This window comes from Mangifera indica, chromosome 6, assembly GCF_011075055.1.
Source record: "Mangifera indica cultivar Alphonso chromosome 6, CATAS_Mindica_2.1, whole genome shotgun sequence".
NCBI classification, from domain to species: domain Eukaryota; kingdom Viridiplantae; phylum Streptophyta; class Magnoliopsida; order Sapindales; family Anacardiaceae; genus Mangifera; species Mangifera indica.
In genome coordinates, this window is record NC_058142.1 from 11,050,795 (window position 1) to 11,194,973 (window position 144,179).

Here is a 144,179-nt window from a genome sequence, read left to right on the forward strand (position 1 = left end):
TGACTTTAAAAAATATTATTGTTGATTTGAATAAGGGGGAAAGATTGAATAGGGATAATTATAAGATCTGGAGAATAAGAATGCATTATATCCTAGATGAACAGGAGGTCTTAGAGGTTGTTAATCAGGTTATGGAAGAGCCCCAATTGGCCGAGGGACAGAATCCTAACAATGCCCAACATAATTGTGACATGGATGTTTATAATACTTGAAAAAAGAAAGATTCAACTACTAAAGGAATCCTTATCAACTCAATGAATGATAAGATTGTTTATCAATATGAGCAATTTAAAACTGCAAATGTCATGTGAATGGTATTGATGGAGAAATTTGAAGGAACTACTATTTCTAGACTTAGGCAGTTGACCATCAAGTTTGACATGTATAAGAAAGTTTCCAACAAGCCAATGAAGCAACATCTAAGGGAAATGTCGAATATAATAACTAAGCTAAAGAAGGTTAGGCATGACTTGATGATGAATGATAAGTTAGGTTGTTATACGATTTCTACCTAATAGTTCGGAGCAAATGAAAGTCAATGTTACTCACAATAATAATATTAAGACTTTTGATGACATTGTTCGCCTTTTTAAGTTGGAAGTTGAGTGCCTAGAGGTTGCTAGACTGAGTGCTCACGCATATGTTACTAAGTCTAATTTTAAGAAGTTTTCTGGCTATAAGCAAAAATGGTAAAAATCTAGAAAAGGGAAAAAGATCACCCAAGGATCTATGAATAAGAACAAACAGTTCAAGAGCAAAAGAGGCAAGTGCATTGGGAAAATAGATAAGACCAATCTGACTTATTACAATTATGGGAACAAAGGTCATTTCCCTAGTGAGTCCACAAAGCCAAAAAAGATATTATCTTATCTTGTCTCAAATTGTGAGATTTATATTTCTAGCATCGTTTTATTAATTGAATCTTATCCTATGGGGACTATAAACTCAGAAGCCACAAACCATGTAGTTGGTGATAAAGGAGCTTTCATGGAATTTCATCAAATATTGAGGGAAATATGATGGATTTATGTGGGCAATAACACAAAAGTATAAGTAAAAAGAATTGGCACATGCAAATTGGTTTTATGTGATAGTTAAACCTTATACCTACATAAAGTCCTATACGCTCTAGAAATTCGATGAAATTTGGTCTTTGTACTTGTTTTATTAAAGCTAAGATACAATTTATTTTTCTCTTAAAACTTGGTTAAAATTTATTATGATATTATATATTATGGATCTGGATTTCTATCAGAAGGTTTTATAGTGCTAGGCACCTTATTATATAATTATGATAATTTTGTTATTTTTTTTGTTATTTGGAACTTTTAGTAGTTTGGATGTAGACACAAATATGTGGAATGCTAGATTAGGATACATTGGTAATTCCTAGTAATTGGTTTCCCAATCCTTGTATGATTGATATCCTAAGAATTACTTGATGATTCCTACACTTATGAGTAAGATATAACAAGTTTCTGGCATCATTATGAGGGATTAGTGCTTAAATTGATACTAATATAATTTGTGGTCTTACTAGACTAAGAAAATTTTCTTTACTTTTACTCGCATATTATTACTTTAAAGAGTTGATCTCTCTTGGTCATTTTTTGTAAGCTTACCTCATGTATGACTAGATCAACGGTGACAAAAAGACTAGATTTTGATCTCAAGATCAAGAGAACAATCCATAATCTAAGGAAAAATAAGCAAGAACAAAAGATCAAGATAAATGAACCAGAGAATACTCCTAATTCGAACACAGTTGAGATAATAAACTAATCACGCACATTACAAGATTATGTAGTTCTATCTACTAGAGATACTAGTTCAAGTGTTATCAGACCACTAGTCAATGCCAATAACTTCGAAATAAAACTGTCTATAATCCACATAATCTAATAGAACCAATTTAGAGTAACAACTGAAGACTTGTACCCATACTTAGTCAAATTCATTTAGACATGTGACACCTTCAAATTGAACAAAGTACCAAATGAAACAATACAACTATAACTATTTCCTTTCTAACTTTGGGAAAAAGCAACCACATGGCTCGAATCAAGACTTTTAAGATCTTTCACTACATGACAAGCTCTATTACGAGCATTCCTAACCAAGTTCTTCCTAATAGCAAAAAAAGCAAAAATCAAGAACAACATAGCCACATTCACTACAAGGGATGATGAAACCTTTTACAAAGCATGAGAAAGACACAAAGACCTTTAGAGTACACTATCCATATCATAGTTTACAAGATTGAATGCTAGTGTAGACCTTTTAGAGTTGAGTACCAAGACATATAAAGACAACTTTAGATGTAGTAGCCAATAGATCATTTATGGGACTAATTATAGAGAATGCATTACAACTTATTGAAAGAATGGTCGCAAGTAGCTTTTGCTAGAATGATGATACAGTGTCAAAGAAATCATCAAGAATTCAAGAGGTAGAGTTAAGTACCAGGACATATAATGATGATATGTTTCTTTTCACCATTTTTCACAACTAACTCACCATGGTTAAGAAATCCATTGCCCCTAAAAGACCCTCTTCATTTGATACTAAAACCACCCTTATTAAGCATAGAATGACTTGATCCACTATGTCAACCCCTATCCCAACTACAATCGTGCTTGACTCGACTATCCCCAATTAAGAATATTATAGTCAATATTGAAAATCCTATCTAGGAATTTTGTTATGCCAAACTTTATGAACAAATCTTATAGCCTACTTTATATCTTAACTTCGAGGCACTCTAACACCTCAAATCATGACATGATAGTAAAAATGTTATATAACTGCAAACTAGCCAAATTTGCTCAAATGACTCTTTTGACTTATGAGTTACTAACCCTAGAGTTCCTAAGTTCTATCACCTATAACTTGAATCACCAACTATTCCATTTTTGACTTCATAATCATGACCTGATCATGACTATAATCAAAATTAATAATATGTTTCAGTTCTTATAGGGTGGACCTGCATCAGTCTATATTCCAATCGTTGATTACTTTACCCTCTATAACAAACTGATCGGATTTAAGTACAAAAACAGTTCCTTGTTTCATTATAATCAGTTAAGATTTCAAGTTATACACGTTTCTTTAACTCATATTACATGTAGAGGTATGTATGTGGAAAAGGGGTGTTATAGTAACTGTCATAAAACCTTACCTCAAATTAATAAACTTTTAGGCTTGGACGTACATGATATTTGTAAATAGAGATTCTTTCTCAAATAATCTCCTAACAATTTCCATGACATCTTTAAAGCTTGATGGGTCTCACATATCATCCTTCACCAAACCTAAGTATCTTCTCTGAGTAGAGAACTGATATAGCAGACTTGATCTTGGTTTGCTATGTCAAACAACCCCATGGCATCCTCTACTATCTCCAATCACTTCTCGACTGACACTAAACTTGTACCTAAGCCACCTTTAAACCCAAAAGGTTGATGTTTGCTTGCTAGACTGTATATTGGTTAAAGTTGCCCTCAACTACCACCCATAACAACTCTTATTACCTTCTTGACCACTATATCTTGTTAGAGTGGTTACTTAGCTACCTGAGGAACCTTGATTGGTTTCTATGCTCTTTGATGCCCTATAGTTCTCCTAGATAACCTCTTATACTATATTGATGAACGCATATTTTTATTTATGTATTTCCCTTGCATTTGATCTTTTGGGAGTATTTTATGCCCTATTGTGCTTGTTTATGTTTATTTATATGGTCAAGGCATGGTTGGATAGGTTGGAATGAATTGAGTTTATTAGAAAATTCTAACATTTTAGTAATTTCAACCTTTTGTGCTTCTTATAAGTATTTAACCAACTTAGAGTTCTAAAATAAGGAAGAGGCCTCAAAGTTTTTGTAGAGGACATCCTAAGCTTTTTGGAATGGTATTATGGGACAAAATATGAGTTCGTTTAGGTTACCAAACGTTACTTCAAAGAAAGATCTGAAAAGTTGGTTCTTATCCTAATCAAAGTAGTATTTTTATCTTAACGCTAAATATTTAAAAAGGCATATCTGAGGCTTTCAATATCCAAATTCAAAAGCTCAAATTCATCTACATATCCTAAGCTACAATTCTTATGAAGGGGTCAAAGTTTAGAAAGAATGTTGTCCTATCTGAAACTGGATTGGAAGTTATTACTAGAATTCTAAAGCCTTAATCCTTAGCTAAATTGGATTATTTCTACATGGCTCACATAAAAGACTTGGTCCACCTTCGAGAGGGAGAGGAATATAGGTCTAGAATGTTGGAAATATTTGTGTCTTAGCTGAAATTTTATTTGCCCTAATTTTAGGAGTTGTTTAGGCAACCCTTGTACGTTTCTTTTGACTTATAAATATAACTCTTAGAGTGCTAGGTTAAGGGAGAGAGGGGGAAAACATAATTTTTATTTCTTTTGTGCTCTTTATTTTATAATGTCTGGCTAAGTTCTTTAGTTTGATTTAAAGGAACTTCATTCCGGTTATCAAATTTTTGAGACTCTATTTGTAATCTTATTTACTTTTCTATTCAAACATCTATGTTTCTTTATTTTACATGTTAATAATTGCATGATTTACTTAATTAAAAAGTGTATTAATTGATTGAATTGTGTGATCTATAGCTAAACTAAATCTATAATTCGTAATTGTTTTGATGTCTAGTTGGAGTAGCAATTAAGCAAGAACAATTATGATTCAAATTTTGGTGCTTGTTTAAAAGAGACATAGAATAAATTAAATAATCTGATGCTTGTTAGATTTTTATTCATCTTTAATTCCTTCTTGGTTTGTAATGCTATCAGTAAATTCATGACAATTGCTTAATACCAAATGGTTTATTGATACGAATTAATTTGTATATTGAACTCAAATTAATGAAATTATGGAATGTATAGATTGTCTGGCTTTGATAATATAAGGTTAAATATTTGAATAAAGAATAAAATTTATATATTATAGGTCAGTGATCATTTTGCAACTGTGATAATTTTCCTTGAATTAAGATTGTCTTTGATTGAATTTTTATTACTCAATTCAGTTTTTAGAAATTTTTGTTCTTGTTCATCAACTTACAGAAGAAAACCACCATTCCTTTTTCATTAGTTATTTGTGAAATTAATTAGATAATTTTATTAATTAGTCTCTACAGATCAACCTTTACTTTTGTTACTACTAAATTTAAGTAGAGAAATTTAATTTTTGGTTACGCTCGACACGTATCATAAATGCTTGATCATTGAACTATCAAGAGTAGGTGCAACTACTGCACTTCAGGCTTATCCTAGAGTCGTTGTTTGTCTCCTCTTAGGGGTTGGGCATCTTGAGCCTCTTTGATCAATCTCTTAGATCTCTTCATCCTAAAATAAACACATAGATTCAAGCAAGTGTACTAATATCTTAATGTAGGTTTATAATATACTTATAGCAATAGACATGTGTTGCACTTAGAAATTAAGTCTATTTTTTGCGTCTAAATTTGTCATTTTCCATATTTTAGGTATAAAGTAATTAGGATTTAGAAATAAAATTTTCAAGTTTAATAGAATATTTTATTATTTACCTAATTTTTATTTTGTAGGAGAAAACGGGAAGAATCAAAAGAGAGAATGCAAAATTGAGGGAAAAGGTAAATATGTTTATTGATTGCATTAGGAAAAACTAATACGCAACAGGAAACAAAATCCAAGTAGTCAACATCGAACACAGATAAGGAAGTAGCAAATCTGATATTGAGAAAATCTAGACAAAATCTAATATTCGTACTTCCACCCTAGGAAAAAATATTATAAAAACCTTATTGAAGCAATAGACAAGAAGCTTTGAGACATTCCTACAATTTTTGCAATAAGTTAATTCTCTAACAACACAATGATCACTTTCTCTGAGCTTTCATACACCACCAAGAATAACCAGTACAAAACACGTTAGCAATACAATCAGAGGCAATAACTAATAACTCAAACGCACCTACAAAAACAATAATACAATCTTTACTTTTGCCTCAAGTTTATAATGTTTTCATATATTTGTTCTCATGTTTTTGTTACAAATATGAGTGGCTAATTCTCTTTATTCTAAGAATTACGAAAGATTTGACAGTCTTTATGAATTTGTAGTATTTTTATTTTATATTTAATAATATTGTTAAAGTTTAATTTAATGAATTGTATTTTTTACTTGTGTCAAGTTTAAGGCCCAACTTTACATATGTCAATAGGTTTACATAGACTATTAAAAGATAGATACGAAGTTAGTGCATGCCTTCATTAAACTAGGAAGCTTGATACTAGAGACCAAATCCTTCTGGAGTCATTAGAGTCATAAAATGTAAAGGGTAAGTTTTATTCAAGTATAACAAAATTAGGTACTCGTTTGATGTTTACCTGATGTGAACCCCATATACAAATATGACACCCACAGTCAATATTCAAAATCATAACCCCCAAAAAGATTAAAATAGACTTATTAAAAAAACTTTGGCCTAATGATTATGGACAATCGTGAACCAAAGGTAAAAGACACCACTCCCAAGAACAAGTTGAGAAGGTGGGATATAAGTCAAGTTTGATTGCCACAAGTGTTAATAAAATCACATAGTTTGTAAAAGAACAAAGAGAAAAGTTTTTTTTTTTTTCATTCAATAATAAAAAATGGCTGCTATATTTAAGGTTACACAACTTTTATATAGGAAAAATAATCCTAAACCAACTGAGATATAATTAATCCTAACAAAACCTTAAAATCAAATAATAATCTTAAGTTAAAATAAGGTTTTAGTCTAAAAAAAACATAAGTTGAAATAAATAAAAACTAAACATAATTTAAATATAATTTAAAGCCCAAAACCTAGCCTCCATATGGAGATAATTAGTATTCCTACAATCACATGACCTGTAACAAATTAGGCCAAATCACGCATCCTCTCTTGTGTTTTGGCCCAATTGCCCTCAATCTTGATTCTCGTGGACTTGAATGATGCTTTTAAGCCTTCGTGATTCCTCCAAGCTATCCAAATCGTGTTGTGTATGACTCTTGGCCCAAATATCCTTGAAATCATAACACAATACATAAGTATGAAAATTGATAACATAGCATTGATGCCTTTCCTCATGCAAGCACTCCTTAAGTTGATCCATTGGTTCCCTGTATGCTCAACTACTGACCTCGCCTACCTTAAAAATCACATACAAAAGAATGTACAAATGTTACAACACTTAATAAGTAGGTAACCTATTGGGCACCTCAAAATTAACAATCTCAAATAAGCATTCCTAAGATAATTGTACTCAAGTTTACCTTAAGATGTTTTCTAGATTCTCTTATGTCTATCCAACGATTCTACAACATTATTGATCAATTAGATATCAATCTCTTGATTTCAAGCATCTTAAATGTCTTATGAAAGTATAGTGAATGGCATCTTAGATGTCTACTACTATTGGTGCACATAACACAATGTTGGTCGGGCTTCAAGTTAACTAATTATCAACACCCTGCTCATACGATGGATATAATCACAGTCCATCAATTTCCATGTGAACATTACAACAAGATTGTTAACAAAAACCATCTTTAAATTACCTTTACCATAGGCGTGGATGTGAAACATCTCACTAACCATGGGAGAAATAAACTAGTGCAGATCTCTCTTACCATGCATACTTGAATATAAATGAACTGTTATGCATTTTGGTGTTGAATATATGATGCATCTCATTGACATCCAATTACAACCCTAATTCTTTCACATATCTAATTCAATGTACTTCATTACTTTCCATTTTCTCAACTTTTCTAAATTTAAATCGAATTCGCTTTGGTTAGACTTTGTTTCATTTACCATACAGTCGAACATAATTATTCACTAATTGACATGAACCTTGACGATTTGATGCAAAATCCAACGTTCAAGAAGATATTATTTCCAAGACTGAACCAGTTTCGTCATTGATGACCCTTGACTCGAATCGATATGGAATCAAACAAACCTCAGAATCGTAATGGTGAACACCACAAGACAAAGTTTGATAAGTTTAAAGGATTGATAGTTTTAACAAGAAGCAAAATTGTGCAAAATGTCGGCCAGAAGATTTATTCATCATGAAAATTTTAGTTTTTATATTACAATGTCAACTTAACCCTAAACTACCCATGACTCGATAGACTTCCAAATTTCCCAAACCTATTGCCTAATTAACTATCCAAAATACTAACTAAATTTAAAAAAATATGTCAATTGGGCTCAATAAAGTCTAGTTCGGTCACAAATAAGATCAAAATCTTAAATTTGGTTAAAAAAAATGCATAATGCACACTGAATGGTTTTTATTTAGGCCTCCAAATTGGGCACAACTAGTAAAGCAAGTTGTTGTTATAGAGTTTGAAACAAGCTTTGTGTTGATATATTACAAGCCCTGTTAATCCTTCTAGAGCAAAAGTTATGGTGTTCAAAGTTTGTCTGTCCATAAGCTTTGGCCTGAATCAAGTTGACCTTTCTATTAGCTCCTTCAAACATCCAATCATCCTTGAGTGAGCTAATTTTAGTCTCTAAGCCCTCTATGAGTCCAACTAAGGCCTGTTGCATCTTTTTAGCTTTACTCCTCGTAATTGGCCCAACTAGAATGTGTACTAGATCTCATTGCTAGCTTGATGCTTCCACGATGCCTTCATCACTAATTACCTTAAATTCAATCTAAAAAGGCTCTTAGACACCTATTCTTTTCATGGTCGTGTATTGCAATCCTTGAATAATGACACCCTAACATTTGCTTGATGTCTATTAACCCTAATCCAACTCATCGCGGTCATACACTCCACCAACACACAATTGTACATCCTCATAAACCATATATGAATTTACACCCATAATGTATAACACTACATGACCTTATTATACAACACTTACGACTGTACACTCATGCATAGGCAAGTCATCTTCTTTCTAGGTATGTACGGTTATACATCTCAATCGTGCATAATCATTTGATTATACTATTTTGGTGTTTTTTAATGAACACAATATAGTCTTTATATCTTAAACCATGCAAATTAAGTCTCTAAGCAACCTAAAACATATTTTTTGCACCAAAACATCAAATAAAGATTCTTAAAAATCCATTCTATACATGCCTCTATGAATTGCCTATTTACTGACATATAATTCCTATCATGGCTTGTTTTATCTTGAATCGTTGTTTTGTCTTGCACAACATATCCAAAAGTTCCTCCAATCAACCTGAAAAACCGATAGTCAATCTACATACTTTTCTTTCAACAAAGCAAGGTCTTCACATGGCTATAAAAGATTTGTTGGCGACTTCCAACTTCTCTAATGGCACTCAAATGCTCTCAGACCTTTACTAGTCTCTTTAACTTTTCTGATAAATATGACAAAGGCTAATAACCTCATCAACCATGATCAACTTTTTATTTTAGCCATGTAACATCTCTAACGCTATGCATATTAGGTTTTTTGGTCACTAGAAACCGACAAGGCAACAAAATATATAACAAAAAAAAAAAATCAGAGAGATACCCAAAAGCCTTACTAAGGATCATGTTTTAGTGAATAATTTCATGAACATGTTATTCAACAAGCATAAGGTGTTTGAGATACCATGCCTACATTAGACAACTCCTTCAAATCTTTATTTGGCTATGAGATTATTATCCAACCCATAACAAGGCGGTGCCTTGGTATCAGGTGATGCCCAAACTTAGAGAAATTGGAACTATTCACTAGAGGCTATTAGGGCTCTGTGAATATAGTATATACGTATTGGGGTTGTGGTTGATGATTGAGGTTTGCACAATATACTTCTAAATTTTGAAATCATGTTTGTATAAAAGGTAAAAGACTATTTTCTACCCAAGTTTTAGCTCAATCTTAAAAATATACTTATAGTAGATGAAAAACCTAAAAACCCACCCATTCCTAAACTGTCGTTAAATTTTTTGTTAAGTACAAAGATAAAAACATCATTTAACAATAAGATTAAAAAATATATAATTTTATCTCATTTTCTCCTCAAATTTTAAAAAATAACATTTAACCCTTATATGTGAACTTTGAAAAGTGACTCCCCCCCCCCCCCCCCCCAAATCTGTATTTTTTTCTTCACTTCTCCCTCCAACCACATGCGACTAATGTGGCAGAAGGTTAAATGATAAGGATGACACTTGTCATCCATTTTGGATAACCCTTGTCAGTCAGATCTAGACGATGTAGAGTCAGCTAGTGAGGACAACACTTGTTGTCTAGTCTAGACTACTCTCCGTTGTCTAGAGATCTAAACGATGAAACATAATTTAGATCTGGATGATAATTATTGTCTAGAGGATGACCTCTGGATGAAGACTCATCTGTCGTTGGTCAATCATCATCGGAGAAAGTGACTAGATTTTAGGGGAAAAAAGTGAATTTTTTAAAACTTAATTTAGGGGGAAAATGTTAGTTTTCCAAATTAAAGGGTGAAAATGAGATTAAATTTTAATTATTTTAATATTACTAATAAAATAAAGAATTTGTCCCTTAACCTTAATAGAAAATATGTGGGTGTGGCCTAACAGATAAAACTATGGGTGAGTATTTGAGTTTTTTATCTCTTATAGGTATATATTTGTCATTTCAACAAAACTTGGGTGGGAAATTGCCTTTTTCCCTTGTATAAAAAAAGAAGTTCATGAACAACTGTGCATGAATTGCATGCATGATTGTTCCTCTTTACTTAACAAGAATGATCATTCATGTTACATGATTAGTCGTTCATGGTTTAATAAAAGTTAAACTGAGACAATTTAATCCTACTGGATAAACCAAATTCATTTTAGAATTATACCAACCCATATACACTAAGATTATCATCAAATAATCTAATGCCTCAGAATCCAAATCAACTCTTATATAGGTGTAACTTATAAGCTCTTTATCAAATTAGAAGTACTTCGATTCGGATTGAATCTAGACATAAATCAAGATTGATCTCTAGTAAGATGTAATGGCCACCCTATTGATAAAGTGTCAATGAACTATTCTCAACTTTGTTAACTGCATAGACATAAACACTTATGTGCCATGCACAAATTTTGGCTTTCTTGACTAATAAACTAGTATGCACTCCTAGTGTACATGGTCGTACAACTCATAGGGGTCATTCAGAGGATGATTTTAGTTAATAATCATATAATTATACATACATGAAAAAGATGAATTGTGATCAAATTCCTCATGTAACTAAGGCTTTGACATTAGTCAACCTTAAGCCCAATTAACATGGTGCTATGTCCACCATTACCTATAGACATATGAGATATCATTCAAATATACCTTCATAAGTCATTGGAAATATCGCATAAATAATATGTGTCTTGAGATGGACGTTACATATTTTATTATTTGGTATTGTTTCTTCATTTCCCATATTTACCATCTAGGAATTACGCAAAGCCTTCAATTTGTTTTCCTCCCGCCAGTAAAATCTCATTGTACCTTAAAACCCTAACCCTTTACAAAATCTCATTTTGCGATTCGCTTAATCGCTTTCAATTCATTTTTTTTTTTTTTTGGTACACACATTAACAATATATATCGAAACAGCAATAAAACAATCCTTATTCATCGTCGTCCTTACAATGATCATCCGAGCTTAGCCCAGCAACGAACCCATCAGATCGAAAATTTTATCATTTGGTCACAATGTCTTGGGGATTGGGATGGAAACGGCCGTTAGAGATCTTTAAACTCACACTAAACTACGGTAGCGAAGAATCTGGAGATGATCTTAAGCGTACATTGGCGAGAGATCGCGAATCAGGTTTTCATATCGAGCTAGAGTGGACAGGTGGCGAGGAGGAGGAGCAGGTGGCGTTGAAGCTGCAGTCACAAGTGATGGTGGCGCTGCCCGTCCCTCAAGACTCGGTGGTGGTTCAACTGGTGCCAAAAATGGTGGAGGATAGTGACATGACAAATGTTGGGGTGGAAATGAAGGTGATGAAGAGGAGGGAACCGTTGAGATCTGTCATCTTAACAAAGGGGGCCGGGTCAGGCCAACACAGCGATGGTATCGGAGTTCTGACTCGGCTTTTGAGATCTGACCTTGCCATTGGTGGGTCCGCTGATCGGGTGGGACCTCCCTGCGGTGACCATTGGAAGACTCTCACTCTTGTTAGCATCTGCGGTCTTGGTTTGTCGGTCAGTTTCTTATTAAAAAAATTTGATTTCGTTTCATCTGAATTGATTCTGTTTCTCTTTTATTAATGTTTAGGTGCTTTTGGGAGTTGAAAAGATATGTTAAATTGAAAAATGAATAAATTTACTTTTTGTTTTGTATGTTTAAATCATTTGGGATTTAAGAAAACACGATTCTTTACTCAAGTAGTTTGATTGTAAGGCGTTGATTATTCATTTATCAGAAGCTGATTAATTTGCTGTATAAATATTCACAATGTAGCTTTGTTTTTTTAAAACAACCTCACAATTTTTGAAAATATAATGTTTCAGAGGCAAATATTAAATTTTAACTTTTCTTTTATCCCTTTGGTGATCGTAGATTTCGGGACCTGTGTGAAGATTTTAGAAAAATTGTTATGTGAATCTATTATTATTGTTGAATTTTCACATTATCAAGTTGAATGTTGTGGTCACTGTGTCATTATTCAGTTACTATCTTGTATAAGTTCCTATCTTGTTTTCAAGTTTCATAGAGTGTCCTTAATTAGTAATCCAAATTATTATGTTATATGTAAAACTGATGATTGCCACAACTAAGTGTTAATGACAATATTAAGTAGGATGCTGTTCAGAATGGGCGCTTGGCTTTTCTTCCTACATATACAATAGGCGCATGGTTAGCATTTTAATAAACTGGTCACTTGCTTATTGGCAGGTATTACCAGTTGAATTGACCCATTTGCCACTTCTTGAGAAACTGTACCTTGATAACAATAAGCTATCGGTTTTGCCACCTGAGCTTGGTGAGCTGAAGAGTTTGAAAGTTCTCACTGTTGACAACAACATACTTGTTTCTGTTCCTGGTAATCATGGAAATATTTCACGCATCTAACTCTGTCTTTCTATGACTGATTTAACTAAATAAGTTCCAAGGATGCAGACAGAACTCTTCTCCTGATTGGATATGTTGTTTCCTTTTTTTTTTTTGCAACTTTTTGCTTAAACTGATGTTGTTTCAAAATCATGAGCAGTGGAACTAAGAGAGTGTGTGAGACTGGTGGAGTTGTCATTAGAACACAACAAGCTTGTTCGACCTCTTTTAGATTTCAGGTCATTTAATAACAATTTAACATTTTTGTTTAATATATACTGTGTTTGCTTCCTATTCAATTAACCTTGCAAAATCTATAATTTTCTGTTTCTAATGTTACTCTTCAGTTGAATGACAGGGCCATGGCAGAGTTACAAATTCTTAGGCTGTTTGGTAACCCTCTTGAGTTCCTTCCTGAAATTTTGCCACTAAGTAAACTTCGCCATTTGTCTCTAGCAAATATTAGAATTGTGGCTGATGAAAACTTAAGATCAGTGAATGTTCAAATTGAGGTACCGATTAATGAAGATATTTTAGCAAATATTTGGCATTATGCATTTAGACTAAGCAATAATTATTAAGTTGGATTTTACATTTTTGGTTTGATTGCAGATGGAGAACACTTCATATTTTGGTGCATCTAGACACAAGCTTAGTGCCTTCTTCTCTCTTATATTCCGTTTCTCTTCTTGCCACCACCCTTTGCTTGCATCTGCAATGGGGAAGATAATGCATGACCAAGGAAACCGTGTCGTTGTTGGCAAAGATGAAAATGCAGTCCGGCAGCTTATCAGTATGATAAGTAGTGACAACCGTCATGTTGTATGTTTTTCATCCTTGCTATAGTGGATAAAACCTCAACTTTTTCTTTGCTCTTCTGCTTGGCACTTTCTTAAATACTGTTACTTCTTGCAGGTAGAACAAGCCTGCTCTGCTCTATCATATCTTGCTGGAGATATTTCTTTGGCAATGCAGCTGATGAAATGTGACATTATGAAGCCTATTGAAGCAGTCCTCAAGTCTTTTTCTCCAGAAGAAGTCATTTCTGTTCTGCATGTTGTAGTCCAATTGGCTTTTGCATCTGATACTGCAGCTCAGAAGATGTTGACTAAGGATGTGTTGAAGTCGTTAAAATCTCTGTGTGCCCACAAAAACCCAGAGGCAAGTTCTCCTTCCCCCCTTACCGTGTCAATTGCTTTCCTTGCATGGAGCATCTAATGCTGAAAGGTTTACCATTCATTAGGTACAAAGGTTAGCTTTGTTAGCAGTTGGAAATTTGGCCTTCTGTTTGGAGAATAGGCGTATTCTTGTTACTTCTGAAAGTTTGCGGGATCTTTTATTGCATTTGACAGTTGTGCCTGAACCCCGTGTAAATAGAGCTGCAGCAAGAGCTCTGGCAATTCTTGGTATGCTTTATGGATCCATTTCTTTTGTTATTATTAGTATTTTTTCATTTTGTACATATATTATTTAACCTAATTGAGTCGATTCCTGTGCCTTCGTAGGAGAAAATGAAAATTTGCGGCGTGCAATAAGAGGGAGACAAGTTCCAAAACAAGGACTGCGCATACTTTCAATGGATGGAGGTGGAATGAAAGGATTGGCAACAGTGCAGATGCTCAAAGAAATTGAGAAAGGAACCGGAAAGCGGATACATGAGTTGTTTGACCTTATATGTGGCACATCAACAGGTGGCATGCTGGCTGTTGCTCTTGGCATTAAGTTAATGACACTGGACCAGTGTGAAGAAATATACAAAAATCTTGGTGGGTATGGTGTTCCAAGAATTAGTAATCAGATTGCTTTATTGTGGCTTGATTCACTTATCTCATAATGTAATTATGTTTCTTAAGGAAAACTCGTCTTCGCTGAACCTTTTCCAAAGGACAATGAAGCTGCTACTTGGAGAGAAAAGTTGGATCAACTTTATAAAAGTTCATCACAGAGTTTTAGAGTTGTTGTACATGGATCTAAAGTACGGATTATTATTTTTATTTGCTTTTCCTTCTTCAATTCAGCCATGGATGCTGTCCAGTTTTCTTTAAAAATTTTACTGTCCACTCACATAGATAGAGGCATGCATAAGCTTATAATTTATAATATCTCCTTTAGAAAAAACCAAGAATGTCTTTTATTTTCATGTTTGATCTGTGAAGTTGCTAGTTCTATAAGTAATCTGCATTTGTTGTACAAATATGATAATCTGATTGTTGATCTTACATTTATTCTGGTCTATGAAGCCTCGTAGATGTCCCCTGTCTGTTGTTATTTTCTCGAAAAAGAGGAGCTTTAGCTGATAACACAAAGTTGTAGTTCAAATACTTATACCATTCACCATATAAAACACCAGATTCCTTGAAAGTAGATGCTCATATGTCATCTTGCAGCACAGTGCAGATCAGTTCGAGAGATTGTTGAAGGAAATGTGTGCTGATGAGGATGGATATTTGTTGATAGAGTCAGCTGTGAAGAATGTTCCCAAAGTCTTTGTTGTATCAACTTTGGTTAGTGTGATGCCAGCTCAGCCTTTCATATTCCGCAATTATCAGGTTTGATAGCAGTACTTCTTTCTCCTCTTAATATGGACACATTACTGTCAAAATTTCTTTGTTTTGTTGCAAAGATGTAGAATGCTTATGTTAAACATGATAAATATTTAGAATAGCTGGATGAATCTTTTAAATTCTTTTTTGTGTATCTCATTTTATGGTTGCAACATGCAGTACCCTGCTGGAACACCAGAAGTGCCTTTTTCAATTTCAGAAAGTTCTGGAATCACTATACTAGGTTCACCAACAACTGGTGCTCAAGTTGGCTATAAACGCAGTGCTTTCATTGGAAGTTGTAAGCATCATGTATGGCAAGCTATAAGAGCATCTTCTGCTGCTCCATATTATCTTGATGATTTTTCGGATGGTATTTTCTTCTTGTTCTCATTTATCTTTGGCTCAATGCTTAGCCATTGTTATGCCTATTTGTATCTCTTTAAGTATAATATTTTGAATTATTACCACGATATTGCTCTAGTGTTATTTATATTCTCAAAACAATTTTTGCAGAGGTGTATCGCTGGCAAGATGGTGCAATAGTAGCAAATAATCCTACTGTATTTGCCATAAGAGAAGCACAACTTCTATGGCCTGACACAAGAATAGATTGCTTAGTTTCCATTGGGTGTGGCTCTATTCCAACAAAGGTAAACAATCACTTGCATTTATCTGTTTTACTTTTTGAGAGTTAGTCACAAGATTTTGGCTGTAAGTCTTGGTTGGTGTTTGTTAATTTGTCTAATAACTGAATATCTCTGGTCATTAATTTGTCTTATAATTGGGTGTGGAATGATGTCTTTTTTTTTTTTTTTAATTTTTAAATATTTGACTATAATACAAACCTTAGGAGAACCTCATTTCAAAAGCTAGTTATTAAGATTAGAGAGCCTAAAACTATATAAACCTCACATTAGAAGCCCATATTTTTCAATGTGAAATCCAAGTCCCATATCTTACACTTGGAATCTTAACATATCACTACACTCTGCAGCCCTAGCGCCCACGCGAGTTGGTTGTGTGCTAGCTTCTTGCTATCCATGCACGAATATGGCAATGCAGACATCACCATCCGCGTCGTGCGATTGCAACTGAGAGAGGTGATGACTCTAATACCAAATAATATGAATCTTAGGAGAATCACATCTCAAAAGCTACCTATTGAGATTAGAAAGTCTAAGACCATATAAATACCATACTAGAAGCTTATACTTTCCAATGTGGAATTCAAGTCTCATACCTTGCATTTGAGATCCTAACAAATTATAACTGGGAGACGTGGTGATGACTCTGATAGCAAATGATATGAATCTTAGGAGAACCACATCTCAAAAGGTAGGTATTGAGATTGGAAAGCCTAAGCCATATAAATTCTACACTAGAAGCTCATATTTTCAAATATGGAATCCAAGTCTCATACCTTGCATTTGAGATCCTAACAGATTATAAGTATTAAGTGTTTATTTTATGAATTTTAAACATTTGAAATCTAGTAATTTTGCATCAATGTCCTAATGAATGTTAAAGGATTTATAATTTGCATTATAAATCATGAATTCCAAAAAGTATAAAAAATATTTCAATTTTCTAAATAATTAATGTTTTAAAGTTTTTTATCTTAAAAATTACTAAAAAAATTACAAGAAATGTGAAGTGATGGCAAGTATTTGTAACGGTGAGGATAAGATAGTGGGGTGTAGTCGTTGGGCATGGATTGAAGGCTTGATAAGGGTTTTGGGTTGGGCTTTTCACTTGGCTCTTCGGGTTATATCAACCCAGCTTGGGTATGGATCTGGAATCTATTGCCCAATTCTTCTCTTCCATTTTTTGAGCTTTTTCCATCGTTTTGTTCAACGTTTGGGGAGAAAAAAACTTGACTTCAACACATTTCCGTTCTTGCAAGCCATTCAAGAAGACCCCTATTAAAATTCTTTTGAAACTTTGTTTTGGCACTGACAATAGCTCGAACCGACACTTGAGTTCGTTCACAAATGTCATTTGTTGTAATGATAGTAATTCTTCATACGATGTTGCATCTTGGGATGGCCAAAATTGGTTCAGTAAACTCTGTTGCAACTCCCTCTAGTCAATGAACGATTGGCTGCCCTCCCTCCACTGTAACTAGTTCAAGGTGACACTTTCAATACACATAGCTGTCGCAGTTAATGGTTTCGACTCTATCAATCGATTGATTTGCAAGTACCATTCAGCCTAAAATACCCATCTGATAAGATCATCTCAGATGAAGATTAGGGGTTCAAGTCACCCATGGGGTGTGTCACGTCGAACCCCTCCCTAGTTATCTCTTCCTCTTATCCTCTTGTTGGCCATCTCATCCTTTGCAACGACTCATTTGTTCTCACCAATAGTGGAGGGGTAATCTCTCTCACTGGAGGAGAATGGGACATCGATAGATGTTGGTCCATCGACTCCCCTGTCTCTTTTCACGCCTCATTCCCTGTTTGTTATCAACTCTTAAAGCTCCTAGAGATAGTCCTTTGTTGTTTCACCTCTTCTTTCCACAATTTCCATCTTAGAGTTCATATTTTTCATCCTAGAGTTCATTTATCCAAATTTGTTTCTAATCTGTCCAACCTCCCCTTAACCATCTCCATTTCCCTTTCAACTTTTTTCCACTCTCGACTTCATCCTCGTCATGCTCTAATACTCGGTTGTTATGTACCTGGGTTGTTTGCTTCTTGTTCATTTCTCCAAACTTTGTTTCTAAACTGTCCAACCTCTCTTTAACCATCTCCATTTCCTTTTCAACTTTGTCCACTCTCAACTCTATTCTCATCATACTCTGATACCAGATTGTTACGCACCTAGGTTGTTTGCCTCCTGCACTTCATTCAATCTGGTTCTTACTCCTTCCTATCTAACACTGACTTGTCCTTTTCTAGTACACAACCAACGACCAAAACACTGCACTTGTTGAATGGAATGACAGAATATAAACATATATTAGAACAAGTTGAATCAAAACTCCAATTCCATTGAATGATAACAAGCGAATATAATGGAGTCCCAAAAGATAACATCAAAGTCCCGACTATTTCAATAAATCAATACAACTTCCCTACCAAAATACTGACATTTGAGAGGTTGATGGTCTCCATACTCTTCTTATTTTTTTAAAAATTTTGCATAAACCCTTAATTCCCCTCTCCAGCCTTTTTCATACTCTTGCAAGTTGTCTTCCCAACTACAGCTTGCCACATCTACAACTTGAATATCTTGGTGGTCGAACCTTCTTTCCTGTGCATCTTCTTTTGGGTGCTTGTTTGTCTCCTATTCTTTTGCTGAGGATCTGCCGCTTGTCACCCTCTTCAGATTGCCATATGTGCCTAGCAGCTCTGTCTTGCTGACTCCTCTCATTGGTGCTGAGCAGCTTGTTGCCTTGCTTACTCTTCTTCCTCCTACAGGACACATAAACATGGGCTCTAACAAAATCAAATGTCATCAGAGTTCTTATATGAGGTCCTCTGAATACCTCTGAGGCACATCTCACTGATAATGAAGAATTAAATTCAGATGGTTTTACGAAGTAAAATTTTGAACTCTTTTGAACATTTTACTTCATTTAGTCTGCAGTTGCAGTGGTTGGTATCATTGTTGGAGAAATTTTTGACAAAAATAACTACCTAGAAATAGCTTCTGATGCACTTCAACACTAGTCATCTGCAATTGCTTTTTCTCTCATTATGGCACATTCTATTTGCATTTAAGGAAACTATAAATTCTGTTTTCATTAGTTAATCTTGAAAACAAATATTTAGACTCATTCTATTTTACAATTTAGGGATTTCTTTTAAATCTTTATAGGACTTGTATTAGTTTGTAAATTTTTTTGTAGGTGCGGAAAGGTGGTTGGCGTTATCTGGATACTGGGCAGGTATTGATTGAGAGTGCATGCTCTGTGGATAGGGTTGAGGAAGCATTAAGCACGGTGCTGCCAATGCTTCCTGAGATACAGTACTTTCGGTTTAATCCAGGTATTTTATATATATATGTATATATATATTTTAAATTAAAGTAGTTTTCATGAGGTTCCCATGTGAAGACCTCCGGTATCTGACCTTCAGATACAGCACAAACCATGTGAAGTCCTAAATTGTTTGCATTTATTTTATTTTTTTCATGGACTTATTCTATTAATCTTGGACATTATTCATAAAGATTTTCAGTTTGAGTAGTCATAGTTCTCAGTCAGTATTCCATATGGTTTGCCCTGCAGTTGATGAACGCTGTGATATGGAACTGGATGAGACTGATCCAGCAATCTGGCTGAAGTTGGAAAGTGCAATTGATGATTATGTCCAAAACAATTCACAGTCCTTCAAGGATGTATGTGAGAGACTGCTTCTGCCCTTCCAACACGATGAGAAGTGGTCAGAGAATTTGAAAGCTCAGCATTTCCCTGGGGCAAAGGTATCAAAAGCAGGTACAACTGTTTACATTTTCTTTACTTGTTCAGTACTGTCTTTATGTTTATTGTTATTTTCATCTTAACACTGAGTCTTTTTTTTTTTTTTTAATCTTATTCTTTTCTAGATGATAAGAGTCCCTCTTTAGGTTGGAGGCATAGCATACTACTTGTTGAAGCTATGCATAGTCCAGATTCAGGAAGAGTTGGACACCATGCCAGAGCACTTGAGTCATTTTGTGCACATAAGGGAATAAGGTTATCTCTCATGCATGGGGCATCTGGAATGTGGAAAAAAGTTCCAGGAACAACATTTCCAACACCATTTACCTCACCTTTGATCACTGGGACTTTCCCGTCAAGCCCACTTTTATATAGTCCTGATGTTGGCCTGCAGAAGATTGGTCGAATAGATATGGTTCCACCTTTAAGCCTGGATGGACTCCAATCTGGAAAGACATTTTCATCACCACCTCTATCGCCCAAGGCCCAGAGGCAGCTCTCCTTACATGTCCGATCATTACATGAGAAGTTACAGAATTTACCACAAGTTGGCGTGATACATTTGGCCCTTCAAAATGACACAGTTGGCTCAATATTAAGGTCAACATTATGGTTTTAGGTTTTATTCATTTATTAGTTAATCACTATAATTTTTGTATCAGTGTGGTTACGGTTCTAGTCCTAACTTGCTGTATGCTTATTTATTTAGTTGGCAGAATGATGTTTTTGTGGTTGCTGAACCTGGAGAACATGCTGACAAGTTTTTGCAGAGTGTTAAACTAAGCTTGTTATCAGTGATGCGGAGTAACCGCAGAAATGCTGCATCAGTTCTTGCTAGTATATCAACTATAGCTGATTTGGTTCGCTGCAGACCATACTTCCAAGTTGGCAACGTTGTCCACCGTTATATAGGACGCCAAACCCAAGTATGCATCCTTTACTTTTTTTATCTCTTTCAGATTATTTCTTATGCCATCTAACAGAAGTTATTATACTAATAATGATGTTGTGATGTTCGGGAAGGTTATGGAAGATGATCAAGAAATTGCTGCATATATGTTCTGCAGGACTGTCCCGTCTATGCACTTAACACCAGATGATGTTCGTTGGATGGTATGTATTTTTATTAAACACTGCAAGTTTGACATCTCATAATTATTCAACACTGTCATGTATCTGGGATGAGCTTGTTTCTGTTTTCCAATTCTGCTCACTTGAGCACCTCCGTTACAATTCAATCCCTGTAACGCAATGATACAGCAATCAGCAGCACAATACACACACGAACTATGTTACCAATATCTGTATAAACAAAAAGATTACTACTTTGTATTGATTGATGATGATTTCCAGCCAAGTTCAATACAAGTTGCTTCACAAAATCATTCTTCTACCTGATAGAACAGTGCCCTATTGTTCTCCCTTACATCCAACATTTGAGAGGCTGGTTCCCTCCTTTTCCCCCCAACTAATTTCTATTTTCTGCCTAAGGAACCTCCAGCCCTCTCCTCAGCTGCTACATATTTTCTTTTGCATAATATCTCTCCATTCTCAGCTTGCCATATCCCCCCTTGAATATCCTGGTGGTCCAACCTTCTTTGCTCCTGCATATCTTCACTTTGCAGCTTGGTTGTCCCCTGGTGTTTTGCTGTGAGTTTGCCATCTGTTATTCTCATTAATCTGCCACCTGTACCTAGCAACTCTTCCCTTTGTTGCTGCTTCATCTTTGGGAGACATACACTAGCTCTAACATATACAGTCACTATTGTGAAAGATATCATGATCATGAACTGTTCTCAGTTTTCTTTCCATGGCTGATGCTTGAAGGAACATTGTCCCATTAGTTTGAACTTTCCAATCTTTGTTATGATGAGCAGTTCCACTGTTGATTCTTGTTTTCATCCTCCCCAATAATGTAGCTGATATGTCTTGTGCAATTCTAGATTGGAGCTTGGAGGGATAGGATCATAATCTGCACAGGGACTTATGGGCCCACCCGTACTTTAATTAAGGCCTTTCTAGACTCTGGTGCCAAAGCCATCATATGTCCTTCAGTTGAACCACAGGAAACCTTGATGACATCAGCTCTTGAATCAGGAGACTTCAGTGCACTGGAAAATGGAAGGTTTGAGATTGGAGAGGAAGAGGCAGAGGATGAAGATGCTGAACCTAATAGTCCAATAAGTGACTGGGAAGATAGTGAACCTGAGAAGACTGGAGTAGGGTCGACGGGTCTTTGGGATGATGATGAAGAGGATTTGTCCAAGTTCATCTGTCACTTTTATGATTCATTGTTTCGAGGTGTGAGAGTAGATGTTGCTCTACAAAATGCTCTTGCCTTGCATCGGAAGCAGAGGTATACTTGCCATCTTCCTGGTATACAGTAGTCAATATGAATAGTTTCATTCACTAAAAAATGGATGTAGAAAAAGAAAGGAAATAAGAGTACAGATGAGTGTGAAAATTACAAAAATTAAAGGAACATCCAATTTTGAGGCGCATAGAAAAGTCATTTGTTATTGATTATATGAACTCGAGTATATTAAGTCTTCTGCTCTCTTGAGTAGACAAGTTGTTTGTGATACAAATGTATTAATTAGCCTAGAGATCACCACATTAAAACATGATACAAATGTTTGTTTGGATCTTATTGAAAGACAATTGTTGTTTATATATGGTAAGATTATTCTTTTACTTTTATTAGGGTTGAAAAAGTGTTTTTAGATCAAGCGTTAGATAGGATAGGAAATTGTTATTTACTCTACGTGTGCGCGCATACAAATTTGTTGGATGGTTCCATCATGACCACTAATTGGACTAAGCTCTTGCTCGATTTATCATATCAAATCCTCATATTTAAAAATGATTTCTTTTTACTGTCTTGATTATGTTCAATCATGAAACACATAACGAAATCATTTCAATTTTTAGAAAATAAAAGAGAAATCAACATCTTCATTAGTCTAGTGATTTAGTTTAGTGAATTAAGTAGTATATCTTAACAAAAGTAAAATGGAAGCCTTTAAAATAAATAAGAGGTTACGGAAAATAACAGAAGCTCACTTTGGTTTGTTTCTTAAAAAGAACTAAATAACAAGCACCAAAGCTAAAAAGCAAAGGGACCCTCAAATCAATTCCAAACTATAAGACAATCTTATAGGTTGCGAAAGTATAAACATAAATTAAAATAAATTGCCCCACAGAGATAATGAGCTGGGGCATCCACTTTCTTCATCCAGAAGGCCTCCTAGATCATATCACTTATACATATTAATTTTATAACATACAATATAAAGCCTGAGTTTACTGAGAAAATGGCTTCTACTCCTCCAGTTGCTATAGGCACATGGGGCACTGTAGGATCCCTTGTCAGAAGGGAAATAGAGTATTTCAGTAAATTTGAGTTAGGAAAACTGGGGGGCAAATTTACTCTGGCCATTCAAGGCAGAGTTTCTGGTTCATGATAACAAGCTCGAAAAGGAAGAAGCTAAAGGGTAGCAGCAGCAGAGAGTCTGCTCTCCTGTTGAAGTTGCAGATGGTAATCTGTTGAATGCCATAGCTGGCTTCAATTACGTGATCCTCAAAAGTGATGTGCATATTTAGTTGGTCTTGTTTGAGACTGAAGTTAATAGTGCTTTTAAAGCTTTCTATTCAAGTCGCAAACTTTATGGTTGCTGCAGGATTTTGATTGCGGTCCTATCATTATTATTATCATGAGAATGTTTTCGCATCAGCATGAGCTCTGGTAAATGCTCATGTTTAAGCAATCTGGTCAAGTTATTGTTGCACACGTCAACCAGTGATGATGTTTAATTCAGTCTTCAGTGAGGTAGCATCAGATTCATACCAACATTCCTGAGTTGTCTCTGGTGAACAATTCAGGAAGTCCAGTTCCCAGACTCCCTCAAAAATTTCGGCTTCTAATAAAAGCTTCACCACCCTCTACACCTTCTCTATACAGATTGTTATGCAGCTCTGCTTACTAAATCATCAGTTACTGAACAAGTTTGTAATTACATATTTAATTTGTAAAAGTTTACTTATCAGAAAAATTGTTAAAGGTTTTTCGTTGTGAGAAAGGGAAACAAAAGTTCAACTCAATACCATTTTAAGATGAATGATGTGAAATGGTGGCTTTCGACCTGTTAAAATTAAAAGAAGATTAGGGATTGCATTTATTGCCTAAGCCTCCATTTATGACATTGAGAACAAAATATGTGTGGACATATTTAAGGCAATTAAGGACAAGTCAATATTTTGGTCATATAGGGCGGTGGATAATGCTTATAAATACCCCATTTCCATTGTAATATAATTATCCAAATTTACATAAGCTCTTACTCTGCTCTTAATTCTTCATTCACTTCAATTCTCTTTGCATAAATATTACTCTTCTTTCAATTCTTAATTTAACCCAATTCTTTTTAAGTTATTATTATTATATTTACAACATGTTATCAGCACCATTCAAATACATCTTTAATACTATTCATATTGTTATTTTGATTGTATAATACAAATATGGTAATCTCAATTATAAGATTGCCGTATTTGCAAAATACACATTATGCGTGCTTCAATTATTACTTGGTTTAATTTTATTCCTTATATTTATTTTTCTATTTGCACAAAGCAAAGTATAGTTATGTTAATTTTCATAGTGTTTCATATTTATAAATGCAAAATACAATTATATCTTATTTGCAGTCTGAAGTTTGCAAAATCGTGAAATATATATATATATATATATATATATATATATATATATATATATATATATATATATATATATATATATATATATATATATGGGTTTGAAGTCTCAAATTCATCAAAATATTTACTTGTTTTATATTAACTATATCATATTTGTAATTTAGAGTTTGCATAAATTGTGAAAAATATGGACTTGAAGTTTGAAATATAATCAGAATTAAAGTTTTAAATACTATAATATTTTAAATACTAATTATAAAATTAAAAGTTTTGTAAATATGAGATAATATCTGAACATGAAGTTCTAAAAATTAATCTAAACATTTCCTCTACAAAAGCAGTTATTTTGTAAATATGAAATAATATTTGAACTTGAAGTTTTAAAGAGTAACCCAATAGATAATATTAAATAGGTTTTGACATGATTATCCATCATGATGTATGGGTCTTGAAAAGTTGATTAAATAAAATATCCCAAAATGACAAATCCTAGACCACTATTTTATCGGCATCACATCCCTGAAAGATTGCAAGCTGAATATGTGGATATAATGATAGATCCATTAAATTCATGAAAAAATTTGAAAAATAAATTTGAACATTAGATTTAATAATACTCTTAATAGCTCTGTAACTTAGTATAACTTTGCAATGTTTAGAATCTTTTTCTAATTAAGATAATATAGAAAAGAAAATATTTTTCACCTTTCATTTTTTTATATATAATATGCTTTTGTAGTAACGATATTAGAAAAAGAAATTTTGAATTGGTGTTATATTTTTTTGTTAATGAAAAACTATCAAACTTGCCTCGTAAACACTGCATCGTTCCTTGAAGTGAACGTAACTACCAATAACAATTATTATGGGTGTGAGTAAGGTCATAAATGAAATAATTTTCGATTTAAAGATGGTTATAATAAAAAATCATAGTTAGTGGATTAAGACTGAATCAAAATAAAAAATAATACAGACTAAACCATAAAACAATAAGTGTGGTTGTAAATGTCATTGGTTGCATACTTGTAGTACACACAAACATTTGGTGGGTTTATATTAAGTATCCAGATAATATAATTGAATTTGTTAATGATTTAGATCGTATTGATCTAATGAATCTTGATATTTTAAAACTTCTTTTAAGAATAAAATATAGGTCACATGAATGTCCAAGATTTTTATAATTAAAATTCATCATATATAATTATTTTGAAGTCACAAATATTATTTTATGTTTTGTTATCATGTTCTCTTTCTTTTCACCATTTTGTACATTATAATTGACGCAATTTTTAAATGAAAGGATATGAACTTCAAAATTAAAGCATTAACTTCAAAAGCTGATGATAGAGACATATGTTTGGTGGACAATACAATAATGCGCACAATTATTTAAAAAAAAAATTTTAACTTTAGTGTCAATTGAAGTGAAAGTAAATATGATTTTAGCATCAATAAATCTTGTTTAATATTCTAAAAGAACAATAATTTTGTTGAAAAATTAGACCAAATAAAACATCAATGATGTATTATATTCAAGTAGATTTATAAGAAATTTACTTAATTTTTAATATATAAGAAATAATGGCCATCTAAGATCTACAATAACGTATAGAATTATTGAAAATTCACATAGACATGTACTAAACAATCACAAGATTTTATTGTTCGATGAAAAATTCTACACCTCTTGTTCACAAGAGAAATTAGTAATCAAACCATCTCCCTTTAAAGTTGGAATTGAATGTCCATCATTCTTACAAAAAATTCAAGGGGATATATGTGGTCTAATTCATCCACCAAGTGGGTTATTTTGTTATTTCATAGTCTTAATTGATGCATTCGCATGATGGTCTTATATTTGTTTATTATCAATTTGAAATGTTGTCTTTGCTAAACTGGTAACACAATTGATCAAATGAAAGACATATTTTTCAGATTATTTGATTAAGTCAATATGACTAGATAATGTGAGTAAATTTACATTTAAAACATTTGATGATTATTACATGTTTATGAGGATTGATGTTGAGCATCCACTCCAGCATGTCCACACTTAGAATGGATTAGCTGAGTTTTTTATCAAACGACTTCAAGTAATTGCATATACCTTATTACTAAAACTTAATTATTAACTTTTATGCAGGGACATGCTATAACATTAATTCGCTTGTGACCTTTCTCTCATTATCAATATTCTCTTCTACAATTGGTTTTTAATCACCAATGTAATATATCTCATTTAAAGGTATTTAGTTGTGTTGTATATGTCTCTATTACGTCTTCTTAATGCACAAAAATGTGATGCCAACATCATTTGAGAATTTATATTTAATATAATTCACCATCCATTATTAGGTATCTGAAACCATTAATAGATTATTTTTTTACTGCACGATTTATAAATTATTAATTTGATGAGACAACATTTTTACCTTTACAAGAAAAAAAAGACCTCCTGAAGTTAGACATGAACTAACTTGGTTTGCACCTACCATATCTCATTTAGATCCTCACACATCTTAAAGTGAATCTGAAGTGCAGAGAATAGTATGTTTACAAATTACTGTCAACCAAATACCTAATGCATTTATAGATATGGTAAAAATGACAAGATCACATGTACCAGTTGCCAACACACCAACAAGAATTATTGTAATTGCTGAACAGTCCATTTATATTGTGACTAATCAATTTACTATGCATTAGAAACGGAGTAGACCTATTAGATCAAAGGAAATTGTCTCTAAAAAAAAAAGATAAATAATCAAACAGATATCAATCATGATAATCTTAAAGGGATTGAAAAATTTACTCTCTAATATTCCTCCAGAAAAGGTTATGATCCCTAAAAAAAATGAGAGTATGGAAATATTTTTAAATTATGCTTAAACATGAGAGATATTGAATCGTGAAACGATTAACATTGATGATATATTCTCATTTGCAATAACTAATAAAATTATGAACGATGATGATTTTAAACCATATACTGTGAATGAGTGTAGACAAAGATATGATTGGTCTAAATGAGAAGAAGTAATTTCAACAGAATTAGCTTTACTTGTAAAATGTCAAGTGTACCCAATGACGTACAACCCGTTGGATACAAATGAGTATTTGTGAGAAAAATAAAATTACTAGATAAAAAGTAACGCTTATAGCCCAAGAGTTTTCCCAAAGATTAATATAGACTTTGATGAAATATATGTACATATAATGGATATAATCACATTCAGATATTTGATTAGCTTAACAGTCTCAGAAGGACTGGATATGCACTTAATATATGTAGTTACTACTTATTTATATGAAAATTTGGATATTAAAATTTATATGAAAATTTGGATATTAAAATTTATATGAAACTTCTTGAAGGATTTAAATTGTCTGAAGTAAAAATGGTCAATTCAAAATACATGTACTCAATTAAATTACAAAGATCATTGTACGAATTAAAACAGTCTAAAAGACTATGGTACAATCGTTTTAGTGAATATTTGAAAAAATGAGGTTATATGAATAACTCTATATGTCTATATGTCTTTATCAAAATGTCAGAATCTATATTTATCATTATAGCAGTTTATGTTTATGACATGAATTTAATTGGGACTCCTAAAGAGCTATAAAAAACTATCAAATATATGAAAAAAGAATTTGAAATGAAAGATTTGGGGAGAAAAATATTGTCTTAGCTTATAGATAAGCACAATTCAAATGAAATATTTACTGATAAATAAATGTATATTGAAAATTTGTTAAAACACGTTTAATATGGATAAAATTTATCCTTTGAGCACCTTAATGGTTGTTCAATCTCTCAATCAGAAAAAGAACTTATTTTGTCGTAAAGAAGAAGATGAAAAGATACTCAATCATGAAGTATTGTATCTTAATGTCATTGAAGTCCTATTATATTTAGCTCAATGTATTGATTGAATATATCATTTATAGTGAATTTATTAGTCTGATTTAGTTTTACATCAACTCGTCATCATTGGAACAGAATCAAACATATACTTCGTTACCTATGTGAAACTAAAGATTTGAGATTATTCCATTTAGTCAAATCCTCTAGAAACTCTGGTTTAGTTGGATACGTAAATATTAGTACCTTTCTAACCTTTATAAGGCTCACTCATAAATGAAATATATTTTCACTTATAATGACACGTTAATATTATGGTGCTCTACCCAATAGACTTTACTTGCAATATCTTCAGATCATTCAGAGATTCTAGCTTTCTGTAAAGTCAGCCAAGAATGTATACGGTTATGGTTTTTCATCCATTATATTCAGAATGCATATAATATTTTTCCTACAATAGACACTTATTTCATATTATATGAAGACAATATAACATGTATTACTCAAATTAGAGGAGGATACATTAAAGGAGATAAAACCAAACATATCTCACTAAAGTTCTCTCATATTCATAAGCTCCAGCAAAGCTAAATGATTGATGTCAAACAAATATAAACTAGTAACAACTTTGCAAATTTGTTCACCAAAACATTACCAATATTAATATTTGAAAAGTTAGTGCATAACATCAATATGCAACAACTCAATAGGTAATCAAGTTAATCTCACTACAATCAGGGGTAGTATTAATTAGAAGGAGCACTTATCAAAGGAAACAAATTGTTTAAGCATGTCACATATTACACAAAATGTGTACTATACTCTTTTTTTTCACTAAGTTTTTTTAGTAAGATTTTTAGTGAAGCGGTTAAAACACATATAACCTTACTTTATAGGACATTAAATAATTACGTTTTTTCGATTTAGTTTTTATCTCACTGAGTTTTTTTTTTTAGTGAGATTAATGTAATTATTTATAAGTGGTAAAAATACCAAGGATAGTGACGTAAAATTGTGGCTTTCCACTTGTTTAAATTGAAAGAAGATTAGGCATTGCATTTATTGCCTAAGCCTCAATTTAAGACAATAAGAACAAAATATGTGTGAACACATTTAAGGCAATTAAAGGCAAGTCAATATTTTGAGTTTATAGGGTGGTGGTGGCGGATAATGCTTATAAATACCCTCATTCCCTTTGTAATATGATCATTTGAATTTATATAAGTTTTTACTCTGCTCTCAATTCTTCATTTACTTCAATTCTCTTTGCATAAATATTATTCTTCTCTCAATTCTTAATTCAACCCAATTCTCTCTAAGTTATTGTTTAATAACAATGAAAGATTTATATTTCTTTCCTAGTTTTTCTTGGCAGCCAAGTGAAAGATAATACACAAAAACTCCATCATTCCTTGAGAGGCCAAACTATTGGATTGGGTAAAGTAATAAGAACAATATGTTATTAAATGGCAGATGAAAAGTCAGAGTTGGAAAGAAAAGGTGGCAGAGGAGAAAGAGAGAAGAAATGAGAATGTTTGAGATGGGTGAGAAAGGAAAGAGGGAGATTTTATATGGGGGTTATCATGGTCATTTACCGTATCAGAGCTCAATCCCTGCTAATAGAGTTGGATTTTTGGATGGGAAAAGGTGGAAAAGTGTTTTGGGCTAAACCTTGGGTGGGGAAAAGTGAATGACTCTAAAATCTATTAATTGAAACAAATCTTATTCTAACGAGGAAAACATTTAAAATAATAAATCAAACCTAATTAAAATTCCTAAAATAAGAAATTGAAATTAATTAGATTTCTAAAACAATATAAGTCTAAATAAGAAAATATTCTAAGGAAGCCCATTCATGCCTAATATTCCAAGCATGCCAGTAATGTGATACAATGTGGGTTTAGTTCTTTTGACCTATAAACTTTCCAAACGAGATGTGTTCTCTATAATGTGATCAATATTTGAATTTTCTTACCCCATAAATGAGTAATTGCCAAACCTAAAAACCACACCACTTCACTTATCTAACTAAAATGTTGATTATTTGTGTTAAAATGTCTAATATGCTTAATATTTTAGCCTTATTTACCAATACACCACTATGTTTAAGTTTCTAAAAGGCCAAAGGACTATTTCCCCTCCAAGTTGTAGTGTGCTTTCAAAATAACACTTGTAGGGTTTGAAAAATCAGAAGTCTTACTCATGCACTAACTTTTGTTAAAAGAGGTAAAAGCAAAATCGTCATTTCATTAATTATCTTAAAAAAATATAAAATTTATTATGTTTTCCTCTCTCTCTTTTAAAAACTAATAACTTTACATTTACCTAAAATTTTCTAACTTTTAAAAGTAACATTCCCCCCCCCCCCCCTCCCAAAAAAAAACCTAGAGATTATTTTCTAGATGTTCTTCGACCACCAACGACAACGCTTCAACCCACATATCGTTGACCAGCAAATCTTCACTCTCCAATGCAAGAAGCGATGAAGACTTTGTCGATTCCAGAAGAATCGACAGAGTCCACGAAGACTCGTCTTTGTCATTTCTTTTGAAATCAATGAAGATGCGTCTTTGTTGCGTCATATGGAAGCTTTGAAGAGATGAAGAGTGGCTGACAAGATGGTAGAGTTGAAACATTTTCTCCAGTGGATGAAAATGGTGGTCAAAGAGCCTCTGAAAAATAAACTCTGAGTTTTGGAAGAGAAAATGTTACTTTTAAAAGTTAAAAATTTTTAAATACATATGAAGTTGTTAGTTCTTAAAATTGTGGGGGAAAAATATAATGAATTTTATATTTTTTTAATATAATTAATGAAATAACGATTTTACCCTTATTTCTTTTAACAAAAGTTAGCCCATGAATAAAACTTTTGATTTTTTAAACTCTATAGATATGATTTTGTAAATGTACTAAAACTTTGGAGAGGGGGGCAAGAATAGTCCTTAGGCCTTTCTAAAATGAATTTTTTACACTATTTCTTTAACATTTCAAACAAAATTTAATAAATTATCATAGTAAGGGGATAACATTGAATACGTGTCAATCAAAAAAATAATAATCAATTGTAAAAACTTCAGAAAAATATAATATCAATGTAACAAATTTTATGATATATTGATATTTAAATTTTAAAATGTTTAATAATAACTTCACATAAATACCATTACAGTAAAATAAAGAATTTTATGGTGCATTGGATCATAAAAAGGCTATAATATTTTAACAAAAATAGAACCACATTCCATGGGTTTGCTTCCTTCTCTGGCCACCACCGACAATCGACTTTTTCTATCGATCTCTCTTCTCCGGCTATAAAAGATGACCACAGGACAAACCTTTATCGTCCAAATCTAGGAGAACAGATGAAAGACGATGTTTCGTCGTCCTTCGTCATCGCATCGTCCAGACGCGACAAGCGACAAAGGATGACAAAGCGTCGTCCTTTGTCACTTGGGTTGTGCGACGAAGAGAGATCTCTTCATCACACCACCGTCGCTACACCAGTACAAGGAGGTAGCCGAAGACGACACCAAAAGATGAAGTTAAAAAGTGGAAGTGAAACTATTGTTTTTTAAAGCAATGAGGGGCAACTGAGTTTTGAAAAATATAAAGACCCTAGGTTTGAAGATAAAAATATTACTTTTCAAAGTTTGAAAACTTTAGATAAAGGTGAAATGTTAGTTTCTAAAACTTGAGGGAGGAGGGGGGATAATAAACTTTATAACTTTTAATATAAACAGTAAAATAACTATTACAATCTCATGATCTTGAAAATCCGGATTGTCTACGTTTGCTGCATTCAACAAGTTGATCCTTACAATCCTGCTCACAAGATGACACGAGATCACTTCTCTCCTCAAAGCAAAAGAAATTTGCTTTACGAAGCATAGAAAGATGAAAATCCTTTTGCAGGATTACTTGGAGAATCAAATGTCTGATTCGTTGCTTATCCTTCAACATCCTCACTGCCTTCACCCACTGGATGGGTCAATGATAATGATACTCATCCTCCAAAACATAATCCTTCAGTAACTCTCCAGCCTCACTATCATAAGACCTTGTGACTCCGAAAAAAGGAAAAACCACAACCAATGTTCTAGAAACCTAAAAGCAACAACCTCATATTTCTCAAACAACTTTAACATCACCTATTTCCTACCATAGCCATGTACCAACCACTAGGGTTGCAAAATCAAATTGATTTTTCTCCCTTAGTAACACATACTGACCCTACCACAAATATCAAACACTCTTGGAAAGTCAAAACACCCAACACCATCAAAGCAGATGGAAATATAGAGAACAAATCAATCACCATAAGCTTATTAATTGGCAATCCCATAATGTTGTTGCCTAGATTATATATCTTAAATGGATCAAACCAACTACAAAAAGAATTGAACAAAAACAGGAGAGACATTATTATACAATTAAAAGACCACTACAAAAAATTACAAAACACCCAACACCAACTACAAAAAATTATCTCAGGCTTTGCTTTATCTTTCTGATCTTGAAAAACTTTTCAGCAAGACAACGTTATTCCAAAGACCACTACAACAAAGTCAAAGATCTTTAATGCTCTGATTAATTAAAAGTTAATTTCTTCCCTTTTTATTTTTTTTCTTTTCTCCTTTTCCTTCTTTTTTTTATTTTTCTTCTCCCTGCCTTTTTATCTACAATTAAAAGCCATCTAAAGAACAATCCCGTAAACTAGATAACCACCCATCATCACACAATCACCACCTTACCAACAACCTTCACATGGCTAACATGCCTTATCTACACTTGACTAGAGCTGCCAATATTCCTAGCCCACACACAGCTTGGAGTGGTGACCTCTAGCATGTGTGGACTAGACAGAATTCTTGGCCGTCATCATTATGAAATGATTGTTGTTGTCCTATTGTTTGGTATTTTGCTTTCTATTTTGGTTTTGATTGATGCTTTTGGTGGGTTTCCATTTATGGGTCTGTGGAAGATTGGATATTTGTTATGTTTTGTAGATTCATTTGTGGATTTTTGTTCTTGTTTGTGGGAGACACATAACCACTCAACCATAGGTTATTGGTGGCAAATTTTAATGTAAGAGAGGGCAGGAAAAGGGGGAAAGAGGGGGGAAAAGGAGAAAATAAAGAAGAGGATAAAAAACCATCTTGCCCTCTTACATTTAACAAATATAGGACACAATTACAATTTTAGGGGGATTGTTGATTAATTAATGAAACATTTGGAGGTAAGGTGGTTAAATAGTCATGATTACCCAAATAACTTTAATTTCGATAACTATAGGGGGATAATTGATTTTACTCCCTAATTCAGAATTACTTAGCTTTTCCCGTAAATATTTGTTTATAAATACCTACATTACTCATTTTAAATGTGCTAAAATTTATATTTCTACCTGTAAAAAAACTAATTATTCCCAAAACTGGTTTATAGGTGATAAACGAGTTACATCCATCCATAAAGGCTAAAGCTTTCTCTCCTCATCTAAATACTGACTGGAATAACACTGACAAGAATATTTTGAATATCACAGATCAACTAATTATCAAACTGAAAGTTGTGGTGTAGCAATAGATTTGACCAACAGCAGATAAAAGTGAAGTTTTTTTAACAATCAAATTGTCCTACAATTCCTGGTGAACTTTTCTGAAGATTATACTGGCTAATCTAGAATTTCACCAACATCAATCAAACCAAAAATATCACATCACATACTTAATTACATGTACTCCATTTACTTCATTGTGTCAATTGAATCAGGAATCAAATTAATAACTACATGAGCTTCAGATAATTAACATCAAATCTCCATAAGCCAATAAAATTAAATGAAAATATAATTTTTCATACAAAATTCTGAAATTTAGTATTATTAATTCATCTCCATACTCATCTAACAAACTTGCATACCTTAATTTCTCTATTGTGTCAAACCCGCTTCAACCTCATTCCACATATCAGCATTCTTAGAGAATTTCTGTTTTACCGCCCCAACAACTTCCTTTGCTTCATCAACTCTGGAAACACTCGCCAGTCCATTCACAAGCAACTTCATTGTAGTGAAATTTGGCACCCAGCCCTTCTCCATACTCTCCTTACACACCTTCAGTGCCATCTCATAATCCCGGCTTTGACACAAGAAATGCACCAAAGTGAAATAACATTCACTATCCGGTTTACACCCTCTGTTAATCATACTCTTAAACAATTTCTTTGCTTCATCCAAATTCCCTTCCCTACAAAACCCATGAATCAAATGGTTATAAGTTACCGAATTCGGCTTCATCCCTCTTGATAACATACCATTAAACAATGCTTTGGCTTCCACAGGTTTTTTCAGCTTACACAAACTCTGAATCCTTATGTTGTACACACCAAGCCCTGACTTTATATTATATTTCTCCATCAATTTCAAAACTTTCCCAATATCTTCATACTTCTCCTCTTTATAAAATCCAGCTAACCAAGTCCCAAACGTCTCCCTATTGGGCTTAACCGATTTCCTATCCATCTCAGCCAACACAGAATACACTGAACTCGAATCGCCTGACTCACAAAAGGCCTTAATCACAGTATTATATGTCTCCAAATTTGGCTCGATTGAGTAAATTTTCGGGAACTCAACGAATACTCGTTTCACTTCTTTATAATTCTTCGCCACTAGGCAGGCGAATAGCAGCGCGTTTAATGACTTCACAGAATAACAAAAGCCGTTGTTTTCCATTTCCTTGAATGTACGGATGGCGTGTTCGATCATATTTGCTTGACCATAAAGGACGATAGAGTGAGAAACAAAACGTTCGTTTCGTGTCAAATCGGGTCGGGTCTTGAGTTCTTCAAGGAACTGTGCAATGCCGTTAAAGTGATTGGCTTGGGATAGCTTGGAGATGGCGATTGAGAAGGCGATGCGGTCAAGATGAGAGTCGGGAGTGAGAGAGGCAGCTCGGCAGATGTCGAGAATACGTTCGGGATTGGATTCTGACTTGAGGAGAGAAAGAGCGGCCCGTGTCTTTTCTTTGGCGGTCAACGGCAACGAATCACCAAAGGCGAGGACTGACGACGCCGAGAAGTGACGTTTTTTAAGTGAGGTAAGGTTGAGAGTTGTGCGGAGGCGAGAGTATAAGGCCATTGCTGTTTGACAATCAGAAATGGAGAGCTAGGGTTTTTAAGTTACCTGAACCTTCAGATCTTTTTTTTTTTATAATTTACGGTAATCTAGGGTTTAGGGTTCAGACAAATATAAATCAGAAAATAAAAAATTACAATGTTAGCCAAAATTTGAAGCGGTTAAACAAATGGCCAAATCAGAATTCTCACACAAACTTTGCGCAATGAGATTTCCATCTCAATAAGTTTAAAAAGTTTACTTTTTCAGTCATTTGTCAAAGTTATACATTGATTTTAAATAGTCAAATGCCATTACATCTCCAACATTTTAACCCTGATTATATTATATTATTATAAAATTATTTCTTAATATATAAATATACGTGAAACAAAATAATTAAAAGAAAATGGGTCAAAGATTCAATTTGTATCAAAATTTATTAGTTATCATCAATGGAAATTCATATACGAAATTGGGAGGGTACGGGAGGGATGGGAAGAAGATCTCAATCTCTATCTCTATTACGGGGATGAAAATGATTTATTGTCCTCATTCCCATCCTCTCAAAAAAAAAAATCTCCTCTTCGTACATTCTAAACACAATATAAATATATTAAATAATAAAATAAACTAAAATTAAACTCAGTCTACTGTTTAAAATGTCACAAATATCATATATTAATCACATTAATATACACAACAAAAATATAAATAAATTTGAAACATAAATAATCTAAAATTATAAACAAAGATATTAATATAAAGGAACAAAGATGAGGACAGAAGTGAAACAGGAAAAGAACACGTGTATTTATATCTCTGGTCTGTCTTTGATTGTAGAGATATTTTGTAGCTTTATCCTCGTTCTTATCTCTTTTTTTCGTTTTTATCAGATAATTTTCTCTTTGTTAAGTTGGAGAGGGTGAAAAACTTTAAATTCAAATTGAAATTATCATCTTTAAGATAGAGAGGAGAGAATTGAGCAATACGATGGTTTTTTTCCTCATTTCTTTGTTGTTGGAAAACACCCTAAGTGAAGCCAATAAATCTAAAAGCTAAGCAATGATGGTAACATATGTTAACTACGCCCATTTATAGTATGACATTTGGTCCACACTGTTATTTACAAACTATTTTTCTCATTTTAAGTTTTTTTTTTTTACTAATTACTAAAAATAACAAATTGGTTTGTTAATTGTTGAATATATATTATTTTGTTATGTCATTGAATGTTTTCATATAAAAATTTAGACGTGAAACACAAAGCCCCAATCCTGATAATACATTAAAACCAAATTTAATTCCAACTTTACATCAAAAACAAAATACAGTTCAAATTTCAGCGATTTTATCCTACAAACTCTATTGCCTACAATTGGAAAACCAGAAACATACGTAGCCAAGAACATTAACAATAATTCAATGAATATAGAGATGTATAGTTGGAAAAATGTTAAAATTAAAAAAAAAAAAAGATACTAGGTCACAGTCTACTCGTGATGGGTTAATCAGACATAGAGATAAAAGAAATTATCAAAAAACAATTGGAAAATAGTCGAGAGGCAGTTGAACTATTATAAGTATGTCTAAAAACTATCTCCCCATAAGGTTAATGTTTTTATTGAAAACAAAAACCTTTCTTCTCTTCTCTTCTCTTCTCCCAGAACAAAAAATGCACAAAAAACAAAGAGACCATGTCTTCCAAGGATTGCAGTACTCGAGCAAATGGGGTCGTGGAAATTGACTCACGTTAGACCCTCAGAATGTATTTGAATCAACAAGCGAACGTAATTGAAAATCTAGGTGTGCATTTATGTTTACAAAATTTCACAAAATGTGTTTTTATAACATGCCTAAAATTCTCCATCATTGGTATTATAGCCTAGGTTGTGTATATGTCAAGTATTTTGTGCAATTAAATTATGGATACTGTGATTTTTAATTGAAAATTTTCGCTAAAATTAGTTTTTGGGCTCAAATTAAGTTTGGTCAAATTACATGAAATTGAAGTTTAGAAACATGTTAGGATGAAGCCTGGATGTCTTTTACATGCATTGGATTCAAAATTGCATCGAAATAATGTCAAAATCGATGAAAATCCAACGAAAACTAAGACTCAATGTAACATCCCTCTCCAGAAGTATTGCCCTCCAAAGGAAAAATGTTACTAATTAATATCTGGAACGTCTATTTACAAAAACTTTAAAATAAACTCATTTGAGTGTTTATAAATTGTTATGTGAAAAATGAAACTCTAAAAGCGAATAAAAAATGTATATATCACATATAAAAAAACTCATCTGAAAGCATCTGAGATTATGGAGAAATCATGTACATACCCCTAGATACAACTATACAATTATCTGAAAACTATATCTAAAAAAGGCCATACATATGTAACATAAACCAGAGATAAACTATTCTAGTCTAGATCTATCCTTGTTGACTCGATCTTGCCTCGCAGCTACCCTAATCACCTGTACCTGTAATCATGAAAGGAAAGGAAGGGAGGGAATAGAACACCAAGTAAAGGAAAGAAATAAGTGAACTATCTCCCTTTGTGGGAATAATTCAACTCATCTTTTACTATTTGGATCATACTTTGTCCTATCTGGAGTCCATCTGATACTTTCTGAAAGTTGACTATAGAGATTTGACACTTTTCTAGGCTTGAGCTCTATTTTTTCTCTCATTACACTATCTTGGATTCTGAACTATGCTCTACTACGAACATGTTCTATTTTGGGTCTATATCCTACTATGGACTTGTCCTACTACAGACTACAGTGTAGCGTAAAGTGCCCCCTTATAGTTCGTAGCATGCATGCATTATCTCTTATAGATCTTGCTTTCATCTAAAAGTAAAACTCATGCTCAAGCCCTTTCTTTCTCTTTAGGCATATGGGATACTATTGCGTATCCATAACCTACAAGACTATACTCTTGGGACGACCTGTAATACCCTCAGGTATGTTCCAGGGGTATTTATGTCTTTTGACTCTATTTAGAGATATTTTCCATTTTAAGTACATATATTTGTTTTACGTGTATATGTGTGTTTATATATATATATATATACCTAAAGAAAAAGAAAAAAAAAAAAGAAAAGGAAAAAGAGAAAGAGATAAGGCTTTATATATAAAGAGAAAGAGAAGACTTTTCCATCATTTTTCGTCCATATTCCAGCAGCCACCATTTTTCATGCCTTTTCTTTGCTTTCTTGAAGCCAAAGGAAGAAATTAAAGAGATATTGGAAGATAAAATAAAAAGAAAAAAAAGAGAAGCACCTTGGAAGCTTTGGTAACCAAAGATCTCTTTCCTTCTCCTTTTATCTATGTTTATATGCATGTTATGTGAATATGTTAGTGTGTTTTGGTATTGATTTAAAGTGATCTTGGTGATAAATGAAGCAAAACAAAGAGGAGGAAGCCAACTTGCAAAGATTTGACTTGAAACAAGGTAAGAGATATCATCTTTGATATGTGACATGTTTTAAGCTTGTGGTTCCTTGGATCTATGTTATAAATGATGATTTTGATGTTGAGGAATATTGTTTTGCCATTTGGGATGTCTATGTATGTGATTTTGTTCATGGCAGAAAGTTGCATAATATTTACAGTTTTTGCCACTGAGTTCGTCCCATGTTTTAGCTGCCTTATTTGATGAATTATGAGTGCTATTATATCTTTTTGGAAAGCTCTTTGAATCCTCTTTCCAACGATAAATAGCTTATATGAATTAGAGATCATTTGGACTGTTAAATATTGTATAAACCAAAAGGACTGCTTTACCAAATAAACAAAGGAGGCAGTTTTGCTACTACTTTCATCTCACGTTTTGACTGTCTTATATAAGGATTTATGAGTGCTATTATATCTTGTTGGAAGGCTCTTTGAATTATCTTTTCAGTGATATATATCTTGTATGAATTGGGGATCATTTGGATTGTTAAATATTGCATGAACCACAAGGACTGTTTTATCAAATAAACAGAGGAGGCAGTTTTTGCCACTGACTTTATCTGCTGTTTTGACTGCCTGATTGAATGAATTATGAGTGCTATTATAGCTTTTTAGAAAGCTCTTTGAATCCTCTTTTCAACGATATATATTTTGTATGAATTAGGAACCATTTGGACTGTGAAATTGTATGAAAAAGAAGGCTGCCCTATCAAATAAACGGGGTTATGAACAGTATTTCACAGTTTGGAAAGGAAAAGAAAGAAAGGAAAGGAAAGGAAAGGAAAAAAAAAAAAGAGAAAAAGAAAAGCAAGAAAAGGTTGGGACTCAAGATTCAAGGGTCGTCCCAAGAGTAATGTCTGGTGAGTTATGAATAAATTTAGATGGAAGCAAAATTAGTAAGATATAAGACTCGCATGCATGCTATAAACTATGAGGGGGCACTTTACACTACACCGTCCGTAGTAGGGCACGTCCGTAGTAGGGCACGTCCGCAGTAGGACATGTCCGTAGTAGGACATAGACCCCCAGTAGGGTCTGCTCACAGTAGAGCATGCTCGTAATAGAGCTCAATTCAGATTCAGAAATGGTGTAATGAAAAAAGAAAGAGAGCTCGAGCTTAGAAAAGTGTCAAATCCCTATAGTTAGCTTCCAGAAAGTATCAAATAGACACCAGATGAGACAAAGTATGACCCAAATAGTAAAAAGTGAACTAAATTACCCCTCCAATCTTTTATAGAGGTTAGAATGTGAGGTTGAGTCCCAAAAGTCAGTTAGAACAGGAAAAAAAAGATAGTTTACTTGATTCTTTTCCCTTACTGAGTGTTCTTATCACTCACTCCCTTTTCTTTCCTGATTACAGGTACAGGTGATCGAGGTAGCTGCGAGGCAGGGTCAGGTCAGTGTAGGTAGATCAGCCTGTAGTAGGTTATCTCTGGTTTATATTACATGTATACAGTGACATGTTCTTGTTGACTTTTGACTTTTTGAGATTATGGTACAGTTGCATATAATTACTCCCTATTTTCAGATACTTTCAGATAAGTTTTCATATGAGTATATACATCTTTTGTTCGCTTCCAGATTTTCAGTTTTCTTGGAATACTTCCTAAACACTTTTAATGATGTGTTTATTTTAAAGTATTTTTAAAAAGAAAAAAAAAATAGACGCTTCAAATATTAATTCGTAACATTTCTCCTTCGATGGGTAGTACTTCTAGGGAGGGATGTTACACGACCCCTGACTTCTGAGTCCCAAATTTCCTTTCTTTCTTTTATTTCCCTTCTTTTTCTTTTTCTTTTTTCTTTTTTCTTTCCTTTCCTTTCTTTCTTTCCTTCCATAAACTATAGCTACTATTCATTTGATAGGGCAGTCTTTTTGAACAAGCAATTTAATAGTCCAAACGGTCTCCAATTCATATAAACTATACATCATTGAAAAAAGTATTCAAAGAGCTTTCCAACGAGCCATAACAACACTCATGATTTATCAGACAAAGTAGTCAAAATGTGGGACAAAATCAGTGGTAAAAAATTGTAATTACTATTTATGTAAGCAATGCAGTCTTTGTTCAAGCAATTTAACAGTCCAAACGGTCTCCAATTCATACAAAATATATATCATTGAAAAGAGGATTCAAAAGCTATAACAACACTTATAATTCATCAAATAAGGTAGTCAAAATGTGGGAGAAGTGTAGTCTTTTTATTCAAGCAATTTAATAGTCCAAACGGTCTCCAATTCATACAAACTATATATAATTGAAAAGAGGATTCAAAGAGCTTTCCAACAAGCTATAATAACACTCATGATTCATCAAATAGGACAATCGAAATGTGGGACGAACTTAGTGGCAAAATTGTAAATATTTCTCAACTCTTTGGCATGAACAAAATCATACACATAGATACCTCAAATGGCAAAACAACATTTCTCAACTTCAAAATTTTCATTTATAACATGTAGCAAGGAATCAAAAGCATAAAATCTGAAACATATAAAGAATGGTTTAACTTACCTTGTTTCAAGCCAATACTTATCAAGTTGACTCCTTTTTCTTTGTATTTCTTCTTTGTTTACTAAAACCACCTTAAATCAACACCAAAACACACTAACATATTTATATACCTTTGTATTTTTGTAGTTTTTATACACACACACACACACACACACACACATATATATTTGAATATATATATATTTAAAATTGGAAATTCTCAAAGCAAAGCCAAAAGAAATAAATGCTCTTGAAAAGTACCAGAGGATATTACACCTAAGTGGTTTTCTTCTCATCGTTGCATCATCGAAATCTGATAACATTGGCGACTGATGTTGGTTCGAGTAGGACAGTTAGCCTAACAGCTTCAAAACCCCTATGATGTCGTTGTCAGTAGTTGATTAAAAATGGTGAATTGGACCATGGTAGTTTTAAGGTTCTTTGATGCGTGATTGGGTTGCAATTAGGTTGGGAAAGCCTAATTGCCTGACTTGTTTGGTCAATGGGTCAACCGAGTTAAGCCCACACCTGTCAATGCCCATCTGGCTCAGTTGATCAATCAACGATCAAAATTTGGTCGATAATCAATTGAATGGTCAATGATGATCGATTATTGTTTGTCAATGTCAATAGTAGTCCTCCAATATGTGAAAGACTTCACCCAGTGCATGGCAGTGCATGTGACTTATCTTCGACACATGAATGCACATACATGTATTTGGGTGTGTGGATGCATGTGCAATGTTGTCTTAATGTATAAAGGTGTGTGTGACATTGTCTTGGTACGTAGAGGCATGTTCTGGCATATGACAACCTATGAGATACTGTTTTCAATGTGTCTGGGCACATGAAACCCATTTTTCTAGCGTGTAGTAGTTGTGTGATGCTCGACGTGTAAAGGCATATAATATCTCATTCCAATTTCTAAAAACACATATTTCTAATTCATGCAAGCTTGTTAACTAGGGACCATCACATTAAGTATATGATCTAATGGTGTATGTAGAGACTATATATATACATTAAAGATTTAGACTTAAAAGATAATTCATACTTTCTTAATTAGAAAAAAGATGACATATAGTCTAATCATATTCATGCAAGCCCATTAGCCCCCGTAATGAATGATCTTGTTCGAGATAAAAATATAAAGGTTATTAGGACTGAGTAGATACATTACAGCTTGCGAAAAAATGATGCATAGTAATGTACATAAGAAAATCCACTCTTTTCTCATTATTCCCAAAATTAATTAAATACAAGGTATTTGGCCTATTACAAATGATAAAGAGACTTTATCATGGATAAAGTAATTGTAAGAATGATACGAGTTGATGAAATGGTCTTAATCAAAATAAGTGGTATATTTGTTGTATCACATATTATATATGTTAAATGTGAGAATTCTAAGATTAGTAAAATTTAGTGAATTTTTCATCCAAAATAAATATTGACGCAATTAGATTGAATTTTAAAATATCAAGCATTTGAGTTATGGAAGATGATTTGAAACGTAATGAACTTTTGATTCTGTTTCTTATGTAAGATATTTTAAATTTTAACTCATAATTGTAATAATTGATATGTATTTAATTGCATTGATTGAGTTATGTCTAATATATGCCTTTGTGATCTAATTAACTATAACATCTTAGAACATGATGGTTGATTTGAATGAAGATGATACTAAATAGGGGTAATTTAGATATATGACAATTAAAAATGCACAATATTCTAAATGAGTGAAAGGCTTTAGAGGCTGTAAATCAGGTTATGATAAAGTTGCAGTTGACTAAGGGATAGAAACTCGAATGGTGTCTTACATAAATGTGATGTGGACGAATATCACACATGTAAGAAGCAAGACTTACTTCGTATGATATCTTAACTAATTCCATGAATATTGATTTAGTATACGAGTACCAGTAATGTTCAATTGTAAATGCCATAAGTATGGTTTTAGATAGAAAAGTTTGGAGGAATTATAGTCTCCAAATCAAGGTAATTGATTGTTAAATTTGATAGAATGTCAAATATAATTATGAAACTAAAGTTAGCTAGGCACAATCTGATAAATGAATAATCAGTTCATATAGTAGAATGATCTCTTCCCGAGAGTGAAAGTGCATGAAAGTACATACAATGAAAATATAAGGACTTTTGTTGATAGTTTGCATCACATAGAACTAGTAGGCAAGCGCCTATGAGGTAGCTGAACTAGGTATTCATGCATACATTACAAAGTCAAGTTCCAAAAGTTATTTATGATTTAAAAAATGATTGGCTTAAGTCCGAATAAAGAAGGAGGTCATATAATGCCTAAAGAATAAGAATAAGGAATTAAAACAAGAGAACGACAAATGTACTGGAAGAAAAGGCGAAAACAAGATAAATTATTGCAATAGAAACAACGAGAGTTATTGGTCAATGAATAAAGTTGAAAATTATTCTACATAAAATAATGAAACTTTAGTTTCTAATACTATGATATTAACTGAGTATTATCCAATATATGTTATAGACTTAAAACCATCGATCTAGTAGCTCATGATAAAAAAGCTTTAGTGGATTTTTGTTGAATTCCAAATGAGGTGAATTGGATTTATGTAGGCAACAATTCAAAGGTTGAAGTAAGAGGGATGGACATGAGCAAACAAGTTTTGCAAGGTGGTCGAATCTTATACATAAATGAAATCTAATATATTCTAAATATTCAACGAATCTTAGTTAAAGTACTTATTCTTCTTAAACTAGGGTATAATGGTTATATGGTGTTTTTCACCTTTTATTATGATAATGTTAGTTTTTCATTATTTGTTTCTTTTATATATATGAATATGAATGCAAATATATGATATATTAGATTAGGTCAAACTGACTAAGATGGATTGAATAAATTAGCCCATGAGAGTTTATTAAAAACTTTCACATAAATAAAAGTACCTATAGTAAGCATTGCTCAACTAAAAGAACTACTCGAAAAACCATTTGACAAAGCTGTAATAGTTTGACTTTCTTTGCAATTTATATACTTAGGTATATATGTTCCTATGAATGTAAAATTTTGAGAAGGTGTCTCGTATTTCATTATTTGTGTTGACTACTGTGCCCGATTAGGGTTTGTCTACTTGATCTTTTATGAGTTAAAAACAGTAAACTACTTTAGATACTATATATAATTGAGATTAAAAATAAATTAGATAAAATAGATAAAAGTTTTAAGAATTGACCGAAGTCTTGAGTATTTGTCTGAAAAGTCCAAGAAACTGAGTAATAAAAAAAAATGTTATTACAACTAATAATTCCAAGAACTTTGCAACAAAATGGTGTAGCAGAGAAGAGAAATTGAATTTTATTAGAAATGATTAGGTTAATAATGGTGCATGCAAATATTTAGCATCACTTTATGATGATGTAACGCTAACTATTGCTTATATAGTTAATTGAGTGCCTACTAAATCAATTGTTTCCACTCTTTATGAGTTATAGACAGATAGAATATATGAATTAAAATATTGCAACCTCAATGGTTAGTAGTGTTTATCTATAATTTTTCCTATGAATTTGAAAAATTAGGACCAAGAAGAAAGGATTTTATCTTTATAAGATACGTTGAACACTCCAAAGTATATATGTACATTAGTGAGAATTTCACTAAAAGATTAACCAAAATTGTATTAAAAGATGTTATATTCATAGAGGATATTTTTTTCTAATAGAGACGATGTTGATAAAAATTTCATCTGTATAAGATGAGAGAAGAATGAGGATAGGTACATCTTAACGATTATTAGTTAAGTCCTAAGAGATAACACCTATACTCATTTTAGATAGTAGGATCAAATATGACTGAGCTTCAACCGATTTTTAAATAGTAGGAGCAATGATTCTCAGTTATTTGTTTCATCCATTTTAACCAAGTGGGAGCATTGAGATTAAACTTCAATCTATTTCCAATAATAGAAGCAATGATCCTCAATTGTATAGGAGTGGATGTTCAAAAGTACTTTAGCAATATTTTTTAAATTAAAAACAAGGTTTTCATAAACACTCCCCAAGATGATAAAAAACCTAAAATCATAAAAGAAATTGTTTCATCCTTTGATAAGGAAAAATGTAAGATGCATCGGAAGAAAAGATGAAATGCATATAAACAAACCAAGTTTGGGTTTTGGTTAACTCACCACCAAGTCGAAAACTCATTAGGAACAAATGGATTCTTTGAATCAATCGTAAGACAGATCACTCATTAAATAGATGTAATTTTGTCTTATGTCGAATAATTATACCTAATAAGAAAGTATAGATTGTAAAAAAAAAAAAAAGTTTCGTCAATCATAATATTTACTTCAATCTATTTGATTCTAACTATAGTAATGCACTTGATTTTAAAGTTGCATCAAATAAATGTTAAGACAGTTTTTTTTTTAGTGGAGAACTTGATAAAGAAATTACATGAAACGATGTGTAGATTTCATTGTTATAGGTCTGAAGCACAAAGTGTGCAAGCTTTAAGAACGTTATATAACCTAAAACTATCATCCAGACAATGGGATTTGAAATTTCATGAGATTTTAATATCTTATGATTTTAAGATGATTAATCAAGATCGTTATATCTATGTGACAAAGTCTAATGACAAATTTGCAATTCTATTTCTGTGTGTGATGATGTGTAGATCGCTAGAAATGATTTAAAGTAAGTGATAAGCATCAAATGATGGTTTCCATGCTTTTGACCTGAAGGATATGGGTAAGCAAATTACATATTAGGAATTAAAATCCAAAGGGATTATTCAAGTAAGTTTTTGACTCTATCACAAGAATATAATATTAAAAAGATTTCAAAATGATTCAATATAATAAATTACAAACCCGTTGATACTCTTATATCAAATTACAAATTATTCAGCTGAAACATATGTCCTAAAACTCAAAATGAAAGTAGATAGTACAGAAATGTAAATAATTACCTATTGAAATGTCATCAAATATATTATGTATACTATAGTGCGTACATGCCTAGACATTTGTTCTTTGTTGTCGAACTGGTTAGTCGATATGAGTTAAACACTAAAAAAGCACTGAAAGGTTGTCAAGAGGATATTGATTTATCTAGAAGGTTGTGTGGATTATTGTTCATATGATTAAAAATCAAATTTGTGTTTGATTGGTTATTAAGATACTAGTTGGGGAGGTAATTTAGACCAATGCAAATCAATTTCTGGTTTTGTTTTCTTACTCTAAAAGGACCACTCATATTTTGGAGCGATAAAAAACAGACATGCATAGTCTTATCCACAATGGAGACTGAGTATATAGCCTATTTAGTAATTATGCAAGAAACTATTTGGTTAAGAAGATTATTAGTGAATCTAGAAAAATAGGACGATATTGTTAGGGCAATAGTTGTCCATTGACATAATCAAGATAAGATAACTTTCATAAAAGATTTTGAGTTTTGTAGAATAACCAAACATATTGACATTAGACACAATATTTTGAGAGACATTATTTCCAAAAGGGAAATAAGTGTACAATATAATTATATGCAGTGTATGGTCACGATTCTTTGACTGAACTTGCTTCAAGAGACATATATCTTGAACATGTTAAATCTCTTGATTGCATAGACTGTGACTTGTAAGTTGTAGCGCTTATATATTGTATTAGTAACACAACATCGAAAACCATGAATTCAAGTTTTTTCTATTTTAAACTTGTATTATGAAATTCTTACATATTGTTTTTAGTTTAACAATATTATAATTTCACACAAGTTAGAAATTGACTCATTCACACAAGCAATCCCCTTTGAAGTTGAAAAAGCAAGCAAAGATAATACATTATTCTTGATAAATATATTACTGAGAAGATATGCTAATGGGAGACAAATTTCTCAACAAAATATTGGTCAAAAGTAAAATGTCACTTTGATGATCGATCAAGCTGAGGTCGTAGGTAAATACATTTGAAAATGATCGATTTGGATTTTTCACGTCCAAATAACTTGTAAATGTTAGATGTGAGTTTTTAACGTGAATAAATATTTGCAAGTGAGAAGATAATTAAGAATGTAGGTTAGGCGTTGGGTACTATGATCTGTACAGTCTTGGTAATCAAATTTGAGAAAATACACACTGTAACACATAATTCATACCATATGTGCATTAGTAAGAGGGCCAATTGAAGAAGTGAGAGGATGAATCTCTACTCCCTTACTATGTGAGACTTTATAAGGGTTACCTCATATTGGTACCCTTTGACTCTTTACTGTTATTCAATATTTACTTTTAGTATTGTTATCTTAGCTTGACACTTATATCCACACACAATTCAATCTATAAAATACAACTAGAAAAACAACCAAGTTTAAATTGAGAATTCTGAGTAGAAGGGAAGACTTATATATTATGTGTGTCCATTGACTGACCAATCATGTCACTCATATGGGCGAATGGATTTGATCATGAATATATTGGAAAATAACATAATGATAAATGAGAGATTAAAGAGAGGTAGTGTTATCGAATAAGTCTTGGATACTACAAGCGTAACGCTTTATTATGTTATATTTGGGTTGAAGCGATTATGCTATTTCTAACAAATGTATAATATTTAACTCTCAAGTACAAATTACTCATGAGATTGTATGACACATTTACAAGTATAAAATGTACTATTATATAAGGTTTTTGTGGCTAAATATTTTATTCAAATTTTTTATCATATGTGAGTAAGAGATTTTAGATTTGAGTTTACCTATAATAGGTTGATCTGACCAGAAGACAAAAAAAAACCGTCAAAAGACAATTGGAGAACAATTGAGAGGTAATTAAACTGTTATAAATATCTCCAAAAACTATCTCCCTAGGAGAATAACGTTTGTACAGAAAGCAAAAAGCTTTCTTCTCTTTCTCTTCTTCCAAACCCAAAAATGCACAAAAAACAAAGAGATCATGTCTCCTCAGGATTACAGTATCCAGACAAATAAGATTGTGAAAGTTGACTTATCTTAGACCCTAAAAACGCATTCAAATTAATAACACAAATAGAATTAAAAATTTAGGTTCGCATTTATGTTTACAAAATTTCACAGCGCATGTTTTTATGGCATTGCTTAAAATTTTCCATCATTAGAGAGGGTGAAGATTGAGAAGATTTATGATATTAAATTAAATTGCATTTTTAACAAAAATACTATTTAATTCTAAGACACAAATAAACAAATAAAAAATAATAACGTGTCAAAATCATGACCAACCAATAAGAAACGTGAGCATGTAATAATACATGGTAACAACCAGTTAATCTCGTAGAAGCTTAGGTGAGAGACAGAGCAAGACCGTCTGGTCGAGAGTTATAGCCAAATTCGCTATCTCTCTCTTTCCTTTGCCTTTGGGGTGTTGTCACGTTTCTCTGCTTCTCACAGCTAGCTGGTACTTGTTTGGTGCAAGGATTTTGACTTTCTCGAGAAAGAAAATAGCTTCTCGAGAAAGTTTGCATATAATGAGAAGATTTACGAAAATGCCACTTAGCTTAACACCTGTGGAGTTAGGCCCTCTGTCTGGCAACTGGTGGGACGAGATCAACGATTCTTCGGAGTGGCAGGACGGGATCTTCTACACTCTCTGTGCTGCTTACGCGCTTGTCTCCTCTGTTGCTCTGGTTATCTTTGCAATTTCTCTCCTTCTCCTTCTTTTCAACTGTTTCTTTTAATCATGGATTCTTATTTACAGTTATGCGATGATATATAACTTTTGAATTAATTCATTGCCGTTTTGCTTTATTAGGTGTTCACATTGTTGTTCAGTTTTACTTTTTACTATGTTAAAAAATTGTGAAATTCTTGTGCTATGATGTTGTGGTGGGATTTGATAGCGAAAAATTATGAGGTTTTTAAATGAGTGTTCATGATGTGCAGATACAATTAATAAGAATCGAGTTAAGAGTGCCTGAGTATGGTTGGACGACACAGAAGGTTTTCCATCTTATGAATTTTATTGTTAATGGAGGTGATAATCTGTATTTTTTGACATGTAAAGAGTTTTGCTTATCATTTTGTCAGAAATTAATTTTATTTTTTTCCGTTATAGTACGTGCTATCGTGTTTGGATTTCATCATGAAGTGTTTAATTTGCATCCCAAGGTCAGTTGGTTGTGTATGTCAAATTCTTATTTTTCACCTATGCATTGGCTTGTAGCTTTATTGAATTTGTTCAGCCTTATGTACATGATCTGAACATCATAGTACACTATTCCTTACCATTTATATTTTTTTGGGATTCTTGGATCTATTTTAGCTCAAATTGTGTTTTGAATGCTGTAAGAGAAAAGTTCAAGCAACGTGAAAATGATGTTTGTTAAAGGAGATTAATTGTGTCTATAGTTGCTTTCTCTGATCGGCCTAGCCAACTATACTATCGGTAGATTGAAGTTCTAGGAACAGTGAATTGTGCACCTCTTTGTTAAACTGGAATGTGATGATACTTTAATATATATATATATATATATATATATATATATATATATATATATATATATATATATATATATATATAGAGTTGCATCATATTCATCAATAATCAATAATGCATACAGCTTTTGTACTGACATAATCCTGCTGTATATTTAACTAGGTACTGACATGGGTATTATTGGATCTTCCTGGACTTCTGTTTTTTTCTACATACACACTACTTGTCCTCTTTTGGGCTGAGATATATCACCAGGCAAGTAAATGTTCATGATCATATTGCATTACAGGTGTTTTTCTTTTATTGTTGTTAGTATAGCCTTGCTTTATTAGTGATTTCTGCATCCATGTGGAAGCTGTTTTGTGTTTAACATTTTTGAGAATTCAACATTTTTCATTGATGGGCAGGCTAGAAGTTTACCAACTGATAAACTACGGATTGTTTATATCTCAATCAATGCTGCAATATACTTTTTACAGGTGTGTTTTATCTCACTTTCTTACTGCATCAACATAAAAGTATATTTTATAGCTGGTTGATATTTTTAAATCTACTGCAGTAGCTGTTGTTTATTTTTATTTACTAGAGGCTTCCTTGCAGTCTTGTGTTGATTGATTTGAAAGTTTTAACTTGGAAGTATAAGTTGTAGTCTAAGGTTTTGCAAGAATTCTGATGAAGCCCCATACAATCAACTTCTGAAATGTTTTTTTACCTTGGTAATTTTTGTAAGATATTTCTTCAATGAGGTGTTTGTACCAGGTTTGCATATGGGTATATCTCTGGATAGATGAAAACACGGTGGTACAATTAATTGGGAAGTTATTTATTGCAGGTAAAGTCTGGTATCATATTATCTGCTAATTTTTAGATGTCCACTGCTGGAAATAGCACCTTAGTTTGTCCTTTTTTTCCTTGGATTATTTTTTGCATTCTAAGAAACATTTTTCCATTTAACGGCTAAAATATATTATCTTTTCTTCAGTGGTATCATTTATTGCTGCACTGGGTTTCTTGCTATATGGAGGAAGGTGAGTCTCCACATGTTAAAAGGCTATGTAATGGTTAAAGCATTGAAGCAGTTTCAATTAAATTTCTCACTTGTGTAACATATGTTTGTTTTTTTTGTGGATCTTTTTCTTGTGGATCATTACATACTGCACTTTTAGATTATTTTTCATGCTGAGACGCTTCCCTATTGAATCAAAAGGGAGAAGAAAGAAGCTTCATGAGGTTTGTTCCCTTTCTTCGCAGTTCATATTCTGGATCATTGAAAATGATTTACTAGTTTCTATGAGTTTTCTTGGATACTTGGTTTCGTATTTGGCAGTCCGGCAAAAATTTTTTTTTTGTATTGTTGTTGAGAGATTTGTTCATGGTCTGACTTTTCTTCCATGACAGTTAGGTGTTGATTGGGAATTACATTTTCTGCGTGCTTGTATGTCTATTCAGTAGAATTTATGAAGACATTTATCATGACAATCTGGAAGAGTGTTCATGCAGTTGTGTGTTGTCTCTCATGATGGTACCAAAGCTAAAGTTATGAACATGATAGTTGTGGGAATATTTCTGTCCATTGTCATATAAGTTTGCATTTTGTATGGGTTTGCATGAATTCTATTCAAGGGGAAGCTATAAAGAGATGTATTCATTGCAGTCCATTGTTAGTGTACATGCATTATGTCTCTGGGGAGGAATGTGCTATGACACTACCATAGCTATGGAAGGTAACAAAATGGGTCAGATGAATGTTAATTTATCACAATATGAAGATACAAAAGTGGACTGCAACAGCCTTTCTTTTAGGAAACATGGAAAGACTGGTGGTTACAAGATTACCTTGGAAAAACATTTAGCTTAAAGGAGTATCAGTGTATCATTTATGTGGTAATTGCTTTTTTGTAGGTTGGATCTGTTACAGCCATTTGTTTCACCTGCTTCCTGATAAGGTGCTTTGTGGTATGTTTCAATCACTATTGCACCTATGATGTCAAATGAATATCTTCTCATGCTTTAACAATTTTTTTCAACTTTTAGTGCTTAAGAAACTATTGCATTTTTAACTCTTCTTATACCTGTCATACTCTTAGTATAGTTCAGTTTTAACTGCGGCAGTTTGATCAGTTTGATTGCACATACTTGGGAAAAATAACAATTTGCTTATACCTTGTTCTAATTTTATGGTTAAGAATGAAAAGTTGAACCAGTAATCTTTATGTGAAAAGATGATAATATTTTTGTTCCTTAAAGATGCCAAAACAGAATAAGGATACAATTCAGGGTTTTCATCTGAGGTAGTGAAGTGAAAATATGATAAAACCTAAATTGATTCATTTAGAAGTTATAACAACATGATTTGAAGTTGAGTAGTGTCCTGAGCTGGTTTATTCAACCTCAATGAACAAGCCTGGCTCCTCCAGTCAGTTAATGATTTTAGTGACCAGAATTCAAGGACTGAAATAGGCAACGATCAAGTGTTATATTTGACAGGAAAATTGACGATCTGGGTTTACATGGGCTTAGTGCCTGCCCCAAGTAGCAGGTAGCTTAAATCACTCTTTTGAGTTAATTTGTCATTTACCACTTAATTGTGTGAGCTTTGCCACTTAATAATTTCAACAATTGGCTAATTTGGTACAATAAAACAAAAATATAATTTTTCACTCATGTTGGCTTTGAAATGTTATTAGGCAGTTTGGCCGGTTTGACTTTCAGAGATAATGTATGCAAATCACGGACTGACTTTCTTAATTATATTTCATAAACAGTTCATTTCCCTGGTTTAGTATGAGATTACCCTAAGGAGAGTTTTAGATTGTAAAATTAAATATGTTTTAGGGGTTTCCTAGCTATCTCAACATAAACTTTCTGTACTTGTTTTTATTTTTTGACCCAAGCAAGATTCAAATCTTGATTTAATGTTTTGTCTGAATCAGAAAAATAGGTCACATCATAATGTACTGTTACTTCATTTCCTCTCTGGGAAATTGCTGTTTCCTTGAATGCACATTAGATAACTTGGATGTATTTTTAACACAATTCTCAAATTGCAGGTTGTTCTATCTGCTTTTGATGCGGATGCATCACTGGATGTTTTGGATCACCCCGTTTTGAATTTGATCTACTACATGGTATTCATTTTAGCTTGTTTATTTGTATTTCCTCGCTCTTATGTATTTGTCTAAGTATGGGATCATGTTCCAAATATCAGTTGGTTGAGGTCCTACCTTCGGCTCTGGTCCTGTACATTCTGCGCAAGTTGCCTCCCAAGAGAATTTCTGCACAATATCATCCTATCCGGTGACGTTCCTTTTCTCTATTGTCATTTAAGCCTCCTCTTCTTCCTTCATCCAAAGAATAGGGAGTTTGTAATGTTTTGACAATTGAACAAAAGAAGCAGAGCCAGATGGACATTCCAGATGTATTATTCTGGTGAGGCTCATGTTGTCGGCAATTTTTTTGCATGCATACAAGGAAGTTGTATGCAGCTTGCTGAAGGGGAGTTGTTTCATCGGTATCTTCATGGCACAGGCTGAAGAATTGGTTATTTGATGTACTTTATTTTGGTATGCAGTTTGAAATTTTGTTTTTTTTCCTTTTGTTAATTTGATAGTTGGTTCTGTCAGCTTTTAGTTGGTAGATCTAAGGATATAAGGATTTTGATTGTGGTGTGTAAGTCAGTTTAGTTTTTGTTATGTCATCAGCGGGTTTTAAACCTGTGCCCTTTTGTCACTTAAGTAATCCCTGGGGCAAAATTTTGCCCCTTGGTAACATTTGGTTTATTGATTGTTAGTTTCCTTCCAAGTAAAAATTGAATTAATGTTTAACAACTTATCTGCTTTTTTACTGTTACGTTATTATGTTCTCTTACAAGAACGAGTGAAATTTTATTCATAATTGACAGCTTGTACTGTTTTCGTGCTTTAATAACGATAGAAATGTAATTTATTTTCATGTTTAAAGACCTCATTTTTCCAGTAATCAAGGTCTGTGTTAGTTAATGCTGCAATAAGCCCGGCATTTTGTCTTTCGTTAATGTCCATGATGATAATCACTAAGAGCAGACAATGGCAGTAAAAATAGCTAAAAATGTTTCAGACGAAGAAAAGGGGAAGCATTTAGTAATATTTTATACTTGCTAAAGCGCTCAGTCGCCGTATACTGACAAGCAGGAGTCAGTTATCTCTACATAAATTACAAAATTCATCTTAAATCCACTCACAGTTCTAGCAACAGCGACATCGTATACAAAATTAATCTCAGTGAGTCATAGCATACCCTGGTTGTGATAAAGATATGGGGTCTATGAAACTTTCTGCAGGACCCAAAATTCCCATGGGTGATAAACCAATCTAACCAATACATAGTCTCCTCCTAACTCTATTAAAAAATCTGGCTTAATCTTGGTGAATTTCCTCAGCTGGTGGAGCAAATCTCACATTTACAGGGCGTGCCACCACTACAGCTTCGTCTGCAAACAATGCTTTGATAAAGGATGGAGTTTTCAATGGTTGGCGACCAGTCATTTGTGGATACACATCTTCAAGAAAATAGTAGGCATGGCCAGCAATCATTCCCTAGATTACAATATCAAGTTTTTAAGTCATCAATAAAACAGAAAATAGAGAAAAGGAGCAAGGCATTTACATCAAAAAGTGAGGCCTCCTACTAGGTCAACAATCAATGTCCCCAATGCACCCACATTATCGAACAGGAGTCTACCAAAGAATTCATTCTTCACCTAATTTGTTAAATAATGGGAATTTCATCATACAGTGATGACATGCTGAATTTCATCACACAATATTCTTAGTTAAATAATGTGACCTAATAAGACTCTGTTGGGGGCACATAATTAGACCATGCAAAAATGTTCATTGAAAATTGAATATTATTTCAAAATTTTCACATCAATCTGAAACTTCTTTTCAACAGAAAACGCACCAGCAGATCCACCCAAGCACTAGCACCAACAAAGACGGAGAACCCCAAAAGCACCTGCAATCAAGAACATAGATATGCATTACGTTCTACAATAGAAAGGACAAGAGGTTGAAATTACAGCTACACAGGCTGAGAAGGGAAATTTCCAATTTCTAGAAAAAAGGCAACAGGAAAATTAATACATTTTATTTTTCAAATAATAAAACTGATACAAACGAAGAAAATATTAGTACTTTCAAGCAGGGAAAACTTTTTTATGCATTAGTTACAAACAGTGAAAGAATAAAAACCAGAATCTATTGTAGCCTTGCCAAGAACTAATAGAAGATTACTCACCCATGGTAGATAAGCTGCCGTAAATGTAAACAAACCCAAAAAGCTCATATGGATGAAAGGATTTTGTTTGCTCCACACATAAACCTGTATAATTTAAGAAAATTAGATGGCCTCCAGGTGATTGTCAACAACATTATCACCAATAAAATAATGTTGCAAATTTGAAAAAAAAAAAAATGCAAACTAACCATCATGAGTGTCAATGAATTGCTAAGGAATATGATTTTTGCAAATGATTCTGACAAATAAGGTATCATTCCCCCAGTAAGAACAGTGCCTGTTAAAAAAGTGGCTCCAAATAAAAGCATGTAAAGGAAATCTGCAGTCCTTCCCCTGAAAGAGTTCTCCTCAAGAAGCTTGCAGTATCGAGCAAGAAAGAACATATGGAACAGAAAGTCCAAATCTGGCATAACCAAGAAATAAACATGTTAAATATTTCAACACTGGTGAATGAAATTTAACTGATAGACAAGAATCAAGTACACCCCTTTGGACTAAATACAATTCATATTGCAGCATGAAAGTCAAGTCCAGTGATCAAATATAAATAACTTTTTCTTTGTTAAGAGGGGCATTTGAGAGTGAGAAAATTAGAATTCAGAATCCCAAAATAGTAATTAGATAAACAAAATCTAACCCCACACCATGTTAAAATCAGGCAGGACAAGAAGGTTGCTGAATAGTGAAAAAGTCATAAGTCAGCATCTCTTAAACATAAACTTGAGTATCAAGACTTTCACAAAGAAACAAAACCTACATTACCAGCATGACTTAACTTGACCATCAAGACTTCTACAGAGAAACAAACCTAAATTGGTAATGTAGCTATTTGTGAAAACAGATGCTCGAATAGTTATACTGAGACACCATAGGTATGAAGAAAATCCGCAAATCATTTCCAACCCTAGTAACCGCAGTAGATCAACATTTCATAGGTTTGTGACAAGACAGCTCATTGCTGTCAGAGTAGAGAATTGGGTAATTCTACAGTAAATCTCAAGCAGTCCAATTGATATGCAAATGAAACACTCAAAGATAATTCATAGGTTTTTAACAAGATAGCTCATTGCTGTCAGAGTAAAGCATTTGGGTAATTCCACGGTAAATCTCAGGCAGTCCAATTGATATGCAAATGAAACACTCAAAGACAATAAAAATTTTTACCATGTTCAAAGTCCAAACTTACCCATTTTCCGGAAGAAAAAAAAATTAGTGATCAGGCGCCAGAACTGATACTGCTTAACCACAAGCGTTGGATGCAAGCACAGATTCAAAGGCGATATTATCTACGAAATTGTAACACAAAACAACAAACACATGAAAATATAAAACAATATTTCCTTAATATTGCAACCCACTCAAAACAAAATATCTAACAATAATAATAATAATAATCTCAATAAACATATCAAATCCAATCATTTTCATGCTAAATACTAATACGAAACTAAAACTTTGTATCAATTGTTCAAAAAAAGCACCAAAAAATTTCAAATTGCACCAAAGCCAGTTAAAATCTGTAAAAGCAAACAAACCCATCAACCCAGAAACAAAATCATCACGCATTACACCATCAAACCCCCAAAGCCCTAAAAAAAAAACAAAAAATCGCAAATTCAAGCCCTTTTTATTGAAGATAAAAGCACAAAAAAATCAGATTGAGAGAGAGAGAAAGAAATACATCGAGAGAGCAACCAATGGTGGTGACGATAGCGGCTGTGAGATAGGTTCGGGTGATGATTGGCATCTGTTTGTACCATTCCTCTACAGCTTGAGCCATTTATCTTCTCTAACTTTCTCGAAATTTTGTTTTTTAAGCAATTCTCAAAACGCTGAACAAACAACGAATTTAAATCTTCTGAGAGAAGGGTTTTTGGTTCAGAAAAATTGGTGTCTGTGATCAACGACAAGCTACACGAGAGAGTTATTAACGTACTTATGCTGTTGCTTTTCCAGCTCGAATCGACAATGGCAAGTATCCACCAGTGAGAGTTCGAGTTCTCTTAACGCTCCAAGGGGTTGCTTTTTGGTGAATGTCCATATTTAAGTAAAATTATTTAAACTCAAATATTGAAGAATGTGATGCCGACTTACAAACGAATGATAAAAAATATTTATATAAAAGAATATTCATAAAACTTATATATAAAAAAAATATAAAATAATATATAAGTTTAATAGGATATATTATTAATAATGATAATATTAATAATAATTTAAATATTTTTTTATAAATTTTTTAATAAAAATTAATATAACAATTTAAATATAGAATATTTAATTAACTATTAAACTTTATATAATATAATGTATAATCAAAATTTAAATTATTATCTCAAGACTTTCAATAAAAACTCTATTGAGACTTAAGCTCAAGATACATATAAGTAATATTAAAGTCATTACAAAGCTAACATAAATAAATCCTAAATTTATGTCAAACAACCCTATATGATAGATGAAATACCCTAAAGAGCACAATTTTAAGCACTTTAAATGGTTTATCATCAAAACATGTAGATAACAGTTGTTAACTAAATACATAAACAACCATAAATAACACTGAGATTAGTAAAAATTCATGCACAAGTTGTTACTGCATCTAAAAAAATATTTAATTAAAGATATTTAAGTAAAATCCAATTTAATATTAGAAGTACTTTCTTATGTTAGAAATAGAACAAAAAATAATAATTAATAAAAAGTTCACAACTTTCATAAGACATAAAATGTTTGTCAGTTTTAAGGAATAAATATGACCGCACAATGAAATTAGGGGTGACTTTTTATCTGCTACACCAAAAAATAGTATTATGCTACAATCAAAATCTTTCACATATAGAGCCTTTAGAATAAAACAACAGAAGATATCAACAAGGGGAATACTAAATAACAGGGAGCAATACCAACTCTTTATTTCAAAAATCGTATATAGGCCCAAAGGGAAATTATGAGCAGTATGTATATGTATAACATGATTGACATATTTGTTTGATTATTAATTGTAAGACCTTCGTATAGGTGAGAGAGAATGTGAAATTAGGGATTAAGAAAATGGTTTAGGTGTTTGAGTATTTTTGTGAAGCATGAATCTTCGTATAAGGGAGAGAAAATGGAAAATTAGGGATTAAGAAGGAACAAATTGTTTTTTTTTTAATGGCTACGACATTATTGTAAATAATTGAAAATGAAAGGGACAAGTTTTTACTTTAAACTTAGCCAAAAATTAAAAAATATGGAAAACATAAAATACGATCAAATAATTCACATTTAATACAGTAAGAGTATAAAATACGCGTTTAATATGTTTTGAGTTCAAATATTTTTTTCAACGTGTTTAATACATAAATTAAATAGGAACGCGAATTAAATGTGTTTTTACTAGCTAGACGTATGATATAGTTTGGGATTAATTAAAAAATAGGTGATTACTTGGTCTTAAAACACACTTTTATCTTAAATATAAGGCTAAAACACTTATTCCCACCCAAGGTTTGGTAAAATCTCAAACTCATATTTGTTAACTTTTAAAAATTAAAATATCAACCATTCTATTAAAATTTAATATTAATGTTAAGGGTAAAAATGCTATTTAGCTAAAAATATTTTAAAAAAAACTAAAAAATTATCACAATTCCCCCCTTTAGTTTAAAAATGTAACAATTTTTCTCTCATTCAAAGTTTGAAAAGTGACTATTTTCCCTTAAGATTTTTTCCATCATTAGAAATGGTGAAGTTCACCATCTTCAACCACGTTCTCTCTCCCTCTTAGTTGGTCTTTCCTTCTTGATCTCTTCCATAGCCATCTTTATCTTAAACACACCCCTATGTATAATTGGAAAAAATGGAAGAAACAATTTAAAGGGTTAGCAGTTAGCAATGATTATGGATAATAATGATAATAATTATTTTACCCTTATGAGAGACAAATATAAGAACAACAAACAATAAGGCCTTAATGAAGGCAATATGTGATGGAAATCTTTATGAGTGCGCTCAACTATGTAGATGACAACACGAACCTTGATCAAAACAATTTCAAGTAAAAAATTAGAAACGATGAATTATATTAATTTAAGCCACTGAATTGTATGTAATGTGGTCATGAAAGCAATAAAGCTAGTTTGTATGACCTTTATACCCTTGGATGATTCTACACCAACACTAGGTGCCTTAGCATCTAAGATGCTTGTGCATGCATCGACGCGGGCTATCTTAACATTTGGGATGTTTGTGCGATTACGGGAAAAACTTGGGGTCTTACTTCTTTTGAGATATGGTATCCATAACCTGAAGCTCGAACAACATGCTTGCAAGGTACACGTTATGAATGACATCTAGAATGTCTCATGCTTTTATCAGTGTTTAAGACGCTGACATACATCGTTTGATACTAGTCATTCGGGATGATATTGTTATTAAGGATAAAACATTGAGTGTCGAGATAATCCAAATAGGTATCTAAGATACTAGAAAAACATTCGTGATATCACAAGTAGATTAGTAATAGACACATAACTTTGGGGACTATTATGATGTATATGTATATTTATTAGTGTCATGAGATCACCTACTTACTAAGTGTGTTTCACTCATATGTTCTTTTATGTGGTGTTACAGGTAAAATTGTGGACCAATAGAATGAGGGGCAAGCAGGAGAGGAATGAGTGGATCAGCTCATGGCAACACATAAGGGTAAGGGCAGTTTTATAATTTTGTATGATTGTACATATTTATGTAATTTCGTTTCTTTATACTCTTTTATGCACCATTGTTATTATGGTTGGCTTTTAGACTTTTATATTTTGCTTTGTGAATTAATAAATACACTTTTAAGATTGTGGGAATTTATTAACTATCATGCATGGTTTCACTATATATTTTATGTAAGAAATTTTAAGTTAAGATGTCTCTTCGAGTGCATATTCTATGTAAAAGTATATATTGAAGAAGGGTGTTATATTTTTTGTATCAGAGCATGGTTTTGGGAACCTAAAAGTGTTTAAATATGCATAAGTATTTAAGTAACCTCTTATGCAACATTGATCGTTGTCACGCATCGACCATTGTAAATATTGTTTAATTTGCAATTAAGTTTTGGTAAGCTTATGTGTATGGCTTTAAGATAAGGAGATCCAAAAGATTGTTAGGTAATGCTAATGTTAATGAGGTCCTAACCTATGAGGGTAGCTAGGGAGTGGCTTAAGGACAAACTTTTGGCATAGTTGTAGCACTTTAGATTAATAGTTCCATTATTAGATGGATTGTTCAAAAGGTTCTCAGAGAGAATTGAGAGACTTCTAAGAATATGGGCCACCCAGTTTAGGCTTCCCCTATCATTGAGCAACAACCATCATTTTTTGATTTGTCACCCTAGCATGAAAAAGTGAGTAAGGATGTCTAGAGGACAATGATTGCTTGTGGTAGTAAAGGACAACCACATCTTATTTACAACCTGGTTGGCAAACATTAACCTTGAAGTTCCTTGGTTGTGTAAAGGCCAGATAGGTTATTGCTGATTATTAGCTTGAGGTCATTAAGAAGGCCATGAAGTTATTTGAGATAATAGACTATGAGAATGTATGATATGTTACTTACCTACCAAGAACTAATACCAAGATCTGGTAGAGAGCACTGTGTGACACTTGTCAGACTGATGTGATGATGAGCATAGTTTAATGAGGTTTTTGATAGGGAGTTTATGACATTGGTATCCTCTATGTTTGACCATAGGAGTATTTTAACCTTAGATAGGATCATATGACTGTTAAAGAGTTTTTCACCAAACTCAATTTGTTAGCCCAATGTACCTCAAAAGTTATTAGTATAGATAAGGGAAAAATAAAGATTTTCATCAATGGGTTGAGATCAGACATTGCAAAAGGTGTGTCGACAAGAGACAACCCTCTTAGGTCATATACAAAGGCATTAGGTAGAGTCTTTAGATCAGAGGTGATAACATAGAGGATGACTATAGAGAGGGGATAACAACCTTAGCTAGTAGCCCTAATCTTGAGGTATGATCAAACATTTTTGGAAAGTATTCAAGAGGGAGGTAACCATGATAATAAGAGCAAGAGGAGTTTTTAATCTAGAGGTTCAAAAAAAGGTTAAAAGGGTAAAAGGCCAAGACATAAGAAATAGCCTAAGAAAGATGAGCCATCGAGGTGAAAGGATATTCCTACTTGTTGTAGATGTGGGCATAGGCATATTGGTGAATGTGTTGTTAGACAAAGAATTTGCTTCAGATGCAAGTAGCCAAACCATTTTACATATGAGTGTACGACAACAACACTAGCCTTCACTGATCAACCTATAAGGGAAGGATAAGCGAGAGTCTTTGTAGTGATCTTGACTTAGGCTAAGACCAACCTATCAACTATTACAGATCAATTATTTTTCCATTCTTGTCTATTATATGTTTTGATTGATTCTAATACTACTCATGGTTTCATTGCTTGAGGATTATTGAGAGGCAATGGTGATAAAATATTGAATAACCAGATATTGCTAGGTGAGATTGTATTTTTGAGAGGCTGAGAGTTGGTCATGGATTTAATAGTGTTTGATATGCCATACTTTGACATCATTTTGGGAATAGATTTCCTAAGGTATTATGGAGTGGAGATTGACTATAAGAAGAAGAAAGTTTAGTTTTATCTAGATGACGACGAGGAATTCATTTTTGGGGAGGGTCTTATGTTTAGTATGATGATCAATGATGTGAAGGCAAGAAAAATGATGAGTAAACAATGTAAGAAATGTTTGGCGCACATTATGAATAAGGTTGATAAGTCGGTCCTAAAGTTATGAGATATTCCTATTGTGAATTATAGAACATATTTTCAAATAATTTGTCGGGGTTGGCACCTGAGAGGGGGGTTGAGTTTAGTATTGAGTTAGCTCCTAGGATAACACCTATTTCAAAAAGTTTGTACATGATGACCCGATTGAACTTTAAGAATTAAAGAAACAGTTATAAGAACTTCTAGATAGTGGTTTTATCAAATCAAGTCATTTACCTTGGGGTGCACCAATCTTGTTAATATAAAAGAATGATGGATTTATGCACATGTGCATTGATTATAGAGAATTAAACAAGGTGATGGTAAATAACAAGTACCTATTATTGAAATTGATGATTTTTTTTTACTAGCTAAAAAGTGCTTGGTGTTTTCTAAGATTGACTTGAGATTGGGGTATCATCAAGTTTAGGTTGCCAAAAGAGATATTTTGAAGATTGCTTTCAAAATAAAATATAGGCACTACAAGTTTGCAATGATGCCCTTTGGGTTGACAAATGCTTCAGTAGTCTTTATGGATCTGATGAATTGGGTATTTTAGGATTGTCTTGATAAATTCTTAGTGGTATTCATTGAGAACATCTTAAGGCATTCTAAAACTCGAGAAGAACATGAGTAACACTTGAGGTTTGTGTTATAGAGATTGAAAGATAGGTAATTGTATGCTAAATTTTCTAAATGTGAGTTGTGGTTAGATCGCATGGCATTTTTGGGACATATAGTATCGACTGATAGTATATTGATAGACCTAAGAAAGACTAAGGTTGTGTTAGAATGGTAAAGACCCAAGACAACCAAGGAGATGTAAAGTTTTTTTGGATTAAAAGGCTATTATAGATGGTTTATGGAAAGTTTTGCTAGGTTAACTCGACTATTAACTAAGCTAACTTAGAACAATGTTCCTTTCAAATGATATGATGCTTGTGAAAAAAGTTTCCAAGTGTTGAAGGAGTGATTAACTTCTGCATTGGTTTTGGCATTATTAACTGAAGGTAAGGATTATAATTTATATTCAAATGCTTCTCATAGGGTTTAGGAGTTGTATTAATGCAAAGAGGGAAGATGATTACTTATACTTCCCGTTAGCTAAAAAATTATAAGATTCAATATCTGACCCATGATTTGGAGTTAGACACAATTGTGTTTGCATTAAAAATTTGATAACATTATTATAGAGTCAAGTGTAATATTACACAATCACAAAAGTTTGAAATGCTTATTCATTCAAAAATAGTTGAATATGAGAAAGATGAGGTGGTTGGAACTGGTAAAGGACTATGATTGTGACATTAGGTACCATCTGAGAAAGGTTAATGTTATAGTCGATACCTTGAATAAATAGGTAATGTTATCTTAGATCACTACTTGTCAGGAGTTACAATAGAAGCTGGTGAGGGATTAGATAAAGTTAATTTTTAGGCTGATGGCTAGACTGAGGATTCAATCAACTTTGTTAAACAAGATCTATATGGCTCAATTAGTGGAAGAGTGGTGTAATCAAATAAGGTAGAGAGTTATCGAGGATGCTAAGTCGGTATTTTTTATGATGTGTTAAAATTGAAAGGTCAGTCTGTGTTCTTAACATTAATGAGTTGAGAAATAAGATTCTTTCAGAAGCTTATAGTTCCCTTTACATTGTCTACCTTGAAAATGTAAAGATATATCAAGACTTGGGAAAGTCTTTTGGTGGTTAGCAATGAAAAAGGATATAGCAAAGTTTATGACCAAGTGTTTAGTATGTCAACAAGTTAAGGCTGAACATCAGAGATTGTTAGGGTTATTACAACCTTTGAGTATCTCTGAGTGGAAATTGGAGCACATCTCTATAGATTTTGTAGTGACATTGACGAGGGTCAAAAGGGAAACTTATAGGTGCTTGTGGATAGATTGACCAAGTTGATGCGCTTCATTCTATTTAAAGACTGTACTAGCACCAATCAATTGGGTTAGGTTTATTTTAGGGAGAATGTGAGGCTCTATGGTGCACTTAAGACAATTGTGTTGGATAAAGATATAAAATTTGTTTCGACATTTTGGGAGAGTCTGCAGAGGTTTATAGGTATGAGATTAGCATTCAGCATAACTTATCATCCTTAACTAACGAGCTAACTGAAAGGGTAAACTAAGTGATCCATGATATATTGAAAGAATGTTGTATAAATTAGGAAGTGAGTTGGATCAATGTGTTGATGGAGTTTGTTTATAATAATAGCTATTAGGTGACTATCTAGATAGCTTCGTATAAGGCACTCTATAGGAAAAAGTATAAATCACTACTTCATTAGGATGAGATAAGTGAGAAAGATGTTTTGACATAGATTTTGATGTATAGGGCTCTCTGTAATGGAAAGTGTATATTACCACTTCATTAGGATGAGATAAGTGAAAGAGATGTTTGGGCACTGACTTTGAGGCTAGAGGTAACCTAACAAATTATCGAGGATGTGAGATTAATCAGTGAGAGGATGAAACCAGCCTAAGATTGCCAAAAAAGTTATACAAATCAGAAAAGGCAAGACTGTGCCCTTTCGAGATTTTGGAGCATGTAGGTAAGGTTAGGTATTAACTCACATTGCTAAAAAGCATAGACTAGCTTTATAATGTGTTCCATATGTCATTGCTACGTAAGTACATTAGTGACCCGACTCATTGGTTAAGAGTTGATGATGTGGAGCTTAAGGATAATTTGACTTATAAGGAGCACCTAATTTAGATATTGGATAGACATGTTAAGTAGTTCAAGAATAGTAGATTCCATTTGTTAAGGTTCTTTAGAGGAACCATTGAATCGAGGAGGCCACCTACAAGGTAGAGCAGGATATAAGACAGAGATTCCTACAATTGTTTGAATGAATTTTAACAACAAAATTCTTTTAAAGTGGATAAATGTAACATTCGTAGGTACGTCCAAGGGTGTTTTTGTCTTTTAGCTTTACATGCGTTTAATTTTGCTTAATTAATTAAATGTTTCTAGAATTTAAGTTGCACTGTTGTATGGGAAGGTTGTACACCTCTATATGTGATGGCAAGGGCAAAATAATTTTTTCTTGTTTGATGTATGCTAATTGGTTAAGTATGGTAGACATACACATTTAGGTATATTGGTCTACACACCCGTGTATGGTCAATGCATTTGAATATTGGATAAGAATGTGTTTCACAGTGATTATTGTGTCACAACATGCACACTCATGTATGCACAAAACATGCTATATATGACATTATTTCTAGAAAAAAAAAAAAAACATACTTGCATTTGGTTGGGGGCATTACTTCATTGTTACAAAAAAGTGAGAGTTTGAGTGCCTTTAAAGCCTAGAAGTGTAAATGAGCATCAAAGGGAAATTCTTGCCACGTGAAGTTAAGTGATTTGACAAAAGAAAAGTAAGCATAGTGTTTCCTCTCCTATATTGATCTTGAAAGATTTTTTTGAATTTTATTGATTCTGATTTGTTATTTGGTTAAAAGGGATGCTAAAGAATTATTATTTAATAATTGATTGGTTGATTAGTTGGCTTATATCATGATAGTGTGTTTTGAGTAATTCAAACATGTATTATGATTTTTATATAAATAAGTGTGGTGTTAGTGCTGGAAATATTATTGGTTGATGATGTAAAAATGTTATCTGGTAATATAATTGTTAGCATTGACATTGAGAATTGCGTGTATGGTTTGTATGTGAATGAAGTTAAATGATATAGTTTTTTGAAGTATAGATTAAGGATAACTTGTATGTGATTAAATTGGATGAAGTTGCTTATAATGATGATTATTGGGTTGAACATGTGAAGAGAAGCTTATAGTCTGATTAATTGATTGGCTAATATAATTTGGGATACCTGAAAATGGACGTTGGTAGTTGGAATATGTGATTTTAGTCCATATTAGAATTCTGGAAATTTCACACTATACAACTAAGTATGCCTACATACACGATCATGTATGTTTGGGAGAAATTCTCCCTATGTTAAGCTTAGGCACAAGAGTGCTAATTTAGGAATGGATACATGCTCCTGTGGTATAAGACACACGACCATGTATACCACTCTAGATTGCATGTCTATGTTAGCTAAATATGTAGCCATATAGATAGGATTTACACACCCTTGATGTATGGAAGACACACCTTCATGTATAATTAGGGAAAATGGAAAAGAGAGTTTAGAGGGTTAACAATTATTATGGATAATAATAATGACTATTTTACCCCTTTAAAAGATGAATATGAGGAAAACAAATAATAAAACTCTAACGGAAGTAGTATGTGATGGAAATCATTATGAGTATGCCCAATTATATGGAAGATGACACAAACCCTGATCAAAATAGTTTCAAGTTGAAAACTAGAAACGATGAATTATATTAGTTTAAGCCATTGAGTTGTAATGTAATCGTGAAAGCAACATGACTAGTTTATATGACCTTGATACCTTTGGATGATTCTGCATTAGTGTTGGGCATTATCATCTAGGATGTTTGTAGACACATTGATGTTAGATGTTTTATCATCTAGGATGTTTATGCGATTTTTGAAAAGATTTGGGGTATCATTTCTTTTGAGATATGGTATCTACCTTTGAAGTTCACTCGACATGTGTACAAAGTACACCTTATGAATGACATTGAGATGTCTCATACTTTTACCATACTTTTGGGATGTCAACATACATTGTTTGACACTAATCATCTAGAATGACACCATCATTAAGGATAAGGTGTTAGGAGCTGAGATAATTTGGATAGGTATCTGGGATGCTAGAAAAATATTCATGATACCATAAAGAGATTAGTAAAAGATTCATGACTTTAGGGATTATTGTGATGTATATGTATATTTATTGTGACTTTAAGGACTACTGTCATGTATATGTATATTTATTGGTGTCATGAGATCACCTACTTACTGAGTGTGTTTTACTAACATGTTCTTTTTTGTGGTGTTGTAGGTAGGATTATGTAGCAGCAGAATGGCAAAGGGGGAGCCAACAAGTCAGCTCGTAGTAGTGCATGATTGGACATATTTATGCTATTTAGTTTATTTATATTATTTTATGCGTGATTGTCATTATTGTGGTTTGATTTCAGACTTTTATAGTTTGTTTTATGAATAAATACACTTTTGAAATTGTAGGAATTTATTAAGGCTAAATGACTGTTTCCCACCCATGTTGCATTCCCAAATTTCCTCCTTTTAACTTTGATAATCTCAAATACTCACCCATGAATAGTTAAAAATAACGGAACCCTAACCCCTTAAAATTTTATTTCTTTTTGCCCCCCTAAACTTTAAAAATTAAAAGTTTCCCTAGCCCAAGTTTTAAAAAATGATAGTTTCTCCCTAGGGTTTCGTTTTGAGATCTCTGGTGTCATCTCCAACTCTATTGTCGATAGTCTCTTTCTCTTTCTTTGACGGTCTCTCTCTACCCATTTGGACATCCGATCGGTGTTGGAGGAGTCATGGAAGATGAAGTTCTTCATCCTCCCAGACAAAGACGAAGTTGTTATCTTCGTCTGGGAAGACGGTCATTTTCTTAGAGGTCTTCTTCGGGGAAGATAATCATATTCCCAATAGAGATGACAACTTCGTCTTCATTTGGGAAGACGAAGAGCTTTGTTTGGGAAAACGAAGAGCTTTGTCTAGGAAGATGAAGAGCTTCGTCTTCCACGGATGCTTTGACGTTGATCGGGCATCCAAATAGGAGGAGAGAGACCGTCGAAGGGAGAGGTCACCAGTAATGGCACCGAATATGACGTTAGAGATCTCGAAACGAAACCTTAGGGGGAAACTGTCATTTTTAAAAACTTAGGCTGGGGAAAACTTTTAGTTTTTAAACTTTGGGGCGGTAAAAAGAGATTATATTTTAGTTTATTTTTAATATTATAGAGAAAATGATGATTTTACCCTTACTACTATTAATTTTAACTGTTTATGGGTGAGTATTTGGGATTATCAAAGTTAAAGGGGAGAAACTTGAGAATGCAGCATACCTTGGGTGGGAAATAGTCCTTTGGCCATTTATTAATTATCATGCATGGTTTCATTGTATATTTTATGTAAGAAAATTTAAGTTAACACATCTCTTTGGGTACATAATCTGTAGAAAGATTTGTATCTGAAGAGGGGTGTTACATTGGAACTTTAACCGAGGTTAACCTTTATCTGTAAAACTTGGTTCCTGGTATTCAATTTAAAGAACTTGCTCGTTCTAATGCCATGTCAAGTGCAAAACATCATTTTCAGAAGGCAAACAACTAGTTTTTCAATTCCAATGATATTATTGCAATTCTAGCCACACTAAGCCTATAAATAGAGCAAGTTTGAAGTAAAGAAGGGATATAAAAATATTGATTAAATCCTAAGCAAATATTCTTCATTGCTTTTTTACTTTATTTCTTTCACTAAGTCAAACTCAAATCGTTGAGAGAAACACTGTACTCACACATGTGTAGTATGTCTTTGAGAGACTTTAAAACATATAATATTTGTATTTCAAACATGTAATACCCTTCTCCAGATATATACCCCTACACGAAATAGTATCCAAAGAGACTTGTATGACTTGACTTTTTAATTTAAAAACAGTGAAAAAATAGCATGATAATAAATATTCAAACTTAAATACGTACAAAAAGGTGAAACATAGGAAAATTAATTGAACTACCTCATTTATTAAACTACATAAATTAAAATTTTTGAAACTCAATCCAAATAATTATTGCACATAATCACTCATAGAATGATAACTGTAATAACTAAATACATAAATTGAAAAAAAATTTGCGAAAAGATTATTCAACCCTCGCCTTTATGTAGTTGCTTGAATGGACTGATGGCTTAACCATATACCTCGTTACTCACCTCTACTTGCAAAACACAAAAAATAAATGCATGAGTGAAAACACTCAATAAGTTGATAACCTCTCGGTCATTTTGAATAGTACATAAGGCTGATAAACTTGGCATTCCATTTGTGATTCTCGATGTGTAACAACTCGACACCCTTATACCCTGATGTAGGCCATCCATATAGGTTATTAAGACCTAAGCTAAACTTGGCATATCTAATATCCTAATGAAAACATATGACATCTTGTTTGTCTACTAATTGTTGTGTCTTGTGCACATGTCATACAACTTATTAGACTAGCTAATTGTAATACATTGGTCTTATAGAGGAATCTGATTGCAATCTTTTCCTTATCACATACGCTAGCTACAAAACTACTATCTAAACCATCTTGGGATAGCCCTTGCTATAGATAGGTATATGATGCATCTCACTGATCACGTGCGGAACTATTTGAAAGGTTATAATCCTTTATCATACACATCTGAACTAAACTAAATTGAATTATGTGACTAATGCACCTTAATGCTGAGTGCATGATACATCTCATAAGTATCTATCTTTCATCAAACCTTACTATTTTCACATATCTTGCAACTTATGCACACAAATAGTGGCTATCTAGGTGTGTTCCACTTCACCCAACTTTCTTGATTTTTAACCTAGATTTGATTTGATCAGGGTTTACGTTGTCATCCACATAGTTGGACACCTTAAATATCTCTAATTTCCTTAATTGTCTTTCAATAATCTCTTATTCTTATCATTTTATTCTTTGTTTTCCTTTGTACTTAGCTTAGGGGTAAGATAGTCTTTTTAATCTTTTACTTGCTCTAGGTCTAAGGGTAAAAAGGTCTTTCTACCTAGGTTGATATTTGCATAGGCATGCTTAGGATTGGCACTCCTGTGCATGACATTTTCACACCTACAAGATGATAATGTTAACTTATGCACCCCACACATTGAGAGGTACACAAGTATGAGGCTGCTTTCTATAGGCACGCTTGTGCCCTGTTGAAGAAGCTTAGCACGAGTGTGCGTCTCATACCACACGATAGTTTTGGCCACAGGCTGGTTTGACCCATGAACCATATTAGAACTGGCTCGTACAAAACCAAAACTAAAACTGCTAGAATTGAAACTAAGCTGAACTAAAATTGGAACCAGATTCTGACAATTTGATTTAGGTTTTTTTTGAACCATCGAACTATCGGTTTGCAAATTTTGCAAAGGCTGCTCTTTCAACTGTCTCATTTATTTATTTTTATTTTTCATTCTCTCAATTCTTAATACTCTTTCAAATTTTCACTTAAATTCAATTAAATTCTCTCTTTATTTTTATCAATTCCAATTTTAATTTCTATAATTTAATTATTATAATCTTTCTATTATACAATTTCATAATTAATTATTGAATTTATTTCTATAATTAATTTTATTCATATCTATTATTATTACATTTCTTATTATATTTCATAATGAATTATATAATTAATTTTATTTATTCTCAAAAAATGTCAAATAGTGAAAATTCTTTATGTAATAGAAAATTTGATCAATATTCATATACATCAAATGTGGATAAAGATTAATTTGTGAAAGATTTTTCAACACAAGAAAATGGAACTCAAAATGTAAAGGTGGAACAACAAGAACAAGTCTCAGGCAATAATTGAACATTATTCGCACTCTTATATGCTTATACTGAACATCTTAACATATTAGCATGATTGGAATTTGCGATTTGCGTTCCATATACCCAATTTACAAGTCATAAGGAATTGGCTATGAATATCCAAAGAGAGAAACCACTTACTTGGCTTCCACAATTCTTTCTTTTCTTAGCATGGCTAGAGGATTTCAATGATCAAGACTTTCTCCCTGGTGGCTAGGATTTTCCAACTTCCTCTCATTCTCTCTTTGTTTGAGATTGGGCAGAATTTTAGGGTTAGCGAATGAATGAAGGAAAACAACACGAGCACCTTTTTATAAAGTTTGCCAAACACCACACACAAGTGTGCTTTCCCCATGCATGGGCGTGTGCAACACTGTACTAACGTGGAAACCGTACAAAATCTTTGTGTGACTAACCTTATTTGAAAATTCAAAAATCGCTGATGAAGCACGACCATGGGCCTCGTGCATGCTTTTGTACTCAGTCAATTTGGTAGTCCAACGTGAAATGACTTCCTTGCCTTAAGACAATTCTTTGTTGAATTTAATTAAAGCAAAAAAAAAAAAAAAACTAAAATGTTATTGGACTTACTTGCAGGTGTTACAAAACACTTGCGGGCAAAATCCTTATAAACTATTATATTAGGCACAATCCTAGAACAACTAAGTGTAAAAAAGATTTACAAGTGATAGTGAAAATCTAATGCGGTTTACTTGGAGAAGTGAACGTAGAAGACTTGTAAAAGAAAGTTTCGAATCACTATAAACTGAGCTCTTTTTAGCCTTACTCTTTATATTTAAGCATCTATTTATTGTTGGTTGTTGAATTAATTACTTGTGCATTAAAATTTTTAAAGAATCCATTCACCCCCTTCTAAGTTTCTTTTAGCCATTTAAAGGGTTTTTTAAATTACTTAAGATTTATAACTTACACTGCATATTTAGATTAGTGCATGTGTGATAATGATTCAAACTCATCTTTTAATCTTGAAATAGGGTGGATTTGATTAGTTTAGTTTGTTTAATTTGATTTTGTAGTTAATAGATTTAATTAATCAATTTTGATATGTTTAACTTATGATAGGTGATTACATAATTTCAATACTTAGATCAATTAGTCATTATGATACTAAGAATTAAGCAAACGTGTAACTATAAACTTTAAAATTTGATGTATATAATACAACTTTACCTAAACTAAGGTATAGAGATTTGAAAAGAAACAAAACCAATCTTTAGAATTTTTTGTCGGACAAAGAGAGAGATGGAAAAGTTTTAAAATGATGAATAATGTGTTTCAGTATATGCGTTGAAAGTTTTTTAAAAATAATGAAAGTATTTTATATTACATATTGCAAAAACCATCCAATTATGTATCAATACTTTTTAATAGATAGATGATATGTTATTATATGATTTTAAATTAAAAATATAATAAAATCAAATTATATGATAATATATCATATATCCACCTAATTATTTATATTAAAAATGTGTACATATTATATTGCTCTTGACAAAATATCAAAAACTTAATTCATGACCTTTTTTTTTTTGTAACAACCAGCCACACTGAATAAATCAAATCTTAGATATATTGATCAATTTCATAATTATTGCATCAGATAAATTAAAAATTTAATCTTAAAAATATCGTCATTCGAGAATTAAACTCATACCCTTTTATACAAAAATCTTCTATTGTCACTCAAACATCTCCTTAGACTAGTTGATGACTTTTGCTACAACTGTATGTGGTACCATCCATCTCAAACTCATTTATTTTGAGTATATAAATAACTATACATTTATGTGTTACCATGTGATTGATTGATTTAAATGAAAAATAAAATAATATTTAATTATGTGAATACCCCCTGAAGCCATGGGCAAAACACCTGGTAAAGAGACCCAATCTTGAGTGAAATAAATAACACGACTTTGATCTTTTTCAATAAAATCATCACGTAGTAAATCAACAAAGCCCAAAGTTATGTCTCTTTCCCCTTCAAGTTTACCTAGCGAGCTATTCATAGAAATGATATACTTTTAAGTTTCGTATAATAAATTTTAAAAATCTAAATATCCACTATTTTATTAAATTTTACTATTACTATCATGGTTAAAATTGTCATTTAATTAAAATATTTAAAAAACTATAAATATATCACATTTTAACCACCAAGTTTAAATACTAACATTTTACCCCACCAGGATTAAAAACTAAAAACTTTACCCCACCTTTCCCCACCCAAGGTTTGAAAAATCAATATTTTCCTTAGAATTTTTGTAATAGTTGTCGACGATCGGAGACAATGGTGATGGTGACGGTGATATTCTCTCTCCCTCCCGACTTCTCTCTCAACCATTGTTTATTTTTTACCATCATTGATCTTCATGGGTTAGAGCACAAAAAGATCCAAATCTCTTCATCGCATAACAACATGATGAAAAGACTGAGATCTCTTCGTCACTCGACAAAGAGACTGAGATCTTTTCGTTGCTCGACGAAGAGACCTAAATCTAGATCTCTTTGTGCACTAGTCGATGATGACTGATGATGGTTGAAAATGGACAGTGGTTGAGAGAGAAGTCAAGAGGGAGAGAGAATGTTGTTATCATTATCGTCTCTGACCATCGGTAGTTGCTGCAAAAATCTTAGAAGAAAAATGTTGATTTTTTAAACCTTGGATTGAGAAAGGTTGGATAAAATTGTTAGTTTTTAAATCTGGTGGGATAAAATATAATGAATTTATAATTTTTAAAATATAAATACTAAATAATAATTTTACCTCTAACAATAACAATAAAATTTAACAAAAAAATAAGTATTTGAATTTTTGAAAATTATCGAATTGAAAAATGAATTTGCACCAAACCTTGGTGGGAAATATTCTATTGGCCTATTTAAAATGATTATCCATATTATTGTTAAAAAATGAAAAAAGAAAGAAAGAAAGAAGGAAAGAAAGAAAGAGGGGTAACATAAAATAAAAGGTGGGGAATGCGGAGGGTCTCTCCTTTCCCGATAAACCCGGTTATTTTGCTCCAATGAGGATGAAGAAACAAAGAAAACCCCTTCTCTCCCTTCAGTCACTTTGAAGCCTTCACTTAAATCATTTCGTTCTTCATGTATCTCATAATATCAATTTGTCTCCACTTCAATCTCATACATGTAATGTAAGTGTCAAATCTTCTTTTTCAATACAGCTTAAAAAATTATTATTTGTTTATCTTATATTCTTTCTACAAGTTGAAAAGGCTTAAAAAAAAAAAAAAAAAGAAGTTTTTCTGAGCGATAATTCAGTGATAGGAGGACAAGAGATTTTTATTTATTTATTTATTTTTCTTCTCTACATCTTTCTGTTCATCACCATTTGTATGGAAAGCTCAAGTACTTTTCCGGGAAAAATAGTTAGCTCTGGTTTTTTTTTCTATTCATTTTTTTTTTTTAAGCTTTATGATTCATGAACTGATCTGGCAAGTTTATTTTCTTTACAATGAGCTGAAAATAAAAAGGTTATACAATAACTATATGTAATTATGTATATATAATTATGTTTAGCATTTACTGTAAATAAATACGTGGGATTTTGTCGAATTTGTTGTTTTCACTTACAGAAGATGATCTGTACAGCCATAATTATCTTCTTGAACGAGCTCAAGATTACAGATCTGCGAGCTTTTGGGGTTTTAACATCAAACTGCGATTACCATCTGGGAGCGTGACACCTGTAACAGCATTACATTTGTAAACCACTGTTCAGAGTAAGCAAGTTGAAACCAACATTTTAATTTGATTCCCTGGTGGTGAAATAGAAAGAGTCTTTAATTAATGATTTTTGTCATTTATCAGTTTAATAGCGGTGTTAGTGATGGTTCTGCCATTTGTTTGGGTCAGAAAAGAGCTTTAAATACCGAGAAGGAAATAAAAAAGGAAAAAAGGGGTTTGCTCAGGTCGGTTAATCTTATGCAATTACTGCTTCTTGTTTAACTAAATTAGATCAAAGTTCGTATAATTTTGTGAGGTTTTTACTCCAACTTTTGTTAAAGCTTATCATCTTTAAGAACCTTTATAAGGTTCTAAGGGCTTTGACTGTATCACAATAGCAACAACAACGAATAGTCAGATCTCAAACAATGTAAATGGTTATAGTGTATAAGTTGTTGAAATAAATGGTTATTGTGTCTGACTTGTTGAAAAAGTTAAAATCAGCTGAATGTTTACGTTTTTAGTATTAGATGCTTTTTTTTTTTTGAACTTTCTCTATCTTACATGTTTTACTTTGTGGTTTGTTTTTGCAGGTTGCGGTATTTTCAGGCTTTACTTTTGAAGGGCACCGCAGTGCACTTGCAATATTTAAAAAAAAAGAAAGCAAGAGAGAGGCGTCGGGCTAAGCTTAGCTTCCTGACGTAGACCATGATATATCGAAGTGTAAAAAGATGCCTTTTTATTGCTACTTCTCTGTGTTATCTTCATCAATGCATAGGACACAGCAACCCCTACTGCTGTGCTCTCTTCCTACTATCATGACCTTCTAATCAAACCATACCCACTTTCTCTCTCTATCTGTCAAAGTACAAGGAAAAAAAGAAAACACACAAAGGCAGAAGGGTCACGTTTTACAGTTTCTTTGGTTGACAGTAAAAAGGCATGAAACTATTATGGAGGTGGAGGAGATTCAAACAGAACCGTTTAAGTTCCCAAGAATTGGAAATGGAAGAATTGAATCTAGCGAGATAGATGAAAAAGACCAATACCTAGATGATGAAGATGATGGAGAGCATCAACATCAGCTAAAGAGGTCTAGCACTGGTACTACTGCTGGTCTAGATGGTGATGATAATAGCAGTACTGGTGCTAATCGTCTTCGAGGATGGCACCACTCATCGCGGATCATTAGAGTCTCTCGAGCCTTCGGTGGCAAAGATCGCCACAGCAAAGTTTGGACTTCAAAAGGGCTTCGAGACCGGAGAGTTCGGTTATCTGTTACCACTGCGATTCAATTCTACGATCTACAAGATCGGTTGGGTTATGATCAGCCTAGTAAAGCCGTTGAATGGTTGATCGAAGCTGCTGCAGATGCAATTTCAGAGCTCCCTTCTCTCAGTAGTTCTTTTCCTGACACACCAAAGCAATTTAGAGATGAAAAGAGGGTAAGTGAAGAAACTGATCAACAAGCGTTTGATTCAGTTGAATTAGATGGTGATCCAAATTGTCAGCATCGTTCCTTAAGTAAATCTGCTTGTAGCAGTAACTCTGAGACAAGCAAAGGCTCAGGTTTGTCTGTCTCACGTTCTTTAACACGGGTGAATAGAGTGAAAGTTGCTCGAGAGAGAGCAAAAGAAAGATCAGCTGCAAAGGAGAAGATGAGGGAGAATGAGTCTCGTATTTCACATCATCATGTGAATGCCATCTCGCAAAGTTCATTTACTGAGTTACTTACCTGTGGTATTGGCAATGTCAACAACAACAGTAGGCCGGGCACCCATCAAGAGCCAAACGGCGAGTCCTTCTTCCACAAGCCAACAACAGCAAGACCATGGTCTGCAATCTCCATGGACTACTTTAACACCGAGCTAATGGAGCCATCTTCTTCTCGTCCACATAATTTTTCTGGACAAATTCAATTAGCGTCAATCCCACCATTTAGTTTATCAAATGAAAATCATCAAGAAATTCAGCAGCACTTTCCATTTGCTGCAGACCATCTGATCTCAGTCACAACCGGCCAACCGGGGCCTGGCGGCGACTACAATCGCAACTTCACAATTTCTCCTGGCCTTTCTAATTTTAATAGGGGGACCCTTCAGTCCAATTCGTCACCGTCTATTTTGCCTCATATTCAGAGGTTTAGTACATCTCCTATAGACGGATCAAATATACCTTTCCTTATTGGCACTACACCACCATCTGTGGAGAATCCTCATCAACATCACCAGTTCCCAGCTGGGTTTGATGGCCGCTTGCACCTTTACTATGGCAATGGAAGTAGGCATTTAGACCAAACAGGGAAAGGTAAGAACTGATGATTGTTTCTTGCCGATGTCTGCTTTCTGGTAAGCACCTGATTTCTAATATTTGAATTTCAATTTTAATTTAATGGGCGTTTTTTACTGAAATGGATTATTTTGATTTAGCTGTTTTGGATTTATGTGTTGCGCATATTACCATGAAGCGGTGTTTTGCTTTATTGGGAACCATAAGCCAGTTAACCACTGGACAGATATTTTATAGGTGTCAGTCACGTATTTTTTTTGGATTCCGAATAGGATCGGCTGCTTGTCTCTTGTTTGTTCTCATAAACATAATGGCCTTAACACCTGTGAGTCCGTGCCATCTGTTAGCTTCCCTGAGGCTGAGCCACGTGTTAGTCACTAAAACAAACTCACTTTCAACAGCTTAATTTTGGAAGCTTTAGAATCCCAATCAATTTTCTGCCTTCTACACTCAAACCACATTGCAATGATTCGGCGCACTGTCGGATACGGCAAGCAACGCGTTAGTTAGGGTTTTTATGACTATTTTGTTGACACTGAAATGTCTAATAAAAGATTTACTGGTATCCGGGCAATTGACTCGGTATTGGTACGAAATGGTTTGAATAAATTTTAGCGAGAGTAATAAATATTATTACTCTTTACACAGATCTATACCTTTTCTTCCCTTCAATTAATTCTTCCTTGTTTCCATTGTTTTCAATTACACAGTAGCAAGTACGGAATTATTTCAAAAGGGAATGTAGAAAACTATTTGCAACTGCTCCCATTTATTTGAGTGAACAGGGATATTTTAATTATCTTTCTATATATTACTGGAGTACAAATGCATGTACTTGTACTGAGTCATGGAATCCCTCTGCTATTGATCTAAGACCTTTTCCAGTTGAGATAAAAATAAGTGTCCACCAGTTCCATCCATTGCTGCTAAAATGAGCCTCTTCCCTTGTCAGTACCAATGTAGCCTGGTTGACTTGCAATATAGAACCATTTAGCCTTATCAGATACAAGACAGAAGTAATTGCTTTATCTAGAAACTTACCGTTGGCAAGACCAAATTTTTTTTAATAATCTTATTTTCTTTTTCACTTTTAATTTTATTTCTAAAATCATTTGTCTTTCTCTTAACATAGAAAGCGTCATGATTCAACTAAGTTTTTTTCTCCAGTATTTTATTGAAATGACAAAGTGAGATTAATCTTTTTCATATATCCAAATGAATGTTTACAATAAGATTTATATATCTCTTCTTTGAAAGAAGGGAAATATATATATATATATATATATATATATATATATATATATATATATATATATATATATATATTTAGGCAGCATGGAAATAACAGTTTCATAACTCCTAAGTAAGGTACGTTCTACATTCACAAAATTATCCATAAGCTAATACTCGTTAATATAAGCTAGTCGCTTTCCTCAGCATTCTCAGGTCTTCAACCAATGAGTTCTCTCTTCTGCTCCTCTTCTCATGAGTCCTTTCTAGTTGTTCTTTGCTTTTGCCGCAACGCTTGCTCTTCACTGCATGTCGGGTTGTTTAGTGGATAAGTTTCCTCATGCCCGTGTCATTTCTGGCAAAGCCTACTTGGTAGTTATTACTCAAGCCTTTTGTAAATCAATCTCCATCCTCCCTTGTATCACATCACCCATCTCTTTAATAGGGAAACACCCTTTTTTTTTTAATAACTGGACCTGTTCGTATTTATTAGAAGGATAAACCCAGAGTATAATAACTGGACTCACAATCACTATATTAGATAAGTCAAGGTTTTATAAGTGTGACAAAGGCTCGAACTCAAACTTTTATTTTGAAAGTTTTAATACTCCACTAATTTTACTAATTTTGGGGGTCGAAACACTTCTTTTTTCTTTTAAAATTGTTGGAATTATTTGTCATTGAATAGTGGAGTAAATAATCAGGGGTCTCAACACTTTGTACACATCACACACCGTGTTAAAATGTGGCCCAAATTCGAAGAACTATTCACTTAAAGGTTTTAGGATTTGAAGAAATCTAGTTGGGATACAATTGTAATCTTGTGTTACTCAAGCCATTACTATATAAGGGAAATCATAGTTTACATTATATATTGCTCAAAGATATTTCTTTAGATTAATAGCATTGACAGTTACTTTATTGACGTTGGCACGCTGTTGAATAACATAGCTTTTGCATGTGTTTTATGATTAACTTTTGTCATAGTTTTCCCTATTTAAATTCCCATTCAATTGAAAGTCACTTTGAGAGAAGTAAAATTCTGCATCTAGCGATATTAGAGCTAGGCAAAGTTGAGTAGATTGAATGTACATGCAAAATTCAACAGGTTCGATAGTAAATGAAATTTCACATCATGGCAATTGAGAGTTTCAAACCTATTAACACAGAATAGGGAGAAAAGTTGACCAATATGGCTGAGAATGGATGACAAGACACGGAAGTAGTCGCCTTTAGTACCATGAAGTTTGTGTTTGCTAGATTTAGTAATGTATGATGTGACCAATGAGAAGACAACATGAGATTTATGGTCAGAGAGTCTCTTCATGTCTGAGAACATCACCAATAAGTTATTTATGAAGTGTGACCTCTTCCAGTTTAAAATAGAAAAAGGTGGACACCATGAGAGCACATGACCGAGTTCGATCAGAAGGTCAGTATCTAATGCATGTGGATGTTAAATTAGAGGACACGGACAAGGTTGTCATGCTTATCTGCTCCTTACGATTATTGTTGAATCATCTAATTACCACATTGATGTTTCAAAATGAAATACTAGACTATAAAGAAGTTTCAGTTTTAAGATCCCACCAAACAATGCAAAAGTTAGAGACATGAAACTCTCAGGAAGAGGGTTTGTCAGCAAGTTTAGAATGTGGCAAGGGTAGAGGAAGAGATAAGAGACAAGGAAGTGGAATGTCTAAAGGAAGATCTAAGGTGAGGGTGAAGAAAGGAGAATGTTTTAAGTTCCATTAGAAGGGGCAATGGAAGAAAAATTTCCCATTGTTGAAGAGTCAAAATATTGATAAGTAGAACAATATTGCTTCTAGTTCTGCTAGTGTTACATCAAAGACTTCCGGTGAAGAAAATCTAGTGGTGCTTGTGATGGTAGGTGACAATTATCTAGTTCATAATCAAATTTTAGATTTAGCTTGCTCTTCATATTATGCTACACAAAGTGAGTTTTGTTTTAGGAGATAATCATACCTACAGGACTGTGAGGCTATGAATAGTAAGGATATAGATATTTGATATTGGCAATCCCTCAAAATCAAGGGCAATCCAACTAATAATATAATTAGATGATAGTAGTGATGATTCAAACATTATAGAGCAACGAGAATATCAACATAAATGCAGCGTTGCCATAGATAGACCTAGACGCACAATTAGACCACCAATTAAGTATAGTTTATACGATGAGTATGCTTATTTTGTTTAACTAACTAGTAATGAAGAACCAGTTTCTTTTCAAGAAGCTATATCTGGTTCAGAAAAAGAGAAATGGAAGGGTCATATGACTTAAGAGATGGAGTCTCCACACAAAATATTAGACTACGGAGTTGGTTAAGCAACCAAAAGGAAAAAAGCTAATTAGGTGCAAATGGGTCTATAGAAGAAAAGAGGGAGCATGAAAACAAGGCCACCATATATCAGACTTGGGAGTTGGTTAATTTTAACTTGAGTTAAATTCATACACAAACAATTAGACTTTGGGAGCAATTAAGCCTTTTAAACCATCCTAGAAGTTTAGACATTACTAGCAGAGGGATAAGCTAACAACTAGTTTAGATAGGATTTAATAAATCATTTTGAGCAACACATGATTTATAAATATAATTTTAATACAAATAAGAACGCCACTGTTGTCAATTTACTCAAAATTTTCCTTTTCATACAGAAGTAGTTAACGTAAGACATGTAGTTGATATGGATGGATTTAATTACAGGGCGAGTTTAAGAGAAATGTCCAACGTCAGATTTGTTTAATCAATGCAGCAGAGGATTTGATATTAATTAGTGGTGAAGTTTTTGCATATTTTGAAGCAAGAGAATGAAGATGGAGAATTAGGGCAAGGCATATGTGAATTAATGCCTCCAGGCTGTTACTACCATGCTTCTGGTTTATCAGTTATGAAATGATTAGTGTGTATGTGTGCAAAGCACTGTGTTGAAACAATTGGAGTGAAGCTCTAGCTAGCTATTCTTTTTTCCTTGGCTTGACTACAAATTAACTATTTTAATGAAAAGCCTTGTGAATGATGATGATAGCCTTATTTATAATTTTGTATTCAAGAAGCTATAATTGATCCTCCTAAACTTATCCAAGTTAAAATGGATTTTGCTATCTTAAGCGAAATAGGCTTGATCTGGGACTATCTCTTTATGCGATCGATTATCCTAAAAATGATAAGACGAAATGAAAGCTTGTTTGCTACATCCAGTAACTCCATGGACCAGATTAAGGTTGATCTAAGACTGATGAAGGCCTCTGAGCCTACAATCTCTTGGGTGAATGCTAGGAATTTACCATTAACATATGGGATTTTAATAAATTAACCAGATTTTAGGGGTTTATTAAAATAATCAACAATTGTAACCCTACATCAAAATATAACTAAATTAAATGCCATTTTCCCTTGTCCCTAACCTTCAAATACATTATCCTATCAATCCCTAATTTACAATATTTAACATATAAAACTTGAAATCAAGCAAGAAAAATCATTGTACCTAGATATTAAGATCAATATTAACTTTAAATTCCTAAATAAATAATTAGAATAATTGTGTATTGTCATTGAGATGATTTACTACAAATGCGCACATTTGTGTAATGTTTAGGGTGTTTAAATGGTGTGATATATGTTACTTTGAGTTGAAACACAATTTGAAGTATTTAGGGATGCAAAAATTAGGAAAATAACATAAAAACAAGAAGGAAACCATGCAGTTGGCAGAAAATTCCCCATTAATTATCATGATCCTTCTACCAGACCCCTAGAAAATCATGCTAACTCATATTTTTTAATAGAATTTTGATTTTTTGCTATTTAAATGTTTTATATCTTATCTATTACTATTGCAAGATTACTCAAATAGGACATACAGTTCCCTTGGTTGACTACGAAGAGCAGTGAACAATGACAAAAGATAACATAATAAATTATATCGAAAGAAAACAAAAAATAGTTAAAATCTATCTTGATAAGACATCTAAGAGATTTGTTGAGTTGCTGAGTTATCTTCTATGTATTAATCATAAATAAAATATTATCTAGATATAAAACCTAATGATGTAATCAATAGGATGCCTTACAACTTCGTGTATGAATATGATATTGCTTGTTATATTGTCTTTTGTTTAAATAACGTTAACTCATCTATTCATTTGTTTGTGACCATTATCACAAATTCGATAAGACAATCTCTAATTTTCTTTTTGTTTTAGAGCATATAAATTTAAAAATGATTATAACTTGCATAACAACTCACCATATATGACCGGTGAACCTTTCATTCCAATGTTTGGAGGACAAAAATGATTTCTCTTAAAGACCAATATTGAAGTTAAGCTCCTTCAAATACAAAGGAGGGTAATGAACCCTCTTAGGATGAACATGAAGAGGATAATTCTAATGTAGATGTTGATGAAATGTACCTTATGGATGTGCATGGTTCAGACTTCTTGGAAACTATAAAGGATTAGATTTTTGAAAGAATGAGAAGGTACCAAATAGAGTTGCTTTGATCGTGGTTGAAATTGATGATATTTCAATTAATGAATTTAAGTTTGAAGAGACAATGAATATTATTTTGGGTAAAAAATGGGATTGAATATTCTCCATAACAAAGTTTGATTACATTGCACATGACACTAAGCTTATGAATGAAGTACCATTATTGAAAACACAAAGACATAGGCAGAGTTCGTGATCTAATCCATTGGCTACGTCCATTCCTTGACTAACCGACAATGCCTATTAATAATTGGCAGACAAGAAGATTCAATGTTTTTGAGTCATGGATATTTTAAAAAATAAAGAGGTCTTGCAAGATGGATTGAAGGGGTATGCTTTAGAGTATGACTATCAGTTGAATTTTATAAATTAACAAAGTCTAGATGAGAGATTAAATGTCATCATGAACTATGTATATAACCTGAAAGGAAAAAGGTTGGAAGTTTACGAGTATTTTCAACTTTAATGTATAGATAATTGCTACACATGTCCTAGAGATGAAATTGTACCCTATTACATATAGGTTGATGCATGTTTAGTAGGACAAATCTTGAAAATGCTATTTGTAAGGGTGGATCATATATACATGCCAAAAAGAAATTATTGGTGATTTTATGGAAAGATAAAATATAAATATATCTCATTCATAAGCATGAAAGCTAAAAAAAAAAAGAGAAAAGTGCTACTATTTTTTATTAACATAGCATGATATACTTATAAATATCACAGAATATAAAAATTTTGCATGAATTCACTAAAATGTCCTTTTATTTGAAAAAATGCTCCAACAACAGAAACATCAAGAGATGTGTATCATAAAAGAATAAACCTTAGTGTGTAGTTTATAACATACAAACACAATAATATTAGTCTCATAACATCTCAAATGGTAAACATAAACAAATATGTAGAAAGTCTGAAATACCCTCATGCCTTGTTCGCTCATTAACCTACCACCTCAAAACCACTAACTGTTACCTACAAAATCAAAAATGGGAAGGGGTGAGTGAGTGTGTAGAAGACCTTAGTCCTACACATTTATCTCATATCGCTTTCCATAAATATTCTCATTTTCCACTTGAACTTGGCTCTAAATTTTCATGACATAGAATATTTAACTAACTCAATTATCAGATTTATCTTTGATCCTAGAACTTTAATAAATTACATGGCTTAGACAATCTCTTGATCATTTAGGATGCATATTAGGATCCTAATATGTGATAACACTCTATATACAATGCTTGTAAAAACTATGGTGAAATCATATTCTTTTAAAACTTATTTATTAAAACTTCTTTTCTATGTTGATCGGATTGGGATGAAACATGAATTAGACACCTTGACCATATAAGTTGCACAACTATGTAATCTTTTTCTCAACAAACATTTATTAGGTTGTAATGCATCATTAATGCCCTATTGTGGGCGTGTGTAAGAAGAATCTCACAAATGACCCCACATAATAACTCTCATGAAAACACATAGATAAAAAGTGTCTTGATGTATAAGGTGCCTTTAAGATCCTTGTATAGTGATAGGAAATTCTTTTATATAGTTTGTTATCTTGTTCCCTAGTTTGCTTTTGTGGAGATAGTTTAATAATATGAGCTTAAGTTGTTGCTTTGGTCTTAGTAATATAATTTTACTTACCAAAAAAAAAAACATAATTTCATGGTTGTTAAGAAATTCTAAAACTATGAGACATGTCTCAAATATGTACACTATGTATCTTAGATCTACATGTGTACTATAGGATTAAGTCCTACCCATATACTATAGAGCTCTAGTCCAATATATATATTATGAGTTTAGTTCCAAACATGGCTCTATATTTTAGCACCGATCTCCATGAACATACCCCTATATGGAATATGACCCGAAAAGATGTGCACTACTTGAATATTTTAACATGCATTAAAATTCTTCATTATTACAACAATTGAATGAATACTTTAACATGTATTAAAATTCTCCATTATTATAAATCAAGTATTTGAAAGCAACTGAAAATCCATAAAAAGCGTAATTGAAAGCACAAACACATAAATGACATAAATTTTGAAAATAATGATTTTGTCCCTCGCTTTCATGCAACAACTTGGTTGGACCGCTAACTCCTTTGCATCCCTCGCTACTCACTTGTACTTGCAAAACCATAAAAAGCAATACATGAGTGAAAACACTCAGTAAGCTAGTGACATCTCGGTACCCTACACAAAACATAAAATTAAAATATTGGCGTTCCATCACTAAATATTTATGTGGCTGAAGCAGATGTTTTTTGGACTCTCTCATTTGCCCATCTGTCTATTCTTTGCCCCCTCATGCCCTAAATACATAGGTCATCTTATACATACTAGTAAGGCTTAAGCTGATCTTGGTATATCTAATACCTTAGTGAAAACAAATGACACCTTGTGTGTCTTCTCATTATTATGCCTTGTGAATATGTCATATGACCTAGTAGGCTAGTTAACTGTGATACCTTGGACACATGAGAATATCTTGTTGTAGTCCCTCTATTACTGCATATACTAATTATAATACTATTATCTGAAAACTATTCTTAGATGACCTATATCACGGGTATATATGTGATGCATCTTATTGACCATGTGAGAAACTAATTGAAAGGGCATAATCCCTTACCATGCACAACTAAACTGAACTGAGCTATGTGGCTAATGCGTCTTGGTATCGAGTGTATAATGCATCTCATAGGTATCAAACCCTATTCCTTTCAGTATCTCGCCACTTTCACACATAACTAGTGACTATCTAGATGTGAACCATTTCCCTTAATTATTTTTTTTTTATTTAGATTTGATTCGGTCAAGATCTATGTCATCTTTCATATAGTCGGACACTGATGGTTGTTAAATACACCAAAAATTAATTACTCTATTTTAACTTCCTACAAGACAATAGTTAGGGCAAATAGAGGTCGATCCCACATAGAAGTGCAATTAATTTTAATCCTATTGTTAATTTCTAAATTGACTAAGAACAACAAAGTCTTGAAATAGGGGGGGTTTGAATTCCAAATTAATCTAATAAAAACTTTAAACACTAAAATTAAATTAAAATGAAATCAATATATTACAATTCAGCTCTTGGTTCAATCTCGCCCTCACTACTCATTAATTAAATCAATAGCAACATTATTTTACCTTGGAAATTATCAATCCTAAGCAACAACAGACTTTATTACCTGCAATTTCCCTTAATTTCTTTTCTAATGAACAAACTCTCATTAGAATCTAACCATTGAACAACCTAAAACAAGATCTTTAAATTTAATAAAATGGTAGCAATAACAACTAGGGAATTAGATTGATTTAAGCAACAATCTCGCAACCTCACATGACTAGTTACCAGGTCTTTGTAAATCCTAACAATAAGACACCAATTCTATACTTGCACGTTTGTTGTCCCCATTTCATTGTATGTAGTCTTAGACTTCACTGATCGAGATGATCTTGAGGACCCACACTTGGGAGAAGAAGTTGATGATTTCTTTTTCTGCTTCTGTTTCTTAGGAATATTTGGAAGATCTGTAGGTGCAATGTCTTTAAATATATCAGATCCCAGTTTTCCTCCCATTGATTGTTCAAAATCTGTTAGAGCAAAACAAAAGGCTGTGAGTATTTCTTGTTACCGTGAAAAATATTATGTGCATACTATTGTTTGTGTTTCCATGATACTTAAAACTTGAAAGACAATTTCGGAGTTGTTTCCAGTGAACATTGATAAAAGTTTACAATCATAATTCTTTCTTGAGTAGGCTTCATAAAGATATCACTGAAAATCCAACCAAGGGCTCAAAGAGTCTCAGATTCCTTGTAAGTTCATTATTGTACATATGATAAATTTTGGGATGACAAGACACAGTTCCCTAGAACCACTTCCACCAACAAAATAAATCTCACTCAGTAGATGAGTATGCAGTATATTAAAATTTCACCACTGCAGCCAGGTATTGATCACATATAATATTCTGGATCCTTGATTGTACACCCTTTTGTTCTGTTTGCAATAATAACATCAGAAAAATACAGTAAGCCATAGGAGAACAAGACTGAAGCTCATTAGCAGAAGTGTGTCTAGGAAACACATGGTTACCCCTTAAGAACCTCATATAATATTTGATATAGGAAGTTCTAACTGATCTATTATCACAAGTATCCGAATTGCATTCTCCCAAGCATGTCTTTTTGTGATTGGAACGCCAAAATATGCCTTTAATTTCGGCTATAATTCCATAGATTCCCCTTTTGTTACAAAAAAGTAGTTATCTCGTGACAGAACAGCCAAAACTACTCTCCTGGTTTGGAGGAAAAGAATCTTATGACTTTCAGTTACTTGCTATATTATATGAAAACAATAATACAAAATTCCCTTAATAGTCTAACCCGTGAAGAGGGCCTATTTCATTTGTCTCAGAAAACTTCACATGATTATAACTTATTGAAAGCATAATTTAGATTTTTGAATATAATCTTGTTATGATTTAACCTATTAAACATATGTAAAGAGAGCAGAGAAAATCTAGAGTAAAACTTAACATGCCTTGAAAGGACCATGCCGAAAGTGCCATATTACTGGAGTCCATTGGGTTCCCAAATGATGATGAGAAATCAGGAGCTGCCCTGAATTCATTCATCTGCATAAATTACCCATCCAGGAAAACAATTGTTTAATATGTAAACAAAACACATATTCAAATCCAAGCATAAATAAACACAAAAATGTGGACTATATGACATACCGAGCTGGGTGCAGTACCAGATTGGCCATCCCAACCTATGTGTGCCACATGTTTAACATCTGTTGGATAACCAATTTCCATTTCTCGGTCCTTCACGACTATAGCAACAAACATCCATTAGCTTCAAACCAAAGGCAAATTAAGCAACCAATAGAAATTCATGTGCAGAGAGACTTACAAAAAATTTGGGAAATGTATTTGAAACTTTTGTAAATGCCTTTCATTTTGGTTCCCATGGTAAAGATTGAAGGAAACAGCTACGAAACGTGCAGAGATCGATTGAGAATAGTAATCGATTGAGTTGTGTTTACTTGAGTTACAGAATTTTTGCTTTTGCTTTTAACAATTATTGACGCAAAAGCAAATAATAAAAAAAGACAAAGTTACTGTGTAGCATAGCATGAGATTAAAAAGAAAAGAAGAAAGAACAATATTAATGATTTTATAAGATACCTGAAGATTGAAATGGTTGAGAAAGGATGAATAGAGAAGAATTATGCGAAGGGGCACCTTCCGTCAACTATGTGCTAAAAGACTTGACATGCAAAAGCCTTCTTCAAAAAAATGGAGGCAAAACAAAAATGATGGTGTGAGAATGTGAGAGTGAGTATTATGTGCGAAGATTCAATAAAATGAAGAAGATATTATGAGGATAAATAGATTTAAGATAAAGAAAGTGGGGAGCCATAATAAGAAAGGCGGGTTTAGTTAAGACAGATAAGAAGAAGAGACAAAACAATTTGTTGGCGTTGGGGTTGCTGGTAACTGGAATGCATTATTTATTTAGGGAAATTCAATTAAGCACACTAAACCATAGGAGTCTAAGCAAAATTGTCTAAAATATTAAAGATTAAGTAAAAATATCTTATTTTGTTACAACGAGCAAAACACTCTTATCTATAAACAAAAAAATTTTCATATTCCTCCCCATTTTTCCTCCGAAGTCATTGTTAAAATTTAAATAAAATCTTGAGTCTCCCATGAGTTCAGCATCTGTTCCTCTTTTTCGGAATCTTTTCGATATTTTTCGTGTTTTCCGAAGACGAAAATGGCAAAAAAGGTTGATACATCATCTCTACTCTTATTTGAATAATTTTATTGTTAAGATTATTCCGATTCGATAAAGATTTTGAGCTAGGATTTTGGTTTTGAATAATACATAAAATGTGTTTATTCTTGTTTATTTTGGTTAAATTGTTTAAGAATTATTGTGTTATAAGATGTGTAAATTTGTTTTTTGTTGAAATTTGAGGTTGAAATGACGATTTTTGAGTGAAAAATAGCTTAGATTTGCCAAAGATCCACTCTAGAGGACCTTGGGATTCTCTGGGCTAAATAAAATCTCCTACGAGTTGGAACGACACCATGTGGGAGAAGGGGGGGGGGGGGGAATATGATTTTTGAAACAATAAGGACTGAGGGGAGATCAGGGGAAACAACGACATTTTGAACAGGAAACCTGAGGGGTGGTCTGGAGAACCTAGGGGAATTTGGGGGGTGGGAGGAAAATTAATTTTTTGAAAATATAGGACTTGTGAGAGATAAAAAAATCGATAAGGGGACAAAGAAAAATATAGAACCAATGAGAGAGTAGAAAATATATAAGGGGGCAAACAATATTTTTCATTAAACAGGTAAGTGGATGTGTAATTTTCAAATTTTACAGTCGTTTTTCCTATTTTAGGGTTTTTCGATGTGCAGTTTTCAAATTTGAAATCTGTTTCTTTATTTTTGTGCTTTTTTTCAATGTACTTTTTGAATTTTAGATCAATTTTTTAGTTTTTTCCATTCTAAACTATTTCAACTTCTAGTTTTTAAATTTTATATTCATTTTTCCTATTTTAAGGTTTTTGAACGTATAGTTTTCAAATTTCAAGTTTGTTTTTTGATTTTTATATTTTTTAAGCCCCTTTTTCGTTGTAATTTTTAAATTTTATATGGATTTTTCGGTTTTTGCCATTTTAAACTATTTCAATGTTTAGTTTTCGAATTTCAGACCTGTTTTTTTATTTTTGTCATTCTAAGGTATTTTGATTTGTAATTTTTGAATTTTTGATCAATTTTTTTGTTTTTGTAATTTTAAAGTATTTTAATGTATTTCAATGTACAATTTTTGAATTTTAGGTCTATTTTTTGTTATTGTTATTTTAAGGTTTTTAGATGTGTAGTTTTCAAACTTTTGTTCAGTTTTTTTATTTTTGTCACTCTAATGTATTTCGACATGTAATTATCGAATTTCAGATCGTTTTATTAGTTTTTGTCATTCTGGAGTATTTTAACGTTTAGTTTTCTAAATTCATGTTCATTTTTTTTATTTTTGTCATTTTAGAATATATCGATTTTTTAGTTTTTGTTATTCTAGGGTATTTCAATATATAGTTTTCACATTTCAGGTCTATTTTTTTATATTTGTCATTTTAAGGTTTTTAGATGTATAGTTTTCAAATTTTTGTTCAATTTTTCCATTTTTGTCATTATAGAGTATTTCGATATACAATTTTCAAATTTCAGATTAATTTATCAGTTTTTGTTATTTTAGGGTATTTCACTATTTAGTTTTCGAAATTCAGGTCCATTTTTTTGTTATTTTAGGATATTTCAACTCGTAATTTTCAAAATTTTGATTGATTTTTTAGTTTCCGTCTTCTAGGATATTTCAACGTGTAGTTTTCGAATTTTAGGCCTGTTTTTCAATATTTGTCTTTTTAAGATTTTTGGACGTGTAGTTTTTAAATTTTTATTCTGTTTTTTAATTTTTGTCATTCTAGGGTATTTCAATATGTAATTTTGAAATTTTAAATTGGTTTATCGATTTATACCATTTTAGGATATTTTGCCATTTAGTTATCGAAATTCAAGTTCGTTTCTTTTATTTTTGTCATTTTAGGATATTTCAACTTGTAATTTTTGAAATTTCATTCGAATTTTTGGTTTTTGTCATTCTAAGATATTTCAACACTTAGTTTTCGAATTTCAAGTTTGTTTTTCGATATTTGTCATTTTAAGGTTTTTGGACGAGTAGTTTTTAAATTTTTATTCATGTTTTCGATTTTTGTCATTCTAGGATATATTGACATGTAATTTTTGAATTTCAAATCAATTTATTGATTTTTGTCATTTTAGGGTATTTTGTCATTTAGTTTTCAAAATTCAAATCAGTTTTTTGGTTCTTTTAGGATATTTTGACTTGTAATTTTCAAAATTTTGATCAATTTTTTTTGTTTTTGCCATTATCATTATAGGATATTTCAACATATAGTTTTTTTAATTTCAGATTTTTTTTTATCTGTGTCATTTTAAAATTTTTGGACATGCAATTTTCAAATTTTTATTCAGTTTTTTATTTTTGTCATTTTAGTGTATTTCAACATATAATTTTAGAATTTTAAATCGATTTATCCATTTTTGTCATTCTAAGGTATTTCGTTATTTAGTTTTTGAAATTCAAATCTGTTTTTTTTATTTTTGTTATTTTATGATAGTTCAACTTGTAATTTTCAAAATTCTGATTGATTTTTTAGTTTTTGTCATTCTAGGATATTTCAATGTGTAGTTTTTAAATTTTAGATTTATTTTTCGATATTTGTTATTTTAAGGTTTTTAGACATATAGTTTTCATATTTTAGTTCAGTTTTTCAATTTTTTTTAAATTCTAGGGTATTTCGCCATTTAATTATCAAAATTAAAGTTGATTTTTCGATCTTTTTAATTCTAGGGTATTTCAGTGTATAGTTTTTTAATTTTGTCTACTATTTTTTTGCCACTGATTTTATATATATTTTTTTATGAAATTCTTATAAACTTTAATTTTTTTACAAGATATTTCTCATAAAAGAAAATGTGACAATAGTGCATTGAGAATCTCGGATAAGATATGACACTTTTGAGTAGAGCTTACATATCATGTCTAGTGATCTACCATATCGAAGATTAAATCTATATTGACATTGGAGCAATTGTCGTTGTTTGATAGGACGTGTTTTGGGCATCTCTTTCGATTACTAGATACCAAGTTCAGTAAAGTGTCGGTGCACTCATTTATGCTTCGATAGTTATATCAAGGCTTAAATAGAGATGATTTTTGATTCAGAATTAATGGGGTTGACATGAGATTTAGCCCATTCAAGTTTGCTCTCATGATCAGCCTACCATTTAGTTGATCATTGCACTTTGATCATATATTCCATGCAAATCCAAAGATAGGATTTGTGATACCTATTTTTAGAGATGTAAGAAGGTGCAATATCATGATTTAGAGCAGGTTTTCCTGACTAGGCCATGGGGGGATAACAATATCGACACCGTCAAAATGGCCTTTGAAAGTTGGGTGAAGAGAATAAACGCAAAACAAATGTATATGTCAAGAGAAAAATAATCAAAACATGCATTTGCAAAAGAGAAAAACAATAAAGATTTTACTTACTCCTTTGCCTCTTATATAGATATAGGATGATGGAATGAGTCTCTTAACTTGCAAAACCTCCAAAGAAAGTCCACCACCAAGCTAAAAGGTAACCTTTGTTGTGAGGTAGAGAGAGGAGAGAGAGTTTTACAATTTAGTGAAAGAATTTTTATTTTAAAATGGACTAACTCTCTTTGAATGAACTAACTTTATTCTTTTATAATGGTGGTTAGTTGTAGTTTTATAAAATTCTACTTTTGGCCCACTAAAATGTTGATTTAAAGATTTGTAATGCATATATATATATATATATATATATATATATATATATATAAAATATATTTTAGCCATATTAATTCCATCTCACTAACACCTTAACTTTTAAGATGTTATCTTTGCATTCATATAACATTTTATATGATTTTTATTATTCTTCAGAAGGTGCTAGCCAACCCTGAATAATTAATTCTCCCTTTCGTAAGCTTGGTTTATTGGTGTGACCCTTCAGGTTCATCATGGCATAGCCATGAGTTTCTTTTTAAATGATTCAAAAGTGTATCTGAAAACTTAACGACTATTATAAACATCTAACAATGTGTCATAGCCTCTAAACCACAGCAAAAAGATACTTCATCGACCTAAAATCTCCAATCGTACGTTCTATGCAGGTAATATCTTTCTGTTGTCCAATCTAGATCGATTTTAGACTCATGGATTGTCAAAGTTCTAATTTTGATTTTTTACAAATCATCAATTTAAATATTTGAAACATATCATAATGAATATCTTTTGTATGACTTACATTATACTCTGGCCAAAGATTTGATTTATAATATTTATCAATGTTCGCCTTAAAACTCAGATTTGGATGGAATCAGTGGATATCAAAACCCAATACTTTTTGAGTTAATTGATCCCATCTTAACTATCATTCTTCTCCATATACAAATAACACATGCAAGATTATATACATTATTTAAAATATTATATACAAGATGAAATACTTTGAAACCGATAACATGAATAGCTTCTAAAGCATACACCAGTAGCCTTGTTTTATTGTCTGTATATGGTGTTAATGGGGAATGACTGACGACAAAAGATATTTCTAGAGCATCTCCACTTGGTTGATCACTTGGATGGGTTTAATTCCTACCCGTGGTTTGTTCCAAGGTAGGAAATGACGTTCAAGTTGATATCTCAGGTAAGTGATAGTGTAACCTCTCATAACCATTGGGTGTGTTACAGAAAAACGGCATGAGTTCCCCTATTGTAAAGGGCCTGGGGAATTTTTTTCTTTTTTTTTTTTAATTATGCCCTGTAACACTCCCAATTAACAATTCACATAAACCAGTCCTACCAACCGACTGGATTTTCATCAACTTAATCACAATTAATAAAATAAGTATATAATAATAACCATTATAAAAATTATCACCCACAGAACTTTATAATCAATTTTCATAACTAGTCATATATATATATATATGCATATATTCACATATACATCAAAACATATAAATCAACAACAATATGGTGCCTTCATCCCTCAGCCTCATGTCTCATTAGTGCTCCCCGGGAACCTTTGCTGCATTTCTTTACCTGTAAAATATTAAATTAAATGGAGTGAGCGACTATGGCTCAGTAAGAAAATCATACTCAACACTTAAAGCATTTTATACCAGTACTAATCTTTTCTAATCTTTTCCATACTCAGCGTGTCTGAACTATTTACAATAAAATAATTGACACAGAACACGCATTTAACACATATCATAATTCTTTTCTTTCACATATTTATTCATTTTCCTTACTATACAGCTATGATTTACTCGTTATGATTTTATGCATGTATGAGTGCCATGACATTTCTATTTTCTGATTGTACATCTTTCTCAACTCTTTATCAGCCACACAGGCTTGTATGCATAATTCTAATGCAAATGACTTTCATCAAATATTTACTAATTTGTTTATCTCTCTTTCTTATTGACCGGTCTAGACTGCATATGACAGTACTTGCAGTCACCATACAAAGAATAATTCTCTCTTACACGCATATTTTTTTCTTTGCTGTCTACACAGTACAGCTGATATTTTTCTTTTGCTATCCACACAGTACAACTGATATTTTTCTTTTGCTGTCCACACAGTACAACTGATATTTTTTCTTTGCTGTCCACACAGTACAACTGGTTGTCCACATAGTACAACCGATTATTTTCTTTGCTGTCCATACAGTACAGCTCGCGTGTAAGGATTTTAAGTATGTTTTCTGCTTTCCTGTTCCATATGAGTCATTATAAAACCAAAAATACTTATTTTCCATTTTCTGAAAGCATGCATGACTTAGAAAATATTTTTCCTCTTTCTTTATTTTTTTTTCTAATACATGCATATGTTATGATTCCTCATGTATGCATATATAATCATAATATAAGATATACCCATTCATTGTTTTCCCTTATTCTTTTCATTCCTTATCAAACATCATATTCTCCTCTCATGCATTTATATATCTCATACATTTAATTAATTTCAAAATATATAATGTAGGCTTAATATAAGGGTTATTACACATATTATGCACATAATTAAGCAAAATTAACCTATATCACATAAAATGACATTTTTGCCCTTATGGCCAAAATTTACCTTTTTACCCTTATGGCCAAAAATTACATCATGAATCCTAATGAATTTCTTTATCCTTTTAAGCATAAATCACCTTAATTCTAATACCTTACACACTTATATAAGTAAAGGTTATTTAAATAACCTAACTCAAATTTACTTCAAGTATGTAAAGTATGAAATTCTTACTTTTTCTTTGCCAAATAGGTGATTTAAGCTTATTCACCTTCTTTTCTTCTTTCTGGCAACCTTAATCAACCAAAAATATAATCATCCATCAAAACTCTAAATTTCACATCGCTTAAAAATTAAATTTCTTACCTTAGAACTGACTAGAATGGACAGATCTACATTTTTTATAACCGGAGCCTTTAAAAATTAGGTGGTTTAGCTAGGTTTTTTGGTGAATTTTGGTTAAGGGAAGCTTTAGCTAAAAAATAATGGAGTTCTCAGCAATTGATGAAGAGAATGAATAGGATATATATTTTATAAGCCTTTTGGACCATTTTGCCCTTAACCTTTTTCATAAATTACTATTTTATCCTTAGCTAATTACCAAAAACCCTTAGCACCACCATATAATTTCAAGTGTGCCATTCAATTTTAATTCCCACTTTGTCCCTTGAATCTTTATAAAATGACCATTTTACCCCCTTTGAAAAATATTGCTCATTTAGTAGTTTTCTGTAATTCTTTTGCAATTTCTTTACACAACAAGTTATAAAATCAACTGTAGGGGTAATTTTGGAAGTGGAGTTTACTGACACACCTGAATTCGGATGTTACAGATAAGATCTACTTTAGCCAAATGATCGACATGTGTAAATATGATATCTACAGATTCCCTTTTGCATTCTAAGTAAGTATGTATTTGTTGATTTAATATATTGATTGGCAAGGAAAAAAAATTAATTAAATGAAATCATTCATGTTTATATTATAATATCGGATATATGAGACGATCGACACCTTTGTATAATTGGGTGGACTTGGTTGATGTCCATGTTTCTCCATAAATGTTCAAGTGGCATACACGAGATGTTCCTAGTTGAAGCTATATGGGAACTATATTCACCATTGATAATGTATGTAATAGTTAATTGATTTCTTGATTAATGCAAATAGGTTTAAATTATATATCTAAATAAGTATGGTGATGTTACTTTCCTACTCCAACCATCACCGATTAAAGAGGCTACACTATGGTATGCAAATATTGTTACGTACACGAGTATATTGGATCCCCAATCTTCCACATCCTCCTTAGTGCCCTCATCGATAAGAGATATAACATCTCCAATGATACCACCTGTTGACATACAAGCCACTACTCTTGAGGCATCTGACAATGTTTAGGGCCTTATTATAGAGCACACCACATGTCTTGTCATTGAAACCCCAGCCATCGAGACCACACATCTTCCTAGGGTATAGGACCCTACTACTGATCACCCTATACATTAATGTCCATTGACTGCATCACCCATTTTATCCTTTTTAGATGTTGCATTGGCCTGTTTGGGTAATATGATATTATGTTAGATTTTTTGTTTGCGGGATGAGATGTTTGTTTGTGAGAGTAGATATCTTGATTAGAGGATCATATGACAAGTTTGCAAGATATTGTCACACGTACATGACTAGCTATAGTCGATCATGTGACAAAACCACATCTAATTTATTCTTTCTATAAATTGTATTTATTCGTTTCTCTAACATGTATATTAATTTCATGTAGGTTACCCACGATGATGTTGGGATGATATCACCTATTAACCCTTCAATTCCATCATGCCCCCCACATAAGGTTTGTAATTAATTGTTTTTTAATATATTTTATATGAAATGTTGTTACTATATTTTATATGAAATGTCATTGATCAATTTGTTATTATTATTCATACAGGGTACTGGCCATAAGAGGGTATCGATAAGCCCTTTGGTTACATCACCTCTCCTATCCGAGGCTTGTCATTTATTATTGGTACTATACTTTTTTTGAATTATTATTGGTCAATTTATTTTATATATTCGTATAGAGTACTGGCCATGAGAGGGTATCGATTGACCCTTCAATTGCATTACCTTACCCACCTAAGGTTTTTAATTTATTGTTGTTATTATATTTTTTTATGAAATGTCATTGATTAATTTCTTATTAGTATTTGTATAGGGTACTCGCCATGAAGGAGTATCGATTGAGAGTTCTCCCTATACACTTTCCCCAATTGTAGAGGTTACGTATTTTTTATGAAATGTCATTGATCAATTTGTTATTAATGTTACTATATATATTTAAATTATTTTTTCCTTTTTCTAAGGATGAGTGTTTATGATTAATTGCTGAGATCCCTAATTTGAGTAAAGGGTCATTGAAATTAGTTCATAGAGGGTCGACCTACTAGAGGTTATTTCATAGGGAGTGCAAGATAAGGTATATCCATTAAATTTGTATATTTTTAAATATATTGATCATTGATAATATAAAATTACTTATCTAGTCCATCTTAGTGGCATAGATGGTTGACAACAATGGAGGATTCATCTGTCAAACCTCTTCCATCATACATCACTAAGGTAACATTAACTGATTTAATCATATTTGCTAATTAAGATTAAATATTGAATTAACAATTTTATGTTATTTTTCAATTAGTGCAGACTGCTCATGGTAAGGTCATCTAGAAGGGTCCACTTGTTTGCACTTTTTATACAAATCCAATCAAACTAAGGGCAAAATGACAAATACAAACCATTCCATCCTTTACTGCAGAGAGTGATGAATCTTTCCTCATGTGGTACATCAAAGTTATAGCATTCGACGACTAGGAGGTTTATTGTATTGGAGTGCAATCCAATGCCACTTTTTGGAAGATTGTTATCAAGCTACGCGAGTGGTTGGCTAATAATGTACGAGCAGCAGGCCATCGTTCCACAAAGTTGGATGATAACCCATACCTTCTTCATAGAGCATATCAAAATGACATATGACAGTTAGAGTGCCACGCCACTAGAGGCATACCAGTGGCCTGAGCTATTCATAAAGATAGTGGAGGTGGATTACCCCTCGGTTTGTTTTACAAGCCTTAAGGGGAGGTCAATATGGTTATAGTATATGCGTGTTTCCATTATAATTTACTTTGAATTAACTTATATACAACATATGTATACATTATAATTTTTCAATGTTTATAGGTTTTCATCCCTGTAAACTTTAATTATGGTCATCGGAGTCCTTGATTTTTGTGATTGGTTAATCATTGTATATGACTCTGAGGTAGCTTACACAAATGGATATGATAGGCTTGCATAATAGATGCAACCTTACATGACATTCATACCAACATTAGTAAAGGCAATAAGTTTTTGGGCCACCTCTAAACGTATACCATAAGAAAATCACTTGGTATTGAGTTGAGTAGAGGTTTCCCTTAGTAAATCGAGGGTTTAGGTGATTGCGGTATTTTCATGTTATGCTTTATAGAGTGTTTAACTCTTTCATGAAGCTTGGATTTTCCTCGCCAATTGTCCACTTCTATGCACCAATGTTTGGCCTCATAATTGTACTTTCACTGCATCGAGTAAATAAGGGATTATATTTGTATTTATCATTGTTTATTCACATGATTTTTGAGTTATGTATATATTTACTTATGATGGTTTATTAGCTAAGCATTTGATTTCATTTTGTTTCCATTTTATCAATTTCATTGCAACATACTTGATAAAGTATGAATTCGAACTCAAATAATATGAACATAAGTTTTTGAACATAAATAACACTAATATAATACTCATTCCAACAACTATATAAGTAAATCATACAATAATCAAACTACAAAATGTTCATTCTAACAATTACATAAATAATGGTCATTCCAAAATTATATATTTAAAACATTATTCACACTTGTATATGAACAAGTACTCAAATGAAACATTAATCAGACTTTATCTATTACATTTTATTTTAATAAAAACATAAATCACATATTAATCAAACTAAATAAGTGATTGTGAAGATATTTTTCCTTTATCTCTTTTGGATGAACCATGTGAAACAAAACTTGGAACCGATGCTAGGTTTTTGCATTTTATTCGGACATGCGTTGTTTGATTACACCACCTACAAACCTTAGGTGTAACAATCTCCCCTTGTGAAAGACGTCGATTTTTGTTTGAAGAGCAACTTAATCAATGACGATTAAGAATAAAGGGTAGGATAACTCTTTTTTCGAAGGCATGTAACCATTCCAATTGGTTCTTGAATGGATTGATAGTAGTAATTGGTGGTAAAGAAATGATGAACCCATGCATATATATTTGTAAGCCTCCTAAGTCATTCAACAACAACGACATGCTTACATAGAATACATGAAAGCTAAAACTTCTTGCACATACAAGACATTTCATGAAAGTCCACAATGCCCATGTATCCAACACTACCTATAATTTGATACCAAACATTTGTAATTGGATGAACCTCCAAGTGCGTAGCCTTCAACACATGGCGACCAAGCTTCTCCTCTGTTTATGGTGTAACATAGTTGGGCATTCATCTACAATTTGGAAAAAAAACATCAACATATCGTTAATAAACAAGCATAAAGATAGAAAGTCATTCTCAAATAGATAATTAATTTTAACTTCATACGTACTTGCATAGTTTCTCCTTTCATAAAACCATTGCTATAATGTGTCCCAAATGAATTCGATGAGTATCATGATGAGCATACCCCATGTATGTCTGACAAGGACATTAAATGACTCTGTAATGTTAGTTGTCATTATGTTGTATCAATGTCTTAGAAAATGGGTCTTACTCTATCAGTGAAACCCCACCTTACATAGGTAATCCCTGACTTGAAAATGCACCATATCAATAGATCTCATCATAGCCTTAAAATCTATCTCTGTATATAACTTTGGGCTTTCTAATATAAACACATAAGTTGTGAGTTTATAAATAATATGAGCACATCATTATCAAAATTTATAAAAGGTTAATAGGTATAAAAATTTTAGGTCTTATATAAACACATCACTTGTGAGTTGTGATTGTACTTTGATCGTATGTTACAAAGAAGGTGATGACGATAACACCCCTTACATAGTATATAGCATGATGTCTATTTAAGATTATTGCTAACTCTAGTATTTCATTAATGCATTATTTAACCTTCGTCAAAAACCAACATTATATTTTATAATCTTCCTTTTCACTGACACTAAAAACAATTGGATAGATATGGTTATTACCATTGAGGGCTACTGTAAGAAATAAATGCCCCAAATATTGACCTTTAAGGAAAATAGTGTCAATACAAATAATAGGTTAGAGACATTTTTTAAATACATGAATGAAACATCCTAATACCATGAAAAAATACTTAAAACGATATTCATTGTCTGCTTTTATATCTATTATAGTTCTCGAATTAGCACACTTTAAATTGCAGCAATAATCAGGAAAGACTATAAATGATTCTTTTGGTGAGCCCCTCAATGAATTTAAAGCCCAATTTCTTGCCTATCATGCCTATGAATATAAAATGTCAATTTTATATTTGTTAGCGATGTTGATAATGATCTCTTTAGGTTGATAAATACAATTAATTAACACAAATTTTGACCTCATTAATTGACCTAAAGCTTAGGGCCTAGTTGGTCTATAATCTGACATTATCTAATCAATTGAACATGTGTGGTTGGATTCATTTTACCATTTTGAAGACTTGACTAGGTTTGACTCCTCTTCCCAATAGAAACCATTAGCATTTCTCATCATAACACTTAATCTTTTATTTCCCTATATCAGACTTAAACACTCTGTACTGAAATCCTTTCTCTAAGGCAAATTGGTCTACAACATCTTTTAAGTATTTTTTGTCATAAAAAATGTCACCAAGTTTTACAACATTTCCCTCACGGATTGACCTTACACCACTTAATAATGTTAAAGACTATGAAGGAAAATCAGGAAGCCACTTAAACAAATTAGTGGAGATATTATAAAAAAAAGGTCTTGAATAATTTCTATCACCCATAATTGGATCTTGAAGCTATAGACTATTTATATCATAGCTAACAGATGCATATCCCAGAAGTCTGCCTTATCAAAAAGAATATCAGTTATCTTGTTTCCCTTAAAGTCACCCCAGTCGGAAACCTTCTTTTTGTCTCCACAAACTCATTCAGTAGCAATATATAATGCATTATTATTGAAATCAATCATGTCTTCCCAGACAGATTCCTTTTTCACTTCACTAACATCATTCTTTTTCTTCTTGTCCTTTATTTGCATTACATGTAACAAAAACAAGAATACATTCTTTGAAGTATTGAGACATGTTAATAAAGTCTTGCACATCTTCATCATTTTTTATCTTTATAGGGCAGTCAAACTCTTTCTTTTTGGTTTTATACATAGTTTAATATAGTTTCTGATTGGATCAATGTCATACTGTTTACTCAAAAGTTGGATAAATCCCTCAAGTGTTGTTTTAGAGGAAATTTTAACCAATTGTTTACAACCTCCAACAAACTTCATTGTATTCTTATTATGTTAGATCCATTCTCCTTGGAAACGAAGAACAACATAATCAACTATTTTAATTATCAATCCTACAACAGAAAATTTTAGGGAAAAATTAAATATTTATAAAAAAATCCATAATAAACATTTATTGATAGATATACCATATCTAATTTTTCAACATTTTATTGAATACCCTTATACATTATCTAGAAAAAAAATATTAATTTCACATATTGGTTAATATCCAAATGACCTTTATATTTTTCTAATTTTTTTTACTCCCTAATATATTATAAAATATCAAAATGCACCCCTTTTTTAAAACATATACAAACTCGATATTCTTATAATATCGTAAATGCCCCATCATTGTCTATGTATTGTATTTAGCACTCTCATATTTTGTCTAATTTTATAATATCCCCCATATTTATTTAAAATTTTATTTAACCCTCTCAAATATTGTATTATATTAATATGCCCTTATATTTTATCAAAATATTTCTATATATTCCTAACATTTCATTTAAAATCTTTTTACACTATTTAATGTCAAATTACCCCCATAATTATCTAACATTTCATTTAACCTCTATATGTTGTCTTGTATTGAAATATCTTTTTATATTCCTAATATTTCATTTAAAACCTTTTTATATTGTTTAATATCAAAATGTTTGATGGAGATAAGATATTGAGTGACATTATGTTATTAGGTCAGACAATAGAGTTAAGGGGTCAAGAATCAACAGTTGAGTTGATTGTATATGATATGCTTAACTTCGACATGATCTTGGATATTGACTTCCTTAATAGGTATGAAGCTGAGATTGATTATAAACGAAAAAAGGTCAAGTTCAACTTGGATAATGGGGACGAGTTCTTCTTCGGTGAGAGGTGACTACTCAACATGATGATTAACATTGTCAAATCTCATAAAATGTTGAGTAAGAGACGTATTGGATATCTGGCATATGTGGTGAATAAATCCAATTTTATGTCAACTTCAAGTGTGGGAAAAATGTTAGTGGTTTATGAGTTTGTAGACATATTTCTAGATAGCTTGCTAAAACTAGCCCTTGAGAGAGAGGTAGAGCTTAGGATTGAGTTTGCTCTAGAAATAACATCGATATTGAAGGCACCTTACCTTATAGCCCCAATGGAGCTTCAGAAATTAAAGAAGTAGCTATAAGAACTACTTGACAATGAGTTTATTCAATTAAGTCATTCGTCATAGGGTGTATCGATCCTCTTTGTCAAAAAGAAGGATGGATTAATGTGTCTGTGTATTGACTACAGAGAGTTCAATCAGGTGACAATTAAGAATAAGTACCCACTACCAAAAATTAATAACTTGTTTAATTAGTTAAAAGAAACTATAATGTTCTCAAAGATGAACTTGAGGTTTTGCTATTATCAAGTTTAAGTTACCAAGAGGGATATCCCAAAAGCTGTATTTAGAACTAGGTATGAACTTTATATGTCCATAGTGATGCCTTTCAAGTTAACCAATGCCTTAGTAGTTCTTATAGATATTATGAACAAGGTGTTTTAGGATTGGTTGGATCTTTTTACCATGGTCTTTATCGATGACATTTTGGTGTATTCCAAGACTCGAAAAAAATATGAGCAACATTTGAGATTAGTGTTGTAAAGCCTAAAGGATTGATAATTGTATGCCAAATTCTCCAAATGTGAGTTCTGGTTAGGTCGTGTAACTTTTCCAGGACATGTAGTTTCATTTGATGGTATTTCTATAGACCCAATTAAGGTTAAGGCTATAATGGAAAAACTAAGACCAAGGTCGGTTAAAAAGGTTCAAGATCTTTTGGGATTAGCTGGCTATTATTTACAGTTTATTAAGGGTTTTTCCAAGTTAGCTTGATCATTGATAAAATTGACTTATAAAGATGTTCCATTTTATTGGTCCCTTAATTGTGAAGATAGTTTCTAGACCTTGAAATAGAGATTAACTACGACTTTGGTCTTAACACTATTGATGGACAGTAAGGGATATAACCTATATACAAATACATCACATCAAGGACTTGCAGTTGTCTTAAGAGAAAGATAATTGCATATGCCCCTTACCAGCTAAAGGATTACTAAAATAGGTACCTAACCCATGATTTAGAATTGGCTATGATGGTATTTGCTCTTAAAATCTAGTGCCATTATTTGTATGTGATATAGACTAATGTGTACACTATTCGTAAGAGTTTGAAGTGCTTATTCACTTAGAGAGAATTGAATATAAGATAGCTTCAGTGATTAGAATTAGTCAAAGATTATGATATAGATATCAAATACCATTAGAGTAAAGCTAAGTAGTGGTTGATGCTTTAAGTAAGAAAGTGATGTTGTCTCAGATTATCGCATTTTTAAAGTTATAATGGGATACCCTCTGCAAGTAGATTGAGATGGTTACTAGGTTGTTAACTAGATTAGACATTAGATCAACTTTATTAGATAATATTAGAGCAAGATAGACTACTGATAAGTGGTGTGTGCAAATGATACAAAAAGTTGCTAATGAACTTAAACCAGACTTTTAAGTGGTTAATAGGAATCGAGTATGTATTATTTAGGATGATGAACTGAAAACTTGAATTCTAACAAAAGTGTATAGTATACTTTATATTGTTGACCCCAAGAGTGTAAAAATGTACCAAGATTTGAAAAGGACTTATTGGATATCTAGGATAAAAAAGGTAGTGATAGATTGGGTGTCAAAGTGCATAGTTTGTCAGCAGATTAAATCAAAACATTAGTGACTATCTGGATTATTACAGCCTTTGACCATTCCTAAATAGAAATGGGAGGAAATAACAATAGACTTTGTGGTTGGATTATAAAGGTCAAAGATGGATTTAATGCCTTGTAGGTCATTATGGACAAATTGATCAAATCGGCATACTTTATTTCGGTTAGAGATAATATGGGTACAAATCAACTAGAATAAATCTATATGAGAGAGATACTTAGACTCCGTATGGTGTTAAGGAAGATTGTGTCGAACAGAGATATGTGATTTGTTTTAGCTTTTTGGTAAGGACTATATAAGGCATTTGGTACTTGGTTATATTTCAATACGAGAAACTACCCTTAATTAGATGGTTAGATAGAAAGAGTCAATCAAATGATTGAAGATATGCTAAGGGCGTGTTGTCTAGATCATGAGATAAGTTGGATTAACATTTAACCTTTAATGAAGTTTGTCTATAACAAAAGTTATCAGAAAATTCTTCAGATAACCTCTTATGAGGCACTCTATGTGAGAAAATGTTGATCACTGTTGCATTGGGATGAGATTACAGAAAGAAATGAGTTGGCCACGGCTTTAAGGCCTAAGGTGACCCAACAGATGATTGAACAGATGAGGTGGATTTAGGAAATGATGAAATACACCTATGATCGACAAAAGAGCTATGCTAATTAAAAGAGACGTGACTTAAAGTTTGAGGTCAACGACCATGTGTTTGTGAAAATTGCTTTATACCAGTAGGTAATAAAATTCTACAGAAAAAGGAAATTAACACCTTGATATATTGGGCCATACAAAATCATCGAAAAGATTGGCAAAGTGGCTTATCTGCTTGCATTACTGGCAAACATGAAGTGTGTTCATAATGTATTCTATGTGTCACTGCTATGCATATGTCTGGGTGACCCATCCCAAGTAATTTGACACGAAGATGTGGAACTAAAGGATAGTTTGGTATATGAGGAGTGTCTAGTAAGAATTGTAAATTAACAGATCAAGATACTTAGACTCTGGTAAATTCCTTTAGTTAAGGTTCAGTGGCGACATCATTAAGTTGAGAAGGCTACTTAAAAGATAGAGAAACACACGAGATAAAGTTTTCCCTAACTATTTGAGGGATATTTCAATCATTTCCTTTCAATTCAACATTATAACTTATTGCTTAAATTTTGGGTTTTTGTTATATACATGTGTCGTAATATGAGATTGGCATGCCTATGTATTTATATAAACATACATACATACATATATGTATGTATGTATATATATATATTACATTTTTATAGGCTTGTATCCTTTGTGTGGACCTTAACGGCACCCACACACGTTAGGGTGCACCTACACCATTTATAACACATTCTTACAACCCATAATACACCCATGCCAAACATGTAACAACTGTATCAAATCCTAGAAAAGTAATTATAGCTCCTTTCGTAAGTGTGAGGACGCATTTAGTGTCTATAAGGTTTGCAAAGGACCAAACCCTGAAATGTAGGCATAATTATGAGCATTTGTAATTACGAGTTGTGTTGGAGGCCAGTTGATGAGAAATCTTGGTCTTGGGAGTGCATGAGCCAATTGATAAGATGTCATAGTCCTTGAAAGTGGAATAAAAGTGTGTGTCTGAGGCGCATTCGATAGTGAGACTTTGTTAGGGAATAGTTAATAAGGAGTACCATCAAATTCATAAGTACCTACTGAGTATTATTACTCACCGTGTTCTTTGTTTTATATTTATAGGTAGGAGAGATGGCCAAAAAAGTAGGGAGGTAAGTGGATTGATACACTAAGCTACATATCTAGCTACAGTTATTACATTGTCTTAGTTAAGATTTCACAAAACTATGCTTGTTGGGAAACCTTTTGGCATAGTTATTTAATATCAATAAAAATATGATGTTACTTATTCATACACATTAAATATGTGTTTTAATTTAAACTTTTCTTCATACATGCCATGCCATTTCGGGATGATTACTGTTAGGTGTATGCTTTCAAAAAGGGGTGTTATAATATACCTTAAGATAAAGAGTTTTAGAATAGATACCTTCTTTTTAACTTAAAGCTTGCAACTATAGTATTTTTCTTGACAACTTGGATGAATTATTTATATGGGGTTAAGTGCAACATCTACATTGATCATATGAGTTTTAAGTACTTCTTCACTTAGAAGAAGTTAAATATGAGATAATAAAAATGGTTAGAGCCTGTTAAAAATTATGATTGTGAGATCAAATACCACCTAGACAAGGTCATTCTAAATTAAAGTTATTTATAACTTTGGGGGTGATGTGTAATTTAAGAAAGTTATGCATGAAATTGTAAAGAAGAGGAAGGAAAGTATTAAATGATTAAGTTTAAGGGAAAGAATAAAGATCTAAATTTATAAGATGGTTAAAAAGTTCAATTTAGATAATTTGGAGACTTAGGTGTAATACTAAAAAAGATATATAAAGGGCAAATTATCCCTATTTGATAGAATTTAATCGATATATAAAGGGACTAAAGTGCAAGGGATGGTTACCTCGATGTATGTAGAATATATCTTCATAAAAAATAGTGATACATGTGATTTTATATTTGAGAACATTAGGTCATCTTGTACAAGGATCGATATAGTTTAACGTTAACTCAACGTTATCCTTATGGAAGGTTGTCAGAAAGGTGATGATTGACTATACCAAGATATGTATGAAAACTATAGTACATGAATAAAGGATTTGTTACTTTTGAGCACAGTAGCAAATGTCTCTAATAGGCTAAACTAATGGATATTAATGACTGATTAAAATATATGATCACAATAGGATTGATTCATTACTTAATCTAATTCAAAATGCATGGTAACCATATTATTATACGTTAACAAGTTAATCGTTAACATTTAAACAGTTGGATGGTCACAATCCTTTCTAAAGACAAATTATAATATGTGCTTAGATGGTTGTTAAATTGTAGACTGATCATGAATCCATTCTCTATCAACTTGATAAAGAGCCTATGAATCACACAAAAAAAAGAGTTAATCAAATTCTGGAAGTACAATATTATCTGAGATGAATCTTGTTTGGTATTTGGATAGATGACTTCGAGTCTTGAGATGTCTTTAGGCTCAAAGTGTAGTTTATTGCACATATGAACTAAAGTGTAATAATTCTAAGGTGTTTGAATGTGATATGAATTGTGAAGGATGAATTTTATCCAATTTGATAAGGTAGAAGTCGCCTGGATAATTTTGGCCTATCCACAACTATGAATGGATCATGCACAGGTATATGTTATCCTTTGATAAGGATTATCCATGATCTTATCCACCTAAAAATCGAATAATCACACATTGTACTAGTAAGATACACATCAGAAGCATTATCGTATGTCCTTATGAATGGTTGTGCATCAACTTTATACAAAACGACACAATTTAACAAATTTTTAACCCATACATAGAGTGCACACCTATGCCTTTTAAACACCTAGTGGTTCATAGACATCCTAGTAGTGTGATTATGTACATTTAAGCCTTTTGGAGTTTGTGCTTCGTGTGGATATTGAGGTGCAACCCTATACTTGGGTGCGAAGTGATTGCAACCAAGATTTGAGACAATTAAATTGAAAGAGTTACAAACGTAGGTGTGATTCTTAATACTTCCTTTTGTTTTCTATGCATGTTGTATGATAATTCTTCTACGTATGCTACAAATATGTGTTTATGGTGTTTGACTGTTTGTTTAAAACTTTTAAAATAATACTTTTATTGCATTTTTTAGTGTTGTAAACCCTAATAGTGGTACAAAGATACATTTGAGTGATAATCATACAAATTTTTACTATGTAATGACGTGAATTCAATTGAATAAGTAGGTTTGTTGCTTCTTATTTTGAGTTTGAATACATGTAATCTTATAATGATTAATGATCATATTGTCATACACTCATTTAATATTAAACGACATAAATTGTGTTGTTAAATTGTTGAGTTATGCACACTTAAATTTTGTTGAATGTAGGTTATGAAACAAACTTGATTGTGTGGCTTTGGTTTCATATTGTTGTGTGAAATCACTTTTGTTCTACGTCGTTGCACATAATAAAGGTTGTTACAGAAATAAGATAGGTGTTCATGTTATATCATCTCATTCTGATAATGGCTCATCGAGAAACAAAGGGTTTTTTAGCGTTCCACTTCATAATGGAATTCTAGAAAATACACCATTCACGGTCATGCACCCATGAGTGCCACCTTTACGTTAATGTCATTCCATTGCTCATACACTTGTAAATTCCTCCCATGCCACCTTGCATGGTCGTGCATAGGCAACATTTCACAAGTGCACAGGTCATGACTTGCATCCCTGTACATGGATCTAGAACATTGATGAATTTTATATCAAATGGATTTCATGCTTGTGCACAAAACCTATACGCCCATGTTAGGCAAAATTGCTTGTGTATGATTATGAATCCCTCACCATGCACGGGACCAAAACATTGGCATCATGCACAATCATGCACTACTGAGTGTATGCTTATGCATTAGTTCAAAAATGTAGTTTTAACTCTACTAAACATAATGGGGACTAAATTGCAACATCTAGAACTTTTGGGGTTTAAATACAATCTTATAAAATTTAAAGGTGTAAAAAAATTTAACGACTTGGTAAATAATTAATATTAATATTAATTGTTTTATATATGTCATGATTGGTTGATATGCATGGTGTTTGATGCACAACTTTAAGCCTATGGTTTGTTATGTTTTTGGGAATGTATATTAGTAATCAAGATAAGGTCCATATGCCCTACTTCCTCTTGAATTTTTTGTTATGCATTCTCTTCTCATCTCTTTCTTCCTTCTCTTTCCTAAATTTAACTTGAAATTTCTAATTTTTCATATGTAAAATTGGAATAATAATATCTTATTTTGATAGAATAAAATGTATATAGGAGATTATTGTAATGTACTCAAAGATCGAGCTAACCAAAAAAATAGTACTTGTAATCCTGAGGATTTGGAGAAGCGATACCCTAGGTTGACCATTTGACCCTCTTGGCTCAAGGGTCTTGACATTAGATAAGACTGTGTATTGGTATATTTAGATTTATGTTATAGAATGCATGTTAGGTTAACATTGTTAAATAATCACCTCACATGAAAACCTAAATATTAGTTTGACCTAATAATCAAAATCCTTCAATAAATATTAAGTCAAAGACAACTTGTAGCCTCTAATACTATATATCGATTAAGCCTCTATTTTTTTGAACCTTGTTCATCAAAATGAATGGTACACTTCTACTAGATAAAAAATTGAGTGTTTGTCTGTATTGAGTTTGACTAAACTAACATACAAAATTTGTTTGCCAAGACGAAGGTGGAGGAGAGTGTTAGAGGCTTAGTAGAGATATATAATGTATCAAGATAAGTATCTAACTTACTGATACCAAGAATCATAATTGATGTCACGTGATTTGATTATACATGACTACTAAACTTGATATCATGGACTTTTGTGATTGGTTTGCTAACCTACATAATCAGTCAATTTTGGCTTGTTCATCAAAATGAAGGTTGAAATTGATTTGATAAAATCTTGGTCCACTAGTAGGTCCATCAGGACTTTGTGAGTTCAATGGTAAGGGTTATTGATTTGTAGAAAATAATGGGAGAATTTATTTAACAAAAGACTACATTAAATAAATGCAAACTAAAATATGGTTTTATTTAAATTTTTTTGTATGATGAATTTGACTTATGATCTAGTTTTTCAAAAGATGCTCGAAAAGGAGTTTGGGCTAGAATCAAAGTATCTCGATTGGTATCAATATTTTTGGGCTATACTAAAAAAGAAGAAAATTTAGCATATTGTTATTTAAGATTTACCTATTGAGTCCAAACATGATGCCGTAATAAGAGAATTTGATGCTTTTGAGATACATGAAGCTGATGTAAAACTTGTATCAATCAACATATTTATTTTTTACTCTAGATGCAAACTAATTATTTGACTAATAAAGAAATAATTGATCATTTGCATGAGATCTTTTGAAGTTATGTTCATATTAAGCAATACGAGGCAATTAAGAAAATCCCAGGTCATAAAACGGATGACAAAACAAAAGTTAGAATTCGCGTGTTTAACACACCTAAAATGAATGATCAAGAGGATTAAATCTCTTACATCCAGGCATAGCATGTGGAGCTTTCTACTTCTCTTAGTCAATGATTCATGCATTCCCTCCATCAGTCGGTTGTTACCTCAAGTTTTCATGTTATCTAATAGAAGATAATTTTTGTGTTTTAATCACACCACCTTGGTGACTGTGACTGGCATGTTGGTCATGTTTATAACAAAGAGACAGAGAAAGGCAAAAGTTGATTAGGGCAAATATTATTGTAATAAAGTACTTTAATTACTTTCGATGATTAAAGTTAAAGTGATTATTGATTAGTTTAAACTTTTTTTAAATACTAGTGGACATTGAGCTTAAATCTACACGTTGTACCCGACGCGCCAAATCCTGTTGTCAAATCCAAGAACTTTCCTATTATTACAGCCAATCAAAATTACTCAGGGTCCCCACCTCCATCTTTATTCTGTTAAAACCAATTGGAGGGCAGCCTGGCCTAATTCTCTTCCTTCCCAAAATGCCCATGTCGGGTAACTTCAGAATTGACCTTGATGCAATTTATTTGGTTTATTGGGTTAAAATTATCTCATTGGTTGCCAGTTATACACTTCATACGAACAATCCTTTTTCAAACTCAATTGAATTTAACAAGCTTTAATCTTCTCATAGATTCAGCTGAGAAAGCTCTGTATTTTCTGCATCTGAGATTAGAAAGAATGGTCTCTTCCATGGCCACTCTTCTCTGCATAGCAGCTCTAATAGCTGGTTCTTATTCTTCATCAGTAGCCGCTGAATCGAAAGGATCTTTTGAAGATAACTTCAGTATAATGTGGTCTGAAGATCATTTTAAAACGTCCGAAGATGGGCAGATCTGGTACCTTTCCTTAGACAAAGAAACAGGTACACATACAAGTTAATGATTTATGGTACTTCACATTGCTTCATATTGAAGTTCTTGTTTAGAATATATTGAGAGAAGTATATCAGAACTAATTTCTTGAAGTAAAATTTGAATATAGGATGTGGGTTTCAAACCAAGCAGAGATACAGATTTGGGTGGTTTAGCATGAAACTCAAGTTGGTTGAAGGTGACTCTGCCGGTGTGGTCACAGCTTATTATGTAAGTTGTTCATATTAACAATTCATGAAGTCGCAATAGTTTTTACTATACAAAGTAGGCTAAAAAAGATGAAAATTGTTGCAGATGTGCACAGAAAATGGGGCTGGGCCGACGAGAGATGAGTTGGATTTCGAGTTCTTGGGGAATAGAAGTGGGCAGCCATTTCTTATTCAAACAAACGTTTACAAAAATGGAACTGGTGGCCGAGAAATGAGGCACATGCTTTGGTTTGACCCCACTGAGGACTTTCATACGTATTCTCTCCTCTGGAACAATCACCAGATTGTGTAAGAAACTTTGCGCAAACAGATTGTTGAATTGAATCATCCCCTAAACTAAATATGCCAAATGCAGGTTTTTTGTGGACGGAGTTCCTTTGAGGGTTTTCAAAAACAATGGCGAAGAAAATAATTTCTTCCCCAATGAGAAGCCAATGTACTTGTTCTCCAGCATATGGAACGCAGATGATTGGGCAACGCGTGGTGGATTGGAGAAGACAGATTGGAAAAAGGCTCCATTTGTATCGTCTTACAAAGATTTCAGCGTTGATGGATGCCAATGGGAAGATCCATTTCCTAAATGTGTATCAACCACCACTAACAATTGGTGGGATCAATACGAAGCTTGGCACCTGTCCGATTCTCAGAAAACGGACTATGCGTGGGTTCAGAGAAACCTTGTTATATATGATTACTGCAAGGACACTGAAAGATACCCAACATTGCTTGCTGAGTGTTCATTGAGCCCATGGGATTGATGAGCTAGAGCGCTAATAAATTCAATCTTTTAATTCTTTCAATTTTGTGATGAGTATAAAGACGTGTCCTAAATCTTTGGCCATTATTGTTTTGTATTTCATTATTCAAAATACAATAAAACTATGTGTACCCACTTTAGGTACATAAATGTGTACACATTTATATGTGTCATCATGTGATTGGATGATTTTGAATTAAGAATAAAATAATAACCAATCATATGATGACACATATGAATGTGTATACATTTGTGTACCCAAAGTGGGTACACATAGTATTGCTCTTCAAAATATATTTCCTTTTAAAATCAGAATAGTATTTCAAGTCAAATTATTTAATTGATTATTAGACCTAAAATAATAATAAAATAAATAATTGATTTATAAATTATAGTATTAATACTCTCAAACATAATATATAACTAAGATTTCAATTGTAATCTCTCTAATATGTAACATAACTAATTGAATATAGTAAGAATTGATTTAACTATTTTACATGAAAAGATTTAACATAACCATATGATTTATATCCTACCTTTATGCTCTGTAGCTGGATTAGATTGAATTCATGTAAATATCACCCACCAGAGTTTTGAAAAAAAAAAAAACATTTTAAAAGTAAATAATAAAAAAAAAACTCTACTATCTTATCTTACGTCATTTGGCCTAATTAGAAAGAACTTTAATTTTTAATGATTATGTTACAAAATATGATTAATTAGGCCTATATTTTTTTATTTTTAGATCAAGATTAGGCTTTATTGTCAAATGATATGATAAAAGAAATTACCAAACCATTAGTTTTCTTTACATTCAAAATAATAGGGCCTAAATCTATCAATGTAAGACTAATCTAGTATAAATTCGATAAAATAATAGGTTTTTTTTCTTGATTGGATCACCAATATGAATTGTCGTTTCTATGTATCAACAAATTGAAACATAAAATGATAAGTTGATAGTAAGATAAAAATCAAAAGGAAAAAATATAAAATTATAAGAAAATTTCCATTTTGTAAGAAAATGAAGGAAACTTGTCACTATTTGGATTGAGTCTTATATATTTCATGTAAAACGATATTATTTTATGTTTTGTAAAATGAAGTCGTTTTTGTCTTTTGTCAAATAAATAAAAATATAATAATATTTAATACGTGTTTAATATGATAAATATATAAAATACGGGTTTTATATATTTTAAATTCAAAGATATTATTGAATATATTTAAAATAATAAAATATGAAAAATATATAATACACATATAATAGATGAATTTAACTCAAAGTTTTTGTTCAAAATCCTTGTATTCAACATTTACTAATTTCAATAACTGTGGCCTTCATTAACATTCCAAAATGTGACGGATCAATTTTAAAATTAACAAATAATAGACAAGAGGTCGATACGTTTGGGGCCAACGTATACTCTTCAATGAATTGAGGCATAACGCAGTAATAAGTTACGTCTATATGGTCCAAAGTAAGTTAAACGCCTGAAGCAACCTGCGACCTCTTTACAGGAGTCCACTCTAAGGAACATCCACTTGTAGTTTGGCCATCACTAATGTTGAAAAAAAGAAGACAGCTGGAAAATTATGTAAGGAAATTGTCTGGGAGCCAGCATCCAAGTAGTTTGTAAAAATTTCGTTTAAGAAACATTCCAATCAGAATAATGATATTGAAGAAAAATAAATTTTCAAAATTGCGAAAAAAAAAGAGGGGGAAAACATTGTTTGGTCTAACATGAATTGTGATTGACAACTTACTAGAAAACTTAGGGTTTGATGGAGAAAGGAGAAAAGACTAGGCATCCGGAGAAGGGTCCCTTAGTTTCTCTGTCTTTGTTATACGGTGGTGAATAATGTTTGTGTTAATGTTGAAAATTTCACTAATGACAAGAATATTAAATCAATGAGATTTGAGTGTAAAAATATGACAAAGTTGAAAATTGAGAATGATAAGACTAGTGACTTTTTACGTGATGTGGCAAAAAAATCAAATAAACTCTATATCAGCATATGACCATGGTGTAGTTATTAATATATTTGAAAAGAATTACAAAAGAGTTCTTCCTTCTCCCTTTTTTTTCTTTTGGTTCTATTTTTCTCTTTTACGACGAGGGTAATATATTTGAATTAATACAGTAATTATGATACGGTAGTGTTTTCCAAAGCATAAGGAAAAATAAATACACTTTTATCGATTTGTAAGCATAAATCAAACTATTTCAAGATCACAGAAAGCATACTCGGTTTCCTGAATTTGACAATTGATGATGATTCAGTGATTTGATATACTCTTGGAAATATCTATAATACAATTTGCTGATTTTCTCTCTCGTTTTTGCAAGAATTCTTCCAGAGAATTGATTTGGAAGAGTACTGTATTGATCACTGTTCTTCTGTTTCTGTTTTGCTTCAGTTAACTTTCCAATGGAAGTTACATTCTATTTAAATAAGAGGGGGAGTCGCAGTTATTAAAAATAACTGCCAAGGGCAATTTTGTAATATTGCTTACATGGGTTAGTCTTATAACCCTAATGGATCGGGTCAACCCATTATAGGTGGATCGGATCCAATATCTCCCACTCACACATGATGGGTGATCCGAATCACAATACTCTTCTACAGAAATCTTACAGAACAGAGCAATTCATACTAACAAATGTGTCGTGTGACCTTGCGAGCAACCTGCACTTGAGAGCTAATTTACTATGCATCTGTTAGGAATAACATAGTCGCTTCAACCCAAAATAAAATAAAGCGTTAGTCTCGCAGCACCCTAGACTTACTCGATAACACTAGCTCCCTTTAATCCCTCATTTATTATTATGTTATATTCTTATATATCCATGATCAAGTCCAATCTCTTGTATGAGTGACATGACCAGCCGGCCAATGAACACACGTAATATTTAAGTCTTCCTCATCTACTCGAAATTCTTAATTTAAACTTAACTGCTTTTCTAGTCATGTTCCATAAACCGAATCATTCATAGTCATAGGTTTGAAGCTAAGATAGCAACACTAAGAATAAACATCAAATAACAGCAAAGAGTCAAATGATACCATCATGAGGTAATCCTCATAAAGTCTCACACAGTGAAAGAGCAGGGATTCATCCTTCCACTACTTCAAGCGATCGTCTTATTCAAGCACACATGGTATGAATCATGTGCTACAATATGTATCTTTTCAAAATGTCATTACCAATATTGTACTGATCTTAGTTCAGTCGCTGCACTCAGCGCTTAACCTGAGTTCTTAATCATCTCTCCAATCTTACAGGTATCTTTATCTATTAAGAACTCACATCTGGCATTCACAAGTTATTTGGACATGGGGAATCCAAATCGGTCATTTTCAAATCTATCAAGGCATGACCTCATCTTGATTAATCATCAAGGCGACATATCAGATAATTCATTTCTTGAACAATTCTCATTTTCTAAGTGCGCTCTTTAAACGACATCAACCTCAAGAAATATGTCTCATCCTTGCACGCTCTCCTCAGCGTCAAAGGCGATTGCTCGGGTGAGAGAGCCAATCAAACTTGTGTGACATTATCATCTTGTTGAGATTTCAAAATAAACTATGTGTATATTCATAAACACCATGAATTCAAACACATAAAATAAATTCAAATTATTTGATGTTATAACGTTGTGTTACAAGTACAATATATACTCAACAAGTCATCTATCATATTCTACGCAAGCCAAGGGACTTAACATGTGCAAGATATACATCTTTTGAGATCGGTTCAGTTAGAGGATCAACAATCATGTTATGCGTAGAAATATATTGTGTCATCACTTCCCTTTTCGAAATGATGTCTCTGACAAAGTTATATTTGGTGTCAATATGTTTGGTTCTATAGTGGAATTTTGGATCTTTTGTGAAAGCTATCATAGCTTGATTATCACAATGCATAACTATAGGACCAATTGATGCATCCATTACACCCAAATTCTCAAAAAATCTTTTCAACCAAACAGCTTCTTGCACAGTAGCAGAACATGCTACAAATTCTGCTTCCATTGTGGATAAGGCTATGCACGTTTGTTTCTTACTGCTTCAAGATATAGCGCCATTTTGGAGTAAGAAAGTATAACCTGAAGTTGATTTGCGTTGGTCCAAGTCACCACCCCAGTCAGCATCCGAATAGCCAACGATACGCAAATCCTTTCCTTGGTAGCATAAACAATAATCCACAGTGCCTTTCAGATATCTCAATATCCTCTTTACAACCTTCCAGTGTTCCCTTCCTGGATTTGATTGATATCAATTGACCAATCCGACAGCAAAACATATATCGGGATGAGTACACATCATCGTGTACATGAGACTTCCAATCGCATTTGAATAAGGTACTAGAGACATTTCATTTCTTTCGTTTTGAGTCTTTGGACACAAGTCTTGACTCAATGAATCGCCTTTTGACACAGGATTATCTATGGGCTTGCAATTTCTCATGTTGAATCGTTCTAGAATCTTTTGGATATAACGCTCTTGTGACAGAGCCAAAAGTCTCTTTGAACAATCTCTTTTGATTTTTATACCTAAAATATAATCTGCTTCACCCATATCCTTCATGTCAAATTCGCGGATAACCAATTTTTAATGATTATCACATATTCCAAATCACTCCCAACTATCAGCACATCATCCACATAAAGAGATAGAATTGTAAATTTGTCATCAGATTTTTTCACATAAACACAATGATCTTGTTCTAACATCTTAAAATTATAAGACAATACTGCCTTATGAAATTTTAAGTACCATTGTCTTGATGACTGTTTTAGGCCATATATAGATTTTTGGAGCTTGCACACTTTACGCTCTTGGCCTTTTACCACGAAACCTACAGGCTGATCCATATAGATTTCTTCGCCAAGCTCTCCATTAAGAAAAGTTGTTTTGACATCCACTGATGCAATTCTAGATCTAAGTGTGCTACTATAGCTAGAATGACACGGATTAAAGTAAATCTCACAACGGGCAAAAAGGTTTCTTCATAATCTATACCTTCTTATTGAGTATAGTCTTTTGCCACTAAGCGAGCTTTGTATCTATCTATTGAGTCATCCGCCTTTCGTTTAATTTTGAGAATCTATTTATTCCCAATAGGTTTTCAACCTGACGGTAAGTCCACTAGACTTCAAACTTGGTTAAGTTCCATGGATTTCATTTCTTCCTCTAATGCTTCTTGCCACTTTTCTTTATTAAAGGATGATAGAGCTTCTTTGATATTTTTAGGCTCATCGTCTTCCGGAGGAGTAGTTATGAAAACTTCATTTTCAATTTCGAAATGTCTCTTGGGGATTCGAGAATGTTCGCTCCTACGTAATTGAGGATTTTCGCTCCCACTATCCGAAATAGGTTGAAGTATAACCTCATTGCTCCTACTATCTGGAACAGGTAGAGACATCGTCTCTTGTGACACAACTAATGGTCGCTGGGACGAACCATCTCCACATTCTTCTTCCGTTTCATACAGATGAAGACTTTTATCGATATCACCCTTTTCAGAAAATTTATTTTCTATGAATGTCACATCTCGAGATTCTATTTCAGTCATTCTTCCATCAGAGTCCTCTCCTATGAACATGTACCCTTTGGAGTGTTCAAAATATCTTATAAAGATACATTTCTTACCTCTTAGACCCAATTTTCCGAATTTATGGAATGTGTTATGGATATATGCAGCAGACCCCCAAGGGCGCATCATATTTAATTCAGGTTTCCTACTTATCTATAACTTATAAGGTGTAGAAGTTACTGACTTAGTAGGCACACGGTTAAGTATATAAGTCATAGTCAATAAAGCATCTCCCCAATACGAAATTGCAAGATTTACTTGCGCCATCATAGACCTAACCATTTCCAATAGTGTTCGATTTCGTCTCTCTGCTACACCATTTTGATGCGGAGTTCTGGGAATCATTAATTGCCTCATAATTCCTTTTTCACTACATAATTCCTTAAATTTGGTAGATAAATATTCATGACCTCGATCAGTTCTCAAGGCTTTTATTCTTTTGTCTAACTGATTCTTAACCTCATTCATATAATGTCTAAAGCAATCTATTGCTTTTGACTTATGGGAGATCAAATAGACATAACCAAAACGTGAATAATCATCTATGAAAGTGATGAAATAGAATACTCCTTTTCTAGCTCTAACATTCATAGGTCCACAAATATCTGAGTGTACAAATTGTAGAAGAACTTTAGCTCTAATAGCTTTGCCAAAAGGTTTTCTAGTAGTTTTTTTTGCTAGACAATGCTCACAAATAGGCAAATTTACTTTCGTGACAGGTCCTAATAAACCTTCACGGGCCAGCCTGTTCATTCTCTTTTGGCCAATATGCCCTAATCTAGCATGCCATTTATTTGCATTCACATCTAGACTATTAGGAGTTACAAATAAAGAAAAACTAACAGTATTATCATTAATACAATTTAAGGTGTCCAACACCATAAAACCTTCAGACATAAATCCACATCCATAAAACATATCGTTATAAAAAAGTTTAACCAAGTTTTCAGAGAAAATAAAACAATATCCCAGTTTTAACAGAACCATTATAGAGACCAGATTTCATCGAATTTCTGGAGCATATAAAACATCATGTAGGTATAACGTTTGACCACCACGCAAAACCAATTTGTATGTGCCCATTCCTTTTACTTCAACTTTGGTATTATTACCTACATATATCCATTGTGTTTCCCTCGATATTCGACGAAATTCTACGAAAGTGTCTCTGTTATGATAAGGTAGTGTTTTCCAAAGCATAAGGAAAAATAAATACACTTTTATCGATTCATAGTTGAATTCTAGGGTAATGGATCTATAATAGTAGAAAATCGATATGTTGTGTTGAGTCGTGTAAGAGGTCATGACACCCTTACTTGATATTGTTGCTTTGCAGTCACTAGTTGCTAAAAAACTATTTGCTAAAATAAATTTCAAGAGTTGAGCTTGAGCAAGATTTTTGATCACATAACAAATGTCTTCAAGTTTTAGGAGCATGAATAAAGATACTAAAATTTTTATTTTGTGTAGGGATTGATAGCCTTTAGCAAAATAATTAACAACAAAAATTTTTAACAATCATACCACAAATCCTAACTTTTGATCACCCTAGTAAGATAATTCACAATCATACATCATAACATGAATAGGGTGTTTAATCAATATTCCTTCATAAATGGCCCTTTCATCTGTTGTTGATGGTGAAAAATTGTAAAGTCGCTCTTAGAACTAAGAATAGGTCTGCTCCTCGATATCCACATGAAGCATGAACTTGAATGAAGGTTGAAACCATGCTTAAAGTCTATTAGGACTTAAGGATAGTTAGAAATGTAGGTGAGAGGTGCAGGTGTTAGCACCTAAGCTATTCAAGTTGTAACATATATATAAAAAATACGTGAGAAAACGTGTGTACTTATACATATTCCAAAAGGCCCACTCAATCTATGTGTAAGGGCTAGGTGGTCTTGGCTTTGCCTGCCTAATCCATGTGCATGGATTGGGCATACATTGCCTTGGTACTGCTTGGTCCTTGACCTATTTGTTCAATAGGTTATCCAAACCTATTGATCAACCAGGTTGAACCCAAACCAGTTAACACCTACTCAAGTCAATTGATCGATCAATAATCAAAGTAATGTCAATAGAGGTCAATGATCAAATGTGCTCACTGATGTGTGTGAGCATGTGGAAGCACATGAGTGTCTTCTTCTAGCATGTGAAGACAAGTATGGCTCACTCTCGACTCATGAACGTGCGTGCATGCATTGCTTTAACACATGGAGGCGTATTGTTGCACATTGCTTTAACACATGAATGTTATTGCCTTCACTAATGTATATGTATGATATACATGCATGGTTATTATTTAAATTAAGAATTTGCAAGGGTCATGCAACAATTATTTAATTGCTAACTAGGTCCAACAATATATAAAGTAAAATTAGTAAAGGCAAGTTTGACTCACTTCTGACTCATGCACTTGGTAAGATGGTGTCGACCATGCAAATGATGATGCCAACTGGCACCATAAGTAATAACCATCTCAACCAACACAAACATGTGGCTAAGTTACCAAACTAATGCAACCCTTCTATTGTTAACCGAACTTCTGTAATAACAATCTGTAAGAGTTATGATTTCATCGACAGTCTTATATAAACTTGTCGATAATCATATATGCCTTCTCTATGTGTGATACATTGATGGATGGTTATCCTATGTTACCTTAATTCCCCTTTCAAAGTTGAATATATGTGTAAGCATTAAAAAGGGTCACCCACTCTCATGGTACTCAATTAAAATGAACTCCTGAAGCTCTATGACACCAATGGCTCCACAAGGACTTAATCCATCTCTATAATTAAGTAATTGGGTTTCATGAATGCATGAACTAATTTTGCATCTACCTTTTGATAATCTACATTCACCTACTGGCATGTACAAAGTCGGGCCCTTGACTTAACATAAGACATAATATATTCATTCATTAAATCAAACATCAATGAAAATATATTAATAATAAAATAAATACTAGAAGTTCATCAGGTTCAAATGATCCCTCTTAAACCCTAAAATAAGAGTTTAGCCACTCAATCTTTTTACAAGAACACAACAATAATAATCAAAAGACATGAAAATAAATCTGAGAGAGAAGGTTTAGAAAATTCTTGATGATTGCACGTCTTGACTACACAAATTAACTTGTTGTCAACCTTAGGTTTGATATTGTTAACCATCATCTCTTGTAACCAAGTCTTGCTAGCTTGTGAAATTTCTAAAAACAAAAGTGTAGGTCTGTTATCTAAGTTGTCAAAAAGCGAACGTTTCCCTGAGTGTTTAAGTGGTCTTTTTATAGCCCACGCAAAATCAAGAATCTTATATTTATTTGAATTCTTCAAATTTGTCTAATATATGTTTGTGCTAAGGTAGTCTTTCTCCTAATGCAATTCGGACTTCTCTAATTTCCTCATTTTTGTCCTCTTTTTCCTTTATTTTTCCATTTTTCATACAAGAGAAAGAAAATAATATCAAATCAAGAAAATAAATTAAAATTATATAAAAATTATCCTAAACCCTAATATTTCTATCTCAAATGGTTATAAATGTGCAAATCTAGGTTGTAAAATGAGTAAAAATTGAGAGCAACATAAATCCATATGTTGCAAGATGTATAAGTATACCTCATATTTTCATACCCATACGAATGTAATTTTTCTCAAATGTATGAGTGTGACTCCTTGGGCATATAGGCATTGTATTTTGAGGTCACGTACACCCACAAGTGTTGAATACACCCCGTAAATGCATCCTAAATTTTTCTTGACCATGTTTGACCAAAACTTGAGTTGGTTTGCAATTTTGAGATGTTTGGGATTTTGCTTTAATTTTTTTAAATTTAAGGGGCTAAATGCAATTTAGAAATTTGGTAATAATAATTTTAAATATTATCTTAATTGTTTTATCCATGTTTTATTGAATATGCATGGTGCCCGATATACATCCATTTGACCTATATGAATGTTTTATTTTTAGGAATGTATGATGTAATATTTTAAATATGACCTATGTGTCCTACCATCTCTCAAACTGAAAAAAGCCGTTAAACGCAAGTATGAGTTCCTAGAACCCCTTATGGTCGAATTGTTAAGTTTGTGAATAAATGTGCATATGAATGAGATCTTAGGAAGTGTTTGTGGTTTTTGTTTGTTTTTAAAATTTTATATTCCTTGTTTTCCTATGTAAAAAGTCGTAAACATTTACAATGGTATAAAAGACATGTTCAAGCCATTGATTCATAAAACTTGTACCTGTTTTATTCAATTAACTAAGTGTATATACTTGTTTTGACGTCAAATGTTTTATAATCTATTAATTGATTGACATACGTTGATGCATGTTTGATACCAATATAGACATAAATGTGTTCGTGGATTGTTAAGTGATGCGTTTTAATTTTTTGTTAACTAAAGTTGTTTGGTTGTGTGTCACAAAATTGCTTTCATTATACTATTGTTGTACTTGGTGAGGATTGTTATTAGGATAAGATGGAAATTCATGTTACATCATCTCATTCACGTTGTCGCGCATAAGGGCAAATGAATACTTTCCTTGTCATGTGCCAAAAGTGCCATGTTCCCCTTAATATATTTAAAAATGTGATTACATACCTTATAATAATCAACATGTCTTAGCGCTTTTACCAATATAATATTATTATATTACAATCGATAAAATATATCATCATTGTAGAATTTTTTTTATATTATATAAACTAAAAAATATTGTATATACAAATAATATATATAATTTTATAAATAAATAATAATATTTTATTATATAATTAAATATTTTTAAATTAGAGATAAAAATATATCTAATTATATAATAATATATTATTATTTATGTATAAAATTATATATATTATTTATACTTATAATTTTTTTTTATGCAAAATATATATCAGATGGTAATTTTAAAAGCCACTAGATGTTAGTTTTCCTAGACAACATAAATTATGTGATTTGAGAAGAAACAAACATTTCGACCAAGCGATATGCCCTGTTGCCGTTACCAATACAATATTATTTTTCTCTGGAAACAAAGGGGGAAATATGAAAAAGGCCCGGGCCTACCAATATAACGGTGGTAAGTTATTCTTATTCCACGTTTAGTGTTTTTTCAAATTCTCATTCTTTAAAAGCCAAACGACTATTTTCCATTCAAGGTATGTTGTAATCTCAAATTTTCACTCTTTAATTATAAAAATATCAAATACCCACTCATGACCAGTTAAATTTAACGAAACTCTAACCCCTAAAAATTTAATCTCATTTTTCCCCCTAAAAGTTTAAAAACTAACATTTTTTCCCTAAGCTAAGTTTGAAAAAATAACATTTTCTCCCCTAAGGTTTAGTTTCCAAACCCTTTCACTTTCTCTGGCCCTATCGCCAGCCGTCTCCCCCTCTCGACGGTTTCTCTTCCATCGACGGCCCCCTTAACTCCACTTCAACCCGTCTGGCGTAGAGAGACGTCGTCTAAGAAGAGAAATCATCTTTCCAGATGAAGACGACTCATCTTTCCAGAGGACGACGAGTCGTCTCGTCTTCATCTGGGAAGACGATCGTCTTCCCAGATGACGACGACTGGGAAGACGAAGACCTGACGAAGTTTTTTGTCTTCCACGACTTTTCTAATGCCGATCGGGCATCCAAATAGGAGGAAAAAGATCGCCAGAAGGAGAGGATGCTTCAGGAGGGAGAGGCCGTCGGCAATGGAACCGGAGATGTCACTGGAGATTTCAAAACGAAACCCTAGGGTGAAACTACGATTTTTTAAAACTTAGGCTAGGGAAAAATTTTAGTTTTTAAAGTTTATGGGGGCAAAAGTAGATTCTATTTTGGTTTATTTTTAATATTATAGAGAAAATGATGATTTTACCGTTACCACCATTAATTTTAACTGCTCATGGGTGAGTGTTTGGTGTTTCCATAATTAAAGGATGGAAACTTGATATTGCAGCATACCTTGGGTGGGAAATAGTCATTTGGCCTTCTTTAAATTAAAAAAATTTAAATATTTGTTCATTATTTAACTTTTATTAAATTTTATTATTAACATGAAGAGTAAAAATATTATTTAATAATTTTATTTATAAAAAAAATTTATTCTCTTGTCTCACCTTTGTTTTTAAAACTGACAATTTACTCTCTAACTTAATTTTAAAAAGTTATTTTTTCACTCTAACAATTTAAGGTTTTCATATTTTAGTGTTAACAATTATCGTTCTCAAAGTTCAAAATATTATACTTACACCCTCAAAAAATGTATTCTCTTTTAAACTATTTTTCTTAGCAATTCACTCTAACATATTGTTAATCTTACTACTGACACCCTGTCTCTCCCTGATGAATTCTTGATGTGGAACCCACCCAAAATTCAATGTCACATCCATCAGTGTGATGGCCGATCAATTTCGGTTAGATTTTGGGTTGTTTCTATGTGAAAAAACCACCAGAGATGGATAGGGTGTCGGTGGTGGGGGTTGATAATGTGTCGGAGTAAATTGTCAAGAAGAATAGTTGTCGGAAAGAGAGAATGCAAATTTTTTGTGTATAAGAGGAGATAGCTATTAATATTAAAATATTGAAATCCTAAATGGTGGGATGAAAAAATAACTTTTTAAAGCTAAATTAAAAAGTATCGTTTATTAAAATAAAAAAGGAAAAAAGAGATAATTTTTTTAAATAAAATTATTAAATAATATTTTTATATTTTACATTGATAATAAAATTTAACGGGAGTTGAATAATAGGTGGGTAAAATTTACACCAGTATACACAGTGAAGAATTTGGCTTATGCTCTTCGGATCACTGCACGTTGCCAACTATATAATAATGTAAATTGCACCTCACTATTAATTAGAAGTGCTTTTTGTTCTGACCGGCTTAGCAATAAAGAAAATTATTAGATATTGATTATTACATAAACCTTAAAACTATATTTTCATAATTATTTAAGTATTTATTTATTTTAAATAATTGATTGTTCAATGTAAATGTATTACTAAAACACTACAGAAATAATGACATAATAAGATAAATTAGAAAAAAAAGGTTAAGTTTGTAATTTTAAATTGGAAAAAAAGTTTTATGCAAATACATTACCACCTAATATATGTAATTTACAATCTTTTATACGATAAATTACGATTATAACAATTAAAATATGAGAAAACTCAAATTAATCTATTATAAATTTTTAAGATGATAAATTAAGATACATAAAAGAACAAATAAGAGATAAATTTTTTAATGTGGTTTGGCAGTCTTGAGTGTAGTGCAAGGATACTACAAAGAGATTGGGGTTATGTTTTGTCTTTTTTATCTATCCCCTCAACCTCATGAACTCTATTTAATTATATACAAGTTATTTGTAGAAAAAGTACAATTAAAGTTTCCTTAATTTAGGATGTTAATATATATTTTGAATTTGAATAAGAGAGAGTTTGACCGATATCAATTACCTCTTATACATAGGAAAATTGACATCTTGTTAGATTATTATTTGTGAGGATCAATGTTTTTAAAATCGGATCAGTAATTGAATTGGTTATTTCACTAATTTATGGTTTGATTAGTTTAATCGAACAATCAACCTGTTCAACTATTGCCAAATTAATATATATTTCATGAATAATATCAAACATTTATCATATTTTTAAAATATAAAACATATTAAACATAATTTTAAATATGTTAATTAAATAATTGAGTCTCTATTACATAGATTAAAAAAAATCAATTACAAATTTTATCATTAATTTAATTAAAATCGTGTAAATTGTAACTCTTTTAAGTTTTAATAAGATAAAAATTGTGCAACATTATGTAAACTTGGCTTTGTTGGTTTTAACTAGTTTTTCAAGTTTAATTGATTTATTGAGTTTGACCAAATTTTAAACAAATTAATATTTATGTATAGATCGGATTGAATTGTGAAACCAAATCGAATTATAAATTGATTCACAATCTAACAAATTGGAACAATCTGGTTAGTCCAGTTTTAAAAACATTGGTAAGGACATCATATTATAGAATTCGGATAAATCTCTCCTTCAATAAAATTGTAACTGCAGCTTTGTTTTGAAGAAGGTCTTATACTTCACAGACTATAGAATTAAATGACCTAGTTGTTCATCATTTGTTAGAATGTTCAAGTCTTAATCTGCTTTAACTATGGATTCGTGCTAGAGAATTGTTTAATCATTATCCATTGGTTGTTGCATTTTGAGAATTGACTTCTAGCGCAATTTTTATTGTAAACCTTCAAAAATCTTTTATCAAATGTAGATCTTACCATATCTTTTGGATTATACAAGTTGGCTTTATCAAAATTCTGGACCAGATCTGAGCCAAGTATAGACGTTATCCGATCTGGGCTCTTTCTCCTTTACTCAATTCAGTTGGGCTTTCTTTCCGAAGACAGAGGCTGGGGAAGCCAATTTATCATAGCCCATTGGTTAATAAGTCCATCCAACCTTCCATATTGTTGAACCTCCATTACGTTCGACCTTCATTTGGTCAATATCAGTTTTTTAACTGAAGCTTGGGACATCTGCGGAAGAAAACAGACCAGAGACGATGGCGCCACCGCTCCCATTTCCTTGGCGCCCAATCATTTTATGTCTTATGCTGTTACTTCTTATCTCTCCATCATTCGCCATTTACTGTGATGAGGACGATTGCTACGATCTACTAGGGTCAGCTCAATTTCTTCAAACCTCCTTTCCCAATTTACCCCTTCAATCTATTTTTGACCTTTTTTCTTCAATCCTGAATTCATAGGGTTTCTCAAAATGCTAATGCCTCGGAAATCAAGAAAGCTTACTATAAGCTCTCTTTGAAGTAGTAAGTTTATGTTTATTAATTTAATTATATATGAATTAAAAGTTTTTTTTTTTTAATTACTGATTGATTCATATTTTTGTTTTTATTGATGTGGTTAGCCATCCCGATAAAAATCCGGATCCGGAATCAAGAAAGTTGTTCGTGAAAATTGCAAATGCTTATGAGGTAATATGATTTTAAATAATTTAATCGCATCAATTGTTTTAACTGTTGTCAATCCTTGATGTTAATCTGAGTCTTTTGATTGACATACAACTTGTGTTATATACCATTTTGGGATTGCAGATTTTAAAAGATGAAGCCACGAGAGAGCAGTATGATTATGCAATTGAACATCCCGAAGAGGTGAACTAGGGTTTTCACTAAGACAATAAAATTGCTTAAGCCATTCTATTTTTTCAATGTTTTGTAATTTCATCTCTATGGTTATGGTTTCTTAAATCTGAAATCAGTTTCTCTTCTTAGCAGCTTATGGAAGAATAAATGATGCTGCGATTCTGGAATTTGTTTGAAAAGGAATGCTTAAACTTAATTTGGAATTAACTTTTCAATGAGGACTCTATATTAATTCTTTCAGAGTCTTGAATAGTTGGCGAAAGATTATCATTCTAGATGCCTAGCGCTATTCTGGGGTCAAAGAAGTGTTATTGAGTTTGGTTTTTTAATTTTAAAATTGGATTCCCCGTGACAGAATGGGACATCAGCTATAACTTATGTTGGTCATCGCACAGATAAAATGTTACATTATCCGAATCTAATCTGTGGCACTTCCTTTAAAAAAGAAAATAGTAAATGGGAGGGACATATTTAGGTTAATTGGCTTTATGTTGCCGTGCATGTTGATTAAACTTTTAGCAACTCACTGCTGTAGTCAATGAATATTCAAATTGTTGATTGAATGATTTTTCTAACTTCTTTTTCTATGCATTTGTAATTTATATTTGATAAGTAAGTTTGGTTATTTGACTCCTCTCATTCTGGATACTATATTTCATGGTTGCAATTTTCCTGCAACTACATCTTTGAAACTTATTTGGTTTATAGCTCTGATATCATGACACATTTCTGTATTGCAATTTTCAAGCACATTTACTCTCAAACATCTGTGCTATTATTTTCAATGAGATTATTTTGGCTTCTTAAGGCTAGGAATTCATTAAAATTCCTAGGCTTAAGCTGTAATTTTATAAGACTATTATAATAAAATGTCCTAATCCTGCCATATCTTTTCTTGTTAGGTCTTTTACAATACAGCTCGTTACTATCATGCTTATTATGGACACAAGACGGTGAGAGAACTTATTTATTGTGCACCTAATTAAGTGATGATTTTTTTTTAAATATTTCTTGGAATAGGTAGACTAGACTTGGTAATTCATTTATAAGGAAAAGCAGAAAAGGAAAAAAAAAAAGTCTCTCCTTTTGAATTTTTTCTTTTCTTTTACAAAAAAAATGTATGCTCTTTCCAGGATCCTCGTGCTGTGTTGGTTGGTCTTCTTCTAATTCTCTCAGGATTTCAGTATCTAAATCAATGGACGAGGTATAATCAGGTACCATGATATATCTAATGCATGATTATGTTTGATCCTTGATGTGGTTGTGTTTCACAATATGGCTGAAAGTTGGTTTGCTAGTAACTAAAACATTATGTAATCTGACTATTAGTATTATCATTATAAAATTTTGGTGAGTGCGCTTGATACCTGAGTCTTGGTACAAGTTTATATTTATTCTATGGGTTAGCGACCATCTTGAATAAAAAATTAATAGTAAATAGCTTATGGGCAAATGCTTCTTGACTATAAGTATTCATTTTTCTAGTTACCTAATCATTTTTTTTTTCTCTGTTGGATTTATTTGGTTGCTCATAACACAGGATTCCTTTTTCCCTTATTGTTATTATTTGAATTATCTGAATGGCTAGACCTTTATGTGACGTACCATAGTTGAAATGAACTCTGTTACATTGAATTTTAAGAGTTAATGTTTACATACTTTGACTGCATACCGGCTATATAGATTATATGGACTTTACAGTTGCTTATTTTGATCACCTTCTTAAAATGTGGATTCTTCATTCAGGCTGTAGCCATGGTCAAGAAGACACCAGCTTACAGAAATAGACTGCGGGCACTGGAACTTGAACGTAGCGGGGGAATCACAAATAAGAAGAAGAGTAACAAGCAAATGGACAAGTTTGTACCTAATTTTGACTAGAAATTGGCTACGTGGCTTTGATTGTCCTGCATCACCCTTCTGTGATGTTATATACTCCATTCCACAATTCTCAAAATATGGCTGAAAAGCTTTCTATGGCAGGAAAATGGAGGATGATCTCAGTAAAGAACTTGATCTGCAGATAAAAGGAGCTGAAAAACCCTCCATCTGGCAACTTATTGGTGTCCGCTTTGTTCTGTTACCTTATACTATTGGCAAGGTTAGGATAATTGATTTGCTTGTTGAAATAGGCATTTATTTGAATGTAACTGGTAGGGAAAAAATAATTATATCTTTTTCTCTGATTTAATTTTGTTGTCTTCAAGTAATGCTTTACTTGAATTTGATCATGGTGCTTTAAGACTACAAGGGTCCTGACTTATCCTTTTCACCAGCTATTGTTCTGGTCTGGGCATTGGTACTGGAGATACAACGTGAAAAAGGCTCCATATTCTTGGGAGGATGCTTCTTACCTGACTCAAAAGTCCCTTGCAGTTCGTCTTGATGCTTGGATGAGTATTGGTAACTTTTTATGAAATTCTGTATTTCATTTTCCTGATTAAACAAGACCCACTTTTTTGGGCTTTAAAGGGAGTATATTTATGTATTGTAGAAATTGGACTATAGTATTAGCCAAAAACTTTTTATTTGGATCCAGAACATGAAATGCTAGACATTTGTTATTTTCTCGACTGTTGTAGTTAAAGACGTTGCTGAAGCTGTGTGGTATGTTTGTCAGATGAATCAACAAAGGAAGATCTTGTTCGGAGACGTTTATGGGAGAAATCCAACTTGGAGACTTACATGGCAGAAATGCGTAAAGAGTCTAAGCGCAGAAGATAGTAGTTTTTGTTGACTGCAATCACATGCTTCATGAAAACCAATAGAACGTGTTTTTGGTCGGAATCAGTAATGCCAAATGTCCCAAATGATTGGAGCCGTCTAGTCCTGTGCCAATAGGATGGATTTGGTTAACAAATTAATCATGGTGTGGAGCATGTATGAGTTAGAATCTCTTGACCCAAAATTTATTGTGGGGCAAGAATGGGGGTAGAAACTTTTACCCAGTCCCATCTCATTCGGCAAATATACATGTATTGGATACCAGAAAAAATTCTTTGCAACATTTGAACTTTTATACTTTTTTCTCATATATTTCTGTCATTTATGCTAGCGAAGGTTGTAGAATACATTACCACAATAAGTTTAATGTAAAGACCAAATACATGTTCCCACATTAACTTCATCCAATCCGCGAAGACGTAGCATGATTGCAATTGCCAAAAAACCTATTTTGTATTTGATTCCTTGTTAAATCAATGGCGAGAAGCAGTGGGTGGCAGATATGATTCAAGTTGCCAATTTTCAATTTACCACTCTAAAATCTCCAACCATGAAACTTGACGAGGAACTTTGTATAATTATATGTATTTATTCTTGTTATGATGAAATGACCTGTTATCGCCAAATTCACGTCAGGGTGGCATTAAGTCTCAAAATATGAAAAAATAAGTTAAAAAAAAAAAAAAAACTTATTATCTTATACTTGTGAAATATCTCCTTTCTTAAATGTAAAAACAATTCATAAAATTAAACAAAAACTAAACATGTCATAAATTATGTTTAAACTTGATTACTCATAAAGTTGACTCGTTATTAACTATTAGATAAATTATAAGAGTCTCAAATTAATCCGAACAAAATATTTTTAGATAGTTAATGTGAGTTATTTTTCCTAGAGTAATTTTTCATTGCAGAATTGTTAAGCTTATTGGCGCTTGGTTGGTTGATGCAAGAGCTTTGATTTGTTAATGCAAAGTTGGCTGAAGATTCATGTTATGTGGCGATCCGTGCTTCTAGTAGCAAAGTTGGGTGAAGATTTATATCTAAATAAGCTCGAGTAATCCTAACAAGTGACTAATGATCAAATTATTCCTACTTGACGCTTTGAGAAGAAAAGGACAGTCTCCTCAAGTAGAGATAACGATTAAACTTCTCTTAAAAGAGAAATCCACCAGAATCTTCAATAAATATTTTTCTCTCTCTCAAAAATTCCAACAAACATGAAGCTATTTTCACCTTAATAACCAGAATATTTTTTATATTTATAATATTCCCTTTTTGTTCACATTGATATAGGAACATATCAATTATATTCCTACTAGGATTTAAAAACCTAATGCTACTAGTTTGAACGTGATTTTCCCTTCCAAGGTTCTTTGATATATGAAGGATTACTTAAAAAAGAGGGAGAAAGGGAAAATTCCATACAAGTGAGTCCTTACAAGTTATGAAATTAATATAGTAGTTTGTTTGAAATATAAATCTATCAATAACTTTACTATAAGCATAAATATTTTAATCATCAGCCCTAACCATATTTAAAATTAAGTGTCTTATTTCCTTATATCGACATTTTATTTAATTCTCATTACATAACAGTAGACACACTAGAGAAATTGTTTTGATGCAAGAAATTAGCTATGGGAGACATACACGCTTGTGTATGATCAACGTATTTGAGTTTTAGATAAAGTGCAGTATCACATTGATTTTAGAAACTGTCATTATTAGGTAACGACATACACACCCATGTCTATGGACTACACGATCGATCGTGTATTATGTGTAACAATTAAAAATAAAAAAAAATCCAAATGTGTTTTGACTCACTACTCTGGTATTTTTCTTTCAGCCAAATAAAGAGAAAGACAAGGATTTTGAAGTCTTTGAAGTCGGAAAACACAAAGGAGGCTTGTAAAATTAAGCTTTCCATGAGAAGACCTTGCTAGCGTTGGAAGAGAGGTAATTAGGATGACTTTTAACTTGAATCAATTTTTGATTTACTGTGATCATGATGTTATACATGGATTATGAGTTTTAGGCCAATAACATATGTTTATATCTATGTATTTGAATGAGATTGTAATCTTGTGAACAAATTGAAGATGAGTGTTCATGCGGGAAGATTGTGCTTCTGTGAGAAATAAGAGCTATAATCTAGAATTTTGAATAAGTATATATGTGTCAGTTATCTTACTACAAATTAGGAGTAGTTGCTATACGATGGTTAATTGATTGAGGTCTATAGAATCTATAATGTGGTTATAATGATATGAAAAACTTGCTTGTTAGTGTGATAAGAGGTTAATTCTATTTAATTCTTGTGAATTTGATGTTTATTAATGCTCAAATAACATGTTGTTGTGGTTATGGATGTGTTTAAGTTGATTATGTTTGGTTAGAGTGCATTGAGATGGTTGGAAACACTAAAATTTGACTAAGGTGATGTTTTGTAAAAAGACGTTGCATGCCCATGTAAGGTAAGTTACATGGCTGTCTATATTTGAGGATGAATAGTTTGTGTAAAAGAAATCCAGATGAGTGTTAATTTATGATTAGGTACATGCTGGTATGGTTAGGACACACGGATCGTGTATCTTGCCCTAAGTTACACCCCTCATGTATGAAATTTGCATGGTCATGTTTGCAGGATGAATTCACCACGTGTATATTTAGAAATGGAAGCAAATGTGGAGAAAGTTAGCTATGCTCATATAAGGTTATATAAATGACTATTTTACTCTTATGAAAGATGAATGTAGAGGGAACAAAGGTTGTTAAAGTTACATGGGCCCTAACAAAGGTTGTTAAAGATACATGGGCCCTAACAAAGGTGAAATGAGGTGGAAATCATTTTATGTACCCAACTATACATCTGATGATACGAGAAAAATTTGAGGGTGTCTAACTATGTGTTTAACAACACAAACCCCAACCAGAATGATTTTGAGTCAAAAATTGAAAAAAAAAATTATCTTATTTTGTGAAAGCTTTAGGATTAATTTGTGTAGCCTTGATATCTATTCGATTATGATGCATTGACATTAGGTGTCTTAACATCTGGGATGCTTATGGATGTACTAATGTTGAGTGTTTTAGCATCTAGGATGCTTGTGTGATATTAAAATATGCCTTTGTGACATGGTATCTATAGCCCAAAGCTTGATCGACAAGTGTACTAAATGTACTTTATGATTGACATTTGAGATGTCTTATGTTTTTACCAGACGTCTAAGACATTGATATACATTGTTTAGCATTTGGCACAAGTCATCCAATATGACATCGCTTGTGAAGATTAGGCATTGGGCACCATAATAAGTCAAATGGGTATATGAGATACTACAGAAACATTCAAAATAATACGATATGATTAGATATGGAAAACCATTATAAGTCATGATTATTATTGTTATTGTCATGTATTCGGTATTGAAAGGCCATCTACTTGTTAAGTGTGTTTTACTCATTGTGTTCCTTGATTGGGCACTAGATGCTAGAATAATTTAGATAGGTATTTGAGATACTATAGAAACATCCAAAATAACATGATATGATTAAGTATGGAGCATGACTATGAATCATGATTATTATTATTATTGTTGTGTATTTGGTGTTGAAAGGTCACCTACTTATCGAGTGTATTTTACCCATTGTATTCATTTTATGGTTTTGCAGGTAGAACTGTAGAATAACAGGGCAGAAGTAGGGGAGTCAATAGGTTAGCTTAGAGAAAGGCATGAAGTGGGGGCATTTTAGTTATTTACTCATTTGGATTATTTTTATGTTTGTTTATGTTCACTTATGCATTATGGTTTACATATATTTGGATTTTGTGTTATGAGCTTGAATAATAAATACACTTTTGGGGATTGTGGGAGTAGTTTTTTACTATGCATGTTTATTATTATTTACTATGTCTATTATATGAGAGTTTAAGTTAACACATCTTTTTAAGTGCATATTTCAAATAGCAATATATATTTAGAGAGGAGTGTTACATTTTTGGTATCAGAACATAGTTTTGAGAACCAAAAAAGTGTTATGTGTCTGGTAATACATTAGTGTTTAAGTAGCCCCTAATGCAGCCCTGACTACTTCTACTATAAGTATTGTTTAACTTATATTTGAATTATGGTTGATTTGTCTAAGCTTATCTATATGATTTCAAGATGAAGAGATTTTAGAGGTTTTTGAGTATTGCTAATGATGTCTTTATTGTGAAAGGTAATCGGGGTGTGGTAGAAAGACAAGCTTATAGTATAGCTGCAACATTATAGATTCATAGTTCATTAATCAACAAATTGTTCAAGAGGTTTTCTTGGAGAATTGAGAGGCTTTAGAAAGTGTGAGTCATCTAGTTTAGGTTTCTCCTATCGGTAGGAGCAACCATTGATTGTGGATTTATCACCCTAGTAGGATCAAGTGGACAAGGAGGTTTAGAGGACATCTGTAACTGGTGGTAGCAGAGGATAACTCAATTTAATTTATAATTTAGCTAACAGACATCGACCTCTAGAGTTTAGAGGTAGCTCAAGGACTAAATTTGTTCCAACTAAAAATGGCTAGAGTCTATAAAGGATGCCATGAGATTGTTTGAGACGATCAGTCATGAGTCGATTTAATTTGCTAATAATCTGCTTAAGAGTGATGCTAGAGTTTAGTGGTAGACACTATATGATACCTATCAGATAACTAATATGACAGAGGACTTTTATTTGTTGATTTATTATATGCTAGGACCTAAAAGCTTATTAATCTAAGGTAAGGTCAGATGTCAGTTTAGGAGTATTCTACAAGACTTAATGTAGTTTTTAGATATGTCCTAGGGATAATTAATACTAATAGAGACAAGATAAAAATCTTAGTGAATAGGCTAAAATCTGATATAGCCAAAGATGTAAGAATAGGAGATCATGCTCTTAGTTCCTATTCAAAGGCTTTGAATAGAGCCTAGAAATATAAGGCCATGAGGCAAAGGATGGCCAAGATAAGGGTGTTCTAGAACAGCCTCGATCAAAAGCTCTAATGTAGAGATTTGAGTAATCAGTCACAAGTGGTAGTTGAGATTCTAGGGGCAAACACAGTTTTTAGTCTCGAGGATTTAAGAGGAACTAGAAAGGCAAGAGGCCATGGCATAAGGATTAGCCCCCTTAAAAGATAAACACCCATGACAAGAGGATCAGTTGAGGTAAGATGACTTTCCTTCTCATTATAAGTATAGGTGTAGACATGTTAGAGAGTGCGTTGGTATGAAGTTATGTTTGTAGTGTAAATAGCCAGGTCGTTTTGGCCGTGAGTGCATGGTAGTCATACTAACCCCCACTGAATAGACTATTAGGGGAGGATAAACGAGAGTATATGTAATGGCTTAGACCCAGGCTGAGGCAAACCCATATGTTATTACTGGTCAATTATCTTTCCATTCTTGTCTATTATATATTCTAATTAATTATGGTGCTAGTCATAGCTTTATTACACAAGGGATTATTAAGAGGTTAGGGTTAGAGCCTACATTGGTTGATGGTTATTTTATTGAATTGCCTAATAAGAATAAAATACTGAGTGATTAGATACTATTAGGTAAGACAATATTTATGAGAGGCTAAAAGATGACCGTTGGTTTGATTGTATTTGACATTTCAAACTTTGATAATATTTTCAGTATAAACTTCTTGTGTTGGTATGAAGCTAAGATTGATTATAGGAAAAAAAAAGTTTGGCTTTATCTAGATAAGGGTGATGAGTTTATTTTTGATAAGGGTCGTCTATCGAGTATAATTATCAATAGTGTAAAAATGAGGAAAATACTGAGTAAAGGTTAAACTAGTTATTTGGTGTATGTGGTAAATAAATTAGATAAGACAGTTCTGAGTATGTAGTCTACTTTCATTGTATATGAGTTTAGGACATGTTTCTTGATAATTTGTTAGGGTTGGTACTTGAGAGGGAAGTTGAGTTGGCTCTTAGAACAGTGCTTATTTTTAAAGCCTCGTATAGGACAATCTTAACTAAACTCCAAGAATTAAAGAAATTGTTACAAAAGCTTTTGGATAGTGGTTTTAGCAAACCTAGTCACTCACCTTGGGACACACCAATCCATTTTCCAAAAAAGAAGGGTAGGTTGATGCACATGTGTATTGACTATCGAGAGTTGAATAAGGTGATAGTAAAAAATAAGTATCCACTATTAAGGATTGATGATTTGTTTGACCAATTGAAAGTTACCATGGTGTTCTTAAAAATTGACTTATGGTAATACCCTTTAGGTTGACTAATGCTCTAATAGTCTTCATGGACCTGATGAATAAGGTATTCCAAGATTGTTTGGACAAATTTATTATGGTCTTCAATGATGATATATTGGTGCATTCCAAGACTTGGGAAAAGTATGAGCAGTACTTAAGGTTTTGTTATAGAGATTGAGAGATAGGTAATTGTATGCCAAATTTTCTAAATGTTAGTTTTGGTTAGATCATGTGGCATTCCTTAGACATATGATGTTAGTTGATGGCATTTTGATAGACTTGAGTAAGGTTAAGGTTATGTTGGAGTGGCAGAGACCTAAGATAACTAAAGAGATTTCGAGTTCTCTTGAATTAATAAGGTACTATAGACTGTTTGTGAAGCATTTTGCTATGTTAGCTTGACTATTGATTGAACTGACCAAGAGTAACATTCTTTTCAAATGGTCTAATGCTTGTAAGATAGGTTTCTATGAATTGAAACAGAGGTTGATTTTTACTTCTATTTTGGAATTACCTACTGAAGGTGAGGGATATTATTTGCTTACATATGCTTCTCACCATGGTTTAGGAGCTGTGTTGATGCAAAGAGGAACTATGATTGTATATGTTTCTTGATAGCTTAAGGATTATGAGACTTGGTACCTTCCTCATGACTTAGAGCTGGTTGTGGTTTTGTTTGCATTAGAAATCTAGCAAAATTATCTATATAGAGTCAAGTGTAACATTTACATGGATCATAAGAGTTTAAAATATTTCTTCACCTAAAATAGTTGAATATGAGATAAAAGAGGTGGTTAGAGTTGGTAAAAGATTATGATTATGATATCGGATATTGCTTGAGGAAAGCTGATGTTGTAGTTGATGCCTTGAGTAGAAAGGTAATGTTGTCTCATATTAGTGTTTGTTGAGAGTTACAACAGGACTTGGTAAGTGATCATATAGAGTTGGTTATTAAGTTAATGGTTGGGTTATAAATTCAGTTGATCTTATTGGATGAGATATGTATGGCTTAGGCAACCGATGAGTGATTTGTATAAATAAGGCAAAAAGTTGTTGAGGGTACCAAGGTAGAGTTTAGTATTGTCGATGATATGTTGAGGTCCTGAGGTCAAATTTGTGTTATTCGTTTAATGATTTGAGGAGTAAGATCCTCATAAAGGTTTATAGTTCTCTTTACACTGCTCACCCTTAGAGTATAAATATGTATCAAGATATGATAAGATCATTTTGGTGTTTTGGCATTAAAAAGGATATGATAGTTTTTGTTGTCAAATGTTCCATATGTCAATAGGTTAAGGCTGAACATCAGCGACTGTCTAGTTTGTTGTAGCTTTGAGTATTCCTATGTGAAAATGGGAGCACATTTCGATAGATTTCATAGTTGGATTGTCGAGGGTCAGAGGTAGATTTAATGTTTTGTAGGTAATTGTGGACATATTTACTAAGTTGACACATTTTATTCCAGTTAAAGGTAAAACTAGTACTGACTAGTTGGGTTAAATATATGTTAGAGAGATTGTGAGACTCTATACTGTACCTAAAACAAGTGTGTTGGATAGAGACACAAGGTTTGTTTTAACATTCTAACAAAATTTATAGAGGTCTATAAGTACAAGATTGACATTTGGTACCACTATTATCCTCAGACTAATGAGTAGACTCAGAGGGTGAATCAAGTGATTGAGGACATGTTGTTTGGACCAGAGAATGAGTTGGATTGATGTGTTATCACTTATGGAATATGCTTATAATAATAGCTATCAAATAACCATTTGGATGGCTTTGTAGAAGGTATTTTATGGGAGAAAGTGTATATCGCCACTTCATTTAGATGAAATAAGTGAGTAAGATGCTTTGGTGTAGACTTTAGGGTTAAAGATAACCTAGAAAATGATTGAAGATGTCAAACTAATCAAGGAGAAAATGAAACAAGCCTAAGATCACCAAAAGAATTATATGGATCAAAGGAGATGAGACTTAGAGTTTAAGGTAAGTGATTAGGTTTTTGAAAGAGTTACCCTTTATCGTCATGTGATGAGGTTTGGATAGAGAGAAAAATTGGCTTTAAGGTTTGTGAGACCTTTTGAGATTCTAAAACATGCAAGTAAAGTTGCTTATCAACTTGTGTTGCTAGCAAACATAGACAAGACTTATAATATGTCCCATGTGTTGTTTCTATGTAAGTATATTAGTGACTCGACTCGTATTGAGAGTTGAGGATGTGGAACTTGAAGATGATCTACTTTATGAGGAGCAACCAGTTTAGATTTTAGATAGATAAGTTAAATAACTCATGAATAAGCATATTTTATTGGTTAAGGTTTTTTACAGGAACCATCAAATCAAGAAGGCCACTTGGGAGGCAAAGTAATATATAAGGCAAAGGTTCCCACAATTATTTGAGTGAATTTTGGGGGCAAATTCTTTTAAGAGGAAGAAATGTAATACTCTCAATTATGTATAAGGTTAATATGGCTTTTTTACCTTTTGATTATGTTTATTTAATAGTATCCAAATGTTTTTGGAGTTGCTTGACTATGTAGGAAGGCTACATGCTTGTGTATATATTAGCAAGGGCAAAATAGTCTTTTCTTGTGTGATGCAAAAAAATGGTTAAGTATGGAAGACATATACACTAGTGTATAATGGAGTACATGCTCGTGTATGGTTAAAGATTTTGAATTTTGGATAAGGAACAGTTTGGCAATTATTTTAGAAACTGTCATTATTAGGTATTGGCATACATACTTGTGAAATTAAACTTGCCATAAGAAAACCTTGCTAGCATCAGAAGAAAGGTATGTAGGATGACTCTTAACTTATATCCATTTTTTATTCATTGTGATCATGATATTATACATGGATTATGAATTGTGGACCAATAACATATGTTTAAATCTATGTGTTTGAGCGAGATTGTAATCTTATGAACAAATTGAAGATGAGTGTTCATGTGAGTAGATTATGCTACTATGAGAAATAAGAGCTATAATATGGAATTTTGAATAAGTATATATGTGTCAATTATCTTACTACAGATTAGGAGTCGTCACTATACAATAGTTAATTGATTAAGGTTTACAAAATCTATAATGTGGTTATATTGATATGAAGAACATGCCTGTTAATGTGATAAGAGGTTGATTCTATTAAGTTACTTTGCGTTTGATGTTTATTGATGCTGAGAGAACATGTTGTTATGGTTATGGATGTGTTTAGGTTGATTATATTTGGTTAGAGTGCATTGAGATGGTAAAAAATTCTAGAATTTAGCAAAGGTGATATTCAGTAGAAATATTCCACACGCCCGTGTAAGTTAAGTTAAACGACCATATATATTTGAGGGTGAACTATTCTTGTGTAGAAGAGATCCATAGACTTGTTAATTTGAGATCAAGTTCACACTCATGTGGTATGAGACACACGGTTATGTTTCCTACCCCAGGTAACACCCCTACATATGAAATTTGCATGGCTGTGTAAGTAAGATAAATACACCCCTGAGTATGAATTTTTAAGGAAATTTGGAAGCAAATTTGGAGAAAGTTAGTTATGCTTGTATAGAGTTGTTATGCTTTTATAGGGTTATATAAATGATTGTTTTACCCCTATGAAGGATGAATGTAAAAGGAATGAATAACAAGACGAATATGAGTATTAAGGCCCTAATGAAGGCTATTAAAGTTACATGAGCCTTAAGGAAGGCTATTAAAGATACATGGACCCTAACGAAGGCGAAATAAGGTGGAAATCATTTTATGTGCCCAACTGTGTGTTTAATTACACGACGAAGATTTAAGGGTGTTCGACTAAGTGTTTGACAACACAAACCTCGATTGGAGTGATTCTAAGTAGAAAACTGAAAACAATGTATTATTTTATTCTATGAAAGCTTTAGGGCTAGTTTGTGTGACCTACCTACTCGATTATCATGCACTGACGTTAGATGCCTTAGCATCTGAAATGCTCTTGTATGCACTGATGTTGGGCATCTTAACATCTAAGATATATACTTGTGTGATATTAAGAAAGGCTTGAAGTTTTACTCCTTTTGTGACATGGTATCCATAGCTTGAAGCTTGGCTAACAAGTGTATTAGGTGTACTTTATGATTGACATATGGGATACCTCATGTTTTCACCAAGCATCTGAGACACCGATATACATTGTTTGATATTAGTCATCCGAGATGACACCGCCAGTGGAGATTTGGTGTTGGGTGCTAAAATAATTTAGATGGATATCTAGGATGTTAGAGAAGCATCCAAAAAACCACGATATGATTGGACATGGGACACCACTATGGATCATGATTGTTATTGTTATTATCGTGCATTTGGTTCGATAGGTCTCCTATTTATTAAGTGTAATTCACTCACTATGTTCCTTTTGTAGTTTTTCAGGTAAGATTGTAGAGTAGTGGAGCAGTAGAGGAGGAACTGGTAGGTCAACTTGGAGTAACACATGAAGCGGGGGCATTTTGGTCATTTATTCATTTGGATTATATTTATGAATTTTGGGTTTGTTTATGTTTAATTATACACTATGGTTTACATGAGTTGGATTACAACCATTTGAATTTTGTGTTATGAGCTTGAATAATAAATACACTTTTAGGGATTGTGAGAGTGTTTTATTTATCATACACATTTATTATTATTTACTAGCATATGCTGTGGAAAAATTTAAGTTAACATATCTCTTTAGGTATATATTCCAAATAAGAGTATGTATTTGGAGAAGAGATTGTACAGTGCATTGCTTAGCTCTCACAAACATTCGTCATCATTACTGAATGCATGAGGGTGCATGGTTGAATGCACAGGCATATAAATTTGCCTAAGAATTTCCAATTTTCCTTTTTGGACGTGTATTTTCTAAAGGTATTTTTGTCTTTCTATTTGTGAACGGTTGTTCACACCTACTACATGGGTGCCCACCGCGACTTGGTCTATGTATCTCTTTTGCCCATCTGAAACAATTGGTTATAAATATCTTGTATGAGCAAATATGAGTGGTACACGTTTCTACTAAACACAAATTAATTAAAAATAAAACAATTAGTTGTTACAGGTACAAAATTAAACCCAACATAAAAAGTTCAATCAGAATAATGTGTCACATATATATCCAAGAGAAAAATGTTTACAGACAAAACTAGGTATAAATACAAAATCCATGATTTGCTAAAATTGCCTACAAAGTTGGCACCATGAATTTTAATGGCACCGTTGCATACAAATTGTTGCTGTAAAAGTTGATCAAAACAAACTGAATCGTGGAATGTATGTTTTGGTTATTCGATCCAAAACCAAATTAATATAATAACAAATAAATTTCAAACTTTACATTAAGATGATTACAAGTGAGCTGAATTGGGTAATCTAAAAGAGAACAACAATTTAATTCAGAAACTTGGCAGTGTGAATTTCAGTTTGTTTTTATTACGAAACTGGGGGATTTTTTTTTTTACCTCCCAATAGTTCTCTATTTATTATTTGTCCTTATTACATTGCTCACAACATTTTCAATTTGTTTTGGTTATACACAATTGAGTTCAAACAAATTTAGCAATCCTTTTTAACAAACATTACATACTAGCATCTTTAATTTACAGAATTAAAATGCTTTGATTCTTTGTATTCAATATTGACGAACAATGTACAAATTAAAAAAAAAAAGGAAGCATTATACATAGTAGTATGGCCTCAACACACAATAAGATAACACATATATGTTTACAGTTCTTATCAGTTAAAGTTAGGACGCAGCTTTATTCTCCATTTCTTGGATGAACGCTTTAGCTTAATCTTCTTCTTCTTACCTGAGATCTTCCCATTCTTACCAAGCATCACTTTACCTTCCAGAATGTGACTCCTATGATGCTTACTCTTAATGCCTATAGTCCTAAACCGAATTCCAGTTGCAAACCTCACTTTTAGTTCAGATATCTCATTTGATAGTGCCTTGCGAATAGCTTTCCAAACACGCCCGTCAATAGCCAAATGATTAACTCTGTATATAGTGCTACCCTTACCTGATTTGAAAGAAGAAATTCTATCTGTTGCAGCTTTATCCTGGCCATAGAGAAATGTCAAAAAAATATCGTCAAACAAGATAACAGAGTCTTTGTTTGGATTTTTAATTTCAAGGTTATAAGTGAGGGAACCATTTTGATTCCCAACAGCGGCTGGTGAAGAGCTATTATCTATGGGTGGAACCGAGAGATCGATAACGGTGACGGTTGGATCCTGAGGACGTAAAGCCAGCCATAAACAGAGGGCAAGAAGGCCCAAAAGGCCAATAATTTGGAGAAGCCAAAGATAGAAGTTCTTCGTTTCGCACATTATGATTATGTTAGTGGAATGGTTAGGAAGATATTTTCAAGGATTGATTGAGAAATGGTTACCTAGCGAGGCAATATTATTAAGCTAAAAAAAGGCTGAAAGGCGTAGCGCTTGTTGTTTTATGGTGCCAATAGAAAAGGCATATTATAACATTTGCAAGTTACCAAAGTTTGAAGGACAAGGAAATAAATGCTTTTCTTTGGGATGGGGTGGTAGCACTTTCACTTTTTTGGGGCCTAAAGGCCACATAAGGTAGCTACATGGAAACTCCTTCGTCTATACCCTGGAATATTTTGCTGATGAATACTTTTTATTTGTTTATTTATTTATTTTTGTAACAAGATCATCATTGGGGATTGAACTAACCATACTGAATAGATAAAATCTTAGGTATAGTGATTGACCTTACAATCACTGTGTTAGGTAAGTTAAGAATTTAATTTTAAAATATCGTTGGGGAGAATCTAAACTTATACACTCTTATGCATGGAAACCCCCTCTATTGCTACTCAAGCAACTCCTTGGAGGCATGATACTCTTTATTTGAGTTGGAGAAACTTTTTAAACATTTTTATCCATTCGGGTACCCATTCTTGAAAGCTTTCTGTGGCAAAGAATACAAATTTTGCTTGACAGTCCCACTTAAATTGAAATTAAGTTACAAAATTATATTAGCAGGTAGTGAATTTGATTTATAACTCATAATATATGTTCTTACTAGTGCACTTTGTTATAACTCAGAAGGATTCCTAGCAACTCCTTGTGCGTTTTTCATTCTTAATCTATCAATATGTGATCAATCTAATTGCAAGAATTTAAATTTTTACTTACAGTGACAAGTAGGTGTGGGTGATCAATGTGGCATGTGGGACTCATTTCTAGTACACATAATTTATTCCATATGTTTGGGTTTCCAAAATCTGAGCTTTGATACCAATTGTAATACCCCACCTCAAATATCCTATCATTCAGGGTAAAAATGCTACTAAAATCTAACATGCATGTATGATTATCTCAATTTAAATCAAGTAATCTAAAATCAAACATGCATATGCAAGTATTCTGAACAGTTCTTTGAGAGTCATTATTATTGAAAATAAAAAGCAATACCTTATAAAATCATCCCAAGCATCATATAAAAATCTAAATCTCAATATCCATGTACTAAAATATTAAATAAAGTGTTTAATCATCAAATCATGATAAGACTATCTAACGACTATGAGTCCATAGCTTACATTTTGCTCTATCATTGATCCATCGCCTTATCACCATCACCTCTAGTCTTCTCACTTGCGAAATGCAAATGAATTAAATGAGTACAAAATACCGAGTAAGTAGGAATGATCTATCCTATAATCTCTTAATTGATTCTATTCTCTTTCCTTTACCAATCCAGGTTATCTTTATCTTAATCCAAGCTTGTTAGAATCTCAATCGAATTTAAGGGAATCAGTGTACCTAGTCTAGTAACAACTCTCTAGGCTCTCTCTCTTTAGCCCTAACTATCTAATCTCATTGTCAATTGATAACTCATGGTCCTAGCTTACTCAATCATCTAAGCCTTTATGTCCTAGTAAGTCCTAACCAATCAACAAACATGTGGTCCTCACAAGTATCTCTTACTATAAGGACACCAATCGATGGACTTCACCCTACCGACGAGTTGCCTATGTCATGGGTATTTCTTTAATAAGGATGTTGTCTTATCATTTATGTCCCTTAGGTATCAATCCATCTCATATCTCATCAAGATAATCAATCCTTATAGATACCTAATCTCTCAAAACTCTCTAGGACTTCTTTCTAGTCTATTTTATCTCTGCTTGGGTTTCTCTCTTGATCATATATAATCATTGCCTTGAGTATCTCTTGATACCTCAACGGACTTTAAATCTTAGTCAAAGTCATCAAATTCTTTTTTTTTTTTTTTTTGCAGGTGTCAAATCAAATCCATATTTTATGTATGCCTTATACGTAACAAAGTCATAATCATACTTTTTCTTCCACATATTGGCCTACACTTGGTAAGGCATGGCGTACATAGCCACTCTTTGGCGCATGATCACTCCTAGGTTGAGTCTCAGGCGTGTAACACCCACAGGTATGTCTTGAGGGTAATTTAGTTATTTTGCATTAATTTTCATGTAAATTATGTTTGTGATTTAGTTGGAAAGAAAATAAGTTAATTTTATAATTTTGAAATGATGAACAAATGTGCATAGGGTAGGGATGTTGGTGCATTGCTTGCCATGTCTAAGTTAATTTTATTTTTATGATTGAGACAATGAATTGAGACTTTAATTCTTGCATATCGGTTGTTTCTTGTAGGAATACAATTTAGTTGAGTAGAAATTCATAGAGACCATTTAAGGTGAGAAAATATGTAACATCCGAATTCAGGTGTGTCAGTAAACTCCACTTCCAAAATTACC

At 32.5% G+C, this 144,179-nt stretch overlaps 9 protein-coding genes across 19 annotated transcripts; 5 read left to right on the top strand and 4 right to left on the bottom strand.

Moving 5' to 3' along the window:
• Positions 1-11,411: 11,411 nt before the first annotated feature.
• LOC123218755 (phospholipase A I) lies at positions 11,412-22,725 on the top strand. The gene is made up of 18 exons (XM_044640363.1): positions 11,412-12,200; positions 12,895-13,042; positions 13,211-13,289; positions 13,409-13,562; positions 13,663-13,872; positions 13,966-14,211; positions 14,294-14,456; positions 14,556-14,816; positions 14,904-15,025; positions 15,438-15,599; positions 15,774-15,966; positions 16,110-16,246; positions 19,453-19,591; positions 19,834-20,040; positions 20,151-20,625; positions 20,735-20,951; positions 21,049-21,138; positions 21,969-22,725. The coding sequence occupies exons 1-18, from the start codon at positions 11,706-11,708 to the stop codon at positions 22,410-22,412; spliced, it is 3,942 nt and encodes a 1,313-aa protein (XP_044496298.1). The 5' UTR covers positions 11,412-11,705; the 3' UTR covers positions 22,413-22,725.
• Positions 22,726-34,309: 11,584 nt separating this feature from the next.
• LOC123217926 (pentatricopeptide repeat-containing protein At1g61870, mitochondrial) lies at positions 34,310-35,889 on the bottom strand. The gene has a single exon (XM_044639010.1). It carries the CDS (start codon positions 35,748-35,750, stop codon positions 34,542-34,544), a length of 1,209 nt encoding a protein of 402 aa, XP_044494945.1. The 5' UTR covers positions 35,751-35,889; the 3' UTR covers positions 34,310-34,541.
• Positions 35,890-48,998: 13,109 nt separating this feature from the next.
• On the top strand, positions 48,999-53,988 carry LOC123219493 (tobamovirus multiplication protein 1). Of its 2 annotated transcripts, XM_044641479.1 has the most exons (11): positions 49,003-49,352; positions 49,609-49,699; positions 49,781-49,833; positions 50,324-50,416; positions 50,569-50,640; positions 50,921-50,993; positions 51,144-51,189; positions 51,328-51,391; positions 52,064-52,117; positions 53,212-53,289; positions 53,370-53,988. In XM_044641479.1, the coding sequence occupies exons 1-11, from the start codon at positions 49,194-49,196 to the stop codon at positions 53,460-53,462; spliced, it is 876 nt and encodes a 291-aa protein (XP_044497414.1). In that variant the 5' UTR covers positions 49,003-49,193; the 3' UTR covers positions 53,463-53,988. The 2 variants fall into 2 exon arrangements, with proteins under 2 accessions (XP_044497415.1, XP_044497414.1); XM_044641480.1 differs by lacking the exons at positions 49,609-49,699; positions 49,781-49,833 and having other exon boundaries at positions 48,999-49,352.
• A 275-nt stretch (positions 53,989-54,263) lies between these two features.
• Positions 54,264-57,477, bottom strand: LOC123218196 (derlin-2.2-like). 2 transcript variants are annotated; one of them, XM_044639479.1, is made up of 6 exons: positions 57,120-57,474; positions 56,625-56,724; positions 55,627-55,841; positions 55,439-55,522; positions 55,103-55,156; positions 54,264-54,735 (listed from the first exon to the last, which is right to left on the bottom strand). In XM_044639479.1, the coding sequence occupies exons 1-6, from the start codon at positions 57,216-57,218 to the stop codon at positions 54,556-54,558; spliced, it is 732 nt and encodes a 243-aa protein (XP_044495414.1). In that variant the 5' UTR covers positions 57,219-57,474; the 3' UTR covers positions 54,264-54,555. The 2 variants fall into 2 exon arrangements, with proteins under 2 accessions (XP_044495414.1, XP_044495415.1); XM_044639480.1 differs by lacking the exon at positions 56,625-56,724 and having other exon boundaries at positions 57,120-57,477.
• A 16,280-nt stretch (positions 57,478-73,757) lies between these two features.
• LOC123218828 (transcription factor TCP2-like) lies at positions 73,758-96,091 on the top strand. 6 transcript variants are annotated; one of them, XM_044640475.1, is made up of 5 exons: positions 73,758-73,946; positions 74,388-74,534; positions 74,623-74,723; positions 75,072-76,785; positions 96,063-96,091. In XM_044640475.1, the coding sequence occupies exons 4-5, from the start codon at positions 75,432-75,434 to the stop codon at positions 96,074-96,076; spliced, it is 1,368 nt and encodes a 455-aa protein (XP_044496410.1). In that variant the 5' UTR covers positions 73,758-73,946; positions 74,388-74,534; positions 74,623-74,723; positions 75,072-75,431; the 3' UTR covers positions 96,077-96,091. The 6 variants fall into 6 exon arrangements, with proteins under 6 accessions (XP_044496410.1, XP_044496409.1, XP_044496412.1 ...); XM_044640474.1 differs by lacking the exon at positions 74,623-74,723; XM_044640477.1 differs by lacking the exon at positions 74,623-74,723 and having other exon boundaries at positions 74,391-74,534.
• LOC123218829 (CRIB domain-containing protein RIC10-like) lies at positions 85,634-88,046 on the bottom strand. Of its 3 annotated transcripts, none has more exons than XM_044640482.1 (5): positions 87,742-88,046; positions 87,467-87,545; positions 87,289-87,386; positions 87,090-87,183; positions 85,634-86,137 (listed from the first exon to the last, which is right to left on the bottom strand). In XM_044640482.1, the coding sequence occupies exons 2-5, from the start codon at positions 87,522-87,524 to the stop codon at positions 85,932-85,934; spliced, it is 456 nt and encodes a 151-aa protein (XP_044496417.1). In that variant the 5' UTR covers positions 87,525-87,545; positions 87,742-88,046; the 3' UTR covers positions 85,634-85,931. The 3 variants fall into 3 exon arrangements, with proteins under 3 accessions (XP_044496417.1, XP_044496415.1, XP_044496416.1); XM_044640480.1 differs by having other exon boundaries at positions 87,467-87,624; positions 87,742-88,045; XM_044640481.1 differs by lacking the exon at positions 87,742-88,046 and having other exon boundaries at positions 87,467-87,729.
• Positions 96,092-110,273: 14,182 nt separating the features above from the next.
• On the top strand, positions 110,274-111,673 carry LOC123219478 (probable xyloglucan endotransglucosylase/hydrolase protein 8). The gene is made up of 4 exons (XM_044641463.1): positions 110,274-110,658; positions 110,778-110,878; positions 110,963-111,165; positions 111,233-111,673. Exons 1-4 carry the CDS (start codon positions 110,310-110,312, stop codon positions 111,633-111,635), a joined length of 1,056 nt encoding a protein of 351 aa, XP_044497398.1. The 5' UTR covers positions 110,274-110,309; the 3' UTR covers positions 111,636-111,673.
• A 14,067-nt stretch (positions 111,674-125,740) lies between these two features.
• LOC123217961 (chaperone protein dnaJ 50) lies at positions 125,741-129,547 on the top strand. Of its 2 annotated transcripts, none has more exons than XM_044639068.1 (10): positions 125,741-125,941; positions 126,027-126,089; positions 126,188-126,254; positions 126,375-126,434; positions 127,328-127,378; positions 127,559-127,639; positions 128,172-128,284; positions 128,409-128,526; positions 128,702-128,828; positions 129,008-129,547. In XM_044639068.1, exons 1-10 carry the CDS (start codon positions 125,823-125,825, stop codon positions 129,160-129,162), a joined length of 954 nt encoding a protein of 317 aa, XP_044495003.1. In that variant the 5' UTR covers positions 125,741-125,822; the 3' UTR covers positions 129,163-129,547. The 2 variants fall into 2 exon arrangements, with proteins under 2 accessions (XP_044495003.1, XP_044495005.1); XM_044639070.1 differs by having other exon boundaries at positions 125,744-125,941; positions 129,046-129,547.
• Positions 129,548-141,007: 11,460 nt separating this feature from the next.
• Positions 141,008-141,843, bottom strand: LOC123219583 (protein NDR1-like). Its single transcript, XM_044641588.1, has one exon. It carries the CDS (start codon positions 141,742-141,744, stop codon positions 141,148-141,150), a length of 597 nt encoding a protein of 198 aa, XP_044497523.1. The 5' UTR covers positions 141,745-141,843; the 3' UTR covers positions 141,008-141,147.
• Between the last annotated feature and the right edge of the window lie 2,336 nt (positions 141,844-144,179).

Excerpts from the sequence above, each read along its gene's own strand:
- LOC123217961 (XM_044639068.1), top strand. The coding sequence starts at position 125,823 with ATGGCGCCACCGCTCCCATTTCCTTGGCGCCCAATCATTTTATGTCTT. Across the intron at positions 126,435-127,327 it reads CAATTGAACATCCCGAAGAG|GTCTTTTACAATACAGCTCG; the intron begins GTGAACTAGGGT and ends TTTTCTTGTTAG. Across the intron at positions 127,379-127,558 it reads CTTATTATGGACACAAGACG|GATCCTCGTGCTGTGTTGGT; the intron begins GTGAGAGAACTT and ends TGCTCTTTCCAG.
- LOC123218755 (XM_044640363.1), top strand. The coding sequence starts at position 11,706 with ATGTCTTGGGGATTGGGATGGAAACGGCCGTTAGAGATCTTTAAACTC. Across the intron at positions 14,457-14,555 it reads AAGAGCTCTGGCAATTCTTG|GAGAAAATGAAAATTTGCGG; the intron begins GTATGCTTTATG and ends GTGCCTTCGTAG. Across the intron at positions 14,817-14,903 it reads AGAAATATACAAAAATCTTG|GAAAACTCGTCTTCGCTGAA; the intron begins GTGGGTATGGTG and ends ATGTTTCTTAAG.
- LOC123218828 (XM_044640475.1), top strand. The coding sequence starts at position 75,432 with ATGGAGGTGGAGGAGATTCAAACAGAACCGTTTAAGTTCCCAAGAATT.
- LOC123218829 (XM_044640482.1), bottom strand. The coding sequence starts at position 87,524 with ATGGGAACCAAAATGAAAGGCATTTACAAAAGTTTCAAATACATTTCC. Across the intron at positions 87,184-87,288 it reads CTGGTACTGCACCCAGCTCG|ATGAATGAATTCAGGGCAGC; the intron begins GTATGTCATATA and ends TAATTTATGCAG. Across the intron at positions 86,138-87,089 it reads TTCGGCATGGTCCTTTCAAG|ATTTTGAACAATCAATGGGA; the intron begins GCATGTTAAGTT and ends TTGCTCTAACAG.
- LOC123218196 (XM_044639479.1), bottom strand. The coding sequence starts at position 57,218 with ATGGCTCAAGCTGTAGAGGAATGGTACAAACAGATGCCAATCATCACC. Across the intron at positions 55,842-56,624 it reads TTTTTTCTTCCGGAAAATGG|ATTTGGACTTTCTGTTCCAT; the intron begins GTAAGTTTGGAC and ends TGGTTATGCCAG. Across the intron at positions 55,157-55,438 it reads CGGCAGCTTATCTACCATGG|GTGCTTTTGGGGTTCTCCGT; the intron begins GTGAGTAATCTT and ends TCTTGATTGCAG.
- LOC123219493 (XM_044641479.1), top strand. The coding sequence starts at position 49,194 with ATGAGAAGATTTACGAAAATGCCACTTAGCTTAACACCTGTGGAGTTA. Across the intron at positions 49,353-49,608 it reads TTGTCTCCTCTGTTGCTCTG|ATACAATTAATAAGAATCGA; the intron begins GTTATCTTTGCA and ends CATGATGTGCAG. Across the intron at positions 50,417-50,568 it reads GGGCTGAGATATATCACCAG|GCTAGAAGTTTACCAACTGA; the intron begins GCAAGTAAATGT and ends ATTGATGGGCAG.
- LOC123219583 (XM_044641588.1), bottom strand. The coding sequence starts at position 141,744 with ATGTGCGAAACGAAGAACTTCTATCTTTGGCTTCTCCAAATTATTGGC.
- LOC123219478 (XM_044641463.1), top strand. The coding sequence starts at position 110,310 with ATGCAATTTATTTGGTTTATTGGGTTAAAATTATCTCATTGGTTGCCA. Across the intron at positions 110,659-110,777 it reads TTCCTTAGACAAAGAAACAG|GATGTGGGTTTCAAACCAAG; the intron begins GTACACATACAA and ends ATTTGAATATAG. Across the intron at positions 111,166-111,232 it reads TGGAACAATCACCAGATTGT|GTTTTTTGTGGACGGAGTTC; the intron begins GTAAGAAACTTT and ends TGCCAAATGCAG.
- LOC123217926 (XM_044639010.1), bottom strand. The coding sequence starts at position 35,750 with ATGGCCTTATACTCTCGCCTCCGCACAACTCTCAACCTTACCTCACTT.